At 37.5% G+C, this 119,558-nt stretch overlaps 1 protein-coding gene across 1 annotated transcript; it reads left to right on the plus strand.

Moving 5' to 3' along the window:
- Window positions 1-16,437: 16,437 nt before the first annotated feature.
- LOC140159658 (uncharacterized) lies at window positions 16,438-118,189 on the plus strand. The gene is made up of 22 exons (XM_072183153.1): window positions 16,438-16,582; window positions 21,302-21,378; window positions 50,563-50,657; window positions 51,644-51,771; window positions 52,654-52,725; window positions 56,477-56,587; window positions 58,558-58,680; window positions 60,960-61,063; window positions 67,484-67,556; window positions 70,907-71,139; window positions 71,894-71,981; window positions 75,967-76,098; window positions 80,335-80,424; window positions 94,276-94,488; window positions 98,536-98,643; window positions 105,844-105,927; window positions 106,842-107,045; window positions 108,764-108,976; window positions 111,307-111,488; window positions 113,261-113,458; window positions 116,025-116,163; window positions 118,065-118,189. The coding sequence occupies exons 1-22, from the start codon at window positions 16,438-16,440 to the stop codon at window positions 118,187-118,189; spliced, it is 2,937 nt and encodes a 978-aa protein (XP_072039254.1).
- Window positions 118,190-119,558: the final 1,369 nt, after the last annotated feature.

The raw sequence follows: 119,558 nt of genomic DNA on the forward strand, positions 1-119,558 counted from the left end.
GCACGGTAGATATCCATTAATTTCATGCCAAAGGGTCATGACCACATAGGCATGTTTGGTATCATAACATTTCTAAAAGAATTATCTACATACTGTGCAATTTTTGTAACAACACGATTAACCCAACGCAAGTTATGGCAAATTCACAATGTTAAGGGACTTTTGGGACACCCGGTACTTTCATTTGGCAAATGATCTGTCATCAAGACTATCCCTGGATCTGAGAAACAGCGATGAAGACCTTGCACTACGGTGACCGAGTGATGATTTTCTTAGGGGTGTGAGATCCAGGTGCGTCCACTAAATTCACTCATAATTCCAGTGATTAATGTATGCCTTACCACCTTTAGCCACATATGTGATGCGATCAAGCAAAATCAGTCGGAACTCGGAGATATTGATTTTGAGATATAGCCAAAGAAAAGAAATATTTGCTTTTGTTTCCTATTGTTTTGGAAACTCTTACGTTGCTCATATCTTCGGAACTGGTTGTTCAATTGCAATGGGGTTTTCTGCAAAATACAGCTTAGTAAATGCTTTTTACTATCCTATAAGAAACTGACATTTTTATTGATTTTGATCACATCACATATAGCTTAAGGTTAAATACAATTGATTTTCAAGGCTTGATTCCAGAGGGGCGTAAGTTAATAATGGAAACAGCCATGCAGAAAAGAATGAACTCACACGCACAATAGTGTATCAATCTGAACGAGGGCCACGGACAAACCGCGGCTCGTGAGTCATCCTATATGTTGCAGGGATAGGGAGGGGCGACCATGATAGGACCATATGGGCTGATGGGGGGTTGATTGTGGGCAGCCGTTTTCGGCAATTTTCCTTTGGATTTTCTAAATTTTCAATTTTTAAAATTATCCTGGATGATATCTGTCGTGAAATAAATCAATGCTTCCTAGTAGGCTATAATAGGCCTAGTAGGCCTATTTATACCCTGATTATGCAATATATAGGCCTACAACAATAACTACAATAACAAAACCAACAACCAATATTTTGTTAATCTAATTTGTAAAAAATATATTCATAGGTCAGCTACTTATTTACTAGTAGGCCTGTAGCCTAAAAATTCCTGAATTATATAATGAAAAAAAACGGGCAAAAACAGTCAATCACTGCAGTCAGAAAGAAAGAAACGAACAAGAAAAAGGAAAAAAAGTGAGAGAAAAATAAAATAAAATAAACGGAATGGACCACGTAGGGACTCGAACACGTACCAAATTTTCCAGCTCAAAAGTATAGTATTAAAAAGTCAAACACGAGTCCGGCGCGCTAACTGGTTGACCCACTGAAGGGACATATGAAATTGATTGATCTCAAACTGACTATATGGAATAGTGCATAACAGGCTCTTATGATAAACAAGCTCATTACCGCTGTAAATGTCGGAGGTACATACTGCAGTTACTGTCCGTTTTCCTATACACAATACACAGTGCTCTTTCCCATTGACGCGTGACCTTTACAAATAGCCCCACGTTAACAGTATGGGGATATGACTAGTTAACGCCGCTGTGTGAAAAATAACCGCCAATATTAAAAGTACTCTTCTAAAGTTCTAGAAAATATAGTTTTTAACATGTCCTAAATTTTTAGCTAATTTAGATGTTTGGAAATATTCGTACTTTGGTGTTTTAGTTAATGTTATAGGTAATAGTACATTGCCTAGTTAACGTCGCTGTGTGAAAAATAACCGGCCAATATTAAAAGTACTCTTCTAAAATTCTAGACAATATAGTTTTGTAACATGTCCTAAATTTTTAGCTAATTTAGGTGTTTGGAGAGGGTCGTACTTTTGTGTTTTAGGAAGGATATGTAAACGACAGATAACACCAAAAATATGAGGAAATTATTTCCAAACCGTGTTAAGTCAACAATCATTATGTTGCTCATTTTCAAGAATGCTGGTTTACAAAAAGCACGCCATTGTCTCATTTCGTGAACAATGGTACACATACCATTGTTTCCTTTCGTTTCCTTTATAATCGGTTACCCAACTGAAGCTATAATACAAGCTTTATGCGATATCGCACATGAAAACAGTCACATGTGCACAGCCAGAGAAGATCCGATTTAATCAGTTGAGCTGTTTCAATGAGTGTTATCTTGGTTTAATAGCTTTTAATGGGGTTAAGGGTGGTCTTAACCCTGGAATTATGGAAACTTTAGGGCTTCATAACTGCTAAATTTTAGGCTAAAGAATATAAAAGTATACATTTTAGACTGGAAATGACTTGCTGAATTCATCTGTGAGGTCCAATTTGGGCCAAAATGCTCATTTTGAGAAAATCCCAAAAAGCGGGTTTTTTTGGCCCAAATTTTAGTGCAACGTAACAAAAAATTGTTTGGCCAAACAAGGTTTTTTATTAATTTTTGAAAGATAGATAAAAATATCTAGGGACCGTTTTTTATTTTTTGAATTTTGACCAACTTTGAGAAATTTGCACCAAAAATGGTCAAAAATGCAAAATTTTCAAAAAAATCATAAAAAGCCTGATTTTAAGCCCAAATTTCAAATATTTTTGGTGAAGTTGGTCAAAATTTAAAAAATGAAAAACGGTCCCTAGATATTTTTATCTAGTTTTTAAAAATTAATAAAAATTTTTTTTTTGTTACGTTGCACTAAAATTTGGGCCATAAAAACCCGCTTTTTGGGATTTTCTCCAAAATGAGCATTTTGGCCCAAATTGGACCTCACAGATGAATTCATCAAGTCATTTCCATTCTAAAAATGTATACTTTTATATTCTTTAGACTAGTAATTTAGCAGTTATGAGGCCCGAAAGTTTTCATAATTCCAGGGTTCAGACCAACCTTAAGTCCTGCAAAGGTCGAGATGAATTCTACTGTAGACATGACTGCATCATGATCGATGGCGAAAAAACTCGTTTTTTGCAAAAGTAGCTTAAATTTGGAGTGAAATTCAAATGGTAAAGTAAGCGACAGACATTTGAGAAATAATGTAAGCAGTTAGAAATCAAAATTAACGTTCCACAATCCAGATATCGATAATGTTACATAAGAGTGTTTTGTGGTACAAGATTCTCTAAAATTGTTCCCAAAAACGGGCTAATAAAATTTATTCGGTACTGTAATTGGTTCTTCCCCATGGCAACATTATTTCTTTGGTCGATTTGTAGTACAATACAAAAAAGGAGAAAACAATCATTCGGCGTGGTTTTATATGGAGCGAAAATTGGAAAAAAACCTGCATGGAGCACGTTTTTGATCTTGTGAACATGGTGCGTAAAAATGATTTAAACGAAGGATTTTCAAACGGATTCTAAAAATTTGTATAAACAAACAAAAATAATGTAAAGATACATCCATGCACCAACATTTGACTCACTGAGAAAACGCGGTTTTAGAGAACAACTTTATACGTCTCTTATACGTTTTTTATACGTTTCTTCGTGTAACCTTAAACTAGCCTTTGTCATTATTCTAAGTGTATAGAAGGTGTAGACCTGAATATGTCAACTGGTATCAATTTTGTACATGAAGATTCCGGGACCCCATCTAGAAGACACCTTGGAATACCCAAATGTTAATGGATTAATATTGAAAACACATTCATCAGAGTTGTCATATTTTGTGGCTATCTCATCTTTCTTATATGGCTCTTTATTCACTATCAATGCTACTGTACCCGCGCGTATATCATTAGTGGTGACGTCAGCAAGTCTTTGGACCTTGGATGATCTTCAAAGACGCTCATTCCATTCTTGAACTCTAAGAACCATTTCGTTGCTGTTGAATACCAAGGACTTCATTACCATTTACAACAACTGTACATTGATAAAGTTTATTTGAGTTTCACCACCGTCGGGAGAAATTTCCATTATGACCCTTTATTCACCTGTAAATTCATGGAGATAGGCTTCCTCTGAAGAGTGTCCTGCCCATATACAGTGATGCAAAAATATAATATTTTTGCAGTAATGTTTTGAAGGAACAAGCTTTCAAATGAGACCAAATTCAATACCGTGCGACAAAGTAGCATACCGAGTTCTACGAACATTTTGACCGGCCCTCGTACCTTAGCACCAATGAACTATTGGAAGCTACTTCATCAACACAATCAGCAAAAGGAAACTACTTCATCAACACCAATATCAGCAGTAGATGGCTAACACAGCAACAAGCAGCAATTGGTAGCTACTTCTTCAACACCAATATTAGCAGTAGATGGAGTCAGGGAATTTCAAGTGGGTGATTATTGATTGGCAAGTGCCATATTTCGGCATAAGTGCAGTCCCCCATTCAATGTGGATGATAGACTATACTTCATCAATTGATTTTACTGGTCGAGTAGTTTCCTGTTAACCAGCTTTATGTACTGCAAAGGTCGAATGTTTGCTGTGCAGTATAACTGCACTGACTGCACTATGCATCGCTTTTCAACATTTTTTAATAAAAAACTGAATCTGTACAGTTCACCAAAATAGAAGCTTAAATTAAAATTCAGTCCTTAATTAATACAGGGATGACGTACAAAAGTGAAAAATAGTGGTTAAAAAACGCCGGTTAAAAAAGTTGATTTTTACGTACTTTTCAATGGAGAAGTTATTTGGTGGTATACGCCCTTAAAGGAAGGTGATCTGATATATTTGGAAAATCAAATTCTTTAAAACTTATGTATAACATAAAATGTCATCCCTTTCAAGCACTCATGCAAAAAGAACATGTAAATGTTTTTTGTAAATGTGACTAATTCCTAATGGAATTACCGACATTTATACAGCGTGATATTGGTAGTCTACAGTGTTTTTATTAATGATAATCATCATGATCATGTAATATATTGATTTCAAGTGACAGGCCCTATTTTTCTCATAAACATATTGAAATTAGAAGTTCCAACTCAGTGTATTTCCGAAGATATCATCAAAAAACTGCCTAATTAGTCTCAAATGTGGTATACCATATTTGAGACTAATTCGCAGTTTTTGTCTCTGCCTGATAAGGCAGGAGACTATATAATCACTTTCCCATATGTATGTGTGTCGGGGTGTACAGGCATGGATCCAGGCATGGGCACACCGGGGCCCGTGGCCCCCCCTTTCGAGGGTCCTTTTTTTTTTTTTTTTACAATTTTGTTGGAAATAAAATATATAAAACCCCTCTGTTTTGCTTTTCATTTTTACATCAACGGCCTCCCATGCCAGTGGCGGATCCATGCAGGGGCACACCCGGACCGTGCCCCCTTTCATAGTCCATGAATTGGCTTCAATTCTGCCTTTATTTTTATTTTTTCCAAATACTGAGGGGGCGCATCCTCCCGGGTCCCTCAGACACCCTCCCTCTGCGTATGGATAAAGAAGTCAATATGCTTCTTTTTTGGACCAGGCGCGGATCCAGGTTGAAGGGCACACTGGCCCCATGCCCCGCCCCTTCACGGCTAAAAAAATGAGGAAAGGAGAGAAGAGAAAGGGCGAAAATGAGAGAAGAAAAGAAGAGAAAATGGAGAAGACTGGGTGAGAAGAAGGGAAAAATATTTGCACATAATTGAGTTGGCCCAAGCCTATATACTTGTCTGTGATTATTTTAGGCATTGCTTGAAGGCGGGTCCTCTGCCCAAAAGCCTGTGAAATTACTGCGGGCCCGATACACAGGGGCCTTTTTTGTTTTAAGCAATGATAATAGTGTAAACATGATGCACCAAATGACTTAAATGGGACCTTCATTTTGCAAAATTTTTCAACTTCTGAGGCGAGATAAACAGGTGACCGTTTTCACTTCTGTTTTGGACATCCGTACACTTTATGTTTTAACATGTTTAAGCAATATAATTAGGCCTACAGTAATAGTGAATATTGGTCTACAAGTGGCTTCAATTGTGCCTTCATTTTCACACATTTTCTAACTTCTTGGAGTGCGTATAAAGAAGTTGCCATTTTCACTTCTGCTTTGGACACCGGGCCCTTTATGTTTTAAGCAATAATTGATACAATAGTGAAAATTTGTCGACGAATGACAGTATTAAAATTTTCCACCAAATGGTTTCAATTGGGCCTTCATTTTGTACAAGTTTCCAACTTCTCAGGAGGGAACATCCCCCTCTGCGTATGCATAAAGAAGTTGCCATTTTCACTTCTGCTTTGGACACCAGACCCTTTATGTTTAAAGCAAACATTCATAGTGAAAAATTGTCGACGAATGACTTCAATTGGACCGTCATTTCACAAATTTTCGGCTTTTTCAAATTAAAACTTCACACAATAATAGTGCCAAAATTTTCTGTTTTGGACACCGACCTTTTTATGTTTAAAGGGGCATTTTTCGTGATCCACAGCCTCATCCCCACTTTTCTCAAAAAAAGTTGAGATTTTTATATCACTGGAAACCTCTGGCTACATAATGTAGTGTACAAAATATTTCTTGCAGATTAATTTGTTTAGCAAAGATATCGTGAAATTTGAATTTCGTTCTGGTGCACCAGAACGAAATTACAACGCATTGTCTATGGAGCAGTGTAATACACATAATCATGCATAACTCGCGAACGCAAAATCGGAATCAACTGAAATTTTGGGAATAGGTTTTTTTCGTGGATATCTAATGAAAAATGACATAAATAGAGGATGCTAGGATCACGAAATACTCCTTTAAAGCAATAATTTACACAATAAAAGTGAATTAAAAAGCTTGTCGACAAAATGACTTCTTTTCAAATGGTTTTTTCAAATTAAAATTTTACACAATAATAGTGCCAAAATGGTCCACCAAATGGCTTCAATTGTGTCTTCATTTTGCAAATGTTTCTCACTTCTGAGGGGCAGACACCCCCTGCGTATGCATAAAGAAGTTAACCTTTTCCCTTCTGTTTTGGACACCTGACCCTTTATGTTTAAAGCAATAATTTACAAGAGACATTTTTGTGTGACAAAACCAAGTGAATTTTTTACTCACTACAATATTTCGTCCTTCACATCGGAGGACTTCATCAGGTATGACTGATATGGTCATCTGATCCACTTTCCCGGGAGATTGGTTTCCGGTGATGCTTAGACTCTGTTGGAGTCTTTAAAAGCGGATCAATAATTTACACAATAATAGTGAAAGCTTGTCGACAAAATGACTTCAATTGGGCCGTCATTTCCCAAATTTTCGGCTTTTTCAAATTAAAATTGTACACAATAATAGTGCCAAAATGGTCCACCAAATAGCTTCTATTAGGTCTTCATTTTGCAAAGGTTTCTCCTTCTCAGACACCCCCTGTGTCGGCATAAGCGCGACGACGCCGCTGCCGCCAGGCCGATGATTCTAAGTTTGTGCCCCCCCTTTTCAAAAATCCTGGATCCGCCACTGTTGGTGTATGTGTGTGTGTATGTGACAATTTGGTTAAAGTTTTGGTTAAAGTTTTGATTAAATGCTCTCAGATGAACAGTTCAGATCCTATTGCAATGAAACGTGGGTGAAGTATGAAGTTCTTAATGTTATGGTGTTGTGTCACATAATTTCAAGGTCATTTCAAGGTCACCACCCTGACCGAAATTTGACACAATTTTGACATATGTCAAAATCATGTCAAACAAAAACGATAAGAATTGGGACATTTATTTGACACAAATTTGACATAAATTTGACATATATGTCAAATTTGTATCAAAAAATTTGACATATTTTTGACATAGTTCTATGTCAAAAGTGTGTCAAATCACATTTGTGTCAAAATCATGTCAAATATTATTTTGTGTCAAAATTATGTCAAACAGGATCATATTTGACATACTTTTGATATGTCAAATATGTGTCAAAATATATTTGATACATATTTGACATAGTACTTGGTTATGTTAAAATTGTATCAAATCGTGATCATATTTGACACACTGATGTGAATGCAGTGGTGGAGCTGCCGTTGAGGTGAGCCAGCACAGGGAATCCTTTTCTACCCTGTTGCCCAGGTGCATGCACAGCTTCCAGTCAGTGCCAAGTTATTGGAAATCCCACTTGAGGGCAACAAAATGCCACCAAATATTCAGATTTGTGCAAAATTGTGTCAAACAGGATCATATTTGACATACTTTTGATATGTCAAATTTGTGTCAAAATAAATTTGATACATATTTGACATAGTTCTTGGTTATGTCAAAAGTATGCCAGAATGTGATCATATGGCTGCACCACAAAGGTGAGGGGCACGGAGGGGCTTAATTTTCCATTAAGCTTAAGTTTTGCCCAATGAAAACCAAAAATCACTGAAAATATTGATGAAAACATATTAATGACAGAATTGGATGCTTTACGCCCAATATTTATTGATATACTATTTACCCGACTACCTCTCAACCAATATTTTTAAACTTATAGCTTGACCTGTAAAATATTTTGCGAGTAATTTAATACCAAATGAAAATTCAAATACGGTATGTAAAAACAAACACATGTGACCTTAATACAGATTATTTCACATAAAGTTGTTGTGACCTTAATACAGATTATTTCACATAAAGTTGTTGATCGGTCGGAAAGAGCAATCTGACTTTTTTGGGGGGCCAAATAGTGAGAAAAATAGTCTTAAGTTGCCACTCATGTATTCTAAACAATAATTAGTACGACACATAATTAGTCGCCACAATGCGAAGTTTTGACGGATCCATTTGAAATCATGAATCAGAAAAATGGTCTTTAAAGTTAAGTTTTATGTGCATGATCCAGATCTGCATGATCTTTAACAGTCCGAGTCAAAATTAGCAAGGTTCTTTTTTCACATTCTTCTTTGCGTAAAATCTGAATTCTGAACTCCTCATTTTGCATGACTGATATGTACAGCATTTTCTTCTTGATGAGTTGCCATTGATGAGTTGCTATTCTTGCCGCATTTGGATCCCTTTTCAGCAGCATCTGAAAGCAAATTGTACATAAAATTACAAATTAAATAAGCTTACACATTTGGTAGTTTTCTGAAACAACTGAAAAAAATATTTGGTGTCATCAAGAAATTCATGATCATCAAGAGTATATGGTTTGGCAGGTATTTCCACATTACTTTTTTAGAAATTAGAAGCAAACAGGGTAGAATCCATTACCTGGGATTTTTTTCTCCCAGATTGACCCAAAATACATTTCGAAGCTCTCAAGCATGCCTAGTTCTCAAGTTCCGTAACTATTTCTATTAAAGGTATGATAGGCAAACCTTAGTTAACACATTTGCTATACTCATGCAGCCAAATTGGTCCAAAAATACAATTTTACATACAGCACGGGTATAGAAAATTAAAAGAAAAGATATTTCAAGGAAACCTGCATAAATATGTACGGTGTGTACGTTACCGTACCGTAATACTTCAATGAATAACAATGTAATAAATGTACTTATCTTACCATTGCTAATTAATATTTATCAGTCCATATGAAACAAGTTTGGTAAATTAGGTAGTGTCATTCTGTTTACGCTTTCTCAGATTAGGTGTCCATTTTCTATCTTGCTCCATCACTTGCAAGACATTTTGATATAAATGTTCCTCAAGGGCTCTATCTGGGCAGCAGCCAGGAAATCTGCATTGAGTTTCGATCACGCCATGTTCTGCTGCATCATTTACCACATTGACGGCTCTTTGGCTCTTTTGGAACTTTGGCTCTTCGGGAATTTGGTTTCCAAAGCCTGCGCTAGGATTGTCCAAACTGTAGTATCAAAATCTCTCTAATGCAGAATCAAATTGAACATCTTCTGCAAGGCACTGTGACAAAGTACCAGCAGCTACCCAAGATATGTGAATTTGTTGTATTTGTAAATTTGCAACAATAATCTACAGTTCCTGGTGGATGACATATGCAGTGTTGCTTCTGACGTGCCATGGAACAATCTCCAGTTATACAAGCGTCTCCGATATCAATTCGTGTTGCAACAAGTGCACATAAAGCCCTGAACAGACATCTGTAGTATCTCACCAAAGAGATGGCACCGCTTGCTCTCTTCAGTGGAAAGGTACCAGTACAAGAGAGACAGGCTTTAGCGAGAAAGCTACTTGTTCAAAGTTGAACCTGATGCAGCAGTACTAAAGCCATGTGTTCCCTGACCCTGAGAATATCACCCAGTCAAGAGTCCTAGCTGGTTTTGCAGTCAAGGACTTGTGGTTCACTATGAACATCCTGCAGATCAATGACAAATTCCTAGCAGACAATGTTGACACTTGGCCGGAGTCCTCAGCTTATCTGCAATCTCTTAGCAATGTTAGAGCCGTCAATGTGGTAAATGATGAAGCAGAACATGGCGTGAAACTCAGTGCAGATTTCCTGGCTGCTGCCCAGATAGGGCACTTGAGGAACATTTATATCAAAATGTCTTGCAAGTGGTGGAGCAAGATAGAAAATGGACACCTAAGGGTGGTGCAATAATTATGTGTACCGGGGAGGGAAAATTATAGGGGGGGCAAAGGTTTTTTTGTAGGCCAAAAGGGGGGGCAAGCATTTTTGGCAGGTCGAAAGGGGGGTCAAGCGATTTTGGCAGGTCGAAGGGGGGGAAAGCAATTTTGGCACAGATATTTTGGGCACCGTTTCTATATTACGCCCTAAAAAGGCGAGGAAAACATTACTGAACATGTTCAAATATGCAAAATTTCCGGCTCGCTGCGCTCGCATTATATGTTAAGACAATTTAAGGTTTTAAATGCGGGTTCCCCAAAATCTTGTATGTGTAAGGGGGGGGCAAAGATTTTTTGGCATGTCAAAAGGGGGGGGGGGGCGTCAAGGGGGGCAAAGATTTTTGGCACGGCCAAAGGGGGGGGGGCAAGCGATTTTTGGCAGACCATTTTGAGAATTCACATGAGAGTACACATGAGAGTACACGTAATTATTGCACCACCCCTAACCTGAGAAAGCGTAAACTGAATGATACAACCTAATTTACCAAACTTATATCATAATGGACTGATAAATAAAAAGCAATGGTAAAAGTACATTTATTACATTGTTATTCATAAGGCAGCCACAGTGATGTGCAGTATAACGTAATGAAAACTAAATAGCTGCCTGATTTATTTGTCATTAAGTTAAAAACACCTACCATGCACAATCTTCAAGCTTGTAGTGCGCGATGGACCCATTTTCCATGCAGAAACGGCTGTAAATAGAGAAACATGCACATGGCAGCTATTATTATAACGTCAAATATGTCTGAAAATAGCTGCCTTTGTGATTAGTTCAATGGATTTGCATTTTATTGAGTATTGTCTGAGATTTGAAGTACTATAAAAACTTTCACTAAAGGCAGCTATTAATGTGTGTGTATAACTGTATACATAATACAATAGCTGCCGGCCGGACTTTAGCTGCCGGTTGCCTCTGTCCGAACTTTAAACTCACATGGACCCCCTTCCCGACCTCCGATTGAATTTAAATTTGGAGGGGATGATTTTCTAGTTATATGGTACAGTTTGACACTAGGAGCAAAAAATATGGTTGAAATGAGGGGCACTTGATGCACCCTAACTGGTACAGACTACAGTGATACATGTAGTGATGTACTGTAGTCATTGTGTAGTAGAAGTATAGGTAAGCTTAAAATACATTTTTTAATTTTCAAAAATGTTGACTGTATACTTACCATGTGCTTTATCCAGTACATATATACAGCATGCGATGATGCAGTTTAGTCTTAAATTGATTGGTACAGTAGCAGCATGAACAGCCAAAACTAAAATCTTACTCCATTGTCCCACCATGCTGCATGCATTCATGATTCACGTCACACTGCAGTGCAGTCATAAGATTCGTTTACTATATACTATAATAGCTCAAGCCTGTCCACCGAATCACACATTGTATATAATGTTCATGACTAGATGATATTGATGCATTCCTCCGTTGGCATGACAGACTGGCTTTAAGCTTTTAAAACGAAAATTGAACCGTTAAAATTCAAATCCACCACCACAAGCTGCCATTTTCTTTTCTTCTTCTGATAGGAAGTTCCTCCTTTATGTAGGAGCACCGAAACAAGAAATTCCCTTGGTTTAATGGTTAGCTGCATTAGCCCAGTGCATTAATGCCCTGTTAGTAATAGGGGGCTGTCATTTTTTCCCGAATGGGGGTGGGGTCGTGAAAATACTGGGGGGTCATAATGTTTATGCCAAAATGGGAGGGGGTCATAATTTATTTACACCAAAAACCAGGACCAAAAATAGGAGTTAATTAAAATATTTATCATGAAGAGCGCAAAATTTTGTCCATGTTCCGCTCCCTTTCCTGACACTTACTATAAACGTTTTTGCACGCTTCACCCCTTGGATTGAGTCTGCGTGGGCAGAAGGGGGGGTCATATAAATTTTCGGCACCACGAGATTGTAAAAATTCTGATAGCACATCACTCAGCAAGACGGCTCTTAGGAATGATCTGTTTTTCATCTCGAGCTCATAGCTATAAACTAGTAATTCCATCCTTAAAAATTATGTAAATCATAATGAGTAGGCCCGGCCAGCTCTTCCGATGATCAATGCCTCAAAGCAACTTAATTCATGAGACTTCCTGGAGCTGGTCCCTAGTACACGGTCCCTGCCTGACGGGGGGAAACTTTATAAGTGAAGGTATGTGCCTACTGGCATCACGAAGTAGGGGCCTATCGGTACAAAATACCGGGGGCAGGGGTCATTGGGTATAGATATCAAATAAGGGGTTATTGGGTAGAAAATGTTGAAAAAATAGAGCAAAATTCTATTTCTTGTTCAAAATTTTCCAAATTTCAATACAAATTTGCTGAAATAAGAGAATTTGAAAGTTGCTGCATTATTTTGTGGCATTTTGGTGATACCATTCTAGAAAAAGGGGGTCATTGGGTAGTCAAAAAGAGGGTCATCGGGTATGACTTTTTCAAAAAAAGGGGTCATCGGGTATAGTAGACTTCAAAAGAGGGGCCTATTGACAGGCACATAATACTGTCACTTCTAAAGTTGAGTGCCTTCCGGCCTGGACACACCAGAAGCATACTGACCGGGGACAGGAGGAAGGGGGAACAAGTTTGCTCCATCTGGCTCGAAATACTGGGACAAAATTGCAATGACCAAAAATCGTAATTACTTTGATCTGGCTGCCTCAAAAATGGAGCAAAATCCTGTTTCTTGTTCAAAATTTTCCAAATTTCAATACAAATTTGCTGAAATAAGAGAATTTGAAAGTTGCTGCATTATGTTGTGGCATTTTAGTGATACCATTCTAGAAAAAGGGGGTAGTCGCAACTAAAAAGGGGGTCATTGGGTAGCCGCACCTAAAAAGAGGGGTATGACTTTTTGAAAAAAGGAGTCATCGGGTATAGTCAACTTCAAAAGAGGGGCCTATTGACAGGCACATACTATCACTTCTAAAGTTGATTGCCCCCGGCCTGTACTCACCAGAAGCATTAGGCACACACTGGGTCACATAATTTAATTTATACAAAAAAACATTAAGAGTCCCACGTTACATCGCATGCATGGTAAAAAGTGAAAAGAAACTGAACAAAAAGGTGTTGTTCAACAATGTTTTAATATAAAATAATTCACTGACGTGTCGTACAAAACGTCAGTGAATTATTTTATATTAAAACATTGTTGAACAACACCTTTTGTTCAGTTTCTTTAACATTCTACAAAGCCTTATATCATGTCAGATCTTGATCTTATATCTTGATATGTAGTTTCAATAAACCATGATAAACAGTGAATATTCTATGCGGTCATTAAATTCATATTCTCTACTGATCATGATGTTTGATTCTAAAAATTCAATGATGCTAAAAAAAGATAAAACAATGTTTCATTTTACAATGTACATGCATTTGGTCAGTAAAATGTATAAGTTGGATTTGACACAATTTTGACACAATGAAATTATCAACAAAATGGCTAAGTAAAATTTGACACAAATTTGACACAATGAAATTATCATGAAAATGACTAAGTAAAATTTGACACCAATTTGACATACAAAAATTTTTTCTGAGTTGGATTTGACATAATTTTGACACACTGAAAGTATCAGGAAAATGACTAAGTAAATTTTGACACAAATTTGACATACAAAAAAATTTTAAAGTCAAATTTGACACAGATTTGACACAATTTTGACACAAATTTGACCCTCATACTTTTCATTTGAGAATCTAAGTTAAATTTGACATAGTTTTGACATACTTCAATTTTTTTTGACACATATTTGATACAATCAAATATATGTCAAAATCTATTTGACATAGTTTTGATATATCAAATTTGTATCAACATGCCATTTAACATATTTTTGATATACTTTTGATAGATATTTGACATAAAAATTTCTGCGTGGGCATAGGTCATTTGAGGTCAAATGTTTTCTTGAAATTGGATTAAGTTGCTCTCAGGCTATGTATTTCGCCATGCGTTGACATATCAAGCTGTAATTTTGAACAGTGATAGGTGCAAGTGTGTCGAGCTGCTCAGTGATGGGGGGAAAGTGCGAGAGGGCAGGATGGGCAGTACAGGGGGAGGAGGAAGGGGGTAAGGCAGAAGAAAACAAGCAAAATACCCTATGAACAAATTATCTGGAGATCCGTATGGGGTACAGTGACATAACTTGGTGGGGAGTAGCGCGACCAGAGGTTCTCAACCTGATTAGATTTTCAGGTCATTTGGGGTCATCCGGGGTCACCCAGGGGTCATCTGAGGTCAAATTACTGAAAACTGCCATATGGCATGAAATTTGGTGGGTACAGTCAACATTTTGAGCCAAGTTTTTGGAAGGTCATTTCGGGGTCATCGGGTCATCTGAGGTCAAATTACTAAAAACTGTCGTATGGGCATGAAACTTAGTGGGTACAGTCAACATTTAGAGTCAAATTTTTGGAAGGTCATTTCAGGGTCATCCGAGGTCACCCAGGGGTCATCTGAGGTCAAATGACTAAAAACTGTCGTATGGGCATGACACTTGGTGGGTACAGTTAATATTTAGAGCTAAAGTTTTAGAAGGTCATTTTGGGCCATCCGAGGTCACCCAGGGGTCATCTGAGGTCAAATTACTGAAAACTGTCGTATGGGCATGAAATTTGGTGGGTACAGTCAACATTTAGAGCCAAATTTTTGGAAGGTCATTTCGGGGTCATCAGGGGTCATCTGAGGTTAAATTACTAAAAACTCGTATGGGCATGAAACTTAGTGGGTACAGTCAACATTTAGAGTCAAAATTTTGGAAGGCCATTTTGGGGTCATCCGAGGTCACCCAAGGGTCATCTGAAGTCAAATGACTAAAAACTGTCATATGGGCATGAAACTTGGTGGGTACAGTTAATATTTAGAGCCAAAGTTTTAGGTCATTTTGGGGTCATCCAGGGTCACCCAGGGGTCATCTGAGGTCAAATTACTAAAAAGTGTCATATGGGCATGAAACTTGGTGGGTACAGTCAACATTTAGAGTCAAATTTTTGGAAGGTCATTTCGGGGTCATCCATGGTCACCCACGGGTCATCTAAGGTCAAATTACTCAAATTTGTTGTATGGGAATACAACTTGGTGGGTACAGTCAACAGTTAAGAGTCCAATTTTGGGAGGTCATTTTGTGGTCATCCGAGGTTACCCAGGGGTCATCTGAGGTCAAATTACTAAAAACTGTCGTATGTGCATGAAACTTGGTGGGTACAGGCAACATTTAGAGCCAAATGTTTGGAAGGTTATTTCGGGGTCATCCGAGGTCATCCAGGAGTCATCTTAGGTTAAATTACTTTGTGGGTACAGTCAACATTTAGAGCCAAATGTTTGGAAGGCCATTTCGGGGTCACCATGGGTTGCAGGTTCATTTACTTCTACCAAAAGTAATCGCGAAAGCAGGCAGTTGCGAAAGAAGGGGAGACTCGTGGTTCGAGAACCGCCTTGTTTGATGATTTCTTCGGAAATATACCGATTTGGAACGCCAAATTTCAATATGTTTATGAGAAAAATATGAGCTTTTATCTGATACCAAAATCAGCATTTTGATGTGGTAAAGTGGGGGATGAGATTGTCAATCAGGTTACCCACCTTTAACTTATATTCACACAGAAAGTTGCCTCACTCACTGTATTACCCCCTCTTTTGAAACTTTCACTAAAAATACATATCGGAAACATTGATGGTGTGCTAGCACTCTGAAAACTGTCAATGTCCAGGCTGCACTCACAATGACTGAAACACTGCAGGGAAAACATTTAGAAAAATTCGATATAAATTAATTAACGTTTCCACGCTTCTCTGACGCAGACTCAGCTGAATAGTAGAATAAATGCTGGATGCTTCATTTTATTTCATCGACTGACATCGAGTAGTAAACACTGACACAGTGTTGAACAGTTTTAGAGCCTGCAGGAAAGTGACAGAATATCATCAGATATTTAAGGAATTCTTGATTTGTTGGCACCATCACCAGTTTGGGCACCAAAGTGAACCAATCACCACCACAACAACCGCATGTTAGTTTCCCATCCTGCAGTCACTATGATGATTGTGAAACTTTTATTTGGCGCCAGTTTAGTGGTCCTGTGTTCAGCTCATGTCAGATTTACGTTTCCTCCAGCGAGGAAATATGATGTGGATTTCTTGGATAATGTTCGAACTACTGGAGCTTGTGGAATGCAATCAAGTAAGTCGATAATGATGATGACGACGACGATGATGATGATAATGATGACGATGACGATGATGATGATGATGACGACGACGACGACGACGATGATGATGATGACAATGATGATGATGACGATGATGATAATTGCACAAACCATGATGATGAAGATGATAATGATGACGATGATGATGATGATGATGACGATGATGATGACAATGATGATGATGATGACGATGATGATAATTGCACAAATGATGATGATGATCAGTGGCGTAGCCAGGATTTTGGAACCGAGGGGGCACAACTTGTAAATGTACCGACGGAAATATTTGTTACCGACGGAAGTTGTGATTTGTTGACCCAAAATTTTTAGCATGGTTTGAAAAGTGAAGAGCAAAAAAAAAAAAAAAAAAAAGGATAATAGGCGCTACTAACATAAAAACACATATTTTTTATGTGCAATTGTCAATTTTTCATCATTTTCGTTACAATTCTCCTCATTTTCTGTCCCCTGGATGGAAAATAGTCTATTGTTAACCCAATTTTTTTTTGCAACAACGCCTTCCGTCTACCGACGGCCTTACATGAACTGTCGCCTATGACGAGCGGGGGGGCACCGGCCCCCCTGGTTCCCCCACTGGCTACGCCACTGATGATGATTAGCATGATATTGAGGATGATAAAGTTGATCAATAGGCCCCCACTTGTGTGAGAAGCCAAATTTTTGTCCCTATTTGTCAATTCTTTGCCCCATTTTTAGTGATTTTTTAAGGACACATTACTCTTTGCCTGAAAATTTTTTTTTATGTTTCTGTGTTTTTTATTTTTATAAGATATCACACAAAAAAGAATTACAAAGCAATCATAAAAAAAATCACAAAAGATCACCAAAAACAAACAAAAAATGCACAAATTTAACACTAGTGATACAATCCAGCAACAAATGTTGAAAAATCATAGCATACCTCATAGCATGGATCATGCAGCCATCAAAACTTAACGAAATAGATACAGCAAAAATTACAAATCAAACCTCCATTTACGGAAATGGGCAGAAAGCTTGTCTTTTCCTTGGCAATAAAGTATTCTGTTTCCTATTAAATTTAACATGGGCCCTAAATCCAATAAAAGTTGGCTTTTTATTTTGAAATTTACAAATATAAATATAATATTTTAAAATCAGGAATAAATGAGTAAGGAATTTATCACCTGGGACACCAAACATTTTATTAAATTTTGAACAGGAAAAATCAATATCATGTTTGTTAACAATTACAGAAATAAGCTCATTCCAAATTGGTTTGACAACTTCACAGTCACAAAACACATGAACAGTTGTCTCAGACATCTTATCACAAAAGGAACACTTTGGGGAATCCTTTCTTTTGATCTATAAAAAGAAAGTCATTGAAGGCGATAGCCTTGTGAAATATCTTGAAATAAAATGAACGGAGACGAGTGTCAATAGAACATTTAAAATTATTAAGGTGAATTATTTCCCAATCCTCGCAAGAATCACAACTTGCTTCAAGATCATCCACCAACTCACTCCAATCACTCATACGTTTTTCAGGAATACACTTTTCATTCATAACAGAATAAGTGTACACTGTAAATTGGCCAGAACACATGGAACGCGTTCATTAATGTAACAGTTTTTTAACACATGACACGTGTTCAACTTATTTAGAGAACACTAGTGTTAATGTAGAGAACACATGTGTTATTACCTCAGAACACTAGTGTAACATGTTCTAATCCTTTAAACTCTGGTGTTCAAAATTACTATCTATGAACACCTCGGACACATGAAAGAAATGTAACAGTTTTTTAACACATGACACATGTTCAAACATTGATTTTCAGAATGCTGGTGTTCAACCTTTATTTATACATTTTCAAAATCTCATTACTCGACAATAAACAAATACATGGTAGTATAAACAAGATAATGGCGGTGTTCAAGAATTCGAGAGATGAAATCAGAGAGTTTTCACCTAAGGCAAGCCCAAGGCTCGAACCCTCGCCGATCGTATCTCCCGGCTGACAGCGCAACGCATCTCAATGCGATTTTCCTGCGATTAAAATCGCCGCCATAGTCACCCTCTTGTGTCTCTCCTATGCTTGTTCATCGCTGTCCACAGATATACGGGCTCCGAAGTCGCTCCCAAAGTTGCCCTGAATTTCATTCTTCTCTAAATCCTTCGAATTTACTCTCACTATCATACCATTTGTCTTGGAAAAGACAGTTTGTTATAGCGTTTCCCGGACGCGTTTCCACGTTTCATCGCCATGGTTGTTGTTACTTATATCCCTCCTTCAAAGGAGCACTGTGTATTTCTCGCTGACACGTCGCAGCTCTCCAACGCCTCTATCTGCTCATCCGTTCCATTTTTGAATACCAGTATTCAATATAATCATTCAGAACACTTGTGACATGTCTGATCAATACGATGTGTTCTACATTATACTAAAAGAACACTAATGTGCAAGGCTTATCATATTTTCAAATACACTAGTGTTCTAAAGAGACAATTATGAACACCTCGGACGCGTCTGAGAGGCGTCACATGTTCGGGAACATTTGCAGTGTACTTGGGAACTTTTGTATTTCTGAAAAGATCTTCTACAATACGATCAAAAACAATAGTATGAGTAATTTCAGCGGTTGGATTATCGAACCATGATCTGGGAATGTTTTTCATTAGAAAATTATATTTTTGTCTACCTCGTCGCGAAATATCAAAATCAAGGACTAATTCTTCAAAAAGCTTAAAATCAGGGAGAGGAGGATTAATTAAGTCACTAACAAACAAAATACCATTGTCCCACCATTCTTTGTAAAAAAAGTTCTGTTTTGATTTTGATCTAATATTTTTATTATACCATAAGGACTGACAAGCTCCAAGGTCTGAAAAACTAACATCAAACAATAACTTAACAGCACTTTCTCTATAATAATACCAGGTTCTAAGTGAATGGCTAATTGAGAACTCTGTAAATGTTTCAACACTCTTTCAGGAGCATATGAATGCCACAGGATATCACCATACAAATCATCCATTTTTATTAACTCAATTGATTTCCACAAAGACTTATAGTCATTGTCAAGCAAATGTTTAACCCAAGTCATTTTCTGTGCAATGGCAAAATTATAAGGATCAATCATACAAAGACCACATAATGAATAATCATTGCACAAGCATTTTCTTTTGACTCTATCATTACCCCCATTCCAAATGAATTTGAAAAACAATTTCTCAAGTTGTTTAAAAAATGATTTAGGAATTTTGATAGACAAAACTGAAAATAAAAATAAAAGTTGAGGCAGGAGAAGGGACTTAATAACACAGATTTTTCCAATCATAGAAAGGTTTCTAGAACGCCAACAATTTAAAGTACCCAATTATTTGCCTGAAAAATTTCTGTTGGGTGGATTTGCCTTCCCCACTGGCTATGCCCCTGGGTGGCATTGATGGTGATCAGTTGCTGATCATGATGTGATGATGATGCCTAAGATATAAACAGTCAGAATTAATAGGTACATTTTCACAGGAAAATTTTCTGGACATGTGACACCCATGGGCGCAGACATGTTAGCATTATGGAATGTGACCCCGAGCACAGCGGGTGGTCTACCAATGTATTTGAATAGGAAGAATTCCTCCTTTTATGCAAAATAAGTAACTTGTCGCAAGTTAATAATATTATGGTAAGAGTTTCCGTAGATAAATATTTTTTTCCGTAGGTAGATATTTTTGAAATTACGTTTTGATGATATTGTGAAGAAATTAAGATTGCATGATATTTAATAAATTTGCAAGACACAAATTTCTACCAAAATTGCAGCCAAGAATACTATTCTAATTCAAAATTACTGAGACTTGAATAGCGAGGTCACCGCCGGGGGTCAGAGATCAGGCTTGAGGTCACACTTACATTGATACCCATTGGTCACGTGTCCAGAAAATTTTCCCGTGAAAATATACTCATTAATGTTGACTGATAAAAGGATATTGATGATGTAGACGATAATGATAGTATGGTGATGATGATGATTCTTGCCCCCCCCCCCCCCCCCAATTTTACCCTCCCACTAGGAGCTACTAGGGCTCATAATTATTGGACAGCTCCTTATAACAAATAATGTGGGGGGGGGGAGGTGAATGTACTCCAATTCCCTTCAATTGGGGCTTCATTTTGAAAAACATTCCACTTTTGAGGGGGCACATCTTGACTTTCACCGCTTGGAGGGGGTACAGAATTGATCTTAAGTGGTGCTGAATTGTTCAATTTGGTGCCCTCCCACCAAGAAGGTACCCCAGGCCCTCGCCACCACCAAATTTTGCCACTGGAAGAATATGCACATGTATCTATTAATAGCAGATACACTGCCACAAATAATTTAGTGAATGGATGAAACAAAATGAATTAAATGAATGGAAGTAAAAATGGACAGGATGGCTTTGCTGTTTAATATTTGCAGAGGAGCTTTTAATCGCTCTCCTTGAGTGCAACAGGAGAGCATTTTTACTGTACTGTATAATATGTAGTTATTATTGTTACACCAAAGGTAGGTGAGCAATAAAAAGCTCTCAGCTTTATTTGATGGGAGTGATGGGGAGCAATCGCTCTAGCTCTCCTTAAACGGCAAAGCCTGATTCAGATGGGGAGGGGGGTGTTGAGGAAAAAACACAAATCAAACATGAAATATTACATATTTTCTTTACACAGATCCTGGGAGTCCATTGACAACATTTATACCTGGGCAGATGGTGAATGTTACATGGCATTTGGCGTATGCACACAAGGTAAGCCAATTATTTTGATGATGGTGGTGATGACAAGGGTAGATCCATGAGCTTCCCCCTGAACACAAGTGAATGTAAGTGTCCAGTGGCATAAACCAACGACTCAGTGCCAGATAGAGAAGACATCAGTATGGTGCTAGGTAGACTTCTCCGTAGTCCACTTGCCCATTTTGCATACTCTGGCTATTACATTTAAGCATAAAACTCTGATTTATTGATTTGTGTGCAACTGATAGATTTTCACATCTGTATCTGATCTTTTCAGTCACCGCACTCCCTCTGTTTGTTAGCTTCCCAAGTGGACTACTGACTTTGCCTTGCGGTTAAGATTGTTAACACGGGACTCTATGGAGAGTTAGGCCAATTTCTGGCCTAACTAAAATTGGCCATGATGTAATGCATCTTTAAATGGATCTGCCTTGTGATTGGTCGCCCATATCTCGCTATGGTTTAAATCTTCCGAGCCCGCGCCATTACCATTAACTACACCGTACACAACTATCTGTGGTATTTGCGGCGCTTTTGTGTTGACCCAAAAGTTAATCTCTCATCAAACATCTAGCACGTCTTGTACTATACCATGCTTAGTAGTTGTGGTTAATGGACTGATAAACAAGTATGCTTGACAGTGTGTTTTCAGAGAGCAAAGTCCCGGGGCAAAGTTCTGCTTAAAATTCAAAGACCATATTTGGATTTTCGTGGTTCGCTATCAATAAACTGGTAGATTCCAAAATCAGAATTGTTCAGTATTAAAGTGAGCCATTATAATTATGCAAGATAATGTTGCATTCAATTACTTTTATTGTCACTAATCATCTGATATTCTTAATTCTTTATGACCATTTTACTATTGAATACTTTAATTTTAATAAACATCAGTATAATTTTGAGTTCAACGAAAATGGGTTCATCATGACTAATAATTACATATTTTTAATAAAATTCGACTATGGCATAGTCTAGGTGCTAGGGTACTGGTCGGAACTCATTAAATAGGCGCCTGGATCAGGTAAGCTTATGGTGTGTGGGGGTGTGTGTGTGGGGGGTCAGGCTAAGCTTATGATTTTACTACTGGTAGCCCATGTAATGTTTACAATCATAATATGTATCATCAATGGTATGCAATGACTCAGTGCCAGATGGAGAAGAGATCAGTATGGTGGCACTCTGGGCTAGGGCACTGGTCGGAGCTCATAAAATGGGCCTGTGGATCAGTTAAGCTGGGCGGTAGGCTTATGATTTCACTAATAGGCCATATTCAACACTTATTATCAGGCTTTGTGGTCATGTTTCTTTGTTTCTGTGTGTCTGCCTGGCTGCTTGTCACTCTTGACTGTAAACTGATGTAAGCCTAAGCCTAAGCTATCTTCAGTAGATAGCAGATGTCAGAGACACACTGATTCTGTTTGAAAATTTTTTAACCAGCTTTCTTGCACAAATTGCCACTGATGATGTGAGCTTACAAAATAATGTTATGTAGGCCTATATTTGTGAATGGGCCTAAGTCACTTTACGAAATGTAATCTCGCACTCAAACACACATTTTGGGTCATAACTCACCTTAGCACTGGTATATTTGAAGGAAAAGTTGTAGTTCTCTTCAATTTTACCAAGTGTACCACAGATGGTAGAGATTGAATAATTTTAAGCAGCCTTTTCTTTACAGAAACACTGACATGATTTTGCATGTAAAATAGGCAATTCCTGGACATCATAGACTTCGAGGGGCAGTTGTAAAAAATAATGACGGTCAACCTATATTTTTTCCCAGCCAATGGGATCAGGCAAGTTTTTCCCAGCCAGAGGGATCAGGCAAGGGCTGATTTCAACCATCATAGCTGTCGTTTAAAACTGAGTCACTCCAAATTTAGCACATATCTCTATGGGAGTCAGATTTGGTGGTGTGTGATCACATACCCTTCTGGGTATATACTCATTGCGCTCTACTGCTGCCACTTGCCTTTCCATTCCGAGATCCCACAAATTGGCTGGTGACAGAGCATTTTCCATCATTGCTCCTGTTCTATGGAATGGTCTGCCTTCCCACTTATTCACCTAATGTTTCCTCCCTCTTGCATTTCCTTTTCCATAGTGCTTTGTTTCTTCCTTTAAAAAGTGCTCTCTAAGTCTGTATTATTATTATTATTAATAATATGCAGACAAATGGCCAAATTGATAGAAAAATACCTGTGATAAATTAATCTGTGGCTGCTTCGACCAACAATACCTCGTATACCCTTAAATACATCAGAATTATCTGCAGGATTACCATTTCAAGATGGCTTAAACCCGGCTTAAAGCTGGCATTTCAAGTATCTCTTATAAACAAATAATAAAAGGTCACCGCTGGAATCTCTTGAGGCATTGTCTTTTTTAAAGACATTTCTTGTTTGTTTCCCTTTTGTTCTCTCATCTTTTCTGGGGACCCCATCGGAATTAAGCTGGCCTTTTCCTGCGTTATCCCGGCTTGTCATTTTTTTTGTCCGTGTGTCCTGATCTCAAATGGCTTTGTGGCTGGATTTAATTAAGCTTTAATTTATTTGTCACATTCATATGATTTGTAATGATTTTTCTGTCTCTATCATTTGTTTTTGTTTTTACGATATTGCCAAATAAAAACAAACAAACAAACACATTCCTTTAATGATAAAAGATATTATTTTAAGAATCACATTGAAGTTTAAATTAACATCGTGTCACATTGATGTGCTTTGTAATGATTTTTCTGTCTCTATCATTTGTTTTTGTATTCTCTAATGATTTTGCCAAATAAAAAACAAACAAACAAACACATTGCTTTAATGATAAAAGATGTTATTTTAAGAATCACCTTACATCAGCCTTAAAGGTCAGGTATATTGCTTGGACAAGGACAACATATCATTGGCAAGCAGTGTTCGAATTAAGGAAAAATAATTGGTTGTCCCACGGACAACCAGGTTACAATTTATATTTGTCCGTCTAAGTTTTTGGTTGTCCGATCTTGGAATATTTAAAGATACACATACAAAGGTGAGTTTTGGCTACAAATTTATGGTTGTCCGGCGGACAACAGAATCAGTATCTTTGGTTGTCCGGCGACTTTTTTAGTTGTCCCGGGCAACCGGACGACCAAAATTTCGAACACTGTTGGCAAGGTAATATTATGAGGACAATGAAAATGGCTCTTTTTTGAGAAAATAAGACGTTTAAAATTGATATTCCGCAGAAATCAACGGCACGATCATGAGGTCCTTCGAACGAGACAGATTTGGCCTAGAAAAAAATTGACGTCATGAAATGACTGTGCCTGCTCTGCGAGAAGGGACTATAAACATTCTCAATGCACAGAACGTATACTGTCGTTGTTCACAGAAAAAACTCTGAATTAAGTATTACAAATTAAATGTTTTTTAAACATATGGATAAAATCAGCCGCTTCTTTTTTTATATATTAGTAAATTGTGATATTACAATTCATATGTATATCAATATCATGAGATATATTCGGGCTAAAAAATAAAAAGGTAATTTGAGCTTAGAATTTCAGCGTGATCTGAGACTAGCATATAAACCGTGTTAAGTCCACAAACTCATGTATCCGATTTCCCTGTGCGATATTGCAATATGCTATAGTTATTATAGTTTCAGTTGGATGAAATATTACAAAGCAAATGCATAGTAACAATACTGTGTGATGCTTTGTTTCCCAAATGAGAACAATAGTCTGCATATTGTTATGCAGCATTGTTATGGTAAATAATAGTACAACTCATTGTTGCTAATGTCAAACTTGTCAAAGTGATTGTGATTGTATGATGAGAGCATGATATAGTGTCCGCTTCATTTACTTTTTACGCTCAAACGGGGAAGAACACGACGAGGCTGAACTTTACCCACACAATTTCTCCTTTTTCAGGAGAAATACGCATAAAAAATTGCAACAAGTGTCAACTTGTACTGTAATAATTATTCTCTTCGAATAGAGATAAACTTGTTTTTGCAATAGACCTGCCCTTTAAGGTCATCAAATTGAAGTCTAAATTAACATCTTGTCAGTCGATGAGTCTAGTACTGAGTGAAATTGTAATAAAAGAATTTGATTATTGTCAACATCATATAGTGTCAGATAGTAATAATGGTAATAGGCTATTCCAATTGAAATCCACACTACCCCTGTGGAAGATTTTGGAAATATCTTGAAGTATGAATTTCAGATGGAAGTAGCACATTAGGCAGTTCCATTTGAATTTCATACACCTGAGAAAGATTCAACCTGAATCTTCCACAGAGGGAGGGTGAATTTCAAAATCGAGTTACCTAATGTGCTACTTCCATTTGAAATTCATACTCCCCCTGTGGAAGTTATTTCCAAATTCATATACAGGGTAGTGTGGATTATAAATAGAATAGCCCAGGGATAACCTTCTTACTTTAAATGTTATTTTGACCACTATATACACTCAAATTCAAAATCCACAAAAAAACACACCCTGACAAAAATTAAAATGTTGTGTAGTGTAGAAGTTAAAATAAAACTCTCTACTTTTTTTCTACTTTCTATTAGGCCAAAAAAAAAAAAAGGTTCGTCTCAAAGCTTGCGCACACGTTTGTAAAATCCCACGATTTGACAAAAAACAAATGCGGAAATTTTTTTTATTTAAAAAAAAAAATTTTAGTTTTTTCCAGAAAAAATCGGCGAAAATCAGACTTTTTTCTCAAAATACCATGAAAAAAAGTCGGGAATAAAAAAATATAAAAAATCTCGCATTTCGCATTTGTTTTTAAATTTCTCGTGAGCTTTGAGACAAACCTTTGTTTTTTTTGGCCTTATCAGATTATTATGCTATATTATAAACAGAATACATTTCAACCTGAACACAAAATTGTCAAGGCTTAAATAATATAAACTTAAAATTATTTTGCATGATGCTGTGACTTTGAATACCTGCATTTCATCAATTAATCTTGCAGTGTACAGGTGGGCAGATACAGGGTGTATCAAAATGAATAAAATGAGTGTTCTTACACATGCCAGCATGCCTGCAGTCAGACATAGACATATGGATTTTTGAGCAATTCCAATTGAGTTTATCGACAGTTACATGTTGAAATAAAAATAATAAAACTGTCAAACTGACCAACCTTTACCTTTCTTCAATCATGGATGGTCAAAAGCTACAAACAAAAAGATTCAGATTTCAGATTCAGATTCATTTATTTGGTTCCATCTCAAACATACAAATTCAACAAAATAGTGTCACAAGAAAATGAACCAAATTGCCAAACCTACAGTCTATAATATCGAATTTATTCATTCGTTTTAAACAATTCATTGATGTTAGCACTGGGTAGTAGCCATTACTGCCAGTAGACAGGAAGTCTAGAAAGTTGACCTCAATGCTGCGGGTGGTTTTCCTGTGCTTTTGAATGGGACAGCAGTAACCTTGGTCAATTTGTAGACCAAAATTTTGGATTTTTCAGATTTTTTTCTAAGTTTGTGAGAGCATAACAAGACTATCTGTCGATGGATTTTTATTTCTGTTGGTAAATATTTTTTAAATTAAGTTTTCCATAACTTAATAAAAAGACAGAGACCCCTGCTGTATAATAAATTAGCTAGGTAAGTTTTGAGTAACCTTGATGAAAATTATCAAAAAAGTGCCTATTCTTGTGTATGTGTACGGTCCATCACCTGTCACTTGGTAGTCATGTAACATGTCTAATGGCGCTGCCCATGGCCACTCGAAGAATTATTTAATTCGAATTAATCAATTCGATATTAATCAAACATACAAATTCACAAATATAGGCCTACATAATAATAATAATGATCATAATAATAATTGTAATATTGATAGTAATAGTAATAATAATAATAATAAGCGGTGACATATCATAATTATGAAAGAGACATTAAGGATGCTAGTCTAGAACGCATAGCGTGAGTTAGGTGGCACCCCAAAATATCATATAGAGCCTAATATAAATATAATTACAAAAGAAAGAAAAATACAAAATTGGAATAGGTATTATATAATATACATAATAGTCCATAAATTCAAAGGAAAAACAAAAACAGAAAAGAAAAACAAAGGTATATACAATCACTAAACATTTATACCATGGAAGATGCTTCATATATATATAGAAAGCATAATAGCAAAAAGATACAATTTGATAACAGAAAAACTAGGTACCCGTGTGTAAAATTAAATAGTAATTATGTGTGAATAAGATTTAGGAACAAGATTGTATTTAAAGAAAAATTACGGTGCGGGGGAGGCAGAACATAAGAATATAACAATAATAATGACCTAAATTAATGGCGCGTACTTGTTGATGGTCTCAATAGAGTTGTATTGAGCAAGAATATATTTCTTAAGGGATTTTTTGAATGAGGCAAGGGAGAGGCAATTTTTAATGGTTTTATTTAATGAGTTCAAAGTCATTGGGCCTTTGGTTTTAATTGTGTTTTTAGCAAGTTTAGAATCAGTAGGATCGATATGAAGGTCAAGGGCCTGCCTAGTATTATAAGGCTTGTTCAGACGATCGCTTGTAAAGTCGCTTGTAACTACATTCAAAAGTAAACTTGCATGTAGTGCTCGTCTTAACGCACTCGCATGTAGCTACATGCAAGTTACAAGTGACGATTTTACATGTAAGATATCTTACATGTAGCGAGCTACATTAGAATGCAAGGCCAGTGTGAACAAGACTTGCATGTAAACTCGCATGTAAGCATGACCTTGATGATCCAATCCTATTGAGTCAGTCCATGCCATAACAGACTGAGTGTACACCCACCCTCTTGGATTTTGCTCTCCTTTGGCTCAAACAAAGTTACTTTTCATGGATCCCTAGGTGAGGTCAAAAAAAAAAATTCAAATTCCATTTCGTTTGCGAATGACGGGCCGTCAAAGTTTGGCTACCTTGACCAAAATTGGGAATTTAAGTGGGCTAAATGACAAAGTGCTCTCTTTGATGGGCATTTTCTTCTTAATTGAATCAGTTGTGATCCTCTTGGTGAATGTTGTCACTCACTGGTTGTGTCTGAAATGCCTAATGCCAAAAAAAAAAAAGAATTTCTGAATTTCGTTTGGATTTCAGGGGGTCAAAATCAGCACTTTGTACTGTTCAATCAAATTATTTTTGATTTTGAAGGACCCATGATAATGTCACAGTGTACTTATAGGTCCTAATTATATTCAGAATGGATTAAGCATGTGCCAATGTCTATGAGCAATACAAAAGAAGATAAATTTCTTGACCCCCTACAGAATTTTAGCCCCCCTAAAGTGGTTCAGCCACAAATGGCGCTTAAAATAAGCAAATTTTGACCCCTAATAACTTTAGGTGTACACCAGATATGAATTTCTAGTCTTTTGCATCTGAAAGAATGTAGTCTAACGTTACTAGGAACATAAGATTTGTTTTGTATTTTTTGTGTTTTGATCAAAAATAGAAAAAAGGGCATATTAAAATTGGCATTTTGTACCCCTAACCTGTATGTTAGTCAAAAATTGGTATTTTTGAAAGCGTCAACTTGGTATCAAAACACAAAAAATACAAAACAAATCTTATGTTCCTAGTACACCCCTGTCCGAACGCGATTTTTTATATAGCGCCGCCAAATTTGGCGAAATCGTGTGTTCGATTCATTGGGCATGTTGGGCGGATTGTCTCAGATTGTATGCGCCCAATCTAGTCTCTGTTTCATGTCGCAAAAACGTACGTGTATTTGTAGTGAGCAGAATCAAGCCGGTCGCGGAGACTAGGCCATTGTTGTGTTTACATGTTTTTCGATTTTTAATCAGCTGTTTTCGTATTGAAAATGCCTTGGCCAACGAATGGAGCATAAATTTGCTTTGCCTTTGCGGCGGCTGAGATTTATATTACCTACACCGACTGTGTACATTATACACAGTCACAGCTATGACACTTGACAGCGACAGTCATACATGATGTAGATCATCATGATGCCGTCATGTAAACAGTACATGATGATGAAGGAAGGTAAGCTTAAAATTATTTGTCTTTTCGTCGTGTTGTTACTTAACCCAGTCGCTCATAAATGCAGACACAACACCACACAACATTGAGTTTTTATCAAACAAAAGAGCAAAAGAGGAACCATATTTTATTTTATGCAGTCCAGTCGACATGTACTTGAAGTTTGTACATATTTCATATGACAATTTACTTTTAGAATTATTCATTTCATTTCATTTTTATTTATACACAGGAAAGCCCAGATCAGCCCTTGAGCTGATGTCCCTGTAGCCCGACACATCATGGCCCTATTGGTTCCTTCCTCGCCATACATGTATAGGGCCATGACTTCCATAGTATTGGAAAAAGCGGGGCACTGAGGCAGTTGAACCGTGAACTCATGTCGTAATTTCAAAGGTTCGTCCCTGCATTCACAAAAGTACTCGCATGTTCAGTTTTGTGATTATAATCCGGTTATAATCCTTAAAAATACAATGTAACACTATGAAGACTTCCTGCGCATCTCTTTTCTTCATTAAATCTGCATTTCACAGCAAAAAATGAAATTTATTCGCCACCATGGCCACCGTGTTATCTGTAGACTATGAGATATTAATGTTGTTATGGTGACGATCGCTACTGGTCACAGTCACAAATTGAAATTTGGTCATTTTACAGTCTTACCTTAAATTTTCACACATGCACCAAATATGTTTTGTTTAAAAGTCTTATTTTCATGTGAGGAAGAAGTGATATTTTGTTAATAAAATTTGATACTGTGTACCCTGGACCAGATAGGCTCAGACCTTTGTACGGAGAAGGACAGTGGAAATCGGTAGTGATGGAGGTGCGAGTACCTTGGGCTAGTGTCTCTGGGGCCGTGTTGCAACTTCGAATTTGCTCGAGAAGTCTAGCCAAGAATTTGCTCACCGATACATGTAGCTTCACATTCTAGGCTAGAGACCATTGTATTCAAAATCTAGTCGGATTCGCTGAAGCATGACACCGTGTAAAGCAATGGAAGTTCAGAAGTAAACACAGCCGACTCATCAAAATAACTTTCATTCAAATTTCGACATTAAACAGAATCAATAACCTCCGGTGAAAAAACTAGCACCGCTGTCCGACCGAAAAACGATAGCAAAGCACTCTAGCATCGAATGCGTAACTATCCTGTGCAAATTCGAAGCTAGAGTTCTCCAGTAACTTCAAATTTGCACACGATAGTTACGTATTCGATGCTACTTGCCAAAGTGCGTTGGTATTGTTTTTCAGTCGGACAACAGTGCAATTTTTGCACCAGAAATTTATTTATTCTGTTAATATTGAAGTGGATGAAAGTCATTTCGATTAGTCAACTGTATCTTTTGAGCAAGATTTGCCTGTTTTGGACAGTCTAAAATTTTGCTGAGTAAAGTGTCATTTTAGCAACATTTTTGATGCAATATGCGGATTTAGGGTTTCTCTAGATACCGGAAGTCAATTTGTGCGAAATTCCTTCCCACAATGCAATAAGCGTTTTGCATTTAACAATAGATACAGTTCGGAGGTTAATCAATATTCTTTGTTATGCAATATGCATATTTTTTTGCATTGTGGGAAGTAATTTCGCACAAATTGACTTCCGTAGAGAAACCCTAAACCGATATTGCCTGTCGAATCGGCTGTGTTTACTTCTGAACTTACATTGCTTTTCACGGCATAATGCTTCACTGCTTCAGCGAATCCGACTACATGTAGATTTTGAATGCAATTCGCTACTTGCACGCAGTTCCGCCATTATGCACTATGTGCGGGAGAGCCTCGAACTGGCAGCATACATGAAAGGAAGAATTATGTAACCTTACACAGAACGTTATGACTAGTTCAATTCCCATTCATGTATGCTGCCAGTTCGAGGCTCTCCCGCACATAGTGCATAATGGCGGAACCTGCAAGAGCGTAATGGTCTCTACTACTCTCATAGCCTAGTAGAATGTGAAACAAATTTGTACCGGTATTGGAAATTTGGAACAAGAACAAGAATTTTGCTCCATTTTTCCAAATTTTCTACTCGATGACCCCTTTTTTGAAATCCGGTGGTGGTCGCATTGCATTCTCTAAATTCACTAAATTTTCATCGTCAACCGTGTAATTGAATGGGATTATTTTGAAATTTTAAAACGCTTGAAATATCACAAACAAATAGATGTTTTGTACCCGATAGGCCCCTACTTCATGATGCCGATAGGCACATACTCGACACTTCTAAAGTTTAGTGCCCTCTCCCCGGATTTGAGGCCTACAAAATGTTGTTATCTTTAATTTCAGCCGAATATACTAGCTGGTACTAGTATATTCACAACACTGAAATAATAAAACACAAACAAATTGACACCCAGCATTGAGTGACATTGACATACTACGTATGGATTTATTATTTCAGATTTTGAAAACATATACTCTGGTGAACTGGTCCAAATCATAGAAAAGACATGACAGAGAGAAGACCGACACTTGTAAACAAAGATACAATTTAGGTGAGTTATTTCTGCGAATATTTTTGCATTCCATAATTACTTAATTCAGGACCATCACCATGGGGGGCAGGGCTGTCAACTTTTGAAATTGCTTGGCGTGAGACAGAGGCGTGCGGGCTTAGCCGACTCAATGTTCATTTTGTACCACGATTATTTGAGCCACGGTGCTCGATAATGTGAAAAGGGGGGGGGGGGGGGGATTAGGAGTAACAAATTATTCATGACGATGTGTGCGATTTTACTCATTATCCAGCTTTTTGCGTGAGATTTACTTCCTAGGCGTGAGATTATACTACCTTGGCGTTAGACCGTGAGAAAGTGACCCAATGCGTGAGACTCACGGCCAATGCGTGAGAGTTGACAGCCCTGATGGGGGGTGGTGTATGAAGTATTTTCAATGACTTGTTGTTTTAAAGCAGGAATAGCGGCATGCCATAGGTTCCTGAGTAGTGCATGATACTCTTTGATTTAAAAAAAAATCAGAAAAATAAAAAAAAAGTTTTTTAACAATTTTGAAGTGTATTTTATGTCTGTTGAAATATTTGAAAACATAAAACATGCCAGGAGATCCTTCCTATACCACTTTCAGTGGCCAAAACCAGGGCGTCGCTAGAAATATGATTGGGGGGTCTGTGTTTTGCAGACGGATATATTTTTGACCAATTTTTAATTAGTAACTACTATAACATTCACAATGTCTATTACGTAACAACAACTATTTCAGTAACACATTAAGGGGTACTACACCCCTGTGGTAAATTTGTGACTATTTTTGCATTTTTCTCAAAAAATAATAACACACTGGTAAGGCCAAAAAAAAAAAAAGGTTTGTCTCAAAGCTCACGAGAAATTTAAAAACAAATGCGAAGTGCGATTTTTTTAAAATTTATTTCCGACTTTTTTCATGGTATTTTGATCAAAAAGTCTGATTTTCGCCGATTTTTCTGGAAAAACTATAAAAAATTTTTGTTTGAAATAAAAAATTTCTGCATTTCTTTTTTGTCAAATCGTGCGATTTTACAAACGCACGCGCAAGCTTTGAGACAAACCTTTTTTTTTTTGCCTAATAAAAATTATGTATATTATTGGGGCAAGGAATCGAATTACTACACTGAAATTTCAATGACTCAAGACAAGCGGTTCAGTATATATGATAGGAAACGAGGTACATCCTAGCGGTACCTTAATTCTTATCATAAATAACAAACCGCTTGTCTTGGGTCACTGAAATTCCAGTGTAGTAATTGGATTCCTTGCCCCTATTATATACATAACTTTTACCAGTTAACAGTTACCACTGTGTTGTTAGTTTTTTAGAAAAATGCAAAAATAGACACAATTATTTGTCTAGGGGTGTAGTACCCCCTTAATCTTATGTCTCTTGCAATTTGCCGACAATCACATAGCTTTGACTACATTTGCAGACAATCACATGGTTTTGACGACAACTGTCAATTTTTGCCGACAAAATTGTGTATGGGGGGTGTTGCACCCCCATACCCCCCTCTAGCGTCACCCCTGGCTAAACCACAAGCTTCCAGGGACCCCGAACCCCACCCATGAGATGCTACGCTATATTTGATTAGTGGCATTGTGCACAATTGTGGTGACGCAGTACAACAAAAGCTTTTCATACACTCCTATCAAAGCAGTCAATCAGAAAAACTGTTAGAAAAGTACGCGAAATGCATAGATTGTGTTTAATGTGCACTCTGCATACTACGTGAAGCGTTTCGTGTTCGTTCACCTCGCTTAGGATTCATTTTTCGGGTGGGTTGATGCATTTATATTTGTTTCTATTTTCCCATATACTGTGATAATTTGTATTTTCAGCAAGAATCTTAGTTTTTTTTCTTCTCTTGTATGAAATAGATTAATGTATTTGTTGCTGGATAAGTTAGGAAAACTAATGCAATTGCGCTGATGTTGACGCATCTAATGCACAAGCCCGAATATTAGATGCATCAACATCAGCGTGCGTGCATTATTTTGTCTGCTTTCTCTCGAACAAATAATACACATTCATTATTAGTACATGTAAATATCAATATTTATCAATGTCATGTTGGAATATTGTGTACGAATTGAATCACTGAAATAAATTAATTTACAATATTTGTTTTTTTTTTTTTCATTCCGACTAATAGGGCCAGCCTGGCAGAAGAACAAGATCACCATGTCAGTTACTACCGAAGAGCTGAAAATTACCTTTGCTACCCCAACCCTGTTTGCAAAGAAGAACAAGATCACCATGTCAGTTACTACCGAGAAGTGCCGAAGAGTTGAAAATTACCTTTGGTTTAACATGGTGTTTCTGGTGCTGGATTTGCCATTGGGTGCTCCTTTGGCAAAAAATAAAACTTGTCCTCGCACTCTCTGTGGAAGACAGGGTCGGGTTGGTCGATTAAAATAAGAAAGCCAAAACATGTTTTACATCTAGGCATATGCTATTTGGGATATTTATCTACGAAATGTACACATACGCAATGTGCACAGGGACGATATATGCAGGTGAGGTATTCACAGGTGCAATCTGCCCAGGTGGTTTATGCGAGGGGTATCTGCACATCCAGGGGAAATCTGTGCAGGTACTGTATGCGCACTTGCACAGGGGCAATAAGTGCAGTTCATGTATGCACATAGGCACTCGGCGCATGCACAATGTGCGTATGGGCAATCTGTGCAGGTATGGTACAGGATCAATTTGCGACGGTAGTATATCTTGAATGTCTTAAAACAGGTTGGAAGTGTGTGAAAAAACTGTTTAAAAAAAAATAACCAAAGAATAAATGTTTTCCAGGTTATTAAAATTAGGGTGGGCCCGGCGAGGACAAGCAATTGAAATGAATTATTTTTTGGTCTTATCTATCCAGGTCAGCAGTAAATACAGAGAACTCAGTAATGCCAAGGACATTGGTCTTCCTATCTTAATGTGGAAAGGACACAAGCATTGCATAATGCATTACAAAATACAACATACTACTTTTTCAAATTCTGTTTTATTTTGACTTTAATAGCTTATATTGTACAAATTGTATAGAATATGAACTTATTTTGACTACAGCCATGTATGTACCAATCACAGGTATAAAAGGTTTGGAAAATCAACATTATTAGCTACTTGCATGGTTCCGCCATAGTGCACAATGTACGGGAGAGTTTGAACTGGCAGCATACATGAAAGGAAGAATTACATAACCTTACGCAGAATGTTATACAACAAGTTCAATTCCCATTCATGTATGCTGCCAGTTCGAGGCTCCCCCCGTACATTGTGCACTATGGCGGAACCATGCAAGTAGCGAATTGTACACCATATCTGGCTTTCTGATCTTGGATCTTTGTACGTAGCATGATAGAACATCTACTTTGTTTGGCTTATAATTTGCAAGAATGACTAGCTTACTTACACTTGTTTACGTGCAACTAGCATAGGTGCTTCGCCCGACCATGTGCATGCCATTCTATATCAATATAAGATGTTTATGCATCTTGTTTTTACCAAGTATAAGCGAACAAAGTATAGTACAAGGCATTATAGTGCTTCTCTTCTGAAGTTGAGAGTAACAATTTTGCAGTGGCAGCATCAAATTGTGTGTTGTTACCATAATGCGATCGTATACACACAGGTAAAGGGCAATTTGTACCCATGCTGACGATGCAGCCGTGCAAACTCACTGACAGTTCGGAACTAGTTTCTTCCGGGGAGGGGCACTCACTAATAAATGGGTGACAGGGATGTGCGCCACATTGACCCCATTTTTCAATTCTCGCTATTCGCAATAAGGGCGCCGCCAGCGGTTTGCGATGTAATCGTGATGTATCATGGGAAATCGTGATGTATCATGGGAAAAGGTCGACATCCAAGTCCGCGCAATACAATTATTACCATGCTATTACATAGGAACACGTGACAATATTTTTTAGTTTGTCAATATAACGGTATTACACGCAAATCGATAGAGAAAAAATTAATTGTGCACATTTCAAATCACATTATTAAGTATTATTGAGTATCAATTCGCGTGTAACACCTTTATTTTGACAAACTAAAAAAATATTGTCACGTGTTCCTATGTAATAGCATGGTAATATTCGTACTGCGCGGACTTTGATGTCGACCTTTTCCCATGATACATCACGATTACATCGCAAACTGCTGACGGCGCCTTATTATGAATATAGAATTCGCCTCACCCAATGAACCCCTTTTTATTTTACCGAACTCCTCTCCCCCAATGACCCCCTTTTTTGTTTTCCGTTACCAAAAGACCCCTTTTTTCTAAAATTTTGGAGAAATTTCTGATAATCTCTCATAGAATTGTATGTATCCCCATGATCCACCAGTGGCTCTTCTGCGACCCCTCCGCAGAACTTCCAATAGTGGATTAACTATATTGGAAGAAGAAGAAGAAGAACTGCGCACGGTGGGCGCAATGAATCCACAGTCGGATTTTCTGCGCACGTAGGCAGAAACTCCCCTCCATATATAAACAAATCCAACAAGCCAAGTGATAGTCAGAATTCAGTCGGCCATTACTGGGTCCCGTTTGCACCAAACTGGTGTTGTTACTGCCGAATTGGGTGGATTAAATCCGCTTAAAAATTGGTGTTGAATAGTATTGTGTTGTAAACCTTTATCATTCTTTTGTGTAGGGGTGTAGGTGTAACACAGGTGATGGAATGCAGTTTAATATCCCCGCCAAGGCCATGTCATTTCACATTTTAGGTGGAATACACCTAAGGGGACCCAGCTATGGCTGCCATTGAGGTGTAGGAATGCGTGAAAATGGATTCGTCTATAGCGCCGGTGGAATTAATTCTGCGACGGTCACAGGGAATCCACTGACGGATTTTTGGCGCGCGATATAATCTGAGACGATTAGGTCTACCTTAGGATTAAAACATTACTTTCAGTGCATGTACGATGATTATTTATTATAATTTTTTTTATTTGTTATATTTCTTGTATCTTAATACCCACTGACGGATTTTCGGCAGACGTGCGCAGAAATTCCCCTCCGTATATAATGCCGGTTGAGTTATTCTGTGCGAGGTCTCAGGGAATCCACTGACGGATTTTCGACGTACGGCGCTGAAAATCCCTCCATATATAGCACGGCCACACGCTTTTGAACTCGCCACCCAAAAATGGTGGTTTTGTTACGCTTTTCCAAATCAAGACTCGTTCAAATTGTTATATCTCTGCTTAAACAAAAGGTATTGTAGTGTGTTTGGTGTCAGTTTGTAGCTAAATGAGTGCCCTAACAGACCTCCAAAGGAGAATTGTTTATCAGCTAAGATAGTGGAGTTACAGTTGTTTGAGTTCAGAATGGTGGAGGTGGTTGTTGAGGCGGTGGCAGTTGAGGCGGTGGCGGTATGAACAAAGTCTATGGGAAATAAAGATTTTGTGTGTGCACGTTGAATCAACTGATCATATCTTTGCATCCATATGGGCTACAGACATGGTTAAGAGCTCTTTTGAAAGATTATTAGTTCTGCTAATTGTTTTTAATCATTTTGAACTCTTTATGATTGGTTTAGTCTATAAAATACAAACTTTTACGTACAAAACTACCCGTTTTCATATTAAACACTGTAGTAAGCAATGCGTATGTCTTCAAAATCTAAAATTTGCTGTAAATTTTTAATTACTTACCCTATCAGAGTCAAAGTAAACATTTTCTGAGAGGAAATTTGATAAGGAATCTAAATATGGACTTACTTTTTCTGTATGGGTTAGGGGTAAATGTTTCAGTTCAAAATATGTTGAATTGTAAAACAATTTGAACATATTTTGGGACACCCTGTATTCGAGACTACCAAACAGCTGTGATTTTTTTCTTCCAAAGTCAGTAGGCTCCCCCTAACCTCAAACCAAATCAATGTTGTTTACTTTCAGTTTATATCTGCAAGTTAGTAATAAGCAATGCATTAATTTGGAATTTTTTTATTCCACCCTGTATAACTTCAAGGTCACCCTGTACAATGAGTTGAAATGTGTATTATTTAAATTGCTTTTGCCTTCAGCTTTCCAACAAGAGCACCAATGGTACTGTGGCTCTGTGCTTTTTGGTGACAGTGAAAGTCGAATGTGCAACAGGTGAAATCATTGTGTGACATATTACATTCAATGGTACATCTGGTCGGTTGGTAGCTATCTCATTTGCAGAGCATACAATGATACATGTACATCAATCAATTTTGGGAATTACTATTTAGCCACATGGATCTGACCCAAAAGAATCCTGAACTTGCTTTTTCTAAGCATATCGAGCGGAGCTCTTGTCCAGCACGGCCGGAGGGTCCGTGGCCGCTTAAGGGTCCCGGTGGGGTCAGAGGGTTCCTGCACCACATGCAGGAAAGGCCATTTCAGAGGTTAAAAAGAACATTTCAAAGCTCCTGGCTTGTTCTACACTTTTAATAAAAAGTGCTTCCTTCTTCCAAAAAACACGCTATAACGTTTTGAGTTTCCTATACTTTTATGCACAAGAGACACTCTTAAGAAATGTTTTTTGGCTTTATTACATAACCAATATGGCTGATGTTAATATATGTGAAGCAGATCAATAAGGCAATAATTTTAATTATTAAAATCATTTTTTGTGCTTGGCATCCACTGCCTCCCCCACCCCACCCCCACCAACCGGCACCCCATCATGGGCCTTGATGGTCAGTGTGCTTTTGGTTAAAATTTCAGGACGACAAACATTTTAGCAGATTTAGCACCCCAAAAGAGACATAAAAACCTGTTTTAAACTTTAAAAAAAAAATACTTCCTTCATCCTAAAAAAGTGGTTTTAAATATTCAGTTTCCCATACTTTTGTACACTAGAGACATTCTTCTAAGTTTTATTTTGGCCTAATAACATGGCCTACATGACTGAAATTGATATATATAATGCACACATTGTTTGATAAGAGTAATTTGTAAAATTCGGTACGTTAAACACGCAGAGTGATGTCACTACAAATTGGGACTAAAATATTGACTGTACCTACCAAGTTTCACGCCCATATAACGGTTTTTACTAATTTGACCTCATATGCCCCCTGGATGACCTCAGATGACCCAGTAATGACCTTCCAACAATTGGCTCTGAATGTTGACTGTACCTACCAAGTTTCATGTCCATATAAGAGGTTTTACTAATTTGAACTCAAATGACCCTAGATGACCTCAGGTGATCTTGAAATAACCCTCCAAAATTGGGCTCTAAATATTGACTGTACCCATCAAATTTCATGCCCATACAACAGTTTTTACTAATTTGACCTCATATGACGACCCCTGGTGATCCCGAAATGACCTTCCAAATGTTGACTGTACCGTACCCATCAAGTTTAATGCCCATCCAACAGTTTTTATCAATTTGACCTCTGGACTTTCCCAAAATTTGGCTATAGCCGAAATGTTGACTGTACCTACCAAGTTTCATGCCCATATGACAGTTTTACTAATTTGACCTCAGATGACCCCTGGTGACCCCTGAAATGACCTTCCAAAATTTGACTCAATGTTGACTGTATCCACCAAGTTTCACCCCCATCCAATTTTTACTAATTTGACCCGAGATGACCTCTGGTGACCCCGAAATGACCTTCCCAAAATTTGGCTATAAATGTTGACTGTACCCACTAAGTTTCATGACCATATGACAGTTTTTACTAATTTGACCTCAGATGACCTCTGGTGACCCCGAAATGACCTTCCAAAATTTTTACTCCAAATGTTTACTGTACCCACCAAGTTTCATGCCCATAGGCCTACGACAGTTGTTACTAGTTCCGAACTAGCACCCATTGGGTCAAATAATTGATCTTTGTAACTTTTTTTCTGATTAGGCCAGGGAATACTTTAAAAAAAAGTGGTTCCCCCCCCTGCTGTCATTGATCGCTTGCCATTCCTTTTGATTTCTCTCAAAATTTAGCTCATGATTATTGCACAGCCTAGAGTAAAACATGAAACTTTGCAACTTGCAATCAATGATTTTTGAAACCACTAATTTCAGTCACATTTGAATTTAATAATTATTATTATTATGTTCATCATCTAACATTAAAGTCATCATAGTTATTTTGAACTTTTCTATTTAATACTGCCCCCCCCGCTTATGACCTTGAATTATTCATTCATAACTGTGACGACCTTGAGACCATCCAATCAGAACAGATCAGAATTGATCAATACGCCAAAAGGTCATGACCTCCTCTTGCTTGTAAACATAAAACAAGCAAGCTGCACCAAAATCATGGCGAGATCGGGACCATCGACGTAACATCGATCAAATAAACCTTGGTCTTGAATTTCTTAAGAAGTCCTGGCCTAAAAACCATGTTGTTTTTCAAGAGAAAACATATCAATCTTTGATATTCTGAAGTATAAAATTGTTGTGCAAAGTGGAACATCATTAATTTAGGCTGTTTTTGCTATGGAAAAATACGGAAGTTGTTCAATTTTGCGAAGTGGGGTAAAGTAAAATCTCATTGAAAATATAATTTTTCCTCAAAATAATGTCCACAATATGATTAAATAGACTGTATTTAACTATATTCTAACAAAAATACAATGAGTGTGATGAAATACGAACATTTTGCATGACTTAATGACTTTCGGTCCGTGTTTTTGCACAAAATGGAGAGGTCATAAAAATATGTGCACTTGCGCAAGGAAAAATAGTCCACTAGGAAATTAATTTACCCGATCCATTAGTTCAGATTTATTCAAGATTTAGACATGTTCTTGACCATTTTTGGACATTCCTCAACTATTTCTTTATTTAAATTGTAAAGAAATAGTTAAGAAAAGTTATGAAATAGTAAATAACTTCTGAATCTGAACTGAATCTTACGAAATTACCCTCCGTTGGTTTCCGTCACATTCACGCAACTTAAATTATACAGACCAAAATAATCTCGAGCACACACGGGGTACCACAAAACAACTCGTTCATCGTGGCTTTTTTACCAAAAAATCATATTTTATCGACAGTATTAGAAATCCACATGGAGTGCAATCGATTAAAAAATAAATAAGCAAAATTTAGAAACAAATTTCAAGACCAAATATCAAACAGACAAACATCCTTAGCATAAAAACCAATGCCCGAATTGGCTCTCTAATTGTTCCGATCACATAGCCTCTTTTAGCTTCGCTCAGAGCCAAAAATGTATACTTTTGCTAGTTTAGGGTTGATAGTTGTGGAGATATTCTAATTTGAATCTTGATTGGTGTAAAAACTCATAATATTTGTGATGTAACGCTAAGGGTGGCGAGTTCAAAACACGGCCGCACCGGTGGAGTAATTCTGCGCACAGTCTCAGGGTATCCACTGGCGGCTTTTCGGTGCACGATGAGACGTATAGGCCTACCCTGGAATTCATATCTCTTATGAAACATTCTAGGGTAGGCTAGCATAATATTAAATCATTGCAATTCATGAGAGGATTAAAACTTGCTCCGAAAATCCGTCAGTGGATACTCTGCGACTGTGCGCAGAATTACTCCATCTGCGCCTATATACGGACGGGAGTTTCAGCCCACGTGCGCCGAGAATCCGTCAGTGGATTCCCTGCGACTGCGCAGAAATACTCCACCGGCGCCTAGTATATACGGAGGGTTGTTTCAGTGCACGTGCGCAGAAAATCCGTCAATGGATTCCTTGCGTCCACCGTGCACAGTTAATCCACTCTCGGAAGTTCTGCGTAGGGGTCGCAGAAGAGCCACTGGTGGATAGCTTACATAACTCAGAATTGCCCTATTTTTTATTATTTTTATTCAATTTTGTATAAACTTTTATGTTGCAGGGCCTAGATTTCAACGAGAATCACAGAATCGATTCTCGTAATGACTCGCGTAAGATTCGGTTGCGAGAATCAACTTCCCTCATTGTATCATACAGTAAGTGCAGTGATTGTGTATTTTGATTCCCCAAACCAAGACGAAATCTAGGCCCTGTGTTGTCCCAAATTTTTCCCAAGTCTCACTGAATGACACGGGTGAATGACCCCCTTTTTTTTTTTTTTTTTTCCCTTTTTTACAATAAGACCCCCTATTTTGAGACCTGACCCCCTTTTTTGGTGTCTAGGCTCTCACCGAAAGATCCCTAGTTCGAACTGTGGTCTCCATATTCCCTGTCATTTCCAGAGTCGAGTTTTTTTTTGTTTCGTTTGGTTTCTGTACATTTCTGTGTTTGAAAACAAATTACATGTATTACTGTATTGATTCAATCCATCTGTAAAAGACAGATCATGTACCTTCATTTGTCATTCCTGCACTGAGGATAGATCTGGAAAAAAATGTTTTCTTTATTCTGCTTCTGCTCATATAAAGAAAAACTTAATTGATGGGATTGGGAAATACACTATACAGCAATGTAGGAAGTTTCCTCCTGAGAATTTCCCATAATTTTCTTTTGCACTTCTTTATCTACAGAAGCAGAATTTCCCTCCAAATCACAAATTATGTGGCAAGCAGCTGCGCCGATTGCCTCCGCTTTTCCAGGCCTGTTCCTGGGTGTTCCTTAAGTGACACATTAAAGTGTTTTTAAACCTTTAACTTGTATGTGCTTGCTTTATTTACGGTACATTATAACTTCCCTTCATGCTGTATACTTAGTACATTATAACTTACCTACATCCTGTCGATAATCAGATGTGATAAATAGCGATTGGCCCTCTCCCACTTGAACAGACTTGAGACTGTCACACACAATTTTTGTCCCTCTCCCACTTGAACGGGACTTGAGTGTGTCACTCACAATTTTTCAGAAGTACTACATTTTCATCAGAATAATACAAAACAGGTGTGGGTCTGCACTTGATCTGTCTGAACTGACAAAATTGTGCTCATCTTTAATTTTAGTTTTACGTAAGGCCAAATTAAAAAATAAACATGTTTCATGTCCCCTCCCGCTTCCTTTTTTAAGGTTTCTTCAATTATATTTATTTTTTTTAATTCAGTTGTAACGTTCCAAAAATATGTCTAGGAAGTAGAGATGCTTTCTAATATATAACAGGGGTGTGGGTGACCACAGATAAAAAGAAAGTTTGAAATTGGGAAAGCTCCTTTACTTTTGTACAGAGGAAGTGCAGAAAAATGATAAAAATCTAAGATCAAAAGTCTCATGCCTCTGATATAAGAAACACTTTTGGAAGGTCTTGTGATAAATAGAGGGGCCTACCTCTGAGAAAAACAAATAAAAAAGGCGCTCCTGCTTTTCCAGGCATTATTGTACGCTAAAACTGCTCTCTTTAATTTGTCTAATTATGGGTATTCACACCGATTTTACGATAAAAACACTTCTTCCTCCTAAATTTTTTAAAAAACCAGGATGTGAAACATGCGTTATTTTTACTTGGCCTGACGTTCATAGTCCCATACCATTTGTAAGAAATTTAAGCAACATGCTTGATAAAATATGTGCAATATTAGTATATTATTGTGCGTGGTGTGGTTAAGCCAATCAGGAAAACCATGCAGGACTTTGCAGGTACAGGCAATCTGCTTCTACTTGGATGAGCCTTGAGGGTGCTAGGGATCATGCAGGCATCTACAAGTACTACACTCTGAAATGGAATGTCAGAAAGCAGATAGGGTGAAGAGGAAATAAATCAAAGAGGAATTAATTACACAAACAGAAAAGAAAGCTTGTTTACAGACAACAACAGTGAATGACACAGGGTTGCTATTAGCTTTTAAAATGATACAGTACTTGTGAAGTATGAGATGAGGTTTTGTGAGGCCCGAATCATACTGTTTATACCGTTCTGGCTAGATTCAAGTGAAAACTTTGGTTTAAATTTCAGTGTACAAATATTTTTTTTTTTTATTATACAATTTACAATTAATGCTCCTTCCATCCATACCAATTTTCTTCACTAGTCTTGTTCTTTGTACTGTTAGCATGCTTGTCTGGGATCCTCAACGTTTATCCTACAGGAACTCAAATTTAAAAAGATCATCCAAAGCAAATCTTGGAAATGTACGGTGCAGTGGCCCTTAAAACTTGATTCTGAGTTTCATGTCTACGCTTGTGTGTGAATTCTTTACTGCGATTTAAAAAATTGAAATAAAATGTGGTTGAATTCATTTGCATTCATTTTTTTACTCGGATTGCAATTTGCATAAATTTACTAAACGTACTATACCTGCTGGAATGTGCCTTAGTAAATCTTTCAAATCAATTCTTCAATACGCAAACTTGTGCCCGAAGTCTGCGTTTGATTTGTTTGTTTACCCAGGTTGGTCCGTGAGGAACACATGCTAATCCTGTAATCCATGGAAAACCATGGACCGTTCCAAGCTCATACTTATTCCGCATTTTGACTGTACTAATGAAACTTTGGAAAATAACGAATAAGGCCCTTCGCACTTGATTATTAGTTTCCTGTTTACGCCAAGCGTCCAAAATTGAAAATCTCAAAATAATTAATTATTTTATTTTTATTTCCAATTTTCTCCTTTAAAATAACTTTCAACTACTTCTACTTGCCATTTTCTGACTTTAATAATATCAACAATAATGATGAATGAACAAAGAGTACAACTCCACCTTCACTTATTTATAAAATCAAATATTGTTGTGAAATAATTAAATGCCCGCCCTAGTCAAAACAAGTCGATAGTTGCTTGTAATAGTTCAAATCAAATAAAGAAAATAAAAGATAATTAATAATTAAAAGTCACCTCGTCCCTTTTTCAAAATCTTAAACAGGAAACTAATAATCAAGTGCGAAGGGCCTAATGAAAAGTTACCAGATTTTATTTTGGAAAATACATGTAATTATGTGACTGGAAACTTGGAATCAAGTGCCAAGGGCCTGATCTTAACCTTAATTTCATGAATTTGTAATTGTTTGAGCATTGAGCCCCAGAGTCGAAAATGTGTAGGCCTACCGCCGAAGGTTTGGTGAAAGTTGACCAATATTTTAGCATGTTTCTGCACGGAGCAACGTTTCAACACAGATATCGACTTCTAATGACGACCGGAGCAACTTTTGTCGAATTCAATTCCCAACATTTGCAGTGTAGGCCTAGATTACAAACACACAATTAAAAGTCGTCTTCATATTGGTTCAATTTGAAGCATGAGCAAGTGATGGCATAATAAAAGTCAAAATAATTCACTATTTGTTTTGAAGTTGACTCAGTCAGCACGTACCATGCATTGCGATGCGGTATCACAATAAAAATTATACATTTTAAGTTGAATGTGGCAAGCAAGTTGCGTTGAGTTACGGCATAAAGTATCCGAATGCACCCACCGCAAAACAATTGCGGCGTAATATGAACGGGCCTGCGGTGCACTACTCTGCTACTATCTGTGGTTCACCTCTTGAAATTTTGGTAGTGAGCGTCAACATTTTTTGTGGCTGCGCCGCAAATGTGTGGGCAAACTGCCCTTGGCCTTGTACGCGTGCTTGTACACTCTGTGCGATTAACTTTACACATGCAGTTCGATAACTGCGCACAGCGAAATACGTAACCATGCATTGCCTACATGTACGTCACTACCGAACTTTGTCTTTGATGTGAACCACAGTCATGACAGTATACTCATCATGTACTAATTTGATATACGTATGGCTGGTTAGATAATATGATGTGTGTTAGTACTGAGTGTTTACATGACATATTAAAAGCTTACCATGTCTGATTTATATCCAATACACGATGTTATCCTGAGACGATTCGTCTCAGATGTGATCGGTCATGTTTAGTAAATTAGTACATGAGTACATGACATGAGTACATGACATGAGTACATTGACAGTATCATCATGACACTGTCATCATGCTGTGACTGTCACTGTGTCATGAGTGTACTGCAGTGTACATCTGACAGTGTACATTACCATGCATAGGCTAGCGGCAGCGCCGTTGCCTCGCACAGTACATTGAGTTTATATCATGATGAACAAAACTGAATTGGAAAAGAGAATGACAAAATAAACTGAATTTTGAAAGTGTATTTTGCATTCTCGTATCCCGGTCTCGTATATATTTTCGTTTTCTTCTCTGGTAATTACGGCGTGTGCTAATTGTGTGCATCATCGGGATCGGTTTAGCCCAAACGGAACGATCGCGGGCCAGACTTGATAGTCGAATCAATCGATCACAGAATCAGAATCCATCGCATAGTCCATCAGTCCTGGAATTGCTACGCACGATTATTTGCCCCGCCATGTTTATAGTTTCGGGATCGGGGTCGAAATACTTAGGCTACTATCGCGCAAAAAAGTAAATTTGGCGGCGCCCTATAAAAAATCGTAACTCAATAGGGGCCGACACGGGTGAGTAACGTTAGACCGCATTCTTTCAGATGCAAAAGACTAGAAACTCATATCTGGTGTACACCTAAAGTTATTAGGGGTCAAAATTTGCCGCCATTTGTGGCTGAACCACTCTAGGGGCTCTATAATTCTGTAGGGGGTCTAGAATTTTCTCTGTTTTTGAATTTCTCATAGACATTGGTACATGGTTAATCCATTCTGAACATATTTAGGAGCTATAAGGGGACTGTGACATTATCATGGGTCCTTCAAAATCTTACTATAATTCACCAGAATCTGTCTGTTTGTGTGTTTGTGTGTCTGTTTGTCTGTCCGCCTCTTTTCTCGGAGACTGGGGGTCGCACGTTCCTCAAACTTGGTGGGTGGGTGCAGCTTGGTATGAGAAAGAACGAGTTTATATTGGTTAGTGGGTCAAGGTCACCCAAGGTCATCCAGGGGTCCAATTAGTAAAAACTGTTTTTCTCGGAGACTGGGGGTCGCACGTTCCTCAAACTTGACGGGTGGGTGCGTCTTGACCCTGGACAGAACAAGTTTGTATTGGTTAGTGGGTCAAGGTCACCAGAGGTCATCTAGGGGTCAAATTAGTAAAAACTGTCATACGGGCATGAAACTTGGTGGGTAGGTGCTTCTTGACCTAGGACAGAACAAGTTTGTATTGATTAGTCGGTCAAGGTCACCCAGGGGTCATCTGAGGTCAAATTAGTAAAAACTGTTTTCCGTCTATTTTCTCGGAGACTAGGTCAAACTTGGTGGATGGGTGCATCTGGACCTCAAGCAGAACAAGTTTGTTTCAGTTAGTGGGCCAAGATCACCCGAGGTCATCTCGGGGTCATCTGAGGTCAAATTAGTAAAAACTATCGTATGGGCATGAAACTTGGTGGGTACAGTCAACTTTTATAGTCAAATTTTTGGAAGGTCATTTTGGGGTCATCCGGGGTCACCCAGGGGTCATCCTGAGGTCAAATTAGTAAAAAATGTTGTATGCGCATGAAACTATGAAAACAATTTTTGGAAGGTCATTTTGGGGTCATCCAAAGTCAAATTACTAAAAACCGTCATATGGGCATGAAACATGGTGGGTACAGTCAACATTTAGAGCCAAATTTTGGAAGGTCATTTCGAGGTCACAAGGGGTCATCTGAGGTCAAATTAGTAAAAACTGTCCTATGGGCAGCCAGGTAATCGCGACTGCCGAGAACCGCCAAATACGGGTAACCGCCTAGTCAAATATAATTTGATTGAACAGCACAAAGTGCTGATTTTGACCCCCCCTGAAATCCCAACGAAATTCAAAAATCAATATTTTTTGGCATTAGGCATTTCAGACACAGCCAGTGAGTGACCACATTCAACAAGATGGTCACAAGTGATTCAATTAAGAAGAAAATGCCCATCAAAGAGAGCACTTTGTCATTTAGCCCACTTAAATTCCCAATTTTGGTCAAGATCGCCAAACTTTGACGGCCTGCCATTCGCAAACGAAATGGAATTTGAAATTTTTTCTTGTGACCTCACCTAGGGATCCATGAAAGGTACACCTGAGCCAAAGGAGAGCAAAATCCAAGATGGTGGGTGTACACTCAGTCTGTTTTGGCATGGACTGACCCTATTGTGATTGCATCATTGCATAATTTACCAGTGAAGTTTAAAGTGGTCACATTTTGCACTTTCATCGAAGCTCACAGGAGAATGCGACAGTTCTCGTTTTTCTACCTCACATTTCATGAACATCGGGTAAATCCACAGCCCCTTGACAAGTTAGAGTGAAATGCATTCATAACTTGATATTTAAATCGGGGGAAAGAACTTAAAAAAACTCCACATTTTATCAGCTAAAACGGAGCTATTTGACCACTTGAAATAGTGTTTCCATAGGATGCGCCACGCATGCAGATAAGCGTCGCGTATAATTATGTGCGTTAACAAATTGCGTGACTACGCAGCGCGATGCGTTGTTGCGCGCGTGTACCCCGCTGGTACCACAAAGATTTTCTCTCTTTTGAAATTGCAAAACGAGTGAAATAGTAAAATAAAATCCATAAAATAGTGCAGTTGGGGTTTACAAATCTGGATTTTCTTTCCTTGTACCGGTATTTATAAAAAAAACATAACAAAGTACAAAGCTCAATTTCGCGAAAATAAACCACGTCTAGAGTACACAGCCATGTTAAATCGTGATTTAAATCAATGATTTAAATTGGGGTGATTTAAATCAAACAATCCTGGGCATTCCTGGCAAGAGGCAAGGAATGAAATGCTTACACATAGCCTACAAGGTGATGACTTTATATCAATGATGTTGGCCTAATTCATTTTAAAGTCATGGAAAGTGGCAGAGGATGAAATGCTTACACTGTTAATAAAAGTAGAAAGGGCAACTTTTCAATAAAATAGTGTCACAAGAAAATGAACCAAATTGCCAAACCGAAGCATTACTTTGATTTCATATGTTGATTTCTGTGACTCTGTTGCAGTTTAAAGCAATGTTGCAATATTTGCTAATTTCAAAATTCTGATTTTGTAATGTACTTTGATAAATACCCTGCAAAAATCAAGGCTTTACGCTGTCCAGTCTGTGACCAAATTTGACATTTTTATTAAAGCACTGAGCAAGGCATATTATATGATTGTAATATTAGTCAAACACATAACACTATACCTGCATGGCATTTGGGATGTTTATAACACATTAAATGGACCAACCTCAGCCAGGTTTGACGGATTGACATGCATTGGCAACATCGGCGCTGGAATTGAAAAGTAATTTTCTCATTTGTTCAGCTCAGAATTAAATGGGGACATTGGTAAAAAATATTAAACATTTTGTCGGAAAAATATGTAACAAGATTGCTTTAATGCTCAAAGGCCCCATTGAAAAAAAAAGTTAATAAGGAAAGGTTTCTATACAAAAACGATTCTCTTATAAACCACAGTTTCCACCTCGATACACCTGAGCACACATTTTCGTCCAAGAGCTCTCAAGCAAGCAGTGATTATCTCCGCACAGTCTTTGATTACACTACACAGTTGAGTGCATAGCAATGAAGAGCCGTGGAGCTTCTAGCTGAAAAATGGGCCTCTTTGATTGTTTTTTGTCAAAACTTCAAGTGTTCCCTTCATCCAATCAGAATTTTTTTTATATCAAACGAAAGCTAACACTTCCCCCTAAAAACACTTTTTGTCACGAGGTCAACAGATAACTCAATTCAATGTTATAGCTAGGCGAATATGGAAAATCTGTTGAAAACTACCTATCCAAGCACATTTTTTGACCAAAATGTAGGTTTTTAAAGTCAAAAGTGTTTCTTGCAATATTTTCAAATTTTATGTCATTAAATGAAAAAGCACACTTATTGTCCATATACTAGCGTCGCTTGAATGAGCAATGGCCAATTCTCTTTAAATTGCAAATCTTGTTCAAAAAGTTAATATTTTCGCCTGTTTTGTCATACGGTTGTAAATTCAATGAACTATGACTTTGTTAACGAGCGCTTACAAATTGATATGGAAATATATCCTGTATGTTGAATTTAAAGTACCAACAGCAAAGCATTAAGAAATTGTAATTTGTATTGACTACTCCCCATTCCAGAAAAATACAGAACTAATTTTTTTGGATTAAAAAAGTATTATCCTGTTTTGCCAAATGGAACATAGCTAAATCCTAATCCTCTATTTAGTCTTAACTGGCAATGAAAGTAAAATTTTAATTTTTGGTCAATAGTTGGAAATAAGGGCCAAAAACATGCAATTTTAGGGTGTTTTTCGACCTTTTTCATATTCTGTGACAATCAAGCCCAAAGACTTGTCCAAGTTATGCATTCTAATTTTTGGAAAACACATTTTCCAATCTTTTTCATAACCAATTAGCAAAAATTACATATAATATTAAAATTATGAGCTAACTCTTAGCCTAAACAAAAAATGTTGAATGCTTAGACTTATGCCAAGTCTTACAATTTTGTGACTACAATTGTAAGAAAACATGCAAAATTGCATGTTTTTGGACCATTTTCCTCAAATTGCAAAAATATTAAAATATGACTTTTATTGCCAGTTAGGACTAACTAAAGGATTAGGATTTAGCTATGTTTCAAAACAGGATAATATTTTTTTAATCCAAACAAATTAGTTCTGTATTTTTCTGGAATGGGGAGTAAGTGAAGTATAAGTCTATATAATTCTCTTCATATCATATGAAAAATGAACAACACAAGTAGAGTTGTAGCTAGCCCAAGTTGAGTGCCAGCTATCCAATTCATGAGGCTCAGGGCAAAATCTTTGATGTGTTCTCATGTCCCACAAAAAATACTGGCCAAACGTCCATACCCCATCCCTTAAGGAACTCCTAATTGACTACTTATTGACCAATGGTTGATCTTTTTGTTTTCTTATTTAGGGTGGACACCGGCTAGAGCTGTTAGATCCAACAACTGAGGATGTACTGTACTCACTGACTCCAGCAAACCAATATATCTCTGCAGATGACAACACGTAAGTCAAACAAACAAACAAACAAACAAACAAACAAACAAACAAAGGTCTTCAGGAAAAATATTTTCCTGACATATTGGACTAACATTACAGCTATATGAAAAGTGCAAATGTTGGTCAGCACAAATAGTGTTGACAAAAATTGAATAGCGCGTATGAGTATCGCGTTGACACCAGGGTTGGCGATTTTTTTGATTTAAAAAAAAAAAAATTAAAAAATCGATTTATTTGATTTAAATCGGATTTTTTTCATTTAAATCAATTTTTTTGATTTTTTTTATCCCAAGAACTGCTATACCCCATGATAAAGTCTAAAGAGACCAGTAGAATGCTAGACATATGCACAATCCTATCAGGTATTTACAAAAAATCAAAACATGTTTTCAGATGTGAAAATTTCAAAGAAAAAATTTGGTAAAATCATGGGAAAAAACCTGTTGAATTCTGCACCTTAAAAATGATTTTTTAATCAATAGATAAAATGACATCATAGAGGTATTTAATTGTATCCCAAAGGTGTAGAAACATTACAAATGAAGTAAAACAGGCAATTCAAGATAGAAATTAACTTAAATTGATCAAAACGGTCAAAACTGAAAAAGTTGATTTAAATCAGTGATTTAAAAAAAAAATCATTTAATTTTAATCGTGATTTAAATCATGATTTAAATCGCGCCAACCCTGGTTGACACGCACCCACTAAAACGTGTGATATTGTGTCATATCACATGAATAAGGACCAATAAGATTGCAGAAACATTCTCAAGTGTTTATAGATATTAATAGCTATACTATGATACACGATCATTTCCCAGATGCGGATCCAAGTCCGTGTAGAGAGTTGTTAGTATGGATGGGGATCCCAGAAGTGCCAGCACATTGATACAGATCCTGCTCCCACATGGAATCACCAATTATAAAGTGATACATATTGGTACGTGCACCAAGTTATTTCTTGTTGTGTGTTGCGTTTACCATGTTTACAGAGCCACCATGCAAGAAGTGATGATCCCATCAGGTGCTCATGGACCCTACACCATGCGTCTCCTGAGACAAGCTGCTGAGTGGGGCGGTAGATATTACTTCAAGAGCTGTGCTGACATTCAAGTTCATAGTAAGAATATTGAGAAAATTATGGTGGTTTATCTAAAGGCCACTACAGACTCTGAGTATTTGACATAGAATATTTGATGTAACATCTCTTAATCTATTCCCATTCTATTTCCAGCAATGTTTAAGTTCTAACGAATGTTTGATGACGTAAAATGGATAATATGTTATGTAGAGTATCTGGTGGAAATATATTATCGATTTTACGCCATCAAACATTAGTTAGAACTTAAAACCATAATGTGTGATTTGCATAAAGAATAGATTCCTATTTAAATGTTAGTTTTCACTGATCACATTGCCTCTTTAAATTTCTAGCCAAACAAATGAGGTAAAACAAAGAAAAGTGAACTCTGAATAAAACCGGATATCTCCAGTTTTAGTATAAAAACTTAAATTTTGCTGTAATTAAAGGATTTCAGGCTTAGTCTTTCACGTGGTATTTTAGTACACCACTGCACTGGGCACTACAATCATGCAAAAAGTAAAAATTCAAGAAAAATTGAGGGCATCGCTGTGGAGCAAATCACACATTATGGCTTTAAACATTACTAGAAATAGATGGGAATAGATTAAATAATGAAGACATGTTGCATCAAATATTCTATGTCAAATAAAACGTTTGTAGGGTCCTTAAAGCAATAATGTGTGATTTGCATAAAGAATAGAGTCCTATTTAAATGTTAGTTTTCACTGATCACATTGTCCTCAGTGATGAAATTCTTATCATCAAAAGGGTAGATATGGCGATGGATTTTCATTGCTACATTTTTGTTCTTAAAAATACAAACGGTACAAAATAAAAGTTTCAAAGCTGTCATCAAATTGATTATTATTACATTTACATAAGTTACATTATATTTGTTTGTTTTTATCATTATTCCAGCTTGCTTTAATAACCACACTTTATGTGATTCCTGGGCTGAAGACGGTGAATGCACCGCTAATCCAAACTACTGTATAAGTGGAAATTTTCACAAGGGTTTTATTTTCGCGAATTTCGCGATTAGAGCTCCAACCGCGAAAATAACACCTCGCGAATGTATGCAATAATGTATTGCAAGTATAGAGTTTTCACCTCGATACACCTGAGCACACAAATTTGTCCAAGCACAGATAGCCTAACAATTTCTCTACACAGTCTGTGTTTACACTACACGGTTGAGTGCATAGCATCACAAGAGCTGTGTGAGCTTCACACAAGTTGGTACATAAGCTTAAAAAGTTACCTTTTCAGAGTCTGAGTTGAGCAAAGACGTAGCTTGCGATGCCATCACGGCGTCTTCATTCAGCGTAGTGATTACTCCTCCGACTACGCTGATGGCGTCGCAAGCTACGTCTTTGCTCAACTCAGACTCTGAAAAGGTAACTTTTTAAGCTTATGTCAATATGACAGAGTCCAATATCAGTCTACATGCTGCTAAGTTGGTACATGTCGAGTTGATAAAGTTGTCTGAAATAATAAAAGTTACAATTCACCAATTCTTTAAAATCACTCACAAGTTGGTATACGAGGATGTGCCGCCCAAATGGGGACCTTTTTCACGGACAGTCCTTAGACATGAGTCTGTTGTGATGTGCCCTGAGTAATTTAATTTAATTATTTAACTTTGTTTACAAACTGAAAGCATTTCATGAGATGGGAAACCCCCTTGCACTGTTTGTGTGTTATGGCATGTTCTAGGGGAATTCCCTTTCATTCATCAGATGATCAAAACAAAGTGAATCAGAGTTATTAATATCATAGGGGATTTTCCGTATTACTCAATTTCAGTGCATAGTTGTACCACCAGGGGAAAGCCCGATAACAGATTGTGAAATGGGCATGATTTTGGAAAGTCCCCAGGAAGTAAATGTGAAAGAATGGTCTATTAATAGATTTTGGGTTTTCTGGTATTTAAAGCTGAAGGCTTGAGTTTGGACTTCACAGAATATCATGGGAGATTGTAGACTCCACATGTGTGTGATGGTCTTCGTGCTTGAAAAAAGAAGTACATGTTAACCAGTTTATATAGCCAATAATTGAGCTATTTTAATACAGCAACGAAGGCGATTGCAAGCACACAAAAGTGTTCTTCCTCATCAAAGGATTAAAGTTCTTCTGTCGAATTGCTGGAGTTTGCTGGGTTTGTGAAGGCCACGCTTCTGTCAAAAACAGCGGAGCTGTGTTAAAGAAACCTGTTCCCTGGACAAAGAGTGATTGGTGAAAGAAACACCATTTTTGGAGAAAGCAGCGCAAGGAGATATATTTAGGAGAAAGCAGCGCAAGAAGATAAGTAATAGGAGAAAGCAGCATCATTTTCGTGTGAGGATTTCATACGCAAGGATATTTATAAATGCAAGTGTACACTGGACTTCGCTGATTTTCGCAGGACAAGTGAATAAGGATATATTACATCAGTCGTCCAGAACATTGCAAGAACTCTAGGATTACCAACAAAAAAACAGCTGGTTAAGTACTGATAGAGTAGAACTGTGATTGTGTGATTTTATTGTATATGCAATATTGTTGTTATATGTACCAACCATACTTTGTTTTCAATTAAAGACTTAAATAAATAAATAAATAAATAAGACTTAGATTTTTGTTAGCTTAATCAAACAGTGTATTTGTGTTGTGCATTTGGGTAAAAGGTGATTTTGGCCTTGAGTCAAGTACGACTCGTAACACTGTTTTGAAGAAAAAATCCTTAGACATGGGTCTCCCTTTTAAATTTTCCATGCTATGTGTGCAATGGTGTGCACACATATTGCACACCATTGTCTAATTACCCTTAAAAATGGGTAAGGGTTCGGAAGCTCAGGCCGCACATCCCCGTCGAAAAATAATCCAAGTACCCCCCCCCCCCCCACCCGGACTTACAAAGTTGTCTGAATTACTAAATGCTGCAGACCAAAGCACCAATTCTTTAAAATCACACACAAGTTGATACATTAAGTTTAGGGAGGGTCATTTTAAGGGGTTAGGATGCCCCCCATGGAACAATTTAGGGGCATGTCGTCTGTGAGGCCCCACTTCCGCAGCTTATATCTAGAATCATAATCACTTTTATAATTCAGTTTAGTTCTTTTTATCATTAAAATTGCAATTTGACAGTTTTTATATATATACCCACCGCTTCTTTTTTGTCTCATCAGAATGCTACATCCCCACAATCACACCCGTACACCAGAAAACTATCCAAACACTGGTCTTGGCGAGCACAACTTTTGTCGTAATCCAGATAATGAGCCCAATGGGCCTTGGTGTTACACTACAGATCCGGAAACTCGATGGGCATACTGCCCGGTTCCTGAGTGCTTCAGTAAGTACATTCAACTCACCATTGGCGACTCCACTATCAATCTGTCTTCTGCCATTCGCAACCTGGGTTGTCACTTTGATTCCAACATGTTTCTTACTGCTCATGTTAACATTCTCCGCAGAAATACGCTCTTCCAGATAAAGAACTTGTGGCGTATTCGGTGTTACATCAATCAAGAGACCTGCCATCATGCAGTAAGAGCACTGATACTCTCCAGGCTCGACTATTGTAACGCACGCCACTCTTCCTTCAGCTCTCTGCAAAAGACATAAGCCGTCTCCAAAGACTTCAGAACTCCGCCGCGCATGTCATCTTTGCTGTTGGGCGTCGAGTCGAAGCTCACCCATTAGTCTCATCTCTCCACTGGCTCAGCATTGATAAACGTATCAGTTTCAAAATTCTTCTGTATATCTACAAGTCTCTCAACAACCTTGCTCCGAAGTACATCTCCAACAAACTGACTCCTTATATTCCTCAAAGGACTCTCAGATCAAGTAATGACACCACACGTCTCCTGGCTGATAGATCCATCAGTGTATGCGCCGGTGATCGTCGTTTCCCTGTAGCTGGTGTTAAGCGCTGGAACTCATTACCAACAGAAATCCGACTTTTGCCATCGGTCACTCTTTTCAAACAGAGACTCAAAACCTATTTATTCTGAACTGTTTTATTCTGAACTGGTTTTCTTATGTATTTGTTTTTTATTTTAAGCGCAACGATGCTTTCTTTGCGAATTGCGCCCTAAGAACTTTGTAGTAGTAGTAGTAGTAAGTCTAATCCATCTCTCATTCAGGTAACGCCCCCCGGGGGAGGGGCACTCCCATATATTGACATACGCCATGTGGCCATGAAATTACCCCGTTATTTTTGGCAAACCCTACACCCAATGACCCTGTTTTTTCAGTAGCCTACACTGAATGACCCCCTTTTTTGAACAATTAGTCCTCAAAATTGAAATGTTGGCGTGCAAAGCGCGCATTTTGGAAAAATTAAATGAGTTTTGTCTATTTTGTACAGTAAAATTGGGTAAAAAGCTATTTTTGATTGTTAATGATGAGAAATTTTGGGCGTTCCCATAATTGTATGGGAACGCCATTTCGAATGTATCTATGCATTCGAAATGCATAGATAGATAATCTAAAACTTTCAAGATGTACTCAATGTATGTGCGCAAGAAGATTTCTCTCAAGAGACCTGTGTTAATGTTCAGACTGTACTGTTTGGAAAAGATTAGACCAATGAAAATCATGAATCAGAACTCGTTACAGACCCCCTAAAGGATCATGTACCATAAATCCTGACTCTCACAAATTAACAGACAGATTTTGCATTTTGCAGGCCACCTTGCAAGACACAAACTTGCTTTTTTTTTGCCTAATATGTGATGTTTAAACATATTTTCAGCTGATACCATGATGTGTAATACCAACTTGGATTGCTCTGGAAATGGAGTCTGCACCAGTGGCAAGTGTGTGTGTAACCCCCTTGCATTTGGAGACTACTGCCAATATCAAGGTTAGTACGTAGTGCATTTGTTATGTGTGTGAGACGAACTGTTGCCAGTGGCGTAGCTGCCGGGGGGGGGGGCAAAAATCGCCTATTTGGGCCCCTGCCCCTAGTGCAAGGAAAAAAGAGGAAAAAGGAAGGAGAGAGAGATGAAAAAAGAGAGGAGAGAAAGGGGGAGAGAGGGAGAGGAGGAGAAGAGAGATGGGGAATCCATACCAATACCATACGATTATTATCAATAAGCCTGGCAAAAATTGTCTATTTGGGCCCCCGCCCCCTAGTGCAGGGTAAAAGAGAAAGGAGTGAGAGAGAGAGAGGGAAAAGAGGGGGGGGGGGAGGGAAAGAGAAAGAGGGAATCAATATGATATGTAGTTCCATACGATTATTATCAATTTACTCGTCTTGAAGACAAAGAAATAGAAAGTTTTTGAAATGCTAATTGCACAAAAGCACCTATAGAAGCAGTATATAAAAATTAAACAATAAAAGGGCCAACCCAAAAAGAAAAGTCGAAAAAGGTGGTCAAGAAGGCTGTGTATGACATGTTTCTTGTATTGCATGCCCCAACCGAAAATTGTCAGTATCAACACAAAATTGGCCGAGGGCCGGATTTGCCATTGAACCAGATGGGTCCGGGCCCGGCCCCCTAAAATTGCCTAACGTATGTGCCCCAAAACACCATGGTTTAGACCGAAATATGGTAACATTGCAAAATTTTGTGCACTTCACTCGCACTGCCATTTACATTAAATTTACCTTCATTTTTGACTAAAATTGTCTGGGATTGGAAATTTTAGTGCGCTTCGCGCACACATTAGCCAGGATATTAGTAAGAATTATGGCCAAAATTCATTTCTATTAAAACCAAATTAGTAATAAAAAAGCAAATTTTTCTTGTGGAGCACGCAATCATGCTTTTGTTGAGTGCTTTTGAGTAGTCCGCCTTATTTACGGTATGATACACATATGCACAACCTCTATTGAAAAAACCCAGTGGGCATGAATTTATTAGAGCGGTGTTTATTACAGACAATAATTTATCATCATTCAAATTGTGTAATATACCATCACCTACTTGTGATGAATAGCATTTGGCTCAAGTATTACAGCCAGCCCATTGGCGGCGCCACCAGGGGAGGGGGGCAAGGGGCATTTCCCCCCCCAATGTTTTCCTTGCCCCCCAGTTTCCCCCACTTTTGTGGCAAAAAACCCAAATCTTAATACTAATTACGGCGTGTCCGTCCGTCAAATCCTCTGTCATGGCGCTATCAAGGCGGCGCTGCTGCTCACTAACTGCGTGCTCGCGGTGCGCATCGCGAAGCGTCCATGGCTGACATCGCGGCGTCCGCTGATGCGCTATCACGTAGTTCGCAGAGTACCAACGGGCGAAAGTGCGAGCATCAGAAAGCATTACAGTGTGGCTAATCGTGCAGGTGCATCTGATCGGATCAATAGGCCTATTTTCAACACACACGTGCAGAGGCCTATTACTCAGAACATGGCTATTTCCAGGGTATTCTTTGGGGGGGGGGGCTCATATGTGGAGCAGGACAGGGCTTGGAAGAGGCGAACGATGGGTTTCCAGATTACGGCCAAGTAAACGTCACAGCTACAAAACTACTAAGTTGATTATTGTGTCAAATTGAGTCTTCATCATTGAGAGCGTATATCATAGTTAGTTTAAAAGGTCAGGGCAGGTAGGCCTATCATATGGGTAACGGGTGTTGCGTAATTAGAGAAAGTCCTATCACAAGAACCACCCAACCCGAGAACCGCGAAATCTAGTTACATATATTTCCACTCTTTGCAGCAATTGTGCGCAAATTTTGTCGATTTTTCCCCCCTGAAATTCACTTTTTCCCCCAATGCCCCCCCCCCAAAAATTCCTGGTGCCACCAGCTGCCACTGAGCGAGCCACAATGACTTACCAATTAAATATTCATTTGCGTATTTATATTATTTGTATTTCTCTTAATTAGATGATTGTGGCAATCCAGGAGATTGTAACAACAATGGTGTTTGTGTTGAAGTCTCAAGAACCACTTACCCACGTAGACAGTGCTTTTGTGATCAAGAACACTTTGGTCCAAAATGTGAACATAGTAAGTGGTATATTTATCTCTTGATATATAGGCCTAATATATTACTGCTATTTATTTACATACACAATATGTGTAGCGCTTTTCACCTATGGACCCTATGCAATAAACCAATAATTGAAATAGTAGCCCATGTTGGTGGACAGTCTAAGATGACAGAGGGACAGGTCTCTAGTTCGAGTCACAACCGTTCATCACTTGTTTTCCTGTATTATCATGTGAATTGCCCCGCGGAGGCCTTCTGGTGGACAGAATTTGATTTAAATGATGGGTGAAGTTGTATTATTTGAATACGATCTAAAGTCTCAGATTGCTGCTGTTTATGGAAAGTATCAGAATCTGTTTGATCCCTCCACATTCGGCTGTTTCGGGTAACCCCCTGAGCACTACCTGCCGATCTAACATTACCTCTGATTGGTTAATTACATGATATCTTCACTTTAATCACCAATCAGAATGGAGCTTTGCAAATAATTCAACCCAATTCTAACAATGTTGCTGATTGGTCCAATTGATAATGAAAACTTCTTTTTGGTCAATCGGCAGGTAGTTCTCATGGGGTTAATACCAGCCCCATACGCAAGAGTTTTTTTGGGGTTGCTGATTTTGAAAAAGTGGACTTTTTTCAGGGGGGGCAATTTTGTGAAAAGTTGACTTTCTTCCGGAATTTTTGACCAAAAAAGCGTAAAAAACCTGAATTTTTTGCTCGCTATGCTCGCAAATTGTTATATTTTGGGACTTTTTGTATACTTTTGCAAATTTGGGGGTGTGGCTGCACCCCCCCCCCCCACGCCTGGTTAATACCCTACTGTTTTGAAACAGACTGTGAGATACATGTACATGTATGGCTTTCTGGGGCTCACACTGAGGGCGGGGAGGCGTCGGAGGATGGGCCTGCAGGCAGTTACGGGCCTCGGCTTCACTGGCGGCATGGCACTATTGGCCGGTGGTCTTGGTGATGCCGGAAGGCTGCTCCGTCTTGTTGGGGCTGCGGCACTGGCAGTCGGTCTCGGCATGGGCGCCACAGGAGGGCCAGGGCGGTGGTTTGCAATGTGACCGCATCCCCGGTCCGGGTGCTTGATGGGGGCGAGCTTGGGGTAGTTGACGACTTCAAATACCTAGGGGCTTAGATTGGCAGCGGTGAAAATGATTTTAACATCAGGGGAGCCCAGGCATGGAGGGCCTGTAACAGCATGAACAAGATGTGGAGGAGCAGCCTACCTGGAAATCTTAAAAGCAAGCTGCTATTCACCACCACGGTCGGGTTGGTTCTGATGTGTGGTGCAGGGGCCTGGACATTTGCATGGAACTTTGGGAGGGCGCTTGATGGTTGTTACACAGAACTGCTGAGAGGGGCACTTGATGTTGCCTGGCAGTCGCGCGCCACCAATGGGGAGCTGTGCTGTAGTCTCTCCCCGGTTTCCGGGGAGGGATGAGATTTGCTGGACGCTGTGCCAGGGGTGGGGCAGAGGCGGCTTCCGGGGCTTTGCTGTGGCAGCCTGTGCGTGGTTGGGAATCAAGAGGACAGCCACGGAAAGATTACATTAAGAAACTTATCGAGGACACTGGGATAGACAAGACATTAGGAACTGCATGCAGAACAGAGTCATGTGGAGAGCCATCAGCGGAGTCCGACTAGACAAGTCGACATAAGCAAGTAAGCAAGCATGGCTTTCTGTATACAGGACTGGTTGCTTAACATCCCCTGGATGAGTACTTTATGGTTTATTTACCCAATTCTAAATACACCAATGGGAGAGCAGAAGTCCAAATTAAATCTACACATGTTGCCATTGTGGGTATACTGTTTTGAATACTATGAGAATTTCTGGATTTAGGCTATTTTTTTAGCTGATGATGTCTGACGTGGAATTTTTTTGGTGGGTTTAATAAATGAAAAGAAACGGAAAAAAAATGAATTTTTTTACATCCAGCTAGAATAAAGTGGACAATTTTACTAATGCGCGCGGGAGCTTTAAGAATAACTTTTTAATCACAAATGTATCTAAACCAAATTGTAGTTTAAACTTCAGTTACATTACTCCTGATTTTGTCTATGATCAATTATTACAAGTATTATTTCAGCATTCTGAGTATCGAAGAACAAATTAAAAATTTGAAGGAAATCGTACATTAAGGCTTTAAGCTATGCTCTCCTGTGTAAAGTGTTTTGTACTAAGTAATATTTGATATCATGGGTCAAACTGGGATATTTAACTAAACCTGTTCTTATATTTGCATAATTTTTAAATTGGATTAAAATTTCTCAACTTTCTTTACAGAGAATCCTTCTGATTTTGGGATGGACGTGAAGACAAGTGGCTATATGGAACGTATGTTAAATGGAGACAGTGGAAATTTCACATTTCGATACAAGATATTGGAGGTAAGATGGCTAAGAGCGCTGCCATGGAGATAGTAGTCCCAGCAAACACAAAACGTTTGCAAAAATGATATTTTACACCAAAATTTGGACATTTGAAAAACGATTACAGGATGTATCAAAATAAAGTAAACAGTTTGAAAAATACCAGATTAAAAAGTGTGAGGTATTTGGTCAAAATTGTATATAGTTGATGCTATCTTCAGTAGATAGCTGTGTAGGTTGAGTTCATTTGATGCTATCTTCAGTAGATAGCTGTGTAGGTTGAGTTCATTTGATGCTATCTTCAGTAGATAGCTGTGTAGGTTGAGTTCATTTGATGCTATCTTCAATAGATAGCTGTGTACGTTGAGTTCATTTGATGCTATCTTCAGTAGATAGCTGTGTGCATTGCATTCATTTGATGCTATCTTCATTAGATAGCTGTGTGCATTGAGTTCATTTGATGCTATCTTCAGTAAATAGCTGTGTGCAGTGAGTTCATTTGATGCTATCTTCAGTAGATAGCTGTGTAGGTTTAGTTCATTTGATGCTATCTTCAGTAGATAGCTGTGTGCAGTGAGTTCATTTGATGCTATCTTCAGTAGATAGCTGTGTACGTTGAGTTCATTTGATGCTATCTTCAGTAGATAGCTGTGTAGGTTGAGTTCATTTGATGCTATCTTCAGTAGATAGCTTTGTACGTTGAGTTCATTTGATGCTATCTTCAGTAGATAGCTGTGTGCAGTGAGTTCATTTGATGCTATCTTCAGTAAATAGCTGTGTACGTTGAGTTCATTTGATGCTATCTTCAGTAGATAGCTGTGTGCAGTGAGTTCATTTGATGCTATCTTTAGTAGATAGCTGTGTGCAGTGAGTTCATTTGATGCTATCTTTAGTAGATAGCTGTGTGCAGTGAGTTCATTTGATGCTATCTTCAGTAGATAGCTGTGTACGTTGAGTTCATTTGATGCTATCTTCAGTAGATAGCTGTGTGCAGTGAGTTCATTTGATGCTATCTTCAGTAGATAGCTGTGTACGTTGAGTTCATTTGATGCTATCTTCAGTAGATAGCTGTGTGCAGTGAGTTCATTTGATGCTATCTTCAGTAAATAGCTGTGTACGTTGAGTTCATTTGATGCTATCTTCAGTAGATAGCTGTGTGCAGTGAGTTCATTTGATGCTATCTTTAGTAGATAGCTGTGTGCAGTGAGTTCATTTGATGCTATCTTCAGTAGATAGCTGTGTGCAGTGAGTTCATTTGATGCTATCTTTAGTAGATAGCTGTGTGTAGTGAGTTCAGTTGATGCTATCTGCAGTAGATAACTGTGTGCATTGAGTTCATTTGATGCTATCTTCAGTAGATAGCTGTGTGCATTGAGTTCATTTGATGCTATCTTCAGTAGATAGCTGTGTACGTTGAGTTCATTTGATGCTATCTTCAGTAGATAGCTGTGTGCAGTGAGTTCATTTGATGCTATCTTCAGTAAATAGCTGTGTATGTTGAGTTCATTTGATGCTATCTTCAGTAGATAGCTGTGTGCAGTGAGTTCATTTGATGCTATCTTTAGTAGATAGCTGTGTGCAGTGAGTTCATTTGATGCTATCTTTAGTAGATAGCTGTGTGCAGTGAGTGCATTTGATGCTATCTTTAGTAGATAACTGCATTGAGTTCATTTGATACTATCTTCAGTAAATAGCTGTGTACGTTGAGTTCATTTGATGCTATCTTCAGTAGATAGCTGTGTGCAGTGAGTTCATTTGATGCTATCTTTTGTAGATAGCTGTGTGTAGTGAGTTCAGTTGATGCTATCTGCAGTAGATAACTGCATTGAGTTCATTTGATACTATCTTCAGTAGACAGCTCTGTGCATTGAGTTCAGTTGATGTTATCCCCAGTAGATAGCTGTACTGCATTGAGTTCATTTGATGCTATCTTCAGTAGATAGCTGTGGACATTGAGTTCATTTGATGCTATCTTCAGTAGATAGCTGTGCATTGAGTTCATTTGATGCAATCTTCAGTAGATAGCTGTGTGCATTGAGTTCATTTGATGCTATCTTCGGAAGATAGCTGTGTGCACTGAGTTCATTTAATGCCATCTTTAGTAGATAGCTGTATACATTGAATTCATTAGATGCTATCTTCAGTAGATAGCTGTGTGCAGTAAGTTCAGTTGATGCTATCTGCAGTAGATAACTGCATTGAGTTCAGTTGATGCTATTTTCAGTAGATAGCTGAGTTCATTTTGATGCATAGAGTTCATTTGATGCTATCTTCAATAGATAGCTGTGTGCATTGAGTTCAGTTGATGCTATCTTCAGTAGATAACTGTGTGCATCGAGTTCATTTGATGCTATCTTCAGTAGATAGCTGTGTGAATTGACATTTGATGCTATCTTCAGTAGATAGCTGTGTACGTTGAGTTCATTTGATGCTATCTTCAGTAGATAGCTGTGTGCATTGCATTCATTTGATGCTATCTTCAGTAGATAGCTGTGTGCATTGAGTTCATTTGATGCTATCTTCAGTAAATAGCTGTGTGCAGTGAGTTCATTTGATGCTATCTTCAGTAGATAGCTGTGTAGGTTGAGTTCATTTGATGCTATCTTCAGTAGATAGCTGTGTGCAGTGAGTTCATTTGATGCTATCTTCAGTAGATAGCTGTGTACGTTGAGTTCATTTGATGCTATCTTCAGTAGATAGCTGTGTGCAGTGAGTTCATTTGATGCTATCTTCAGTAAATAGCTGTGTACGTTGAGTTCATTTGATGCTATCTTCAGTAGATAGCTGTGTGCAGTGAGTTCATTTGATGCTATCTTTAGTAGATAGCTGTGTGCAGTGAGTTCATTTGATGCTATCTTCAGTAGATAGCTGTGTGCAGTGAGTTCATTTGATGCTATCTTTAGTAGATAGCTGTGTGTAGTGAGTTCAGTTGATGCTATCTGCAGTAGATAACTGTGTGCATTGAGTTCATTTGATGCTATCTTCAGTAGATAGCTGTGTGCATTGAGTTCATTTGATGCTATCTTCAGTAGATAGCTGTGTACGTTGAGTTCATTTGATGCTATCTTCAGTAGATAGCTGTGTGCAGTGAGTTCATTTGATGCTATCTTCAGTAAATAGCTGTGTACGTTGAGTTCATTTGATGCTATCTTCAGTAGATAGATGTGTGCAGTGAGTTCATTTGATGCTATCTTTAGTAGATAGCTGTGTGCAGTGAGTTCATTTGATGCTATCTTTAGTAGATAGCTGTGTGCAGTGAGTGCATTTGATGCTATCTTTAGTAGATAACTGCATTGAGTTCATTTGATACTATCTTCAGTAAATAGCTGTGTATGTTGAGTTCATTTGATGCTATCTTCAGTAGATAGCTGTGTGCAGTGAGTTCATTTGATGCTATCTTTTGTAGATAGCTGTGTGTAGTGAGTTCAGTTGATGTTATCTGCAGTAGATAACTGCATTGAGTTCATTTGATACTATCTTCAGTAGACAGCTCTGTGCATTGAGTTCAGTTGATGTTATCCCCAGTAGATAGCTGTACTGCATTGAGTTCATTTGATGCTATCATCAGTAGATAGCTGTGGACATTGAGTTCATTTGATGCTATCTTCAGTAGATAGCTGTGCATTGAGTTCATTTGATGCAATCTTCAGTACATACCTGTGTGCATTGAGTTCATTTGATGCTATCTTCGGAAGATAGCTGTGTGCACTGAGTTCATTTAATGCCATCTTTAGTAGATAGCTGTATACATTGAGTTCATTAGATGCTATCTTCAGTAGATAGCTGTGTGCAGTAAGTTCAGTTGATGCTATCTGCAGTAGATAACTGCATTGAGTTCAGTTGATGCTATTTTCAGTAGATAGCTGAGTTCATTTTGATGCATAGAGTTCATTTGATGCTATCTTCAATAGATAGCTGTGTGCATTGAGTTCAGTTGATGCTATCTTCAGTAGATAACTGTGTGCATCGAGTTCATTTGATGCTATCTTCAGTAGATAGCTGTGTGCATTGATGCTATCTTCAGTAGATAGCTGTGTGCATTGATGCTATCTTCAGTAGATAGCTGTGTGCATTGATGCTATCTTCAGTAGATAGCTGTGTGTATTGACATTTGATGCTATCTTCAGTAGATAGCTATGTGTATTGACATTTGATGCTATCTTCAGAAGATAGCTGTGTGCATCGAGTTCATTTGATGCTATCTTCAGTAGATAGCTGTGTGCATTGATGCTATCTTCAGTAGATAGCTGTGTGCATTGATGCTATCTTCAGTAGATAGCTGTGTGCATTGATGCTATCTTCAGTAGATAGCTGTGTGCATTGATGCTATCTTCAGTAGATAGCTGTGTGCATTGATGCTATCTTCAGTAGATAGCTGTGTGTATTGACATTTAATGCTATCTTCATTGTGTTGTTTGATGCCGCAACACACTACAGTTTATTTCCTGTTTGAAGATAGCACATGACCAATCAGCTCTTACAAACAAATTTTGCATTGAAGTAATTAAAGGTGAACCTCATTGAAAATAAAGTTATATATCAATGGAAAGCTTATGATGCCAGGAAGCAGAAAAGAATATTTTTTATTTGCCTAACGCACCAGGATAGACATAATCTCCATTCAAAGATTGGATATTGGCACCCCCCTAAATTACAAAACGAAATCGTTCAAATTGGGCGCTTTTCGATGATGACGTCAACACGGGACACACAGTTACTTCCGGGTTTGATTGTAAACACAATGTCCATGCATTACTGTGGCATGCATCGGGCCAATGCACGAACTCAGTCATTGCCAACTTACTTTACATGAAAAATATCTTCAATAAAATAAGAATAACATGAAGGAAACATCATGATCAAATCAAGAATGAAGTTCCTGAATAAAGTGTGTGGATTAAAAATGGGAAAAGTGCTGACTGGGTGATTTGGGATAGGCCAAGCCATCCACGATATGCATAGGGAATATTACAGTAAAGCACGCAGAGCGAAGATTCGCCGAAGAACCGGAATGAAAACAGATTGCAAAAAATAACTGCTAGTGCTACCAGTTCAGATCGTCACACCAAGTTGAGATGAACTTATCACAATGAGAAAATGAAGGAATAGAATAAAGTACATGTACGGGATTTTTTAATTATTTCTTAACTTTACAACCGGTCATGTATGATAGGCTAACTCGTAGAGACCTACGGGGCGGGGTGAACTCACTCAGTCGCCGAGGCCTCCGTATCCGCGACTGTACGTACTGTACTTGCAGCCAAAATGACCGATTTGATATTCACATTCTGATATTTCCAACTTATTGCTACTTCATCAGCAAAATTTATTCCTGTAGATGTTCCAAATATAAGGGAGCGATTGATCAAATCTGCTGAAACACGGCGCAACTTGAACTTGTGCTACCGGAGAGACGGCGAGTCGCTGTGTTTGCCCACCTTGATCGTAGCGGCTGCCTGTAATTTCTTCAGCATAAAAGCAGCAATTTACGATCGTGTTCGGTAATCCATAAAACATGAATGTTTCACTTTTTCAGTACACTGATGGTAGTATCATTAAAAGAATCGTGACACAAGTGACAATATTTTAATTTTATTCAGATTTCAGAATTCCATCAAATAACGGTCTACTAAGCCTAAATTGTATTTATTTTATAATAAAGTATCCGTTTCTTTCAATCGTGATTGTGTGGAAAGAATGTACCGGGAGAATGTATTACCGCAATGCGCTATAATATGAAAACCTTTATGGTCTGGATTTGATGAAATCGGCGGTTTTTTTATTTAATTTTTTGATTACTACAAGACGATATTTTTAAAAATCAGATATTTTTAAATGAATCAAGAATAGGGAATGTCACAAACAAGTTATTTAATTTGTTATTCGATCATGTTTATTCAGTCCATGACATGAAGCGGTATACTGTAGCAGCAATCATTTGCGCATGGAATTGATCCCAGCGCGAAATTCAAACTCAATTACCCAGTTATACCCAGCCAGTTATGACTGATTTTGTCAAAAATTTACGGAACATTTTCGTGTTGACAATAATTATATTATTTCTAATATATATAGAAGGAATCAGCAACTTGAAGATTCTTCTCATTTCAAGCTTTATTGTGAAAATCAGACTTGCCGGGCAGCTTGCAAAGTACAGGAAGCAAGTCTTGTTTACGTGTTTCCGAGTAGGATCACGTAACTGCGAACCCTGAGCTTACGTCACGAGCATTCTCAAGGTCAAAGACGATTGATTTGGGTGCTTTTGGGCGCCTTAAAAAAGACCAAAAATTAATTCATTTTTTTATTTTTTCAGCTTATTGGCCATGAAAAAAAATCGGAAAAAATTATTTTTAATATCCTCATATCATAAGCTTTCCATTGATATATAACTTTATTTTCAATGAGGTTCACCTTTAATTATTATTTTGATCTTCACAGGATTTGGAAGAGATTGAGGTAGTTATGGACATCACAGGAAGCACTTGGATGGGCCTTGGTTGGAGACCTATGGGTAAGTCTTATTATACAATTGGTGCAGAAGGTGGTAACTGCCCAACCCAATTTTTCTATTAGACTATTAAAACCATCCAACTGACTGGTAGATGGAAAAACAGTGGCGTGATCGATGGGAATTATATAAATAAAAAATTTTTCACCAGGTTCGCCATTGCAAATAATAAAGGAGACAAGTAGAAAAAGTGATCACGCCTGGAAATCGAATCCCAGGACCTCAGGTTTACGAGACCTGTGCCTTGACCACTCTGCCACGGGAGCTTCATGATTAGGCTGGTTGAAATTTGAACCCATAAGCAGTCACTTAAACTTATCTCCTCCCTGCAAATGGCCCTAGCTATTAAATAAAAAAAAAATGTTTATTGACTGGTAGATGTTGACACTAAAAAAAAAAAACGTGTTCGTTTTTCTTAGGGCGTCCATGTCAGCTGAAATGGCAAAGTCATTTTTTATTTTTTCAAAAAAAATTTTGCCATAAAATCATGAAATTCTGAGACAAATTTGGAAGAAAAGTTACTTGATTTGATACTCGCATTTGTTTAGGTATAAAACAATTGATATTTGTACTTCAATTGTGTAAATCAACCACAATTTCATACTGTGTACTTTTGAACACTCGAAAATGACATCTTAATTCATAATTTGTTTGAAATTTTTTTTTTTTAAAATCTTTAAAAAAAACCCTCATTCCGCATTCGTTTTTGAAACTGCCATGGGCTTTGAGACATAACTTTTTTTTAAAGCCTTGTATAAGATAAGCAGGGCTAGTGATATTTCCAGACGGGGAAGTGAAATGAAAAAAAATGTTGAAGCCTTGGTAATATGAGGGACAGTCAGTATGTAATGAAAACCATATGATATATATATATGAATGATACCATATACTTGATTACGGAACAGCATTAGCAATAAATTAATAGACTAGGGATACTGCCAAATTATGCAAAAAAGACAGGCCTCTTAAATTACAGCAAAGGCACATGTTTAAAACGTCTGAGAACAGCAAAAGTACATGGTGCATAATTCTAGTTTTGGGCAGGAATAAACACTAGGTCCTGGGTCTGCTCTTGGTATAATATGAGACTTGTCATTCAAATTAGGTGGAAATGGGACGTCTATTTTTCTATTAGACTATTAAAACCATCCAACTGACTGGTAGATGGAAAAACAGTGGCGTGATCGATGGGAATTATATAAATAAAAAAATTTTCACCAGGTTCGCCATTGCAAATAATAAAGGAGACAAGTAGAAAAAGTGATCACGCCTGGAAATCGAATCCCAGGACCTCAGGTTTACGAGACCTGTGCCTTGACCACTCTGCCACGGGAGCTTCATGATTAGGCTGGTTGAAATTTGAACCCATAAGCAGTCACTTAAACTTATCTCCTCCCTGCAAATGGCCCTAGCTATTACCTGGTGAAAAAATGTTTATTGACTGGTAGATGTTGACACAAAAAAAAAAACGTGTTCGTTTTTCTTAGGGCGTCCATGTCAGCTGAAATGGCAAAGTCATTTTTTATTTTTTTCAAAAAAAATTTTGCCATAAAATCATGAAATTCTGAGACAAATTTGGAAGAAAAGTTACTTGATTTGATACTCGCATTTGTTTAGGTATAAAACAATTGATATTTGTACTTCAATTGTGTAAATCAACCACAATTTCATACTGTGTACTTTTGAACACTCGAAAATGACATCTTAATTCATAATTTGTTTGAAAATTTTTTTTAAAAAATCTTTAAAAAAAAACCCTCATTCCGCATTCGTTTTTGAAACTGCCATGGGCTTTGAGACATAACTTTTTTTTAAAGCCTTGTATAAGATAAGCAGGGCTAGTGATATTTCCAGACGGGGAAGTGAAATGAAAAAAAATGTTGAAGCCTTGGTAATATGAGGGACAGTCAGTATGTAATGAAAACCATATGATATATATATATGAATGATACCATATACTTGATTACGGAACAGCATTAGCAATAAATTAATAGACTAGGGATACTGCCAAATTATGCAAAAAAGACAGGCCTCTTAAATTACAGCAAAGGCACATGTTTAAAACGCGTCTGAGAACAGCAAAAGTACATGGTGCATAATTCTAGTTTTGGGCAGGAATAAACACTAGGTCCTGGGTCTGCTCTTGGTATAATATGAGACTTGTCATTCAAATTAGGTGGAAATGGGACGTCTTTGAACTTCAGCAACTTAAGGACTTTTAGTTTTTGAACTTCAACAACTTAAGGACTTAAAGGGAAGCAACATTATTCTGTAAAAATGTTGAAAATGAAAAGGCAGTTATTATAAATATGACATTAATTATATCCAAAATGAAACAGAGAAAAATATAATGACTGCATGGTCACATGTAAGAGCTGGTACTCAGTACAATGAAAAACTGATGCAAATCAAACATTAATCTGCACATGCATAGGTTTGATGACTGGTACAACATGCTGGAAATGTATGAAAATTGCAAAATTTAATGTAATTATGGCTTAAAATATTAGAAAATGCTATGTAACACCACTATTCCAAAATCTAAAATATACAACAATATATCATTTCAGCCTTTTATTTCCCTTCATACTTCATTTTCAGCCAGTGACTGTAGACCATTGATTTTCAGCCAGTGACTGTAGACCATTGATTTTTCAGCCAGTGACTGTAGACCATTGATTTTCAGCCAGTGAGTGTAGACCATTGATTTTCAGCCAGTGAGTGTAGACCATTGATTTTTCAGCCAGTGACTGTAGACCATTGATTTTTCAGCCAGTGACTGTAGACCATTGATTTTCAGCCAGTGACTGTAGACCATTGATTTTTCAGCCAGTGACTGTAGACCATTGATTTTCAGCCAGTGACTGTAGACCATTGATTTTTCAGCCAGTGACTGTAGACCATTGATTTTCAGCCAGTGACTGTAGACCATTGATTTTTCAGCCAGTGACTGTAGACCATTGATTTTCTGCCAGTGACTGTAGACCATTGATTTTCAGCCAGTGACTGTAGACCATTGATTTTCAGCCAGTGACTCTAGACCATTGATTTTCAGCCAGTGACTGTAGACCATTGATTTTCAGCCAGTGACTGTAGACCATTGATTTTATGCTAACGCTGTTACGTAATCAAGTGTGTGATATCATTTTTACATGTGTTGCTTGAAAGACAAAGGTAGAGTGTTTATGTGATCATAGAGAAATGCCATGAAAATAATCCATATGTGGGGTCACAAGTCAACTTTCATTACATACTGACCGACCCACGTATAACACAAATCTTTGCTAAATGAGGAAGAAAGAGATTTGTTGATAAATTATCCAAGGATAAGTTGTTACATTCTTTGTATATAGGTCTGGATGCAACCTGTCGAAATTGGCCTGTACCATATAAATCTGGTGGAGATGAACCAGTGGTTGCACCTTCAGGTGAACCAGAATCAGAACCAGAATCCACACCTGAACCTGAAGCAGAAGGTGAACCTGAAGGCACTGCTGAACCTGCAGCAGAGGGTGAACCAGAACCAGAAGGCACATCTGAACCTGCAGCAGAGGGTGAACCAGAGCTAGAATCCACACCTACTCCGGTAAATCCTTATGTAGATTTAGAAACTTTTGTTAGCTCAATCGTTAACCCCCTGAGCACTACCTGCCGATCTAACATTGCCTCTGGTTTGGCAATTACATGACATCGTCACTTTAATCACCAATCAGAATGAAGCTTAATTTGCAAATAATTCACCCCAATTTTGTGTGTGGTGAAATTATTTTAACAATGTTGCTGATTGGTCCAATTGATAATGAAAACTTCTTTTTGGCCAATCGGCAGGTAGTTCTCATGGGGTTAAGGTGTTCAATGATGGTGCGAAAGATGGATGGTGCAAAAGAGTTCCCCTGGACACATGGTTGAGATGTGATAATTTATTAAATTTTCTAACTACACATTATATAGGTCCCTCATGTTCAATTCTAGACCCGGACAATACCAACAACTATAACATTTATATGTAGACAGATTTTCTTCTTTTTTTTTTCAACTTACTCATCTTTTTCTGCTTTTTGTGGTATTTTTTATTCTATAAACTGTATATTTGTGTGCAAATTGAGGGTACTATTTACATATATCTTAAATTTTATAATTTAGCCAAATAATATATGTTATTCCTATAAACATTTCATTTGGCAAAACAGAATAATATTTTTTTTTTAATCCCAAAAATTAGTTCTGTATTTTTCTGAAATGGGGAGTAGTTCTGAATGCATTCTGAGTAAAAAAAGAAAAAAAGCAGCCATTAATATTCTGTGTTACTGTATATCATGCCTCATATTTTCACACTACAGGGAAGACACCGTCGCCGTCGTCAATCTGGTATTGATGTTATAGATGCTTCCGTGCCAGATGGATACAATGATCAATGGATATGCATAGGTAATCTTAAAATGTGCAGATTTTATTTGTGTTATGCAATCCCAGCCCCCCAACTCAACCCAAAATTGGCAACCATGAGAGTTACCAAAAAGCACGGAAAAGGGGTAATTTTTTTACCAGTAGCAAGGACCGCGAAATTGGCAAAATAGGGGGTATTTAAGTTGGACTGTCCATGAAATTTGACTGACGGTGAAATCAGCAAAATAGGGGTATTTAATTTGCACTGTCCGCGAAATTTGGATAAAAGGGGTACTTGAGAAAATCTAGTAATTTTTTGGCAATATTTAGTGTCATTGAAAAAGGGGTGTTTGAAATTCTAGTCATTTAAAATGGGTGTCGGAAATTCTAGTCATTGAAAACCACAAAAAAGGGGTTGTTTTTGGCCAAATTTTGTCCTATTTTGTATGAAAAAGGGGGGTAAATTTGATGAAAAATCATTGCAAAAGGAGGTGTTTGAAAGATTTGGTAACTCTCATGGTTGCCAACTTTTGTGTTGAGTTGGGGGCCGGGAACCCAATACTTTCAAGGATCATTCGAGTTGGCGATGTCCAAGATCCTGTCTACACAAGGGGAAATCTGGTCTACCGCAGTCTCATTCCAAGTCCTGAATACCATGTTTTCACTATCCTAGCTCCTATGCTAGTGTTTTCCAAATAGTCTTCTATGTTGACCGTAAGCTCCTCTCTCCGAGATCACTTGAGGAAGCTATCTGTCCCACTTGACAGTCAGATAACACACAATGTTAGGGATGCACCATTAGATAAGGGGGGCTAGGTAGTTGGGGTTGGGATAAATGTTTTTTTTAGCACCTTGGGTGAAGCAATTTTTTTAGCACCTCGGCAAGGCAAATTGTTTTTTTTTTACTCCTCAATGAAGCAATTAATACATAATGTTCTATTTTCAACAATTTGTTTTTAGATTTGGTGAAACAAATTTTCTTTAGGGCTCTTTTTGATTTTTCCTTACACAGGAAGGTGTGCGCCATCCTGCAGCTTTCCTGTGCTAGCCTTCTTTTGTTAAAATCCTGTGTGATTATAACACTGCAATTAGCCACTCAAATTAAGAGCGTGCTTTCCTGGGTTGTGCGATGAGCCGTAGTCAGAGCAAATCTTCCCATTCGTCATGGACCACTTCAAAAGGCAGGGTGTATCACTGATGCATATAATCCATCCGTTTTATGACCAAGCTTTCCTGAGGCGCGCGTTTAGCGAGGGGAATCCTGCCTTCTTTCTGTGTGAAAACATGGTAGGGTATTTCAATATGAGCCCTTAATATAAATCCATATTTTTACCATTTTTATATTTTTTAGCACCTAAATTTTTCATGCTGCGAAAAAAATTATTTTTAGGTTAGATGAGTTCACATTGTAAGTTGCTGCGCGTACCGTGGGAACTTGACAATTTTTGGAGATCCATGTCTTAGGATTATTTTCTTCAAAACATAGACTCCTGTGTCTATGCAAAAACATACCCACATCAGGGTTTTCTTTAAGCATTTTGCTGAAGGGGTATTTTCAAATTTTTTTGACCCTTTCAATTGTGAATTTTTCCTCTGAAGGAGTCAAAAACATTGCCCAAGGGGTATTTTTATAATATTATTTTTGAAGACATTTTTAACAATATGTGTGTTTTTGGAGGCATAGGCGTAGATCCGGAAAGGGGGGGTGAGAATCTCCCCCAATATTTTGCCCCAAAAGTGCAAATTTGTGCACGCTTCGCACGAATTTATTCCACTTTTGCACCATATTTCAACAGTTTAGCTTCAAAATGGCAAAATTTTTGGTACCATAAACTTATTCTAAGTCAGAAGGGGCGGGGGCAATTTTAGAAGAAAATAATAATATTTAAAAATGCCCCCTGAGAAGTAGGAAACTTTTGCAAAATGAAGACCTAATTGAAGCAATTTGGTGGATCATTTTGGCACTATTAATGTGTAAAATTTTAGCTTAAAAAAGCCGAACATTTGTGAAATGAGCAGTCCATGGAGTCTTTCGTGGGAATGGCAAGTTGTCGAAAAGCAGAAGTGAAAGTGGCCATTTTATTTATCAACTACTACGCGGGGTGATGGAAAATTTTGCAAAATGAAGACCTAATTGAAGCGATTTGGTGGACCATTTTGGCACTATTACTGTGTAAAATTTAAGTTTGAACAGTTGAAAAGCCAAAATTGTGAAATAACGGTCCATAAAGCCTTTCGTTGTCACGTTTTCCCCGTTAGACCTATAAATTGTGTTAAACATAGGGCCTAAATTGGCAAATGTCGAAAGCAAAAGCGAAAATGGTCACTTGTTTATCCACTACGCATGGGGGTGTCTGAGGGGATGTTCCCCCCGAGAGGGAAAATTTTGCAAAATTAAAGTCCAATTGAAGACATATTTGGTACATCATTTAAACAGAAAAAAGGACCCGAACCCAATTTGCAAGATTTCAAACTGACACTCTACAATTTTAGAGACTCCCAATCACTAAAACGTGCATGGATCGATGCTGATAAAATGTGATGGGCCCTACATATCGGGAGTAGGTCCTAAATACCAAAAGCCGAGAATAAATGCACAATATCGGGTGTTTCTCTATTCAAATCTTGCAATATCTGAACGCGTACGTTTTCAAGATTTTGTACGCATTGGACTTTGGGACTATGGATTTGAAGGAGTCAGAAAAGTGCCTGAACGCGTAATATGTGTGTTTTGTGCGTTAAAGTAAGAGGTTAATTTTTCTTTACTAACTGACAATTTTTTTTTCACCCTTGACACAAAATCTTTTTTTTCTGATCTGAGGTGGAATAATATTTTTTTTTGCTCTGAGGTGGAGCAACTTTTTGTTGTTGCTCAAATGATGAGACAATTTTTTTTAAAACTACCTGCCCCCCCCCCCTGTTGATATCAAATGGTGCATCCCTTGGTCCAGCAAAATTAAATACCACAGTTCATTGATGGAGATATTTCAGTCTGTTACTTCTTTGAGTCGACAAGACAAAGCATTATCATGATTATTGGCTTTCACTATCGCCTTTGGCATATTTTCATCTCTCCAACATACAAAACTGCAAACCGAAGTATGAAGACTTCACACAATTATAACTTTTGTAAACCACTGTTGGCTAACATGAGTTTCACAGCGTTTCATGTTATAACTCTAATCTGCTGCAAAAATCAATTACTCTCCAGGCCTTATATCTAATTTGTTACCCTTCTAGAATAATCATCACTACTTAAGCTAAAATGTGAAAAACAAATAGTATAAGGTGCTTTGATTACTTAGGAACAGTTTTCATACAGTAAATTCAAAATTAGTGCAAAAACACAACAACACAATTTTATTACAAATCAGCATTTTTTCAAACTTGTTTATCTCTGAAATGCATTTTCCAGTTATCCTTACGGTACGTCGACACTATCTGCGTGTTTCTACGTCGACACTATCTGCGTGTTTCTACATGGACACTATCTGTGTGTTTCTACTGGGGAACGGTTGGCGGGTAATGCGGTTTAGTTTAGAGTGTTACCGGTTAATTTGCTCAGTGGAAACAGATTGGTTCAGAATGATGCGGTGTAGACACCCGGCAACCGTGATCCACCTCGAGAGGTAGACCATGCGGTGTGACAACCGGTATTTCTGCCAGTAGAAACACAACAGTTTAACAGTTGCTGCATGGGTGTTGAACTTATTTTATGTACATTTTATGTATCACATCGTGACCTTAAAAACAGCTTGGGGTCAGGAAAACATTTTCAGTACTTCCGGTACACACCACAACCCTTATTTTAAGAATCAGTAGAAACGTGCTGGCTGTTGCCTGAATCGGATTGTGGGTTACCAGGTAATACCAGGTAAAAATACAGAGTGCTCAGTGTAAACACGCAGTATGTGATGAACCCGACGAGATTTGGCCAAAATATTTTGTAGTAGCGAATGAAACAAAGTGATTTACCAAAAAACAACAATAGTTTTTATATGCGCTGCTTGTTTATTTCCATATGCAGGGCCTGCAATTCCCTTGCAAGGCAAACCTACCAGCCAGAGCGACACATTCGACCCTGCTGTAAGCACCTCTGACAAAGCAGTAGATGGTGACACGGATGGAAGGTATTACCATGGTTCCTGTACACATACGAGTAAGAAAACGTTTCTCATATACATGTAATTATAATTATTTATGACTTAGGTTACAGAAAACAATTCTTGTAAAGTAACTGTATCTGAATGAAATTGGTGAAAATGTCAAGCGAATGCTGATATTCTTGGGAAAGAATGGTACCCGGTAGTATTAAACAAAACTCAATTTACATTATATCGATAAAACCAGTTGAAATAAGAATGAAATCCATAATTTTAATGTCATTGTTTAGGAAAGAATAATGGTCGGAATAAAGTTATGCATAAAACGTTATCGCGCATACCTCACAGAGCTTCACCTAATTTCATGGACCATCATTGGACCTATCCAATAACCGGAGCGGTATAACAATTGAAATGGCAGGACAGATTGGTGGACATATTGTTTTTCTAAATTCGATAGGGTCTATTCCCTAAGTTGAGAATGGACCGTCCCACTCGATTTGCGAAAAGGTCACTAACCCTTTTGGTGGACCCAAGTAACTGCCTAAAATGAGGCAAAATTGAAAAGAAAAGGGGTTTTGAATTGAACTTTGGAATTTGAAAAGTGTAAATCACGTTGGGTCTAAGGCTGTGCCAACACTTTTCTTTGATGACTTTTACCACATTTTTTTATTTTTTCAAATACCTTAAAAATTCAATAATCGAAGCTAATTGAACAGACAGTAGTCGGATTTTTCTCTCTTTAGCCTACTTAACCAGACCTCAGTGATGACTTTCAAAAAGGTCAAGGCTTATAGAACAGCTTGTCTATGGAAAATGTACACTTTCTGATAGTTTGGAACAAGAATCACCATACTAGGGTTTTGACTATCCCTTACCTATGTGGAAAAGTGGGGACACAGAACTTTTGAAAGTTTGCATCACATGACCAAAATGATTGCACTGTGTATATTGAACACCTGCACCAGTCATCAATCAAAGAAAACTTGAAAAACCCAGATGTTAAAATTCGCATGCGGTAGAATCGCACTGTGTAGATTGACCATTTAAGTAAAACATCCCCAAGACATCAACATGATACACCACATTCCAACTTTTACATAATAAAACTCCTGGATATAATTCTTTAGGCGTAGGTGATAACTCAGTGCTCACCACATTGAACTCTCCAAATGACCCTCCCCCACTTCAAAGTACAAACACTCCCAATTAATGCATCAACAGAACACACCACAGGCCAAGTTTACCAAACATAACACTTCAAATTTGGTGAAGGTGAAAACTCACCACATTTAAACTCTCCAAATGACCCTCACATGCACCCACTTCAAAGTAGAAATAAACCCCCAATATATCGATATTGCTCACCATATCATCACACTTCAATATGATGTGACAACCTATCATATTGAACTCTCCCAATGACAACTCACCATATTTGAACTCTCTAAATACGGTAAAATAGTAAAATATCCCTCCCCACTTCAAAGTACAATATCCCCAAGACATCAACATTACATAATGTAACCCCCGGATATAATTCTTTCGGTGTAGGTGATAACTCAGTGCTCACCACATTGAACTATCCAAATGACCCGGCTTCCCCCACTTCAAAGTACAAACATCCCCAATTAATGCATCAACAGAACACACCACACCCCAAGTTTAAAATAAAAAATAAATGTAGATATTTATATAGCGCTTTATGCCGTAAACAGCCTCAAAGCGCTTTACATTTATTCCGCCGTCATTAGAATATGTCGAAACCACGTTTGCTGCCTACAAATGGAGCAGGGTTCATCAGTACAACGAATGTGACTACCCCTAACAGCTTCCCATTGCACCTGGGTGGGGTGAGGCAAGCGTGGCAAATGCAGCGCCTTACCCAAGGGCGCAACACAGTGGTGGAACAGGGACTTGAACCCACGCACGTCGAGCAAGCTCTCAGATTATGAGTCCAAGGCCGTAACAACTGAGCCACCGTGTCCTCATAATTAGCCTGAAAAATAATTAGCCAGAATACCACTGAAATCTGGCTAATTAAAGCCATATTTTTTTATTCTGGTTAATGTTTTAAGGGCGTACTACACCCATATATTAGTTTGATTGGTCTAAAAAAATATTTTTTCATTTATAGCGAGGCGATATATGCACGGATCATGTGAAATAAAAAAATAAATAAATGAATAAATAAAAAAGGTGCTTTTAAGCCATTGTATAGTAAGTCATTTTAGCCCTATATATTTTTTGTTTACCGTATCCTGGTAACTCAGATGCGTGTTTCATAACAAACTATAATTTATTCTTTTCAACATGTTCAAGTAGGGTACATGAATAGAATACATTAAATCCTTTGTTATACTCTCTATAGAAAATCTAGTGGTGCTTGCAAAATATATAACACTGAATAAATTAAATAAACACTTACACAATGGATGAATAGTCATTAGTCAATTTGATACTTTAATGTGTTGTTAGGAGAAGAAAAGGCTATTAGGTCACCGTATGTCAGGTTATAGGTCAATTGGTTCAGGTCAAATTTAAGAATCAATTTTGAATACACATGTGAGAGTCTGTGATATCATAATGGGGCATAATTTTGATATTCTGTCTTTAACTGGATATATATCGAGAAGTGCAAGGTGGATATACTAATATACCTTGGGATGTAAATGGTGAGTACAATTTAGAATGCCTAGTTGAGATGGATTTCACAAATAAATATAAAATAGTTACCAAAATCACAAAAGTTAAGCTTACGGAAAACTACCCAATATGGTGGTATACGTTACAAGAAATACAATATTTTCAACATTGCTGTAGTATGGTTGTGGTAACCTGTTACCTGTGGCTTAATTAAGTTTCAGTGAAATAATGTCGCAAGTTAAAAATACAAAATATAGCTCAACATTGAAAATAGAAGCATTTTAACCAGGTCCTTTTTTGATAGTTGTGGAGCACCAAGTTCATGAAGTCATAAAAGAAATCAGGAACCACTTATTCCCATTTTACATATCAACTTTATTTCCCTAACGTGTTAGCAACACATATCCAAAATTTTAACGAAATCCGTTGATAGTAAGCTTTCCAAAATGAAGTGAATTTAAATCATTAGTGATGTACCACCTTTTGGCTTCTACTTTTAAAAGCATGTAAGCTACGTTGATACCGAAGCCACCAATAAGACGAGAAGATTTGCCCCTTCATTTTGCATACCACTTTGTCCATTTTTTTTTTGTAATTTCTTAACAAAATGCAAAAAAATGCACAAAAAAAATCAATGGGTGTAGTACCCCCTTAACCAGAATACAAAATCTGGCTAAATATATCTAGCCAGAAAATTTTTCAAGTTAGCCTTTTAGCCTGAATTTGGATTCAGGTTTAATGATTTTAGGCAGAATTGATAATCTGGTTAATTTGTTAACCAGAAACTGATATTCTGGTTTGGCCTTAGAATAATTTCTGTTTAGATTCAGGCTAATTTAACCAGAATGTTTGGTAAGATAGCTAACATGGCTAAAGCCTGCTTACCGTGAAAATGTTGTAACCTAAATGTAATACCGCCGTGAAACAAGTAACCTGGGCGAGTGACCATGTTCTCTGTTATTTCACCGTCAATATTAAGATATGCTGATCCTGATAGTGAACTCAGCTAGATTATGCCATGAAACTGCCTTATTTGCTGCAGACGTGTGTCTGCTTGAGTGCTTCGCAAGACAACATGACTTTCTACACATTAATACCCCGAAACCGGTACTGAAATCCTGCGTATGTGGCAAGTTGCACCGACTACTAGGAACTGCGACATAGCATCGAGGTCTTAGGACAATAGTAGTACTATTTACCTAGGGCAAATAGTACTTCCGATGGTCCAATAGCAACCCTGTTCCCTCATCAATCAATTAAACTATTTTTGGTCACATGACACTCATTTAACCAATAATGAACGAGAATATATTAAAGGAGGATTTCGTGATCCTAGCATCCTCTTTTTATGACATTTTTCAGTAGATATCCACGAAAAAAGCTTATTTCCAAAATTTCAGTTGATTCCGATTTTTGCGTTTATGAGTTATGCATGATTATGTGTATTACACTGCTCCATAGACAAGGTGTTGTAATTTCGTTCTGCGATATTTTTGCTAAACGAATTAATCTGCAAGAGGTATCCAGTGGTGTAAAAATCTCAACTTTTTTTGGGAAAAGTGGGGGGATGAGGCTGTGGGTCACGAAATGCCCCTTTAATGAAGGATATAAAAGTAAATTATTTAACTATTTCATTTTATTTTTAGCATACAGAGGACCCCCTTGGTGGGTTGTTGACATTGAGAAGACTTATTGCGTGGGCAGAGTTGTCATTTACAGCAGAGCGGATTGCTGTGGTAGGTGATGACCTTTGTTAACACGGCTGTTTGATGTGATCATTTATTAGTTTTTCAAACAAAACATCATGTACTACCCAATTTTAGGCTTAAACAGCTAAAAGCGACATCATGCTAATGTATACAGATGCTTTTGAGTCATTTTAAATATCTCCTCTTTTACAAAATTATTCACTTTTACAGCCTTTTTTAAAGCTTTTCGGATATAAAATGTATCTATTTATGACAAAATTGGTGGCGCTATTTAGTTACTGAAAATTAATCTTTCAAGCTTTTAATACAACCAATTTCTTTTATTTTTTGATGAAATATGTTTATAAAATTTCTTTGCTGCTTGTTTCACCTATTCCAAACTTTGCCTATTCCATCTGTTTTAAAGGCAGTATTGATCACCTACCCCTTGCAAATTAAGAAATATGATTTAGGATATATAGCACCATCTATAGTTTGCATTTAGTTAATAATGAAGCCAATTCTATATACATCAAACAACCATGTGCAAATAATGTTGGACACATTTTCCCCCTCCCCATCTGCATCTGTTGTTATTTTGATGCGTTTTTAAACTTAAAAGTTCTTGTTGGTGGAAATAAAATATGAACTGGTGCCTCTGCATAGCATATGGAATACGGATAACACTAGCTAACAATAAATATTTTTGTGTGGGGACCCACAATTAGTCCTGGCTCCCCACACAGATGCAATGGTATACACGGTTTTCACCTCTGTCCACTGCCTCTTTATTTCTTTTTTGAACCTTTATACTCAACGCACAATTTTGCCTTTGGTTAATATTTAAATCTCGCGTGTGTGACGGTTGGTTGGTTAACATTTAAAGCTCGCGCTCTCGCACAATAACAGCATTTTTTTCGGTCTTTTGGTGAAAAACAAGCCAGAAAATAAATTCATCGATCATCAAACTATGACTGCTTATGGTAGGCCTTTGTATATCTACCAAAACACGTTTCAAAACGTAAAAAGGGGCCAAGTTTAAAAAATCTTTCCTCTGTGGCTTTTCACCCTTTTTTAAACTTGGTCCCATTCAGTAAAGTGGTACCGTAATAACATGAAGAATGAGTCCTAATTTCTACATGCAACAATTAGGTTTAAGACTGTTCGAAAGCGTGCAATATGACGTAGGCTATGTATTATCAAAAACATTTGAAGGTTTATGTTTCATTATATTGCGTGTTCATAAAGAGTAGTAGAGTATTATATATACTTAGCAAATTGACTGTCTGTCAACCTGTTACATATTATAGGCCCTACATCTGTACATAAGGCACAGGATCGCACAAGACGATGAAGAATTTAACAAAGTGAGTATTTGCTACTTTTGCTTAAATCAAAATACATTATAACGTCTTTACGGAAAAACTTCAATCAAGCACGAACATTAATTAATGTACTCTACAAAATGAACACTGACAACTAAGAAAACAAACAAGTAGCCTAAAGATGACCTCATATGGGTCTTTAGAAACTTTCATAAATGGGACCAAGTTTAAAAAAGGGTGAAAAGCCACACAGGAAAGATTTTTAAACTTGGCCCTTTTTTTCTTTTTGTAACGTGTTTTGGTAGATATTAATTCTTTTTTTGAGGTAAAAAGATATTGCGCGGTAAGTGATTCTTTGTAGCCATGCGAGACGAAGTAGTTGGATATCCATATTTCACGGTTAATGGTTCTTTGTAGCCCTGCGGGGCAAACTAGTTGGATATCCATATTTCGCGATGAGTGGTTTTTTGAAGCTTCGAGGGGCAAACTAGTTGGATATCCATATTTCGCGGTTAGCAGTTCTTTGTAGCCCTGCGGGGCACACTTGTTGGATATCCTTATTTCGCGGTTTGTGGTTCTTTGTAGCCCTGCAAGGGCAAACTAGTTGGATATCCATATTTCGCGGTTAGCAGTTTTTTGTAGCCCTGCGGGGGCGTATGTTCGATGTCCTCATTTCGCGGATAGGGGTTTTTAAACGACCCGTAACCACCCAAATCAGCTGCATGGGGTAAAAGAATTATTTACAAAAATAATAGCTGAACCCTATAGTTCAGCCAGGGACTGGAAAAGACATATTGATGACTATATATAGTGTATTCAATAAACCCAAGCGGAACGAGAGCTGCTAAGTAACCGCTATCCGAACCATAAACACATGCATTATCAGACAACGAGTGTTCCATTTCCTCATAGCTTCTCACGTTGTACACACGTCAGTCGAATTTGGCGGTGTTGGTTTGTTAGCCCTTCAAGTTATAACATCGTTCACTTTGTGTTGAACATTGTATGTGGGCCGCACTGTAATAACATAAAGATCATTCTGATCAGTGTGATGATATCATTTCAAGAGGTCACTTCCCGATTAACATGATTAAGCTAAACAGCCTATGTGGAAGAATTTTATGCATGAGCATTGAGCAACCACATCAATGATGTAGTAATGAATACCCTCTATTGTTATCGGATTAATTTTTACGACCTTCGATTACATGGGAGTAGCAACGAGGACACGGTGTTTGATTTCACTCACATAATAGATCAATATTGACCTTCATCCAGCAAGGATCAGTCAAGCACTACAGTGGCCAAGCACGAAAGGTTTCTTGTTATCTCTTCAAGTATTTTTACCTTAGGTCTATAATCATAATGCAGGCCTAAATCCCGGGCCTAAATTAAGTGTACTGTTTGAGTAGGAGGATTTGTTTGATATTATTCTTGATTTTGAATAATATTATAGTATCTGTTTGTTTCCATATATCGGTTATTAAAATTACAATTCACCACATACACATTCCAGTTTGCGAGAGGTTTATAATGAATAAATGAATAGGTGTTATTATTTGAATTATAATTATTTAGGGAGAGTGTTTTAGGATTTTGTTAGAAAAGGGATGATTGTTGATCATGTTTATTTTATTGTTGTATGTATTTTCCTGTCATTTCCTGCAAACCTAATAAAGATATTTTGATAATTGAAAATAGTCTGTATCATAAATCGTAGAGGTTGAAAGAGTCAACAAGCGTCAGAAATTATAATTTGCCATGGAACTGCGGTCATATTTTATTTGAAATATAACTGGATGTTAGGGTCTGCATGCATGGTATGCATAGTATGATGATATACAGACACTGACCTTTCCCTAAAACTATTAAGCAGCAAGTTGTGTATCACACCCATCATGGGTTCGAACCCCTTTATTGTATTTTATTGTTAAACCTGAATAGCGTGATTACTTTTGAATGAGCGGCAGCACACATATTTTGTTTGAGGATAGCTGGATCTATCTCCTTTTCCTCACATCTTCTCTGTAGTACAAAGCTGTCTTTTTATCTAGTGTTTAGACAATGTTTACTCAACCATTGCTATAAATGGATGTTGCCATTTTTGACGACTTCTAACTTTTGAAATGCCCAAAATGAATCAATAAAACCGTGTATAAGATATTTGCGGAGATATATGGGCGCGATTACAAAAAATTAGAAAATAAATGGGCACTTCTGGGTTGGGTATCTGTAGAGGCCCTGCATGAAATTATTGATTGGCTCCAAACAAAGGATTTGAACCGGTGTCCTTCACCGTAGTTATGGCGGAGTACAGTCCATTCAATCAAATGTTGTCATCAACCTATTTGATCGTAGTGCAGGGTTATGTGTGTGAGACGAACTGTCACGGTAGATTGCAATCATGCTTTTGTTGAATGCATTTGAGTAGTCTGCCATATTTACGGGATGATACGTCACATGCAATGCCTCTATAGATTCTATAGAATTTAAGTATGATATATTTTCGATGGTAATATATTTTCACTTGTTTGTAGTTTTCATAATTGCAATTTCTGAATATTATATAAAAAGCGAATAAGTCTATAAATATAAGAGTATCGGATCATTTTGAATGTTAATAATCACGTAAACGCCGGCGGTAGACACCAGCGATATCAGGGATTGCCGCGATTCTTGCAGTAGCTTTTATGAATAGAATACAATAGTGGATACAATAGCGGATACAATAGCGGAACAATAGAGCTCTCTTACGGGCAAATAAACCTCGTCGCGTTTTGCTAAATTTCACTTCTTCTTTTTCATGAACTAACCGTTATTTCATTAAGTAACCGTTATTTTTAAAACTTGGCAAAACCTCGACGCGAGGTTTTTAATGTATAGGGGTGGTGATGGGGAGTGGGTGGGGTGTTTGTTAATGGAGTGGGGAAGCTTTTGTACAAAATGTGATCATTATAATTATGATATAGGCCTATCTTTCTTGGCATACAAATCCTGGGAACAAATCCGAATAAGGTTTGAAATTTGAATTTTGCACTTTAAAAACTCTAAAAGTTAGGAATGACTGACAACATAATTATATGCTTTTACAAAGTTACTTTTCGACATAATTGCATAATCTGCCCCCCCCCCCCTAGGATTATGAGGGTTATGGTTAGGGAATAGGAATAAGTTAGCAATATTCTCCAGCAATCAAATCAGAAACAAACAAAAAAAAAGCAACACTTTTGTAAGTAATACAGGTTTTTGAACAGTTTAATATGATTCAAAAACACAAGCTGGATAAATGTAGTAAAAATAAAATCAGTTACCATAGGGTATTAAATAAAAGGAACTAAATGTAATGCCCACGTGACCCATGGGCGCCACCATACCAAGACCACCAAGTGATCAGTAGATGTGCTACAATGCTAAGAGATAGGAATTTTTCAGACAAACATCATCAAAATTGCTGAAAATTTAATAGACAACTAAATTATACATACGGGATTCTGATTTTTTAGTATGTTTTCAAGAACTAAATTTTGAAAGTTTTGGTCGACGGAAAAAAAAGTTATCAACGGAAACTTTTAACATCATCATTTTGGTTGCAAATTGAATGACATTATGAGCTTGAGTTATTGTTTTGACATGTGTGGCACCAGGCTAAAGTTCTGGTGATCAACTTCGATTCACTCTACTTTGACTAGTTTTGAAGTAAGCATTGTAAGAAATCGCACACTCTCAATTCTCTAAACTATGCCATCTATATCGTCATGATTTACCATGTACATCATTTTGTCATGTTTGTATTTTGCCAGGTGACCGACTTGATGGAGCCATAATACGAGTAGGCTCTAACTCTGTACACACGAACAACCCAGAATGTGCAAGTAGAGTGTGGAGCAATTCGAGTACCCATGTGATTGAGATTGATTGTAACCTACGTGGACAATACTTGAGTGTTGAGTTAACACGGACTGTAGCACTGCAACTTTGCGAAGTGGAGGCATACACTGGATACACCTGTACAGGTAAGTTTAAGCCGGGAGTTTAAGGAGTCTGTAATTTACCTCATAATTTCAGAGCCCTTGAATGCAAAGCATTGTGAAGGTATGGGGGGGGGCAAATATATTTCTTGCCCTCCCCAGTTTGCCACCCCCCCACCACCTTTGAGGCAAAACTCCCAAAATTACGTAAAATTTCACTTTTTGCAGCAATTTTGCGCAAAATTGGTCGATTTCCCCCCTGAAATTTACTTTGCCCTCCCCCCATGCCCTCCTTTAAAAAAATCCTGGTGCTGCCACTGTTTGTGCAATATTTCTTGTGAAAAATCAAAATATGAGTAACTGTGTTCAGGTTTTAGAGAGTTTTGATAATGTGAGTGAGGATGAGGTTAGAAAAATCATGTCTAAGCTTTCCCAATTACAAGACCAGTCCTCTTGATCCAATCCCCACTTGTACTCGGGGAGCCAGGACCACTTTCTGTGCACCCCCCACAGGACCAAACCAAACCAACTTTTTTAGGTTCCTGAGATGACCCCAAAATATAATCAGGATGTCCCCAAAATATAAACTGGCCCTAAGGAGGGTAAAAGGTCATCGAACTTTGCATGGGGTCAAAATTTCAAACTTGCTCAAATTGTGTTGAAAACCATTCCAATGTATTCCCCTAGTCACAAGGATTAAGAAAATGTATAGTTTGACCTATCTAGGATGTACCGTTACTCCCCATAGGTTGCCATGGCCAGTCTCTCTTATAAACACCGCCTATTTTCTCGGAGACAAGAGGTCGCACATTCCTCAAACTTGGTGGGTGGGTGCATCTTGACCCCAGACAGAACAATTGTATTGTATTGGTTAGTGGGTCAAGGTCACCCGAGGTAAGGCAAAAAAAAAATGATTGTTTGCTTGTTTCAGAGTTGGGTCGGTCGGTCGGAAAACGTTTTTTTTTTTTTTTTTTTTTTGATTGCACTCCCAAGTTCCTACCCCATGAACCTCTCTGTCATCGATCTCATGTCCTACACTTGTCTTACTTTCTGCCACTTTAATACACCTCAAACAAAGTATTCCTTTGACCTCCACATTATCCATATTACTGTTGTATACCTCAAATAGTGTGGAATTAATTGGAATGCTGCAAACCCGGTCAAATAAAACTTTAATACCGTCATGTTTCTTACATAATATTATTCTGCCTGCAGATCAAATACGAACTCGCACAGTCACAAACATGGGTCGGTCGGTCGGTAAAAGTTTTTAAAAACTTTTTTATTTTTAAACTCGGGTGGTAAATTACGGTCGGTCGCTGGAGGACAAGCAAACAATCTTTTTTTTTGCCTAATCCAGGGGTCATTCCGAGTTCACATTAGCAAAAACTGTCGTATGCGCATGAAACTTGGTACGGTGGGTACAGTCAACATTTAGAGCCAAATTTTTTGAAGGTCACTTTTTTCGATCATCTGGGGTCACACAGGTCATCTGAGGTCAAATTACTAAAAACTGTCGTATGGGCATGAAACTTGGTGGGTACTGTCAACATTTAGAGCCAAAAATGTGGAAGGTCATTTCGGGGTCATCTGATGTCATCCAATATGTATTTACTATAATTATGCAGTACTGAATATCAATTAGTGCTGCCGATGTTTCAGGTACTGGAGCCTTGGTAATATTATTTCTAAATAAGGACTTTGACAAGGACCTGCACGCGGCCTCCATGCTCATTGCAGATGCCATCTCTTGATTGGTCAATTATTACCATCTCTCGATTGGCCATTATTAACAGGAACCAATTATTGTACGCATATTCAATTTACTTTACAAATCGGCTAATATTGCTCCATAGGATCCCTGGGATATGATTCCCTTTTTCCTCTTTGATTGATGTACGTCTGCTTTTTAAAAAGTTTTAAAACTATGTAATCTGGTTGCTTTTTTTTTATAGCACCAGAGTAAGAAGGCCTCAGCTTTTGCGAATGCGAATCTGTTGCTTTTGTTTTATTTAAACAAGATTAAGAAACAGTTGATGTCTTTAAAACTCTGCCGGCGCAGCGTAAATCTTGCTCTTAGTTTGGTATTTTCTGAAAAAAAACACCTTTTTTTTCCAAGAGACCACCGGTTTCCCATGAAAACCGTTTATTGTCACTTTATTATGTTGTTCATGTGTAAATCTTTCTTAGTATTTTATACATGTTAGTCGCCATTTAACATGTTTAACCCTAGAACTAAATAAATATATAACCCTAGAACTATAAATTTTTATCCATCATAAAAAAACCAAACATGTTTACGCCCAAAGGACTTGGCTAATCGTAGATCAGTCCTTACCCAGGGGTATGACCGGCCATCGAAGATGACCATGTGGGGAGGGACCCAGCAAACACAAAAACGTTTTAAAAACGTTTTAAAGAAGTTATATTTTGGCTTTTGGTTTTGGTAAAAACGTTTTAATAACATTAAAATGTCGGGTTATATAAAGGTCATGAAAACGTTTTGTATGAAAACACACTACAAAAATATTTTTAAGATGTTTTCAAAATATTATTGTAAACAATTTTTGCAAACATTTTTTACCAAATATTTTTTCAATACTTAAATAACATTATGTTAAAATATTTGCACCCAGCAAACACAGAAATGTTCTTTAAATGTCTTTTTCAAAACGTTTTAATAACATTTAAATGTCGGGTTATATAAAGGTCATGAAAACGTTTTTAAAATGTTATTGCAAATACTTTGGGCAAACATTTTTTTTAAAATATTTTTTCAACTCCAAAATAACATTCTGTTTAAAATGTTTTGTATCAATTTTTCAAAAATGTTTTTTTGAATGTTATTAAAACGTTTTTATACCCTTTATATAACCCGACATTTAAACGTTTTGTGTAAAACATTTTTATTTGCTGGGCAATAGATTATCAAGAAATGTTTTATAATGTTATGAAAACGTTTTATACCCTTAATATACCCTTTATATAACCCGACATTTAAACGTTTTCTGACAACCATTTATAACCCTTTGCGAATTATGTCGAAAACGTTTTGTGTTTGCTGGGGAGGGTGTTGAGGCCCAATGATTTTCATTTTGCTCTTGTGAAATTATTCTAGGTTAGGTGAAAATAGTCATTTCCCTTTATATTTAGCAGAAAATTCGGTGAAAATCACATTTTTGTAGAATTTTTAGCCGAAAATCAATGTTGTCTATACTTTTGTTCATATCCAGAATGTACAAAAGTGACCTGCCAAAGTTAACCCTGCATCCCAAAGTTACCCCATTTTACAGACCATTTTGAATGAAATTCCACATTTTTGCCACCATTTTAAAAATTGAGAATAGGGCAGGCATTTTGAATTTCGTCTACTATCTAAAAATGACTTTGTCAAGTCCACAGGCATATTATATGTACCAAGACACCAATATCGCCACAATCGGCCTGAATTCGCCATTTTGGCCGCCATTTTGAATTTTGGATACAGTAGTATTTCATGCTACTGATATGGGTATAGTATGAAGTTAATGTGATGTTCCATTTACAAAATAAGTTAATCCCTGGAATAACACCTTTAGAGTTTGCAGATTTTCATGTTATACTGGTCCACAATCATGTGACATTTTCTAGGATTCCAGACATGCATATTGCCAATCTTAATTTTGGTACCAGGAAATTAAGAGCAGGGGGAGGATTGATGTTGAGTCCCTTTATGCTGACTTTGGTAGCAAAGTTTCTTGGCTGCCGGATATATGCAGACCGCAGCAATTTTCACTTATGTTAGTAACAAAAAGAAATAATTTACTTTGTTAGGCTATATCTTAAAATCAATATTTCCCACTTCGACTGATTTTGCTTGATCATATCACATATGTGACGTGTCGTATCAAAAGGAGCCATTTTTGGGCAGGATTGTAAATGGAGCCTGTATTTGTATTTAAAACCTGTGCATCTAACATCAAATAATTTAGAATATTTAGCTATATGTGACGTGTCATGTCAACAAAAGGAGACACTTTTGGTTGGGCAGGTTATCAATTTTGAGGTTTTTACATATATCTTAAATATAGAGATGTTTTGCTCCACAACGTTGTTTTCCTCAATGTAATCGAACATTCCTAAGCAAAGATATTGAGTTCGTTATGGTATTATAAAATTGGAAATTGAGATTAAAAGTATTATTTACAACGTTGAGAGTAGGAATTACCTTGAAAATGTCTCAAAAAATATAAGATGCCAGTTATATACTGGTCTGAAACAATCAGACAATAATCACAAATTCACAACAAACCGAAATTGTGAAAAAATCACCCCTGGGCAGATTTTTGGCTATTTCTCCATTGAAGATCCTGCCCAAAAGTGTCTCCTTTTGTCATGACATGTCACGTATGTGATGTGATCAAGCAAAATCAGTCGGAAGTGGGTAATATTGATTTTAAGATATAGCCTAACAAAGTAAAATATTTCATTTTGTTTCCTTTTGTTTTGGAAACTCTTTAACTGCTCATATCTTTTGCACTAGTTGTCCAATTTTAATGGGGATTTCTGCAAAATATAGCTTTTAAATTGCTTGTCCAATAAACTGAAAACTTCAGACTGATTTTGGTTGATCAAACCACATATGTATTGTAATGCGATCAAGCAAAATCAGTCGGAACTTGGAAATACTGATTTTGAGATATAGCCAAACAAAGGAAATATTTCCTTTTCTTTCCTGTTGTTTTGGAAACTCTTTAATTGCTCATATTTTTGGAACTGATTTTTCAATTTCAATGGGGTTTTCTGCAAAATGTAGCATTGTAATGCTTTTTACTATTTGATAAGACGCTGAAAATTTAATATTTCTGAGTTCTGATTGATTTTGCTGATACATGTTAATTAACATATTAATTATGTTATGTAAATTTTTACCATTTTGCCTGGTGGACAACCAGAACCCACAGCAGAGACTGAACCAGAGCCCTCAGCAGAGACTGAACCAGAACCCTCAGCGGAGACTGAACCAGAACCAAATCCTGGTACAGGTACTGGCAGCAATCCTGGTAATGATCTCAAATTACATTATATAAAAATTACCAAAACTGACTCAAGTGACCAATATCTACTTTGATTTGATTTGATTTGATTTATTGATAATCCAGGCAAACATACATACAATAGCAGAAAAAAGCCTTAAAACAATAAACACAAATACAATAGTCAACGGGGTCCCTGGCGGATTCCCTAATAGCGAACTAAATCACTTTGTAGTGGGTCTCCGATAACCCCGTTGACAAAAGATATTATATATAAAAAAGACATTACTGATAAAGGTACATACAACTACGCTGCGTTTTTTGTAAAAAAAAAAAAACAAATTAAAAACAATTTCACTGGAGACATCATTTGGTAAGGTGGACCATAACCTGGGAAATGCGACAAAGAGGGAATTATGGAAAGCGTCAGTTGGCTGCGATGGAAATGCCGGAAATCTATGTTGACTGCTTGTCTGGAGGAAAGAGTATTCAGCTTGATATAGTCAGCCCAGCTAATATTGTATTTATTCCACAGACATCCAACAGCAAACATACTTTTACTTGTTCCCTGAGTGTAAAGACTGAAAAGTAGTATAAGGTGCTTTAGGAACAGTTTTCATACAGTAAATTCAAAAGTAGTGAAAAAACACATTACAAATTACAATTATTACAAATCAGCATTTTTTCAAACTCGTTTATCTCCAAAATGCATTTTCCAGTTATCCTTACGATACGTCGACACTATCGGCGTGTTTCTACTGGGGAATGGTTGGCGGGCAATGCGGTTTAGTTTAGAGTGTTACCGGTTAATTTGCTCAGTGGAAACAGATCGGTACAGAGTGATGCGGTGTGGACACCCGGCAACCGTGATCCACCTCGAGAGGTAGACCATGTGGTGTGACAACCGGTATTTCTGCCAGTAGAAACACAACAGTTTAAAACGGTTGCTGGGTGTTGAACTTATTTTATGTACATTTTATGTATCACATCGTGACCTTAAAAACAGCTTGGGGTCAGGAAAACGTACATTTTCAGTACTTCTGGTACACACCACAACCCTTATTTTAAGAATCAGTAGAAACGTGCTGGCTGTTGCCTGAATCGGATAGTGGGTTACCAGGTAATACCAGGTAAAAAATACAGAGTGTTCAGTGTAAACACGTAGTATGTGATGAACCCGACGAGATTTGGCCAAAATATTGCGTAGCCTTAACGAATGAAAGAAAGTGATTTACCAAAAAACAACAACAAAATATTTGGTTTGTTTGTAGTTTTTATATGCGCTGCTTATTTATTTCTATATGCAGGGCCTGCAATTCCCTTGCAAGGTAAACCTACCAGCCAGAGCGACACATTCGACCTTGCTGTAAGCACCTCTGACAAAGCAGTAGATGGTGACACGGATGGAGATTATTTCCATGGTTCCTGTACACATACGAGTAAGAAAACGTTTTTCATATACATGTAATTATAATTATGGTACTATTTACCTAGGGCGAATAGTACTAATTCTGAGGGTCCAATAGTAACCCCGTTCCCTCATCAATCGACTGCTTTGCAAAATAGTTACTATTTTGGTCACATGATACTCATTGAACCAATAATGACAAGAATATATTAATGAAGGATATAAAAGTAAATTATTTAACCATTTCATTTTATTTTTAGCATACAGAGGACCTCCTTGGTGGGTTGTTGACATTGAGGAGACTTATTGCGTGGGCAGAGTTGTCATGTACAACAGAGCGGATTGCTGTGGTAGGTGATGACCTTTGTTTTTGCGAATAATGTAATAACTTTGTCCCCTCCCCATCTGCATCTGTTGTTATTTTGATACGTTTAAGTTTTTACATGTTGGTGGAAATAAAATCAATACCCGGGATCGATACATGTGAATGTGCTATGCACAATTTGATATTCAGACGATAAATCTTTGGATACCGAGATAGAAAATGATGAATATCTCCCGTATTTTTTTAATTCTAAAGCCATATTTATTTCCTTGCACTTGAATATATGTGTTGAACGCGATAGTCGTTAGTCTTGAGAAACAACTGTGCGTCTTGAAACTCAAAAACTGACAAAAATTCTGATTTTATATGTGCCGAACTATAGCGTAGTGTAGGACACTTGTGGAGGCAGTCTATGGCACATATCATGCTCACTCACACACAGAGATGAGTCAGTCACCGGGCTATTGTCAATAGCCTTAGTCGGATGTCCCTCAGCCCATTAAGCATCTCAAAACTATTAAACAGGTCGGAAGAAAATGGCCATGCGTGGCTGTGGATTCAACTTACCATTTCTGCCATGAAGATATCGGGCGATGACACTGTGTGGCGCCTCTGCATAGCATATGGAATACGGATAACACCTAACAATAAATATTTTTGTGTGGGGACCCACGATTAGTCCTGGCTCCCCACACAGATGCAATGGTATACACGGTTTTCACCTCTGTCCACTGCCTCTTTATTTCTTTTTTTAACCTTTATACTCACCGCACAATTTTGCCTTTGGTTAGTATTTAAATCACGCGCATGTGGCGGTTGGCTGGTTAACATTTAAATCTCGCGCTCCCGCACGATTACAGCATTTTGTTTGGTCTTTTGGTGAAAAACAAGTTCATGGATCATCAAACTATGACTGCTTATGGTAGGCCTTTGTATATGTGTAGGGGTGGTGATGGGGTGGGTGGGTTTGGTGTTTGTTAATGGAGTGGGGAAGCTTTTGTACAAAATGTGATCATTATAATTATGATATAGGCCTATCTTTCTTGGCATACATATCCTGGGAACAAATCCGAATAACGTTTGAACTTTGAATTTTGCACTTTAAAAACTCTAAAAATTAGGAATGACTGACAACATAATTATGCTTTTACAAAGTTACTTTTCGACATAATTGCATAATCTGCCCCCCCCCCCTAGGATTATGAGGGTTATGGTTAGGGAATAGGAATAAGTCAGCAATATTCTCCAGCAATCAAATCAGAAACAAAAAAAGCAACACTTTTGTAAGTAATACAGTTTTTTGAACAGTTTAATATGATTCAAAAACACAAGCTGGAAAAATGTAGTAAAAATAAAATCAGTTACCATAGGGTATTAAATAAAAGGAACTAAATGTAATGCCCACGTGACCCATGGGCGCCACCATACCAAGACCACCAAGTGATCAGTAGATGTGCTAAATGCTAAGAGATAGGAATTTTTCAGACAAATATCATCAAAATTGCTGAAAATTTAATAGACAACTTAATTATACATACGGGGATTCTGATTTTTTAGTATGTTTTCAAGAACTAAATTTTGAAAGTTTTGGTCGACGGAAAAAAAAGTTATCAACGGAAACTTTTAACATCATCATTTTGGTTGCAAATTGAATGACATTATGAGCTTGAGTTATTGTTTTGACATGTGTGGCACCAGGCAAAAGTTCTGGTGATCAACTTCGATTCACTCTACTTTGACTAGTTTTGAAGTAAGCATTGTAAGAATTTGCACACTCTAAATTCTATCAACTATGCCGTCTATATATCATCATGATTTACCATGTGTATATCATTTTGTCATGTTTGTATTTTGCCAGGTGAAAAACTTAATGGAGCCATTATACGAGTAGGCTCTAACTCTGTACACACGAACAACCCAGAATGTGCAAGTAGAGTGTGGAGCAATTCGAGTACCCATGTGATTGAGATTGATTGTAACCTACGTGGACAATACTTGAGTGTTGAGTTAACACGGACTGTAGCACTGCAACTTTGCGAAGTGGAGGCATACACTGGATACACCTGTACAGGTAAGTTTAAGGAGTCTGTAATTTACCTCATAATTTCAGAGCCCTTGAATGCAAAGCATTGTGAAGGTATGGGGGGGGGGCAAATATATTTCTTGCCCTCCCCAGTTTGCCCCCCCCCCACCACCTTTGAGGCAAAACTCCCAAAATTACGTAAAATTGCGCACTGTGTTCAGGTTTTAGAGAGTTTTGATAATGTGAGTGAGGATGAGGTTAGAAAAATCATGTCTAAGCTTTCCCAATTACAAGACCAGTCCTCTTGATCCAATCCCCACTTGTACTCGGGGAGCTAGGACCACTTTCTGTGCACCCCCCACAGGACCAAACCAAACCAACTTTTTTAGGTTCCTGAGATGACCCCAAAATATAATCAGGATGTCCCCAAAATATAAACTGGCCCTAAGGAGGGTAAAAGGTCATCGAACTTTGCATGGGGTCAAAATTTCAAACTTGCTCAAATTGTGTTGAAAACCATTCCAATGTATTCCCCTAGTCACAAGGATTCAGAAAATGTATAGTTTGACCTATCTAGGATGTACCATTACTCCCCATAGGTTGCCATGGCCAGTCTCTCTTATAAACACCGCCTATTTTCTCGGAGACAAGAGGTCGCACATTCCTCAAACTTGGTGGGTGGGTGCATCTTGACCCCAGACAGAACAATTGTATTGTATTGGTTAGTGGGTCAAGGTCACCCGAGGTAAGGTAAAAAAAAAAAATGATTGTTTGCTTGTCCTCCACAACTTGGGTCGGTCGGTCGGAAAAGCGTTTTTTTTTTTTTCGATTGCACTCCCAAGTTCCTACCCCCATGAACCTCTCTGTCATCGATCTCATGTCCTACACTTGTCTTACTTTCTGCCACTTTAATACACCTCAAACAAAGTATTCCTTTGACCTCCACATTATCCATATTACTGTTGTATACCTCAAATAGTGTGGAATTAATTGGAATGCTGCAAACCCGGTCAAATAAAACTTTAATACCGCCATGTTTCTTACATAATATTATTCTGCCTGCAGATCAAATACGAACTCGCACAGTCACAAACATGGGTCGGTCGGTCGGTAAAAGTTTTAAAAACTTTTTTATTTTTAAACTCGGTGGTAAATTACGGTCGATCACTGAAGGACAAGCAAACAATCTTTTTTTTTGCCTAATCCAGGGGTCATTCCGAGTTCACATTAGCAAAAACTGTCGTATGCGCATGAAACTTGGTATGGTGGGTACAGTCAACATTTAGAGCCAAATATTTTGAAGGTCATTTTGGGATCATCTGGGGTCACACAGGTCATCTGAGGTCAAATTACTAAAAACTGTCGTATGGGCATGAAACTTGGTGGGTACTGTCAACATTTAGAGCCAAAAATGTGGAAGGTCATTTCGGGGTCATCTGATGTCATTCAATATGTATTTACTATAATTATTCAGTACTGAATATCAATTAGTGCTGCCGATGTTTCAGGTACTGGAGCCTTGGTAATATTATTTCTAAATAAGGACTTTGACAAGGACCTGCACGCGGCCTCCATGCTCATTGCAGATGCCATATCTTGATTGGTCAATTATTACCATCTCTCGATTGGCCATTATTAACAGGAACCAATTATTGTACGCATATTCAATTTACTTTACAAATCGGCTAATATTGCTCCATAGGATCCCTGGGATATGATTCCCTTTTTCCTCTTTGATTGACGTACGTCTGCTTTTTTAAAAGTTTTTAAACTATGTAAACTGGTTGCTTTTTTTTTTATAGCACCAGAGTAAGAAGGCCTCAGCTTTTGCGAATGCGAATCTGTTGCTTTTGTTTTATTTAAACAAGATTAAGAAACAGTTGATGTCTTTAAAACTCTGCCGGCTCAGCGTAAATCTTGCTCTTAGTTCGGTATTTTCTGAAAAAAAACACCTTTTTTTTCCAAGAGACCACCGGTTTCCCATGAAAACCGTTTATTGTCACTTTATTATGTTGTTCATGTGTATATCTTTCTTTGTATTTTATACATGTTAGTCGCCATTTAACATGTTTAACCCTAGAACTAAATAAATATATAACCCTAGAACTATAAATTTTTATCCATCATAAAAAAACCGAACATGTTTACGCCCAAAGGACCTAGCTAATCGTAGATCAGTCCTTACCCAGGGGTAGGACCGGCCATCGAAGATGACCATGTGGGGAGGGAGGGTGTTGAGGCCCAATGATTTTCATTTTGCTCTTGTGAAATATTCTAAGTTAGGTGAAAATAGTCATTTCCCTTTATATTTAGCAGAAAATTCGGTGAAAATCACATTTTTGTAGAATTTTTAGCCGAAAATCAATGTTGTCTATACTTTTGTTCATATCCAGAATGTACAAAAGTGACCTGCCAAAGTTAACCCTGCATCCCAAAGTTACCCCATTTTACAGACCATTTTGAATGAAATTCCACATTTTTGCCACCATTTTTAAAAATTGAGAATAGGGCAGGCATTTTGAATTTCGTCTACTATCTAAAAATGACTTTGTCAAGTCCACAGGCATATTATATGTACCAAGACACCAATATCGCCACAATCGGCCTGAATTCGCCATTTTGGCCGCCATTTTGAATTTTGGATACAGTAGTATTTCATGCTACTGATATGGGTATAGTATGAAGTTAATGTGATGTTCCATTAACAAAATAAGTTAATCCCTGGAATACCACCTTTAGAGTTTGCAGATTTTCATGTTATACTGGTCCACAATCATGTGACATTTTCTAGGATTCCAGACATGCATATTGCCAATCTTAATTTTGGTACTAGGAAATTAAGAGCAGGGGGAGGAATGATGTTGAGTCCCTTTATGCTGACTTTGGTAGCAAAGTTTCTTGGCTGCCGGATATATGCAGACCGCAGCAATTTTCACTTATGTTAGTAACAAAAGGAAATAATTTACTTTGTTAGGCTATATCTTAAAATCAATATTTCCCACTTTGACTGATTTTGCTTGATCACATCACATATGTGATGTGACATATCAAAAGGAGACATTTTTGGGCAGGATCGTAAATGGAGCCTGTATTTGTATTTGAAACCTGTGCATCTAACATCAAGTAATTTAGAATATTTAGCTATATGTGACGTGTCATGTCAACAAAAGGAGACACTTTTGGTTGGGCAGGTTATCAATTTTGAGGTTTTTACATATATCTTAAATATAGAGATATTTTGCTCCACAACGTTGTTTTCCTCCATGTAATCGAACATTCCTAAGCAAAGATATTGAGTTCGTTATGGTATTATAAAATTGGAAATTGAGATTAAAAATATTATTTACAACGTTGAGAGTAGGAATTACCTTGAAAATGTCTCAAAAAATATAAGATGCCAGTTATATACTGGTCTGAAACAATCAGACAATAATCACAAATTCGCAACAAACCGAAATTGTGAAAAAATCACCCCTGGGCAGATTTTTGGCTATTTCTCCATTGACGATCCTGCCCAAAAGTGTCTCCTTTTGTCATGACATGTCACGTATGTGATGTGATCAAGCAAAATCAGTCGGAGTGGGAAATATTGATTTTAAGATATAGCCTAACAAAGTAAAATATTTCATTTTGTTTCCTTTTGTTTTGGAAACTCTTTAACTGCTCATATCTTTTGCACTAGTTGTCCAATTTTAATGGGGATTTCTGCAAAATATAGCTTTTTAAATTGCTTGTCCAATAAACTGAAAACTTCAGACTGATTTTGGTTGATCAAACCACATATGTATTGTAATGCGATCAAGCAAAATCAGTCGGAACTTGGAAATACTGATTTTGAGATATAGCCAAACAAAGGAAATATTTCCTTTTCTTTCCTGTTGTTTTGTAAACTCTTTAATTGCTCATATTTTTGGAACTGATTTTTCAATTTCAATGGGGTTTTCTGCAAAATGTAGCATTGTAATGCTTTTTACTATTTGATAAGACGCTGAAAATTTAATATTTCTGAGTTCTGATTGATTTTGCTGATACATGTTAATTAACATATTAATTATGTTATGTAAATTTTTACCATTTTGCCTGGTGGACAACCAGAACCCACAGCAGAGACTGAACCAGAGCCCTCAGCAGAGACTGAACCAGAACCCTCAGCGGAGACTGAACCAGAACCAAATCCTGGTACAGGTACTGGCAGCAATCCTGGTAATGATCTCAAATTACATTATATAAAAATTACCAAAACTGACTCAAGTGACCAATATCTACTTTTACTTGTTCCCTGAGTGTAAAGACTGAAAAGTAGTATAAGGTGCTTTAGGTGCGTTTTCATACAGTAAATTCAAAAGTAGTGCAAAAACACATACAATTTTATTACAAATCAGCATTTTTTCAAACTCGTTTATCTCCAAAATGCATTTTCCAGTTATCCTTACGATACGTCGACACTATCGGCGTGTTTCTACTGGGGAACGGTTGGCGGGTAATGCGGTTTAGTTTATAGTGTTACCGGTTAATTTGCTCAGTGGAAACAGATCGGTTCAGAGTGATGCGGTGTGAACACCCGGCAACCGTGATCCACCTCGAGAGGTAGACCATGTGGTGTGACAACCGGTATTTCTGCCAGTAGAAACACAACAGTTTAAAACGGTTGCTGGGTGTTGAACTTATTTTATGTACATTTTATGTATCACATCGTGACCTTAAAACAGCTTGGGGTCAGGAAAACATTTTCAGTACTTCCGGTACACACCACAACCCTTATTTTAAGAATCAGTAGAAACGTGCTGGCTATTGCCTGAATCGGATTGTGGGTTACCAGGTAATACCAGGTAAAAAATACAGCGTGCTCAGTGTACACATGCAGTATGTGATGAACCCGACGAGATTTGGCCAAAATATTGCTAACTTCAACATCAATCCTCCCCTTGCTCTCAATTTCCTGGCAACAAAAATATGCATGTCTGGAGTCCTAGAAAACGCCACATGATTGTGGACCAGTATAACATCAAATGTGAATGTGCCAAAATTGAGAGTCAATTTGGAGAGAATCGGAATGTGTACCAGAGGATAAATGAGATCTCAGGCAGGAAATCAGGCTGTTCAAGCTCTGGGTGCATCAAGGCAAAGAATGGTAATATGCTGGTAGGGAAAGATTATGTAATGAAAAGATGGATTGAATGTGCTGGGGAGTTATTTCACGATGTAAGGGATGGTTTGCCAAGCTTTCCCGATTCTATTGAGGGTCCAAAGATATTGCAGTCAGAGGTTCGATCAGCTATAAAAATGATGAGCAGAAATAAGGCTGCTGGGCCAGATGGAATAGTTGTTGAAATGATTGAAGCATTAGAGGATTATGGAATTGAGAAACTGACAGGAGTCATCAACAGAATGTATGATGACGGGATATTTCCGGAAGACCTGAGCAAATCAATCTTTATTGCTCTTCCCAAGAAACCTGGCGCTGTGGATTGTGAACAACACCGTACAATTAGCCTTATGAGCCATGTTACAAAGATAATTCTAAGAATCCTGTTACTCCGTGCAAGAAGTAGAATAAAACCTGAGATTGGTAAAGAGCAGTTCGGCTTTGTAGAAGATGCTGGTACCAGGAATGCGATTTATGTCTTGAGAATGATAACAGAGAGAGCGGTAGAGATGCAGAAGGATGTTTTCATGTGTTTCATTGACTACTCAAAAGCCTTTGACAAGGTGAGACATGATCAGCTTTTTGAAGATCTTGGCAGGCTAGACCTGCATGGAAAGGATCTGCGACTGTTGCAGAACCTTTATTGGAACCAAACAGCGTGCATAAGGGTGGATGGAGATTGTAGTGAATATACAAGCATTAAGAGAGGAGTCAGACAGGGATGTGTGATGTCACCAGATCTCTTTAATTATTACAGTGAGCTGATTCTAAGGGAACTAGAAAAGGAAAATGGTCTCAGTATAGGTGGACATAACATCACGAACATAAGATATGCAGATGACACTGTCCTATTAGCCGAGTCTGAGGAGGATCTGCAAAGGCTTCTTGATGTGGTGGTTCAGGAAAGTGAGAGGAAAGGTTTATCTTTAAATTGCAAGAAGACAGAATGTATGGTGGTATCAAAGACTGAAAGCCCAACATGCATATTGAAGGTGAAAGATCAAAGAATTAAGCAAGTTTCCTCCTTCAACTACCTTGGCAGTCTAATCACCACAATCAAACTTGCCCCATTGCCACTGCAGGATTTTGCAATAGAAGCTACCGGGAACCAAATTACATGGACCGGCAATGGCGCCACTGCATGACCCCAATTGAAACCAGCCAGTCCACCTAATTAATTATTCATGAGCCCAGCACATGACCAGATTCGGCAGCCATCGGAAAAAGCCGAGGTGGATTTATGAATGAAAACAAGCTTTTATGAAGATCCGGAAAGTGCCGATTGATGATTTTCGGAAAATTAAAGATGGCGGGCTGTCACTACAGTTTTCAGAATGGGAATACATGCTACCGAACGAAGTTATAGCTGTTTGAAAAATGACTTTTTACCAGCATGAAAACACACAAAATATGTGAGTGTCATAGAAGCTTAAATTTCATCCTTTCGTAACTTGATTTAAAAATTTGTTATGGTAAAGAAGGAATTAGTTTAGCGTAAATGGAAGTTTGTTTCATGCAGTCATGCTCTTGTTTACATTGCTCGGTCGTGCATTTCCTTGTTCGCAAGCAATATTCATGATGGTTTTTCTCATGAAATTCTACCAAAAAGTGACCAATCTCACGCACGTGATTGGCTGGTTTTGAGCATGTGATAGTCATTAGTTATTTAGTAGTAGTGCTTTTGCTCATTTGCATAGTTGAAATTCGGTTGGCAAGTTTGATTGTGATCACAGAAGATGCCAGATGTATTAAGGAGATTAAGAGAAGGATTGCACTGGCTAAGTCTGCGTTCTCAAAGTTAGACAAGATCCTAACTTCAGTGCCCTCGGTATGGAGACCAGAATTCGGGTACTCAACTGCTATGTCGTCCCTGTATTAATGTATGGAAGTGAAGCATGGTCAATAACAACAGACATTAAAAGAAGATTGGAGAGCTGCGAGATGTGGTTCCTTAGAAGAATGATGAAGATCCCGTGGACTGATAAAGTGTCTAATGACGATGTCCTAAGAAGAGCAAATGTGAACAGGAAGCTGTTACGTGAAATCAGAGTTAAGCAGCTCAAATTCCTTGGTCATATCCAGAAAGGATGGTTTCGAGAACCTAGTATTGACAGGAAGAATAGAAGGAACAAGGAGCAGAGGCAGGAAGAGAGTGATGTGGTTATCAAATCTGAAAGACTGGCTAAAAGAAAGGGGAGCTGAACATAAAGCGACAGAGCTTCTGGAGATGGCTTATAACAGAGAATTATGGCATGACGTGATCGCCAACGTCTTAGGATATGGCACCTAGAGAGAGAGAGAGAGATAACATCAAAAATCTGCAGAACTCTAAAGGTGGTATTCCAGCGATTAACTGATGTTAATGGAACATCACATTAACTTCATACTATACCCATATCAGTAGCATATGATGAAATACTATCATACAAAAAACTATGCATATTAATAAGTTAATTAGCCAAACAAGTCATATTTTGTAGAAAATGTAGCTCATGAACTGAACATCGTATGAAGCTCATTGAGGTGTAGTTTATAGATTAGATCTGTGTTATCATGGTTATAAACCTCTTTGCATAGCCTATACGGGGTGAGGGTATCCACTGCCTGTGAAAAACCAAAGTTATGTGGAATGCTCAATTTTCAAAATTTTTCATTTTAGTCACTTGAATATTCTGTAATGATTTCAAATTGAGGTTTATAACACTAGTGAGGGAGCAAGATGAAAACCCATGAGCATTTTCTGCTGAACTGGTTGCATTTTTATAGGATCAGAGTAAGAAGGCCTCAGCTTTTGCGAATGCAAATCTGTTGATTTTGTCTAATTCAAATAAGATTAAGAAACAGTTGATGTCTTTAAAACTCTGCCGGCTCAGCATAAATCTTGCTTTTAGTTCGTTATTTTCTGGAAAAAAAACCTTTTTTTCCAAGAGACCACTGGTTTCCATGAAAACCGTTTATTGTCACTTTACTATGTTGTTCATGTGTTGGTCTTTCTATGAACTATGATTTTTTATCCATCATAAAAAAACGAACATGTTTACGCCCAAAGCTAATCGTAGATCAGTCCTTTGCGCTCATTTTAGTGATAGATAAGTAAGTAAGTAAGCAAGTTAGTGATAGAATTGTTACCCTAACATCTTTACCCGGGGTCGGACCGGCCATCAAAGATGACCATGGGGGTGGTGAGGCCCAATGATTTTCATTTTACTCTTGTGAACTTATTCTAAGAGCTACTGACTGTACTTGTTAGTTAGGTGAAAATAGTCATTTCCCTTTATATTTAGCAGAAAATTCGCTGAAAATCAATTATGTCTGTACAAGTTAACCCCATTTTACCATGTTTACAGACCCTTTTGAATGAAATTCCACATTTTTGCCACCATTTAAAAAATTGAGAATAGGGCAGGCATTTTGAATTTTGTCTACTATCTAAAAATGACTTTGTCAAGTCCACAGGCATATTATATGTACCAAGACACCAATATCGCCACAATTGGCCTGACAATACCTTTCAAGTAATTTTCACTCAAATTCACCATTTTGGTCGCCATTTTGAATTTTGGATACGGTAGTATTTTATCATATGCTACTTATATGGGTATAGTATGAAGTTAATGCGATGTTCTATTAACATAAGTTAATCCCTGGAATACCACCTTTAGAGTTTGCAGATTTTGATGTTATACTGGTCCACAATCATGTGACATTTTCTAGGATTCCAGACATGCATATTGCCAATCTTAATTTTTGTGCCAGGAAATTGAGAGCAGGGGGAGGATTGATGTTGAGTCCCTTTATGCTGACTTTGGTAGCAAAGTTTCTTGGCTGCAGGATATATGCTGGCCGCAGCAATTTTCACTTATGCAGTAGTAACAAAAGGAAATATCCTAGCAAACACAAAAACGTTTTAAAAACGTTTTAAATAAGTTATATTTTGGCTTTTGGTTTAGGTAAAAACGTTTTAATAACATTAAAATGTCGGGTTATATTAAGGTCATGATAACGTTTTAAAACGTTTTGTATGAAAACACACTACAACAATATTTTTAAATGTTTTCAAAAAATGTTATTGTAAACTATTTTTGCAAACATTTTTGCCAAATATTGTGTCAATACTATTATGTTAAAATTATGTTAAAATATTTGAACCCAGCAAACACAGAAATGTTCTTAAAATGTTTTTTACAAAACCTTGTAATAACATTTAAATGTCGGGTTATATAAAGGTCATGAAAACGTTTTTAAAACGTTATTGAAAATATTTTGGGCAAACATTTTTCGCAAAATATTTTTTCAACTCCCAAAATAACATTCTGCTTAGAATGTTTTGTATCAAGTTTTCAAGAATGTTTTTGGAATGTTATTAAAACGTTTTTATACCCTTTATATAACCCAACATTTAAACGTTTTTTGTAAAACATTTTTGTTTGCTGAGCAGTAGATTAAAAAAAATGTTTTCTAAGGTTATGAAAATGTTTTATACTCTTAATATACCCTTTATATAACCCGACATTTAAACGTTTTCTGACAACCTTTTATAACCTTTTGCGAATGATGTCGAAAACATTTTGTGTTTGCTGGGATATTAGGCTATATTTCCAAATTCGACTGATTTTGCTTGATCACATCACATATGTGACGTGTCATGTCAAAAGGAGACAATTTTGGGCAGGATCGTAAATTTGTATTTGAAACCTGTGCATCTAACATCAAGTAATTTAGAATATTTAGCTATATGTGACGTGTCATGTCAACAAAAGGAGACACTTTTGGTTGGGCAGGTTATCAATTTTGAGGTTTTTACATATATCTTAAAATATAGAGATATTTTGCTCCCCAACTTTGTTTTCCTCAATGTAATCGAACATTCCTCAGCGAAGATATTGAGTTCGTTATGGTATTATAAAATAGGAAATTGAGATTAAAAATATTATTTACAACGTTGAGAGTAGGAATTACCTTGAAAATGTCTCAAAAAATATAAGATGCCAGTTATATACTGGTCTGAAACAATCAGACAATCACAAATTCGCAACAAACCGAAATTGTGAAAAAATCACCCCTGGGCTATTTCTCCATTGACGATCCTGCCCAAAAGTGTCTCCTTTTGTCATGACATGTCACGTATGTGATGTGATCAAGCAAAATCAGTCAGAAGTGGGTAATATGTGACCCGGTAGCACAAATGAGCCGTAAATTCCCTAAATTGTATTCTGAGTTACGGTGTACAATGTGTACGAAGGTCGTATTCATCGGTAACTTAAGCTGGCCCGACATCTGTCTCATTTTGATAGTCAAAACTAATCAATAATCCTATTGTTGAAGTGGATAATAAGCTTCTACCTTAGATGGCTATAGAACTTTAAATAGCTCTGGTCTTTGTTTGCTTTTGCTAAATCCTGTTCAAGTGGTGGGTTACCAGTCATTGTATTTTGTACAGGTATGCATAACCAACAATTAACAATGAGAGAACTTTCTTAAACCTCGTTGACTTGGGGATGATTTGAAATGACCGCCAATTATGACTGTTTGATATTTATTGCCAGCAATGTGGAAAAAGAGACACATGTAAAAACGTAAAAGCTATAATTTTGTTGAAGGAGCTAAGTTCAACAAACCATAACCCCGCTTCTGGATATCGTTTGAAGTCAAATGATATACCATTTTAAGTTTATGATGTTAATTTTTAAACACGAAATAAAACAAAATTGACCGGGGAGGGATTTACGGCTCATTCGCCGTGAACGGTCACATATTAATTTTAAGATATAGCCTAACAAAGTAAAATATTTCATTTTGTTTCCTTTTGTTTTGGAAACTCTTTAACTGCTCATATCTTTTGCACTAGTTGTCCAATTTTAATGGGGATTTCTGCAAAATATAGCTTTTTAAATTGCTTGTCCAATAAACTGAAAACTTCAGACTGATTTTGGTTGATCAAACCACATATGTATTGTAATGCGATCAAGCAAAATCAGTCGGAACTTGGAAATACTGATTTTGAGATATAGCTAAACAAAGGAAATATTTCCTTTTATTTCCTGTTGTTTTGGAAACTCTTTAATTGCTCATATTTTTGGAACTGATTTTTCAATTTCAATGTGGTTTTCTGCAAAATGTAGCATTGTAATGCTTTTTACTATCTGATAAGACACTGAAAATTTAATATTTCTGAGTTCTGACTGATTTTGCTGATACATGTTAACATATTAATTATGTTATGTAAATTTTTACCATTTTGCCTGGTGGACAACCAGAACCCACAGCAGAGACTGAACCAGAGTCCTCAGCAGAGACTGAACCAGAACCAAATCCTGGTACAGGTACTGGCAGCAATCCTGGTAATGATCTCAAATTACATTATATAAAAATTACCAAAACTGACTCAAGTGACCAATATCTACTTTTACTTGTTCCCTAAGTGCAGTGATCGAATTCGACGGTATCGCATCGCAAAATGCGATGCAATTTCCATCAACTGCTATGCACTTTTCCAAAAATGCATTGCTAAAAGTGCTATACTGCTATGCAAACATGTGTTTTGCATAGCACAAACTGCGATGCAAAAAAATTGACTGAATTCGAACCCTGCCTGAGTGTGTTGTAAACTGTGTCAATTTGCAGTAAGTTCTTGTCCATTGCAAGCCCGGGGGGGGGGGGGGTACTCAGTACAAATGACCATATGTGGATGTGCCGCAAAATATGGATAGCATTTTTGGCCTTTTGGTATGTCCTTTTTTTCAATTTCCTCGAAAAATAGCCTAATTTTGCCTCAATCTAGCCAAAATTTTGAAATTGTGCAAAAAATTTGGGAAAATTTGTAAAAAATAAGACAATATGGGTTAAATTTGGCCGAAAATTTGGAATTTTGGTATATCAATATAATGGGTCCAAATTTCTTGAAAATTTTGTATATTTATGGGTCCACTTTCAAATTCTCAGCGACACACCCCTACCAAAATCAAATTTGAGTACCCCCTCACATCCGATTTACACAGGTCTGCCATGTATTTTAAGCAGACACTCCCCCCATAATGCCACTCTTCCCCACCCCAACAATGTTGAGGGGTCTTAACTGGTCTGTTGCCAACATGGCATTGATCAACTTTGTATTGGGGGAAGGGGATGCATTTGATGTTTCTATGTCGCATGTGTGTCAACATTAATATCGGTCAGTGATTGTAGCTGAATTTTTCCATGAGACTATAGACTAAAGGATATTTGTAAACTCTGATTTCATATATTTTGTGTATAGGTGACGAGTTCCATGCAATGGACTGCACCGATATAGTAATTGGCAAAGTAATGAATTTGTACTCTCACGTTGCTGACTACTATACACGGGATAGATCCACGCCTAGATTGGATACATTTTGGGGAGGCATGGGTGATTTGACGGCGGCAGCTGGCACACAGTTTGGGGAGAAGACAAGACTTGTGTTTAGGAAGAAATTGAAATGTAAGTTAAAAGTTCTTAAAGGCAGCTGTGCACTCTCAGGCATGCATATGAATACATGAATTCAAAACCCACCCAAGTCCATGTGTGTATCATTTTAATTCCTTCAGTTAGATTTACCTGGTCAATATGGTAGGTTTTATGTGCAAATGAGTGGGTTAAACTATTAGGTATAAACAGAGGAAGAGGCTTACGCATCATACACTGGAACAAGGAAACATTCAAACATTACAACTAGCGCACGAGATCAAATTAATGATGCTTAATCGTTATTCTTAATATATCAATATACAGGGAAAGAAGAATTACGCACGCACACTAGCACATTTAAACATGGATTTACAAGTGGAAACATAACATGCATAGGCAGATATACCAGAGAAAAACTCCGGACATACCTGTCTATGCGGGGACTTGAACCCCAGACCTCTCGCTTGTCGGCCGAGCGCTCTACCACTGAGCTACACAGACTGTCCCTGATAAACAGGACTCAAGCCTGGTACTTATGGATATGAGCAGTCAAGGGTGAACAGTACAAACAACACATTACATCCAGTGTACGAGATCAATTAATGATGCTTACCCGCCAGCCTAATATAATCATACAAACAGAGGAAGAGGCTTACGCATCATACACTGGAACAAGGAAACATTCAAACATTACAACCAGCGACGAGATCAAATTAATGATGCTTAATCGTTATTCTTAATATATCAATATACAGGGGAAAGAAGAATTACGCATCGCACACTAGCACATAAACATGGATTTACAAGTGGAAACATAACATGCATTATGTTTCCACTTGTAAAGAGGTCTGGGGTTCAAGTCCCCGCACAGGCAGGTATGTCCGGAGTTTTTTCTCTGGTATATCTGCCTACACGCGTTCCTTGATTAAACCCATTTTTTGTTTCAAAAGTCACTCTTCAGCAATGAATGTGTTACAAGTTGACTTTTATACATACTGGATTTCAATCAATGTGTTACAGGACTCAAATCCTGGAATTAGGTGGTTCTTTCATACATGCTATTTTTCACATGCTCAATAGACCCAGAGGATGAATTTGAGTTGTTCTTTCATACATATGACAGGCCTATGTATAGCAACAATTTCCCATGCTTAACTCAATTTGGCCAAAGTATGGACTTAGGTGGGTTTTGTATTCATATATTCATATATTAAACGTGCCGTAACTTATTATTATTATTATAATACAGGATTTATGAAACGCCTTCTTAATTAACGCACAACACATCATAAAAGTATACATTTTTCAAGACAAGAAGTCAACAAATCTAATTAGACGAGGGTCATTCAAAAAGTTGTACCTCCATCATCGCATAATCTGTTATCTTCCATGTCAGGATATGCAATTACCCATAATTATAATCTTAAATATCACCTACAAAATAAAAGTTATTTGATGAAATGTGATTTTATGGGTTGTTTAGATATGTCGGTTAAAGAGAATACAGATTTGGTACATTGGAAACGGTAAAAAACTGTAAGCAAGCAACAAGTTTAGTAAACATCATATTGTAGCTTTGGGCAATCTTTTTTTCGTGGATATCTGCTGAAAAATGTCATAAAAAGAGGATGCTAGGATCACGAAATACTCCTTTAAAGCCAAAATGTGTGATTAGCTTCACAGCGACGCCCTGAATTTTACTTGGATTTCTACTTTTTGCATAATTATAATTTTTTTCCTTGCACCTGCAGCTATGCACCAGACTGATCACAGCATTAACAAGGATGAACCCATGCATGTCATCTGGGCACATGGCCAAGAGTACTGCAACTATGACCACTCACCAAGTATTGAAGCCATGACAGTCAAGGATATGTTGTTTTACCCACGTTTCGAATTGAAATATCATGGCACAAGCCCAAATAATCGGGGCCAATTTAAAGGTCTTGTTCTTTATACATCAGGTAAGTTGTAAATCAGTGGCGTAACTAGGGTTGGTAGCGCCTGAGGTAAGAAACAAAATTGGCTCCCCTACCCCCCCACCGAGAATATCTTAAGACGTGGGGGTGTATTTTAATAATAAGACATGAAATTGCAATCATGCATGTTCATTGTTCATGCATGCCAAATGGTAGGCTCAATATTTTTTAAGTGAGGACGATTTGGCGCCCCTCCCCTAATGGTAGCCCCCGGGGCATGTTTCCCCCCTAGTTACGCCACTGTAGTAAATGGGTTCAAAAATCAGAGCCATAGCAAGCAGGGTGGCCGGGGAGGCCATGACCACCTCCACTTGTTGCCAAATTTGACCACCCCACATTTTGATGGCCACCCCACATTTTTCCCACTTGCTATGGCCCTGTCAAAAACAGATTTTGTGAAAAGTAAATTGTGTCACAGCAGCGAAATTGTGCTATGGCACAGAGCTATCATGATATGAAATATATTTTTTACAACACGGCAGATTTGGAAAAAAGTGGACTTTTTTTCTAAATTTGGACTTATGCCCCCAGCCCCCGGTTGCGGGCCTGATATCAGAGGTTTCGTAGTACCCAATATGATATGCAAAAATAAACACATGATCCAAAAAATGTATGATACAAGTAATATGTTATACAAAAATACCAAAAACACAAAATTGTGTAAATTTCTGCTCATAAATAGACTTATTAACATATAACATATCGTTATGAATTTTGCATGCTGCTTTAATTCCTGAGGGCAGCATATCATTTTTAATGGTGATAATCGTCGACCGTACTGCGTGCTGCAACATTAGCTAACCCCCCTCTATGCCGCCATCTTTTGCTTACTTCCCACGCTGAACACTGTTGATATGCTGCCATCTAGAGCTAAAAGTGCTTAAACCTTGTTCTCTAATTCAAAATAATTCATGCGTTACATGAATTTATCAAAAAGACAAATCCGGATTCGGCCATCTGCCAAATTCATAAGGATATTGACATCACCATGCATGTTGTTAACAGTAAGCTAAAACAGACAAAGGAGTTTAAGTACTTGGGAAGTATCTCTTCTGAGGATGGAAGTATCACCAGAGAAATAGAGACACAATGTCAAAAGGCCAATAATATCATCTACCAACTAGGCCCGCTTCTTACACATCCTGCAATACCGATGGAAGCTGATGGATACAAAAGCAAAACTCATCAATGCCATATTTTTCCCAACTCTCTGCTACCAGTGCCAAACATGGACTCTCAACAAAAGAACAACCCAAAAGCTCATCACCTGTGAAATGAGATGCCTAAGAAGAGCAGCTAATAAGTCAAGGAGGGATAAAATCAGGATATGAGGATATCAGAAAGATGGTGGGCACCAAACCAATTAAGAATATGTTGCAAAACAACAAGTTGGATGGTTCGGTCACCTTATGCGAATGGCCCCTAGCCAACCTGCAGCAAGAACATATAACAGCAAAACAACAGGAACTAGGGCGAGAGGAAGACCAAGGAAGAGGTGGGCAGATGGAGTAAAAGGAAGTGCTCGCAAGACATGGGATTACCATGAGTGAGACTACCCGACTTGCCCAGGAAAGAAAGTTACATTTCCCCACAATGCTATGAAAGGCAAAAGTGGTGGATAAAAGCACAGTGATAAAAGTAAAGTGGCAAAAGTGGTGGATAAAAGTAAAGTAAGTAAGTAGAAGATATGAGACTGAGAAAAGTTGTGCAGGCAGACTTTGGTGTTAATTCCTTAGGGCTCATGTGATTGCATTTGAAGCAGGACCAGCATGATTTATGACTGGTTTCTTTCCTTATTTTATCAGGTGTGCCTGGCTTGATGGCATTTAATTAATAGAGTCCAAAGTTTACCGTTTTCTAAAATCCATTCTCCGTGTTGTAAAATGTGTAAATCCGTGTCATGAATAAAGCTTAAAATGTATAAACAATGATATTAATGTCACAAAGTGTTCAATATCGCGATCAAGATGCTCTGATTGGAATATTCTCACGATAACAGGCCGACTATTACAATGTTTTGAGGGATATAGGGGGTTCATGCCTTGGTAATATACCTTTATATCGGTATTATTAAACAGTATTTTTATCATAAATATTGACATACACAACTCATGATTGTTTTAAACATTTTTTTCTCTTTATTTAATATCTTTTAACATTTTTTGTCACATCATACAAAAATGTCATTTTCCGTGTTGTACCTCCAATTCCGTGATTTTCTTCTGTTTTCCATAAAACGGAAAACTTCGGACTCTACATTTAATGAATTATTGATTTGACACTGACTGATCAATAAAATCAATTGATTTTTGCAGTTGATACTGGACCAGCCTGTGGTGGGGAATATAAATCCCCTGCTAACTGTATGGGTGACAGTTGTGACTACAAAGTGACTTATTCATTTGATGAAGAAACAGGCAATATAACATTCACAGTAATGTCAAAGATACCCGATGACTACTGGGGAGGAATAGCATTCTCTTCATCTGGGAGCATGGTGAGTATTTATTTATTTATTTATTTATTGATTGATTTCATTTCCTGACCTCCCTGAGGATACTATCATGTGAAACTAATGCACCTGTGCATGCCGGAATCATAAACTTAACATGGTTCCCGCAGTCCTTGAGAGTCCTTGAAAGTCCTTGAATTTGAAAACACCTTTCTTAAGGCCTTGAAAGTCCTGGAAATTTGCACAAGGTCCTTGAAAAGTCCCCCCCCCCCTGAAATTCACTTTGCTCCCCCATGTCCCCCGAAAAAAATTCCTGGTGCCACCACTGATTTTTTTGCGTACAACATATTTTGTCTAATTCCCTGTCAAATAATAAACAGCTATGTATAAGCCGATTGGATCTCTATGAAGCAGGTAACTTGCTCTGCAAGTCTAAATATTGCTATGCGCCTTCTGTCCGATGCCAAATTTGACTATCGTCCTTTTTATGGCCAGTTTTTGTCATGCAAGATTCGTCAAACTGTTCCTCCAAAACAGGCTTCTAAAATTTAATCGGTACTGCATTTGGTTCTGATAAATGGTGACATTATTTCTTTGATCAGTTTATAGCACAATACAAACAAGGAGAAAGCAATCACTTGGCATGATTTTTGAGGGGGCACACATTTGAAAAAAGATCATGAATATGTTTTTGAACTGTTTTTTGACTGTTCTTAGGTTAAATTTAAAATTGATACAAATGGTTTGTTTTGATGGATCGCTTTTTTTATTGGTTAAAATTACACCAGTGACATTCATTATGCTCCAAAACATCTTTTATTTCTTTAAATACTTTTTATTATAATAAAGTGAATCTTCCGGCCACCTAAACTGTGCGCAAAAAAGTGCGTAACCTTATTCCATTGGTTATATTTTTGTCTGCCATGCTCACATCTTATGTGAAATATTACTGATATATTTTTGTAATTCTGTGCTAATGATTAAGTGTTATAAATAAATAAATAAAATGTATGATTTTTAATTTCATTAGTGATTGATTGATTGAATGATTGAGCAGTCCTGTATTGTACTATACTGTTGGCCTACTGTGTGGTGTTTATGGTGAATGCGTACATATTGTTCCAACCTCAACCAATCCATGAAATTACAATTATACATCGGAGCCACAGAAAAACTTATCATTCATTCATCCATTTGATTTGTTAAGCACCTTATTGCTTATAACTTGAGAACCGTATATCACAGATAGGTCAAACTATACTTTTTCTGGGTCCTTGTGACCAGAGGAACACGTTGGCATAGTTTATAACTCAATTTGAACAAAATTTTACACTTTTCACAAAAATTTAACAATTTTTTTGCTATGATTCACCATTATGTCGCACTATTATGTGGACATCTCAAAGCACCGCTGTAGATTGATTATTGGAATCGCCGGATCACACATCATATCTGTACTTAGATTGTGTATATCCAAACAGCACCAAAATGTATTGAGACAGCCTACTCTTTTGTGATATACATGTAAATGGGACAGACAGTTTAATGCCCCCTCCAAAAGACAATACTATCATGGTTCATTCACCCAACTTTATAAAATTATGTGCCGGATGGGGGGGGGGGGTGCATGGAAGTCTGATTATATTAATAAGACATTTTTCCTCCAAGTCGATACCCATCACCAGGAATTAATCCTGGGACCTTTATACGCACCAAAATTCTAATTACCGAGTCATTCTCTCCCACTCAAGTAGAGATCAAGGTTTATCTCTGGATAAAAAATATAAATGAAAGTGAAATTCATATGTGACTTTCAGGAAGGCTCTGATGCTGTTCTTAGTTGGCCCAATAGCAATGGTATGTATGAAGTCAAAGATATGAGTCTTGAAGGAAAGCGTCCAGCAGACATTAAACAGGATGACTCACAGGACTTGACGAATACACAAGCAAGTTATGACAATGGACGGCTTACAATGCAATTCACAAGGAAGCAGAATACTGGTGATGATACACAGGTAGGTGTGGGTCGGAATAAAAAAAAAATCATAATAGTGGATAAAACCCTGGATGTCTAGCAGGCACCAGAAACAAATTTGTTTGATCTTTGGATTGACCGTACTTCGCATTCCAGAAAAATACAGCACTATTTTTTTGGGATTAAAAAATTATTATCAAGTTCTGCCAAATGAAACATAGCTCAATCCTAATCATACATTTAGTCCTAACTGGAGATAGAAGAAAAAGTTCACTATTTTACTAATTTCTTGAAAAAAGAGCCAAAAACATGCATTTTTGGCATGTTTTCTGACAATCGAGTCACAAAACTCACAGACTTGGAACAAGTCTAAGCATTCAAAATCTTGAGTATATGCCAAAATTTTGCTCTAATTTTCACTTGATTGTGTTACTTTAAGGGGGTACTACACCCCTGGCCAATTTTGTGCCTATTTTTGAATTTTCCTCAAAAATTATAGAGATAATAAGATAATATTATAGGGGCAAGGACTACAACTACTGCACTGAAAATTCAGCAACTCAAGGCAAGTAATTATTGATTTATTGATCAAATATTGTTTTTCCCTCATTTTTGACTGTAATTCCACAACTGTTGTCAGTGTTGAAATAACATTTCCAGTGCAGTAGTTGTAGTCCTTGCCCCTATAATATACATATCTTACTTGTCACCATGCGCTATAATTGGGCAGGGGTGTAGTAACCCCCTTAATTAAATGGTTGGTTATATAAAGAATGAAACATGTCTTTTCCAAAAATTAGAATGCATAAACTGAAATTAGTCTTAGTACAAGTCTTTGGGCTTAATTGTCACAGCATATGAAAAACACCCTAAAAACGCATGTTTTTGTCCCTTATTTCCAAAAAATGGCTTAATATTAAAATTTGACTTTTATTGCTAGTTAGGACTAACTAAAGGATTAGGATTTAGCTATGTTTCATTTGACAAAACAGGATAATAATTTTTTTATTCTAAAAAATGAGTTCTGTATTTTTCTGCTTCAATGCTTGTTATTAATGAAATAACGACTAATTAATCAGAATTAATGTTAAATTTATACTTTTCAATATCAATACAGGCAAATATTGTGGCCTACAGGTTATTACAATTAATAATGGTCAATTAATTGATTTCTTAAATAACAAGGATCGACCATGAAACTTACCGCTCGTATCGTGTTGGATTCATGAAAATATTCTCGTGTGACTTTGGTTGTGCAGTACCGCGCCGTTGAGAAAAGATCGTACTCTGAATTTTTAAAGCATTTGTTCAATATCAATTGCTGTGAAAAGGTCACTTTGGACAAAACTGTGCAGGCTCATATTACAACCACACACCAACATCGCCTGGCTAATAATTACTTGGTACACCAGAGATACTAAAATCAATACCCGGGATCGATACACGTGAATGTGCTATGCACGATTTTGATATTCAGACGAAAATCTTTGGATACCGGGGTAGAAAATGATGAATATCTCCCGTAAATGATTTTGTCTAAAGAAACCAAATGTGGTTCCTTGCACTTGTATGTATGTGTTGAACAGATATGATAGTCGTTAGCCTGCGTCTTGAGAAAGAAGCTTGTGTCTTGAACTCAAAAACTGACAATAATTCTGATTTTATATGTGCCGAATTATATAGCGCAGTGTATAGGTCAATCGTGGGTAGTCTAAAGCATATGCTCGTACCATGCTCGACTCCCACACAGCGAGGTCAGTCACCGGGCAATTGTCAGTAGCCTTAGTCAGATGTTTTTCGGCCCATTATGCGTCTCAAAACTATTAAACAGGTTGGAACAAAATGGCCATGCGTGGCGGTGGATTCAACCTACCATGGCGATTTCTGCCATGAAGATATCGGGGCGATGACACTGTGAACCAGATTCTGGCTGCAAAGTCCGACACTTTATTGATATGTTTCTCAGTCGTCAACCCAGAAAGTTGATGAATGAGGGCAGTAGTCTAGATGTCTATGAGGTTCCTAAACAGTGTTGCTAGATTTAAAATAGTACAAGAATGCAATAGCCATTGACTGAAGTTGCCAGTGTAGAGTGAGTCTGCACTTGGATTGTAAAACCACGCTCACAGTACGGCAAAAATCAAATGTGTCACAGTCCATGTTTGCCGGTACTTATATGTAGGGGTGTGCTTGGATGCATACTTGGTGTGTCATTTATAATGAACAAAATGGTGTCTAGCTTCCTCAAAAAACAAACACATAGTATCTACACTAGGTTTACATGTAGGCCTATCAATTCTAGATTTATTTTGGCATTCCTGTACTGATTTGGTAGCCTCAGACAAACTATTGACGAGTCCTTTCTTTTAACCCCCTGAGCACTACCTGTTGATCTAACATTGCCTCTGATTGGGCAAATATGTGATATCTTCACTTTAATCACCAATCAGAATGGAGCTTTATATAATTCCCCCCTCCTATTTTTTTATGTAGTGAAATTATTCTAACAATGTTGCTGATTGGTTCAAATGATATTAAATGAAAACTCCTCTTTGACCAATAGGCAGGTAGTTCTCATGGGGTTAACTTATTTATGTATTTTTCAGGATAAAGTACTAGACAGCAACAACTGTGTGACTTTCTTGATGCCAGTATCAGGAGGCAAAATCAGGAATCAGCAACTTCAAAAACATGATAGTATCCCAGAATCATCACCAACTCAAGTTTGCATTCAGTCATGTAGTGGTAAGTATCTCATCATTAGCTGCATTCGGCCCACTGCAGGGCCTGGGGGGCCACTCAGAATAATACTTGTAAGCATCCGCATGAAGGAAAACACAGATTTAGGGTGGTTTTGAAAAGCAAAACAAGGATCCGTGCGGATCCGTGATTAGGGTCTCAACACTCATTTTACTAAAAGAAGGGCTGTTACGATCCTCACTTAGGGTAGTTTTTTTTAATTACCCAATTATCGCCCATTTATAGTGAGGACATATTTATCAAGTTATTCTGGACCAAAGAGTGGTTTCCGAGCATAGACTGTTAGTCTAGGGTCTATGTTCCGAGTGTGTAGCCTGGTGTACACGTGTACAGTAATTTTAATTTTAAGCTTGCCGATGAATGACACTAATATCGGCACACGCGATGTCTATCTTTGTTTAGGGGCAAATTTCAAACTAATTCCTTGCTTAGGGTGTTTTTATTTGAGTAAAATCCTCGTTTAGGGTTAGTTTGACATATTTTTGACATCCTAGCTTATAGGGTCAGTTTTGAAAGTCAATTCACATGGATTCTCAAAACTTTTATACATGAGTGCCCCCCCCCCCAGCTGCAGGGCGAAAGCCTCCCAAAGTTGGCACCAACGATTCTTGTCATTTGATTTTGCCATCCACTTGACCCCTAGGTGGGAGGGCACTTGTATTTGAGGTTCTATATCACCCATGTACATGTACAAGGACTTTCAAAAAGTACCCAAAGCAAATATTTTTCATTACTGAATAAAAGGACCCAAAACAGGTGGTTGTGGTTGTTTTCCTAGCCGAAGCAAGTATTTTAGTATTATGAACCCATGAGTCGCAATGAACACACCTAAAACAGCCAAGATCAGTCAACAAGAGGCCTGAAGAAAAACCATGAAAAATCACACGTTTTGAGAAGTTTTTGAGAACAATTTCAACATATTTTTGTCAGTATCTGGGTGCTGAATTTAAGAGTACCAGCTGTGCGATTACGGTACCCTTTTCCCCCATTTTTGCTGTTTTTGATAACCCTAAACGAGATACTCACATATCGCGTCTGGTCATGATATAAAGACCCTTTTTTTTTTTTGTATGCTGGTGATAATACAACTTTAAATACAAAAATAGAAGTGCCACCGGGATGAAACAGCCAATTAGGCTTCCATTCTGTGAGCTTCTGTGACATCTATTCTCGTCCATCTATTATCTGTTGATGGCCAGCCCAATGTCATTTCTTTATTGTGTAGATTATGTCTGTAACTTCTGTTTGGCTCCTGATCCATGCCACTGTTTTCCTATCCTTTTTGATGTAGCCCGGCATGCATTTTTCCATGCTATGTATCTCCTGTATATCAAAGAGGTTAAACCCAAAGAGTACCGACTCCAAATTGCCCCATGCATGATGCTATCTGCTATATTGGTTTGTTTAATATGCATGGAGATTAGGGCCGGCATCAGCACTGTTTTTTGATGTCGACATATTTCGTATCTTGACTTCTTGATTACTTGCCGCTACTCAAAAAAGCTTGCCGCTACTTGTCTAAAATTGGGCTACTTTTGCCAGTCTCAGGCCGCGGCAGTAATTTGATACATTTTCCTTTCAATTTAGCCGATTTATAAAGGTTTTGAGTCTTTGAAGCTCTGAATTGAAATTACAATGGGTTTTGTGACCATTTATTGATCGGTCACTAGTAACTTCCCATTAAGTACCGGAAGTTTTAAAGTCAAGTGCTTTTCCGCCCAATTGGGTGTTTTGCTTTTTAAATTCGGGTATAAAAATTATTTGATATCAGAAAGACATTCTTCTTATTCAGAATGCAATTCGATATGTCTGATGTGCTCTCATGTCCCACAAAAAATACTGTCAAAACACTCATTCCAGATCCCTTAATGCTTCTCTTTATCAAGGTACCTTGGCGCCAACGCCGCCAGGAACTACTCCTAAAGCAAGAGATGGTTCAGGGTCAGTCATTACTGCAAGTTTCTTCATGGTGCTCTTCACTACATTGATGACACTTCTAAACATGGAGTAGGCAAAGTATGTTTCTATGGCAACATACACATTGAAAACAGGTGGTAATATCACTATGGACCACAATGGGGCCATCCCAATGGCATAGTTCAATAACCTCAATTAAACAATAGGGCAAAATTTGACCTAACTTGCAAAGTATGAGTTTTTGTACCCAAATTTTCAAAGGTCATTCAATGAATGTACAAATGTATTAGAGTTAAGGGAAGGGGTATGAACGTTTGGACAGTATTTTATTGTGGGACATTAGAGCACATCAGACATATCGAATTGCATTCTGAATACGAAGAATGTCCTTCTGATATCAAATAATTTTGATTTTTGAAATTGCAATGTAATACACATTTTATGGCAAATCATTAAAAATTGATATTTTTGATATTTAACAGTACTTGAAGTAAACTTTAAAGTGTATGTAGGTGGGATGAAAAGCCGACGATCAATTGAAAATTTTGACCTTTCAGATTGAAGATATGGATTTTTTCCCACAAAACACCAAAAAAAATAGGTCTTTTGGGGAAAAAAATCCATATCTTCAATATAAAAAGTCAAAAATTTCAATTGATCGTCGGCTTTTCCTCCCAGCTACATACACTTTAAGAATATATCATTAGATTTATAAAATTTATTTCGAGGACTGTTATATATCAAAATTTGAAAAATATCAAATTTTAATAATTTGTCATAAAATTTGTATTATATCGTGAATTTAAAAAATGAAAATTATTTGATATCAGAAAGACATGCTTCAGTATTCAGAATGCAATTCGACACGCCTGAGGTGCTCTCATGTCCCACAAAAATACTGTCGAAATGCCATAAACACTCATTCTAGATCCCTTAAAGAACTGTGCCCTGATAAATGAACATGTTGTGGATCCTAGTGTATTGTGTTATGTTGAATATGTTATACATTTTAATGCAATAGAATAATTTGCATTCCTTAATGTTTTATTACACTCTTGTTTACTGGGTTTTTTTTTTTAAATATTAAAAATGGTGGGATATTCCCTTCTGTATTTAGATGTAAAGTAAGTGGTTTGTTATAAACATTTTGATTTTAAGGTGATACTACACCCCTTGATAAATTTATGACTATTTTTGCATTTTTCTCAAAAAATAATAACACATTGGTAACAAAAGTTATGTATATTATAAGGGGCAAGGAATCCAGTTACTACCCTGGAATTTCAGGGACTCAAGACAAGCGGTATATTATTTATGATAAGAAAAGAGGTACCACTAGAATGGACCTGTACCTCATTTCTTAACATGTATAATGAACCACTTGTGTTGAATCACTGAAATTTCAGTGAAGTAATTGGATTCCTTGCCCCTATATACATAACTTGCAAAATGCAAAATTAGTC

Source organism: Amphiura filiformis, chromosome 8 (assembly GCF_039555335.1).
Source record: "Amphiura filiformis chromosome 8, Afil_fr2py, whole genome shotgun sequence".
Classification (NCBI taxonomy): Eukaryota; Metazoa; Echinodermata; class Ophiuroidea; order Amphilepidida; family Amphiuridae; genus Amphiura; species Amphiura filiformis.

Coding starts and splice junctions, on each gene's coding strand:
- LOC140159658 (XM_072183153.1), top strand. CDS start 16,438: ATGATGATTGTGAAACTTTTATTTGGCGCCAGTTTAGTGGTCCTGTGT. Junction 51,772..52,653: donor TGCTGACATTCAAGTTCATA/GTAAGAATATTG, acceptor TCATTATTCCAG/CTTGCTTTAATAACCACACT. Junction 76,099..80,334: donor TGGTTCCTGTACACATACGA/GTAAGAAAACGT, acceptor TTTTATTTTTAG/CATACAGAGGACCCCCTTGG.